A 144179-nucleotide genomic window follows, 5' to 3' on the forward strand; every position below is an offset into this window, starting at 1 on the left:
GCACCATCTAGTGGCCAGAAAGGGGGAAAGACTGAAGAGGGACCATTTCCAACCCCCATTTCTTTTAAACCCCTCTCATCATGTTTCTGAGAAATCATCTATTTGCTTAGATGTCGTTTTCAACAGACCGCAGATGGTCATCTGCCATCAAAAATGTGCCTGCATAAACTTATATTCCAATATCCTAACTCTGAAGGAAGAGATTTTCCCAGGATCAAAGGAAACAGAAATTAAGTTGTTGGTCAGAGGACCAAACAAAGGAAAGCAGAAGTAAACCTTTTCAGTGGTTACGTTTTTTTAATCTTCCTCACTTACTTGGAAAGTGCAATTCCTGCAATCCTCCCAATACAAGCAATCGCCATTTTGTGTGAACAGGGCACATATTTTCATGCTTTGTTACACCCAAATGCATTCCTGCACAAAACCGGGTTTTCAAAGCTGAAAAATACAGACGTTGCCCTGTTCGTACAAAATGGTCGCTGTCTGTACCAAGAGGATTGCATGTAGCATGTTCTGGAACCCAAGGCAGAAGCGCCAAAAACATAACAACTGAGAAGGAAAGGTAACGGGGACAGAACAAATTAAAACGAAGGCCGTGGTTTCCACCCAGGAATTTCAAACCAATATAGAGTCTGAGAATGATTCATATTTGACTGTAACCCATCCAGTGTACACTTTGTCAGCATAATGTTGTCAGGAAAGCAAGTATGGTGTAGTGAGTGTCAGAGGGTTGGCCGTGTTGGTCTGCAGTAGAACGGCTAAATTCGAGTCCGGGACCACCTTAGAGACCAACAAGATTTTCAAGGTATAAGCTTTCAAGAGTTAAAGCTCGGAGGAGGTTTGACTCTTGAACGCTTATACACAGAAAACCTTGTGCAATGTAGTTAGGAGCGGTGGAGCGTGATCTGGAGAACCGGGTTTGATTCCCCACTCCTCTACGTGAACGGCACACTCTAATCTGGTGAACGGGGTTGGTTTCCCCACTACTCCACGTGAAGCCTGCTGGGTGACCTTGGACCACTCCGAGTTCTCTCCTAACTCTCTCAGCCCCACCTGCCTTGCAAGGTGTCTGTTGTGGGTAGAGGAAGGGCAGGCGATTGTAAGCTGGTTTGAGAGCCCTGAAAGGTAGAGAAAATTGGGGTATAAAAACCATCTCTTCTTCTTCTTCTTCTTCTGTGGTACTGGACTCGAACCTAGCTATGGTGTAGTGGTTAGAATGCTGGACTAGGATCAGGTTCAAATTCCCATTCTGCTATGGGTGACCTTGGGCCTAGGGTTGCCAGCCTCCAGGTACTAGCCGGAGATCTCCTGCTATTACAACTGATCTCCAGCTGATAGAGATCAGACCATCTGGAGAAAATGGCCGCTTTGGCAATTGGACACGATGGCATTGAAGTCCCTCCCCTACCCAAACCCCGCCCTTCTCAGGCTCCGCCCCAAAAACCTCCCGCCATTGGTGAAGAGGGACCTGGCAAACCTGCTTGGGCCAGTCACACATACTCAGCCTATCCTACCTCACAGGGTTGTTGTTATGAGGGGGGGAAATGAAGTTGGGAACAATGTAAGCTGCTTTGTGCCTCCATTAAGGAGAAAGGTGGGGTATAGTTGAAGTAAATAAATAAACATAGACAGTTTTTAGGGCATTGAAAAGGATATGATTAAGATGTCATTATCTGGGTGGGGGGCACTTATTTCCCTTATTTCTGTGTTCACTTTGGTGTACAAAACCCTGAAATGCCTGTTTTCCAGAGATCATGCAGGATAGATTGTGCCTCCATTTACCATATGCAATAATGTTCACTGGACAGCGGAGCAGGTAGAGAGGTGCTAAAATAATTGCCTGTAACAGAGTAGATTCTTGGCTTTGAGGATTCAAGGCATCCCTGTTCAGCTTCTGCCCCTCGCTGCCACCACCTACTCCCTTTTGCCACTGCATCCCACTCCTTTGAGCTTCACTGTTTGTTTTTGTCCAATACAACCACTCTTTTAATTTTTCTGTGCATGCCCAATAAAATAAAAATGGCCTCTGTGAAACCACTGGGGAATAGGGTTGCCAACCTCCAGGTACTAGCTGGAGATCTCCTGCTATTACAACTGATCTCCAGCCAGTAGAGATCAGTTCACCTGGAGAAAGCGGCCGCTTTGGCAATTGGACTCCATAGCATTGAAGTCCCTTCCCTCCCTAATCCCTGCCCTACTCAGGCTCCACCCCCTAAACCTCCCACCGGTGGTGAAGAGGGACCTGGCAACCCTAACACAGAACCATGACAAATTACAACCAGCGTAGAATTTCTGTCACCCCTATAGAAGCTGCTGCTGCTTCTTGCAAAGCAGATTCTCATTGATTCCCCTTGCAGACATCAATGCTGCCATATTGGCAAACAAATATTCTCTAGTCTACCTGGCACACTCAGAACTGTGGGAGGGTTTAATTTAGGCACGGAGCTATTGTGATGTTGATTCCAGTATCTGTTAAAACACAAGGAATTGGCAAACAGCTGCTCCAAGCTCATGAACACAAAGGCCCGTGAAGATGCACTGAACAGCCTTCTGCCATAATGAGTCCCACAGAGTACGTGGCAGGCAAGGATATGTTTTCTTACCTCACTAAAGCCAGAGTGAGTCTGCACCAAATGACTCTGTCATGCGTCCTAACAGTAGACCACAGAACTGCCGGAAGGGTTGGGGAAACAGTAGATCATTCATCTCATCCAACCTGATCTCTGTGGGTTGCACTATAATCTTTTGGAGAGGGGGAAGGAGAGAAGGCAGGAAAACATGGGTGGGGGAGAGAGAGAGAGACAGAGAAGGGGAAACATAGATGAAGAAAGATCTGGAAGGGGGGAGAGAGGAAGAAATAGGGGGATTGAAAAGCTAATAGGAGATTAAAAGTGGAAAGTGGGTCTGACGTTGCACAAAAGCCCTGGATCTAGAAAGGGTTCAAGGTCACTATAATGGGGTTGGGGTTTTCTTGCAAATTGTGCAATGCCTTGTTTCAGTTTAAAATGATTTGGAGTAGCCAATGGAAGACTCCACCCAGATGGATAGAAACCCCCAAGAAAGAGCATGACAAGAGAGCTCTGTTTGCATAGCTGGGTCTGCTGCTGTCAGTCTCGGCTGAGTCTGACAAACTGGATGACTTGAAGGTCAATATTTCGTGTTGACACTGATCGTCGGGGGCCTCTGGAGCAATGGGCTTCGCCGAGCTGCTGTGTTCCATTACAAGTGGCAGCCAGAAGCGAACACAGGTTATATTTAGGGGCCACGGACAACGGAAGCTACAATTCTCACTCCTGTCTCCTCAAGACATCCGGGACCAAGCACGGCTGCGAAACAAACCACATTTTCTACCGCACATGACTTTGGTTCTTACTACCACTTGAGATCAAAATATTCACATGCAGCACAGTTCTAAGCACATGTACTGAGAGTCTCACCAATTTCAGTTGGACTTACTCCTAGACGTATCCAGTTTTTTGTTTCAAAGATGTGTTTTACATTTGTTTTCACCATTATTAGAAGTGCCCATTTCTGTTATTTCATCACCTTGTGGGGACAGCCCCCTCCTTCCTCCATACCACCACATTTTTCTGGCCAAAGAGTCACATGGCCAGCTAGCAGGTCAGTGTGTGGACGGGCAGGGAAGAGGATCCCCCTCCAGCCCTTCCCTAGTGCTTCAGATGCCACTGTGGTGTAGTGGTTAAGAGCGGTGGTTTGAAGTGGTGGACTCTGATCTGGAGGACCGGGTTTGATTCCCTTCCACATGAGTGGTGGAGGCTAATCTGGTGAACTGGATTTGTTTCCCCACTCCTACACACAAAGTCAGCTGGGTAACCTTGGGCTAGTCACACTCTCTCAGCCCCACCTACCTCACAGGATGTCTGTTGGGAGGGGAAGGGAAGGTGATTGAAAGCTGGTTTGAGTCTTCCTTAAGTGGTGGAGAAAGTTGGCAAATAAAAAAACCAACTCTTCTTCTTTCTCCTCCTTTTCTTCCTCTTCCTCTTCTTCCTCTTCCTCTTCTTCTTCACAGTGTCTCAGGAGTTACCTCACATGACATCCTGGGGGAATGTAGTCCTTATGGTGCCTGACACTGTCTTTTACTTAGGTACCCAGGATGAATGCAGTTGTTAAGGTGCCCCTCAAGCTCCCTGAGACTTGCAACAACCCAGAGTGCACCAGGGCACTGCACCTGACAGATCACACGTCGCATCTCAGGTGCCACGGGAAGCATGGGGAGAAAGAGTCTCTCTTCTCCCACCTGCCCACCCACTGGCTAGCCAGCTAACAACTTATTTGCCTGGCCAGCAGTAGCCAGTGAATGCTGAGAGGAAGGAGGGAGAGAAGGAAGGAGAAAGAGGCAAGCAATGAATAAACGACACTTGCTAATTTGTTGTTTTCATCACCAAAACAAATAAAACGAACATTACTTTTAACATTCATTTCTCAATTCCATTGATAATGAATGCACTTTCTCACTTACTCCCTAATATGAGTGCATAAGTCTATGTAGAAGTGGTCTATGCTGATTAAATGCATTGCTATCAGGATGGCCAGTATTAAATTTATATGCATTTACACAATTTTGCAATAAAGGAGCATTGCTAAGGGTAAGGTCTGGTTCCCCCCCCCCCCAATCTGGGAAAGGTGACAGTCCTTCTCAGGAGTATGTTACCCTCACTGAGTGAATATATGAAGCGTCACATGGGGATGCTAGGCTACCAAACAAGGAACATATAAAATTGACTTTGCAAGCTAGCCTCCAAATTAGACTTGCATATAATTCACAGCTAGAACACAGTTTTGCCTTTTTGTCAATATTAAATACAGCACAATCTTCACCAGTGCCAGACGGAGCTTCTCCACCACATTCCTGTGGATAATTGCTCTTGCTTTAACCAGACGCTGCTATTGGTTTGTTTGATCAATTGTTTGATCAATTCAGACAGATCTACAGTCCCTCTGTTCTTTTTCTTGGCTAGCACACATGCCCTGCACCATACTTCATTTCTGTATATATGGACTGTGAGCTTACCTGCTTTACATACACCTTATTATGCACACGGACGTTTAACATGAACAGCCCAAAATCTTGGGTTCTGTGTTCCTCCGCTGTACACTTGTTTGGGTATTTCGTATTTGTTCTCACCGCAGCAACAGGAAACGACATGGCAAGTTTCACATTAGAAAAAGCTGAAAGCCATTCCATCAAGCCTTGGGATTGTGTGATGGAACCTCGGGTCACCTTCTTAAATGTGTGAGTCTTAAGCAACGTTGTCCTCTCTGCCAGCAGGGCATGCAGACTCGAGCTCCTATACTCTGCTTTAAATGGGCAATGCAGAGGATGGTCTTCTCATATTGAATCAGGATACAATATATTCTCATCACCACTGGTCTCCTGCAACCACATGACCAATACTAGCCATTGAGTTCTGAATTATGGGAGATTTCAAAGGAGATTTCAAAGGAGGGGCTGTGGCTCAGTGGTAGAGCCTCTGCTTGGCATGGAGAAGGTCCCAGGTTCAATCCCTGGCATCTCCAGTTAAAGGGACTAGGCAAGTAGGTGATGTGAAAGACCTCTGCTTGAGACCCTGGAGAGCCTCTGCCGGTCTGAGTAGACAATACTGACTTTGATGGACCAAGGGTCTGATTCAGTAGAAGGCAGCTTCACATGTTCATGTGTGTTCAAGCCAAGTGATTTGTTTTGTTATGGTATTTGGTTTGGATCAGGATCAAAGGGGATGTATGGAAAATTTGTCCAAGGTCCCATGGTAGCTCTCTGCAGTAGGGTCGCCAGCTCCCATGTGGGAATACCTGGAAATCTGGGGGGTGGGCCCTGAGGAGGGCGGGGTTTGGGGAGAGACTTCAATGGGGTATAGAGTCCACCTTCCAAAGTGGCCATTTTCTCCAGTTAAACTGACCTTTGTTGCCTGGAGATCACATGGCTCAGACTAGAACTTAATGCATATGTGTAGAAACGGCAAGTGCAGCATGCAGGTGGATTACAAAATGAACCTGTGTTCACATGTGACTAGGGATGCCAGGTCCCTCTTCACCACCGGTAGGAGGCAAGACCCAAGTTTTGAATTCTCCTCCTTCGTTTTGCTCTCTTCCTTTCATAATCTGCTATTTGTCTATCCCACTTCTAATTCCCCCCCGCCATAATCAAAGTTAGGGTTGCCAACCTCCAGGTAGTGGCTGGAGATCTGCTATTACAGCTGATCTCCAGACAACATAGATCACGTCACCTGGAGAAAATGGCTGCTTTGGCCATTGGACTCTATGGCATTGAAGTCCCCTCTCCAAATCCCACCCTCATCAGACTCCACCCCTACAATCTCCAGGTAATTCCCAACCCGGAGCTGGCAACCCTAATCAAAGGACACAAAAATACCGTATACACGGAGCGTGTGCACAGCCACACAAAATATTTCCTGAAGATGTATAAATGCATCTGATGCATACAGGATGCCCCTCATGGGAATGAAAGGAACTGGCCTAATGGAAGTACTTAGTGAACCTGTGACTCTAAAAGTTTCAGTTCTGAGTAACACAACCCGTCCCCTGCCGCTGCCACCATCAGCAGCCTGGCGAAACAGCAAGGATCCCATCTTTCCAGGGGCCCCCTCCCATCTTCCTGGATGAATGGCCAGCTTCATCCCTCCAGCTCTTGCCCCATTTTGTGACGTCTGACTTCTCTCATGCTAGACAAGAGAACAGTAATATGCTCCACCAGCCACAGATAGCACACCTTAAATTTTGTCACAACAGGCAGCTGGCTTGTTCTACAGCCAGCCCTGGAAGAAATAGAGAAAGACCCAGCCAGAATTCTCCAGGCAAACGTCCAGGCCTGATCTGGAAGCATTTATAGCCCGGCTAGGTAAGGTAATGTTGACAGAAGCTCTGCTGTACAATCCAAGAAATATAGTGGATAATTGTGGTTACTCAGTGTGAAAATAAATTCTGTGGCTTGCGTCCAATGATGACGTCATCCCACTCCCGCTTCGCACTGGCCAATGCAGAATCTTTCCTCCTCTCTGGTTCTCACTAAGGCCAAAAACGCATGGTCCCTTAACCCACTTTATTCCCCGTTTCGGCCAGGATCAAATTTACCTGGGCTGGGGAAAAAACTGTACCCATTACCTTGAAAAGCAGGGACGAAACTGTGCCAATTGATCCATTTAAACAGAAAATGCAGGAGACATAAAGTTCCTGTTAAATTTGGCACATACCCCACGCCCCCGGTGATTGGTCGTTTCAAATTGACCAATGAGGGCCTTCCCTGCCCCAGGAAACAACCAATCACCAGGGGTGGGGGTGTTGCAAGCTAAACAGGAACTGTGCACGTCTCCCGCATTTTCTGTTTACATGGATGGATTTGCACACAGTTTCATCTCTGCTTTTCAAGGTAATGCGTACAGTTTCCCGCCAGCCCGGGTAACTTTGATCCTGGCTGAAACGGGGAATGAGGTGTGTTAAGGGACCTTGCGTTTTTGGCCTAAATCTTCTGCTACCAATTCTGCATGCACAAGATCATTTTTAAAAGGAGTCCTTACACATGCAGAAGTACTAGCAGAGGAAGCAAGAACCTTGGCAGAGGAAAGACTCCACAGGCACAGTGGCCAGAGAGAAGTGTAAAGGGGATGATGTCACAGGATCCAGGCCTATTTCTTTTATTATTATTATTCCATATATTCCAAGCCTGGTTGTATTCAGAATAAACTTCTTGTATTTACAGCAACCTAAGAAGTGCCCTGCTGGATAAGACCAGTGTTCCAATGAGTCCAGCATCCTGTTTCACTCACTGGCCAACCAGTTGCCCAGAAGGGTAAACCAACCAAGCAGAGAGTTAAGGATGCCAACCTCCAGGTGTTAGCTGGAGGTCTATTACAGTTGCTATTACAACTGATATCCAGCTGATAGAGATCAGTTCACTTGGAGAAAATGGCTGCTTTGGCAATTGTACTCTATGGCATTGAAATCCCTCCTCTCCCCAAACCCCGCCCTCCTCAGGATCTGCCCCCAAAACCTCCCACGGTTAGCAAAGAGGGACCTGGCAACCCTAGTCCAAGAGTACCCCCAAGCTATGAACATGCTCTTATAGGGGAAGTGCAACCTCATCCAGAACAGGAAATAACCCTGGATCAGACCTTCCCCCCATCAGTAGCATCTCCATTTTATCAAAATTAAGTGTCAACTTGTTAGCCCTCACACATTCCAAAACTGCCTCCAGACACCTGTTCAGAATTTCCACAGCATCCCTGGTTTCTGCTGGTATCATCGGCATGCTGGTGGCAACTCAATCCAAATCTCCAGACGGTCTCTCCCAGTGGCTTTACATTAGGGTTGCCAGGTCCCTCTTCACCACTGGTGGGAGGTTTTTGGGGCGGAGCCTGAGGAGGGCAGGGTTTGGGAAGGGGAGGAACTTCAATGCCATAGAGTCCAATGGCCAAAGCAGCCATTTTCTCCAGGAGAACTGATCTCTATCAGCTGGAGATCAGTTGTAATAGCAGGAGATCTCCTACTGCCACCTGGAGGTTGGCAACCCTACTTTACACAAATGTTGAATAGCATGGGAGACAATATGGAACCTTGATCCCTGTAGGCCAAAGGCCAAGGGGCAGAGGAGCAGTTCCCCTGCGCCACATTCGGAAACCGACCCTTGAGGAAGGACCAGAACCACCCACAGAACAGTGCCTCCCAGTCCCTGCCCCAAAAGGTAATCCAGAAGGATATCATGATAGATTTTATGGAAAGCCACTGAGAGGTCCAAGGGAATTCACATTCTCCCTGACTATCACCTGGCCCGTGTCATCCACCAGGACAACCAATGCTATTTCAGTCCCAGGACAAGGCCTGAAACCAGGTTGGAATGGACCCTCACAATCAGCTACATTCAGGAATCCCTGTAGTTGGCCTGCACCGCTCATTCAATCCCCTCGCTCAAGAATGGTACAGAACCAGTGAGTTGAAATCAAATCAAAAGAGTTTCCGGCTAAACATTAGGAAGAACTTTCTGACCGTTAGAACGGTTCCTCAGTAGAACAGACTTCCTCTGGAAGTGGTGGGCTCTTGTTCTTTGAAGGTTTTTAAGCAGAGCCTAGATGGCCATCTGTCAGCAATGCTGGTTCTGTGAACTTAGGCAGATCATGAGAGGGAGGGCAGGCTGGGTTGCGTCAGTGCTTGGCTCTTGTGGCCCTTTTTTACATGCCCAGGGTAATGCCGATCGCCACTTTGGGGTCAGGAAGCAATTTTCCTCCAGGCCAGATGGGCCAGGGATCCTGGAGAATTTTGAGGGGGGCTATCTTCTGGGTCACTGGAGGTGTGGGGGTGGAGGCAGTTGTGAATTTCCTGCCTCGTGCAGGGGGTTGGACTAGATGACCCTGGTGGTACCTTCCAATTCTATGATTTGAGACCGGGTGGTAGTTATTCAACTCTCCTGGGTCCAGAGTAGAATTCATTGGGAGTGGACACACCACTGCCCACTTCAAGGTAGGAGAGACCCCCTCCCATCAGAAAGGCATTTAATGTATCCCAGATCCAGCCCACCAGCCCCCAGGCAGATTTAAGAAGCCAGGAGAGGCTAGACTCATGCTAGCTTGTGGTAAGTCTCAAACATCCGAGAATCCTGTCCACATCCCCAGACTGCACAAGCGGAAAGGTCTCCCACACAACTGGTCAAACTGGTACCCTGGGACCATCCGATCACGTTGCTGCTAATGTAGAGCCCAAGTTGGAAAGGGTGCGAGAGGTTTTACCCACAAAGTGCCCAGCAAAATTATTGCAGCTGTCAACACAGCAGTCCACCTCTTCCTGTCGGCCAGAATCCAATAGGCCCCTCACCACCCAGAAGGGTTCTGTCGGGCTCCACTGTGCCGCTGCAACGGCAGCAGGGAAATATGATTTCTTTGCCGCCATCACCCCCACCGAGTAGGCTTTAAAGTGAGCTCTAGCCCGTGCCTTGTTGGATTCGTCCCGAGTCTTTCTCCACTGTCGCTCTAGTTGCCTCCCCTGTCTTTTCATTATCTGCAGCTCCTCCCTAAACCAAGGGGCTGCCTGGGCTCCTAGACTTGAGAGAGGGCGCCTGGGTGTGATTGTGTCAATTGCCTGAGTCTTTTCCCCATTCCAGAAATCAACCAGAGCATTGACAGGAGCGCTGACCATAACAGCAAGAAAATCCCCTCGTGCCATCTGAAAACCGATTGGATACATCAGGCTGCAGGGGCAGATCATCTCAATTGATCCCCCACCCCTGCAGAGTCTTGGTACCCCTGTAAGTCTAAACCCCAGCAAGTAGTGATCTGTCCATGACAAGTTACCAGTCCATGTCCTGAATCTCCGCACCTTTAGATCACCTTCTTCGTGCCCTGAATAAATAACCAGCTCAAGAATGTGATCTGCATAGTGTGTGACGCCTGTTATTACCTGAGACAGGCCCATGGTTGTCATGGGGACCATGAAATCCTGAGCCACTCCCAACAAGGCAACTTCAGCATGGATGAAATCCGCCAAGACACCACGTCCGAGACTACTGGTACCTCCACAAACTCAGGCAGGGAGACATTGGGGCAGCAGGGTGGTGTGTGTGTGTGTGTGTGTGTGTGTGTGTGTGTGTGTGTGTGTGTGAAGTGCTGTCAAGTTGCTTCCTACTCATGGCGACCCTATGAATCAATGTCCTCCAAAACATCCTATCTTTAACAGCCTTGCTCAGATCTTGCAAACTGAGGGCTGTGGCTTCCTTTATTGAATCCATCCATCTCTTGTTGGGTCTTCCTCTTTTCCTGCTGCCCTCAGCTTTTCCTAGCATGACCAACAGAATCCCAATCCAATCTTGCACTCCCAGCACTACATACAAAGTCTCAAACCCAGCAGAGTCCTGGACAGATGATCGAGGCCGGGGGATAAAATTCCTATTAGACTACAGCAGTACCACCTCCCCGCCCACCGGGCCGATGCTGATGCATTACTGAATACACCGGGGGCTGGGGAGCATAGCTGAGAGAGGAGAAGAAGAGTTGGTTTTTATATGCCGACTTTCTCTACCTTTTAAGGAGAATCAAACTGTTTTACAATCTCCTCCCCTTCCTCTTCCCACAACAGACACCTTGTGAGGTAGGTGGGGCTGAGAGAGTTCGGAGAGAACTGCAAATGGCCCAAGGTCACCCAGCAGGCTTCCCATGTAGGAATGGGGAAGCCAACCCGGTTCACCAGATTAGAGTCTATCATTCATGTGGAGGAGTGGGGGATCAAACCCGGTTCTCCAGATTAGAGTTTGCCATTCATGTGAAGGAGTGGGGAATCAAACCCGATTCTCCAGATTAGAGTCCACTGCTCTTAACCACTACGCCATGCTGGACTCCCCCAGCCAGGTCTCAGTGATAGAAGACAGATTAGCTCTCTCATCCAGAATTAAATCCTCGATGGCTGCCACTTTACCTATAATCTATCTAGCATTTAAAAGTAAGATATTATAACCAAGCATGATGTTGATACGGTCACCACCATCAATACTTTGGTTGATGGCCTTAGGGAACTCAAGGCTCTGAACTAGGCTGATAACTCTTGTTTTTCAAGTAGTTCCACTGAAATCAAATGGGTAACTCAGGCTCAAATCACATTTTCTACAGAGATAAAGGTCTCCTGACCTGGGTCTCTTCCCTTGAATGTGTAGTTGGCCCTCAAAATAAGCTATGGTTATCTCATGGGACAAGTGGCAACCCTTTTATGATAAGTTTGGATAGAGAAAAAATTTGTAGTTAAAGTAATACTATGTTTTGTGGTACAATATAGAATTTTTTAACAAAATGAATTAGCTATATTGAATGAATAAGATATTGAATGGTTGACAATGAAATGTAATGCAGTCTGATTATAATATACAATATAGTATTATAGAATTTTGTAATAGAAGACAAGAAAAAATATAGAGATTAACGTTTTAGATAAATACAATATGGGGGTTATTATGAATATAAATTTTAGAAGAACTATAATGAACATTTTAATTTTAATTTAGAAGTACAATGTGTTAATGCGTCAAGTATCAGATGTGGTGGACTGTCACAAGAGTATATGTTTATTTTTACTCTCCCCTCCCTATCCCCTCCTGTTTTATTTTGTACCCTAAAAATCCAATAAAAAAAAATTCAAAAAAAGAAAGAAAGAAATGGGCTTCCATATGAGGACTTTTTCCCACAAGGAGAACAGGATCCCCCCCACACACACACATTTATGGGAACTTCCACACAACACTGTGCTATTTCTGAGTATAATTTGTCAGGCTCCTGGGACTTCTCTCTCTGAACCTGTTTAAAAGGGGAATGTGGGGGGGGCGTACAGCCAGAGCTTCCACGTGAAAGCTTTGCCTGCAGCCAAACCAAGGCAGGGCACACAGCTAAGCTCCACCTTTCCTTTCCCTTTTTCAGCCCTTTAAAGGGCTCCTCCCACCCCTCAGCAGCTAAGTCACAATGCTTTGAGCGTTATAGCTCAGTTGTGAAGGGGGTAGTTGACAGGGGGCAAGGAGAACGGAGCAAGATTTTCATTGCCTCAAAGCTTCTGCACCAATGCAACAAAGGAAAAATGGGATGTGGGGGCATCAGTAATGAGCAGTGGAGGGAGAGGGCATGCAAATAGGGTTGACAGGTTCCCCCCTCCCAGCCACCAGCAGGGAATGGGGGTAGGGTTACCAGACCCAGGTTGAGAAACTCCTGGAGATTTGGAACCTGGAGAGGGCAGGGACCTCATTGGGGGTTCAATGCCACAGAGCCCCCCTTCCAAAGCATCCACTTCCTCCGGCGAACTGATCTGCAGTCTGGAGATGAGGTGTAATTGCAGGGGGTCCCCAGGTTCCATGCGGAGGTCGGCATCCCGACACGCAGACGGTTTCCTCACGCGCTCCTGTGCGGCTTTCTGCTGTTTTGGTAGCCAGGATGCTTTTCATGCTTCCATGTGGAAGCAACCAGTGAAGCACTCGTAGATCCTTCAGAATTAACACAAAGTACTATGAAATAGAAATCTTAAGAGAGAAGCACCACTCCTGCGGTTAGCCTCTTGCGCAATCTGATATTCCCGTTCAAGGCATGGACCTGAATTGGTTGTAACACTTACACAGGAAGTTGCGGTTTTCACATTCACTATAAGAAGGAAGTAGACGGACTAAGTCTTCACACCCTGTTTACGAAGGAAGAGAGACAATTATACAGACAATCTCCCACAACATGGAGACGTTTAAGGTGGCTTCTCTCATCTTTTTGCTGATTTATACCAGCATTGGATGGCCCACACACACAGTCTGCAAGAGTAACAATTTGGAAGTATATTACAGAAGCTGCGGTGAGAACTCTAAAATTCCCTTTAATTTTTCTTTATCGTGACAATTGCATATTAGCAGAGAATAAGTGATTTTGATGCAATAAAGAGCTTGCTGGGTTTGGAGTAGGAGTGCCAGGTCCCCCCTGGCCACCAGCAGGGGATTGGGGGGGGGGATGGTTGCCAGACCCAGGTTGGGAAACTGCTGGAGATTTGGGGATGGAGGCTAGGAAGGACAGGGGCCTCAGTGGGGTATAATGCCATCCTCCAAAGCATCCATTTTCTCCAGAGGAACTGGACTCTGTAGTCTGGAGATGAGGTGTAATTGCAGGGGATCCCCAGGTCCCACCTGGAGGCTAGCGTCCCTAGTTTGGAGGGAGACACAAAATTGACCCGGGGGACTTTAAGAGAGTCACTCACTACATTATACGGATTTGTCTGCACCTAGTTGTATACATGGGTATCTTACACAAAAGGGTCTCCATTCTCTTTTATGTCCAGCCTGCCAGTTGAGATCCTCTTGCTGTGCCGGCGTAGGCCAAGGGCTGGGCAGTGCCCGCAGTCCTCAGACGTGCGGGAGGTATCTAGCCCCTTTCGGAGCAGGCAACAAAGAGGTCAGAAGTCAGAGGCGTCGTCAAAGCAGGCAGGAGTCAACGGCCGGAAAGATCAATCATGAGCGGTAGCACGAACACAGAAAAACTGCACGGTTGCTTCTGCAAAGTGAAAGCATGCCTGCACTGCCTTTATCAGTCAGTGCACTTCCAAGCTAGGCTTCATCCTGAAACGACTCAGCACCAGTTCTCTGTCTGCTTAGCCTCTCCAAGCGAGCACTTCTCCTTTTACCCTGCAAAATCACACGCTGCCGAGTCCTGATATGCCTACCAGGTTCAGGTGAGCTTGGAGGGCTGCCATTCTCAGCTTCCGCTGCAGGGGTTGGGGGAAGAGTAGCGTCTGTCTGCCCTTGTTCCATCTCTCTGCCTAGCTGTGGTTCCTGCTGAGTTGTTTCAGGCTCCTGTGCTACTGATTGCAATGGAGGTACTGAAGGCCCAGAGGCAACCTGTTCCTCCACTTCAGCTTCAGAGTCCTCCGAGTCCTCAGCTCCCAAGGCAGGACCCATGACACCTGCAAAGCCCTGCTCTTTGTGCCCATGTCTGCAGAGGTAAGGCAGGTGGTGACCAGAGGCAGGGCTTTTCCAGCAGTAGCACCTCACCTTTGCCTTTGGAATGCACTCCCCCTTGATGCTCACCTGGCTCCCTTTTCATCCTTTAGGCACAAGGCCAAAACATTTATCTTTTTGCCAGGGCATAAACTAAGGGGTTCCATCTTTTTAACTGTTTTATTGCCTACTCCTAGTCTAAGTTTTACCATTATCGTTTTAGACTGTTCTGTTTTATGTGCATTTATGCCCTGGCTTGCTTTTATTGGTATGTTTTTAATTATGGACTGTTTTATCGTGGTGTTTTTGTTTATATGATTTGTTTTGCTTTATTGTTATGAAGTAAGTGAGTCCGGAGAGGCAGCACGATAGATAGATAGATAGATAGATAGATAGATAGATAGATAGATAGATAGATAGATAGATAGATCAGGACCTGATCTGCATATCCAAATCACTGCATGCATAAACTGACTCTTGTCCATTGAAACAACTTCTGTGCATGATATGGCCACACATATCTTAGGATATCTGTGCCTGACCTGGTCAGCTGTTTTTCAGTGTAACTTGATTCACAAGGCTGTTGGGGGAGGGGTATAAAAACAGATGGTAAATCGAACATTTCTCAAGCTGAAATGTTTCTTAGACAGGATTCGCTATCATGGTTACTAATAGTGAGATGTGAGAATGCAATTCCCCAACTTAGCCTGATCATTTTTTAAAAGTCAAAATAATTTAAATCAGCAAAGGAGGAAAGAACAGGACCAATGGAAACACATCATCTGCTGCCAAAAATGCCACACATCTGAGTGATAAGATTTTTCTAACAGACACTTCTTTTTAAAAAAATGATGTTATGTTTTAAAAAAGAAAAGAAAATCCTCTTCTTAGTATGCAGATTCAACAAGGCAGAGGGGAAACAGGCTGGTACCTCTTCCCAGCAAGGTTTTTGGCCAAATTTTGCATTCCCTCCCCTCACTCAACCTGACAAGAGGCTTAATGTGGTTCTCGGAAGGAATCATGTCGTCAAAAGCTGTCGCCATGCTCAGCCAAGCAGTGGATGCGCACCGTGGCAGCATTTCCCAGGGACTGTGGGCTTGTTTGTTCTTCCAATCTGCCCAGAAAGAAAAGGAACACGCGGCTTTGGAATGAATGGAAACAAACCCACCCGGCAGGCCTCCCTTTTCAGCTCTGCGGCTTTGGCTGGCCTCGCGCCTCGGCCGTCGCACGGATGCGCTTTACAACCGGCACAAAGGGAATTAGCTTCATAAGACATCTCATTCATACACGGCACGTGACGTGAAAAGTGATGAATGGCAAACGAAAACCCCAGCGTTTGTTTTTCCAATTCATCCACATACAAAGGCTGCCCCCGTTGGGACTTTCGCCTGAAGCTTCGGCACAGCTTTACACATCCGTTAAAATAAAAGCAGTGAGGGGCATGAGGAGTAAATAAATATTTGGAATTAAATCCTTTACCCGACCAGTTCCTAGGAGACAAAGTCAGCTTTCAGATATTGTAAGTGGATCTCCTGTATTAGGCAAATATAATCAGAGCTCTGTGGCAGGCTTGCTTCGCCCCTTATTTTTCAGGAGGAAAAACCCACATGAAGCTAATTTATGCTGAGTCAAACCACTGGTCCATCTAAAACTCAGTGCCTTACTCTGGCACTCCCTCTCCATGCATTCGGGCAGGGCCCTTTTATCCAAGGCTTGCTGCCTTCTCTGGCAACTTACCTTATTCAGATAGGCTTTGTCCATATGATCTGAAGAGAGTGGATTCATTATCCCATATGATGCTGGAATGCTCCCAATATGATTCCTATCAGAATCAATAGATTACCCCTATCTTAATCAAATTACCTGCCACCTTAACAAAAGATAAAACAGTCCCCTTTTTGCTGGCGGATAGAGACCCAAGAACAACATTGGCGGTAGGGTTGCCAGGTCCCTCTTCGCCACCAGAAGGACGTCTTTGGGTGAAGCCTGAGGAGGGGAGGGTTTGGGAAGGGGAGGGATTTCGATGCCATAGAGTCCAGTTGCCAAAGCGGCCATTTTCTCCAGGTGAACTGATCTCTATCAGCTGGAATTCAGTTGTACTAGCAGGAGATCGCCAGCTAGTGCCTGGAGGCTGGCAACCCTAATTGACAGTAGCCAAGTATCTATCCACCATATTTTCCTTAAAGTAATAAAGGCTCCCCTTTTACAGCTCAAGACCTTTTGGACAAGGGAGCTTGAAAAGAAGGACATAAAGAAGGCGTGCTACCTTAACTGGAGATGCCAGGGATCAAACCTGGGACCTTCTCCGCACAATCTCTGCCACTGAACTATGGTTTCAGCTCTAAAAAAAAGGAAATACTCTTTATCAAGGAACTAAGCTACACTCTCTGGTATGAGGAAAAGGAAGCTAGTAAATACATTAATGAGGAAGAGTGAATACTTGTGGCCTCTGCATACTAATGAAAAATTGTATTAATCTCTCTCCCCAAAGCAAAGCAATCTTGCTGTTACTGAACAGCAGGCTATGTTTGAAAGGGTGGGGAGGAAAACTCCATTAATGGAAATTCACGTTCTTCAGAGTGTGAGCTGGGTTCCCCCCTCCTCAACCCAGCCACTATATCTGCCAGTTCATAGTCACATCATCCTTCATCAGCAACAGTCTTGCATAAGCTAAGCAGACAGGAAATAATAAAGAATATCTCTATGGGCTCATATGTAACTCCCAACCAACTTAAGGTATTTGTCCTTTTGTCAAGATGTTAGCTAATTCATTATTTTAAAAATCTTGTGCACACAAACAATTGCTATAGTTGCAATCCTTAGTATACTTACTTGTATGCAAGGCCCACTGAAATCCACAAGGCGTATATCACTGGCTACATACATTGCAAGGAGTCAGCCACCCACATTGAAGCTTATATGGTTTATTTCAGCCAATGCATCCATGTTATGTGTGACCCACCACATGAGAATTGGTGTACATACTGTTTACCATACTACATTTTGCTGCATGCTAACCTGTAGGCCTTACTTGTACTATACCATTTTCAGAAGCTCCAAATATTTGCAAAACACAGAAGGAGATAAGTTAAATAAGTTAAACAAGAGAACACTCTTGTTGTTCAGCAACTCCAGAAAAAACATGTGAGTGCTGGCCTGCCACCTTTATTTAATAGGGGGAACAGAAGGGATGGTGAGATCTGGGTGGCATGTTGGCTCACAGTGTACACTCAAAGCATGGCCACTTCAGGTATTCGGGATGTGACGGATAAGGGGTTAACCAGCAGCAAGAGCTTCGAAGTTTGGGACCCAGCCTGACAGGAGGGCCGTGATAGGATTCGAAGCGTGGAACCAGCCTGAGAGGAGGCTGAGAAAGTAGTGGAAGCTTGAGACCAGCCAGAGAGGGCTGTGTGAGATTCAGAGCTTGGTAGCGAGACCGAGCGGAAGCCAGACTGTACTCTGTGAACCTGAGGGGTTCTGTGAAAGCCAAAGCTATTGACACACACAACCTGTGGGAGTGACAGGAGTGAGAACTGGGTTAGAGAGGGCCCATTCTCAAGTCACAAGGGGAATTAGTCTCTGGGGTAGAGCTTTTCCAGTAGCAGGAAGGTGTGGAGGATTACAACCACTAAGGTGGGGGGTAGTCAGAGAGAGCTAGGCTGGGAACAGAGTTTTGAGAGTCTGAAGCTGTATGGCAGTTTTTTTATATATATATATAAATTTTATTAGGTTTTATACTAGAAATTTTCCATTACATTGAACAACATCTATAACAATATCAAATTTCAATTCTAACTTAAAGTTGTTATAGTTCCATATCATATAATAAAAAAAGAAAAAAGAGAAATGGAAAAGTTTTTTGACTTCCCCTTCACCTCTATCTGCCTCTTAATAAAAAGTTCATCCCGTCGTAGGTAATCTAATCTTAATAAGCTATCAATACCATATATAGAAAAAAAAAACCATAGTCTGTTAGTAAATATACTTATACTTAATCATTATAAAAAGATCAGAAATAATCCTCTGGATCAGATTAGAAAATATTCTTCCATTCTTCCCATTTTTAACTCATATTCACAATAATGCATCCACGCCCCCCATTCCCCCAAAAACCGAACGTCATTTTCTTCATTTAGAATAGCTGTGAGTTTTGCTATTTCTGCCACTTCAAACATTTTAACAATCCAGTCTTTTTTCTCAGGAGTTTCTAGCCCTTTCCATTTCGCTGCATAAAGCAGTCTCGCAGCTGTTGTGGCATAAATCAAAAAAGTTCTTTGTATTGCTAAGTCGTCTGGAATCATACTCAGTAGCATCATTTCTGGTGTTTTGGGTATATTCTTTTGTAGTATTAATCTCAATTCATTATAGATCATGTCCCAGAAGTCTTTGGCTTTGTCACAGGTCCACCACATGTGATAAAAGGAACCAATTTCTTTGTTACATTTCCAACAAGTAGGGGACATCGTTTTATAAATCTTTGCAATTTTCTTGGGTGTTAAGTACCATCTATACATCATTTTATAAATGTTTTCTCGCACTGACTGTGCTTTTATTCCTTTTAGATCTTTGGACCATAGTCTTTCCCATTTATTTAAAACAATATCATGTCCCACATTTTGAGCCCAATCGATCATAGTTGGTTTAATCGTATCCTGCTCACAATATATTGTTAAAAGGAGATTATACATTTTAGAAATCAGTTTTGTATTATTATCTAGTAAAATCCTTTGAAAAGAAGATTTTTCTTTAGAGAAACCTTTTTTAGCATCTTGTACAAAAACTGATTTGATTTGGTAGTATTGGAGCCATTGTAAATCATCCTTAAGAAGTTGAAAGTCTTTTAGTGAGCATTTCTTTCCTTCCCAATTAATTAGATCTTGATAAGTAATAAATTTGTCTGGTCTAAGTGGGCGCAAAGTTAGCATTTCTTGAGGCGATATCCACATCGGTGTTTCTGGTTCCAAAATGTGTTTATATCTCATCCAGATACGAAGTAAAGAGGACCTGATTATATGATTACGAAATGTTGCTTGTAATTTAATTTTATCATACCACAAATAACCATGCCATCCACTTAAGTTATTATAACCTTCCAGGTCTAACAAACGTATATTTGACAAGTTCATCCAGTCTTTTAGCCATACTAAAGCTGCCGCTTCAGCATAGAGTTGAAAATTAGGCAGTGCTAAACCTCCTCTAGTTTTTAGATCCACCAAGTATTTATAAGCAGTCCTTGGTTTTTTCCCTTGCCAGATGAAGTTTGAAATGTCTTTCCTCCAAGTTTCAAAATATTTAGTTTGTGATATTATTGGTAAATTTTGGAATAAGAAGAGCATCCTCGGTAAGACATTCATTTGGATCGTTGAAATACGTCCCATTAGTGACAATTTTTTGTTTGACCATATAATCATATCAGTTTTAATCTTACCCCATAACTTGAGGTAATTGTTGGTTATCAGATCTTTATTCTTTGCAGTAATCCAAATTCCCAGGTATTTAACTTTGTTAGCTTTCTCCCAGCCAGTATATGATATAAATTCCTGTTGCTGTGTTTCCGATAAATTTTTAAATATTATCTTTGTTTTTTCTTGATTCACTTTAAAGCCTGATACTTTTCCAAAATCGTCCAAAGTCTCCTGAAGTATATTCATTGACTGTGTTGGATTTTCCAAAATTAGCAGTAGGTCATCCGCGAATGCTCTCAACTTAAATTCATGTTTTTTAATTCTTAACCCGCGGATGTCCTCCATACTTCTTAGTTTCACACATAGCGGTTCCAACACCAACAAAAATAAAAGTGGAGACAAGGGACATCCCTGTCTAGTCCCTTTCGTGATTTGGCAATTATCTGACATTGATTCATTAACCAAAATTTTAGCTTGTTGGGAGGTGTAAATAGCCGATATACCTTTCTGAAAACGATCTCCAAAATTCAATTTATCCAAAATCCGTTTCAAAAAGTTCCAAGAGACCATATCAAAGGCTTTTTCTGCATCCAAAAATACAAAAGCCGCAGTTTGTTGAATATTCTGGTCATAATATTCCAGTGAGTCTAGTAAAATTCTTACATTGTCTTTTATTTGCCTTCCTGGTATAAAACCTGCTTGGTCCTCGTGTATAAGATCCTTAATAAATTGTTTTATCCTACATGCCAAAACCGAAGCAAAAATTTTGTAGTCCACATTTAACAGCGATATAGGTCTGTAATTAGATGTTTTTTCTGGATCTCTTCCTTCTTTGGGTATCAATGATATAAATGCATGTGACCAAGTCTCCGGGGATGTTCCCTCGTCCAAAATTGCATTGTAAAGTGAGCCAAAAAATCCAACTAAATTGTCACTAAATGTTCTATAAAATAATGCAGTAATTCCATCTGGTCCAGGTGTTTTATCCGTTTTTTGTCTCAGTATTGCTTCTTGTATTTCTTCCCTTGTTACTGGAGCTTCAATACATTCTCTCTGGGTCATTGACAAAGCTTTCATCTGTATTGAGTTTAGAAATTTATCTATTTTCTGTTTTGGAGTATTTTCTTTCTGATATAATTTAGAGTAGAATGAAACAAATTCTTTCTGAATTTCTGAAGTTGAGTGAACTGGTCCTTTAACAGTTTGGATTTTTGTTATAATCTTCTTTTGGAATGAGTCCTTCAGTTGTGTTGCTAAAAAATTTCCTGGTTTATTTGCATATTCAAAATACTTTTGTTTAGCAAGTTTCAGATTTTTATTCATTTCCTCCATTATTACCAAATTTAATTGGTGTTTAGATGCAGAAATCTTTATTTGAATTTCTCTTTTCTCCTCTTCCTGTGTTACCATTACCAATTTCTGCTCCAAATTTTGTAAGTTCCAAAGTATATTGTTTGTAAATTGCAATTGAGTCTTCTTCCAGGCCGAATGTTTCTGTATCATAAAACCTCTCAGAACAGCTTTGAATGCATCCCAAACTGTATTCAAAGAAGTTTCCCCATTAAGGTTAATTTCAAAAAAGTCTTTCATTAAAGCCTGTAATTCCTTTTGTATCTTGTTGTCTTTTAAAAGTTTGTCATTCATTCGCCATCTAAATGCTTGTTTATTGTTCCAATCAAAAGTAACAGGATTGTGATCAGAAAAAGTTCTAGGTAAGATATGAATTTTACGTAGTTGCGTGAAGATTGATTTACTGGCCCATATCATATCGATTCTGGAGTGTGAATCATGTCTTGCTGAATAAAAGGTGTATTCTTTAGCTGTTGTATTCATTGTTCTCCAAATGTCTTGTAATTTTAATTCTGAAGCCATGGTAAAGAAAGTTTTAGGCAAGCATCCATCATTGATGTCTTTTGCTTTTGATTTTTTGTCCAGAGATGGGAGAATAATTCCATTGAAGTCGCCCATCAATAAAATTTGGTCTTTTGCGTGCTGGGCTATCAAATCGTGTAATTTTTCGTAGAAGGATTTTTTCCCTTCATTGGGTGCATAAATTCCAACCACTATTGTCCTTTGTCCCAATATTTTAGTTCTGATAATTACAATTCTTCCTTCATTGTCTTTATATACTAATTCTGGACAAAGATTGGGGTGGGCATAGATTACCACTCCCTTTGTTTTAGTTTTAGCTGAAGCAATAAATGCTTGTCCAAGCACCTGTTTCTCCAAGTATTTTTTATGCTTTGAAGCTATATGGGTCTCTTGTAGACAAATTAGGGAGTATTTATATTTCTGTAGATATTTGAAGATTCTAGCCCTTTTAGTTTTCTCATTCAATCCATTTACATTCCAAGAAATTGCTTTTGCCATAATGTAGTATTTTTTAGCAAAATAAAAAGTCTATAATTTGGTACCTCCTTCTGCATCCTGTACCTCTTCTTCTTCCTCTTCTTCTTCCTCCTTCTCTCCAGGTAATTCTTTAAGGTCCATCTTATATTTTCTCAGAAATTTCCCCACATCTGCTTGAGATAGAATTGTCGTTTTCACTTCCTTGTAGGTGAAAGCCAAACCTTGTGGCATAATCCAACGGTATTTGATACCGTTAGCTTTCAGTGTAGACACAAAGTCTTTGTAGTTATTCCTCTGTGAGAGTAGATGCCTTGGAATATCCTTCAATAGTATAAGAGAGGAGTCTCCTGCTGACACTGGATTTTCATAATGAATCTTCATAATCTTATCTTTAACTCTGGTGTCATAAAACACTATAATCAAATCTCTTGGCTTAGATCTTCTCATTCTAGCAGGTAATGGTATCCTATATATTCTATTAATGGCTTGTTTTAATTCTTGTTCATCTATCTGAAATAAGTAGGCCAAGTTTGGTATTGCAGTTTCTTTATTGTCTCCCATCATATCTGGAAAATTGCGTATACGAAGATTGGTCTCTCTCACTCTCATCTCCATCATTGCCATTTGATTTTTTGCCGCCATCTGATCAGTTTGTATTGTTTCAATCTGTTTTTCTTGGCTTGTTAATTTTTTCTTTGTGTCCTTGTGCTCATCCATCACTTTCTTAATTGATACATCCATCGCTTGCATATCTGTCTTCATAACAGTCATTTGAGTTTTTACTTCTTTCAAGTCTCCAGTGACCACATCCAACTTCTGATTAATAGCTTGGGATGCTTGACCAAGATTTGTCATCATAGAAGTCAACTGTGCCATCTGTGTAGACATCTGTTCAAACTGTTTATTTGTTGCCTCAGTTTGTTTAGTTAGCATATCCTGTAACTTTTTTTCCATGGTCGAGGTTTGTAAAGAGTCCCTTAGTTTAGTATAGGCAGGGCTGTGTAGTGAGCCAGAGCGGGGTCGAGACATTTACATTCAAAAAAAGCTGGTAAAATACATGTCCACAGACAGGGCCTTTAAGGTGCTGATTAAAAGATGATAATTCAAACATCAGCCTAATAATTTTTTCGGGTTGAAAAGAGTCGAAATTGGCTTTAAAATTGCATTTTAAAGTTTTAAAATACCAGTGAGTTTTTTCGGTCGCTCTAGATCGGGTTAATCAGGAAGTATACCGGAAGTTGCAAGTGCTGCGGACCTTCTACCGCCTCTTCTCGATGGTTATTCCTTCAGGAATGATTTCAATGTAACTCGAGTGCGACGTATATTCAGTCCCACAGCTACTTCCTGTTGTTTTAGTTCCGATGATAGAGAGGGTGTTATAGAGAGTCTTCCGTTCCAGGCGCTCCCTTACTACAAACGTGGCAGGAAATTCTTTTCGCCGGAAAATCAGGAAGAAAGATCACCCTCCCCTTCCCTCGGACCTTCTCATTGGTGATAGTTCTTGTCAATCTAAAAGGTATCCTTCCGACTCTTTGTTATGGTTTAGGCTGATCAATTTGATAAAGTTCCTGTCGCTAATCCCGATGACTAACTCAGATCAAACTTTTTCAGTTCGAATTAAGGAGGAATGGGGGTCTCAAAAATGTTCTTATCAACCCCCCGTCTGTTCAAATATTCCAGTAAGTAGACGCAGATTTCTTTGTACTCACTTGGGTGTCAAGAGGTGAGGTTCTTTTCTTTATGTAGTCCTTATGCTGGTAATAAGGTGGTGGAGGGTAGAGCTTGAGGCCAGAGTTGCGTTTTGGCGATGTCCTTCCCTAGTGCCCTCGCAGGACCGGCGTCCAGGACTCCGAGGGGCTTAAAAAAGCCCCCTCAGAGTACCTAGGAGGTCAAACCGCGTTTGCAGGCTGCAGGGAGTTCCTGCTTTCCAACCCACTTGCAAGGGTCGGATTGGGGTATCTATGTACCCCAGAAATAACGCAAACTTGGATTTCTCCCAGGACAGCCTGGGGAAATGGAGTGCTCTCTCCAGCGGCACCACCGGAAGCTGTCTGAAGCTGTATGGCAGTTTTGAAAGCTGAATCTGAATAGTAGTTCTAAGGGACAGAACTAAAGCTGAAGCTGAATGTGTATAATAGTTCTGAAGAGATAGAACTAAGCTTGAGAACTGAAAGTAACTTGAGTAAAGGGAACATCTAAGCTATTTCTCTGAAGCAATCTTGCTTGTATCAATCTAACTCTGAGTTTTCCCTCCAAAATATTCTGCCTTTTCTTACAAACCAATCCCTGTGAGTTCTCTTTAATAAACTTCCCTGTTATCTCTGTTTAAGTTGAAAAGCCTCTTGTCTCCTATTTCTCACTGGAGGAGAAGGAGGAAAATAATTCTCCTCCCAAAGATACTCAGGCCAACGCCTTTTCCCCTCGGCATATAAGGCCGGGCTGAGTGAGTGGGATATTGAAGTGGTTGGAAGGGGAGGTGCATCATACAGGACATTACCCAGAGAGCGCTTGTTGCAGAGCCCTATCTGTTCTCTTGAGAAAACAGTTTGTATTAGATGCTGCTGCTGCAAGCTAGCATACTGGGTAGGCTGCACAGTGTGTAAGTAGCACCTCAGCTACACAAGCTGAAGTCCAGAATTTGAACTTGGTAGCTTGCTAACAACAGTGGCCCCTCCAGTTAATAACTGTTATAGGGTTTCCATACCCAACTTCCTTGTGAACATGTACAGTGTATGAATTGTAGAACAGAGGGGCCGTGGCTCAGTGGTAGAGAATCTGCTGGGCATGTAGAAGGTCCCAGGTTCAATACCCGGCATCTCCAGTTACAGGGACTAGGCAAGTAGGTGATGTGAAAGACCCCTGCCTGAGACCCTGGAGAGCCGCTGCCGGTCTGAGTAGACAATACTGACTTTGATGGACCAAGGGTCTGATTTAGTATAAGGCAGCTTCATGTGTTCATATGTGTTCATGTACTTGTGTCACCTGGAGGTGAGCCAAACTTGCTACTGGCAATCAAGCAAGTGTCTTTTTCCCAAGCAAGCTCTAAGGCTAAGTCCACATGGCTCTTTGAAATGTATCCAGGCCCTGCAATATACAAGATTTGAGTCCACACTGGACTTTGTTAGTCTTTGTGAGCAACAAGGTCAGCAATAGAATCCTAAATGGAACTCCAGCTATAGAGCCTTGTTTGCAAATAAGGTGTTGAAAGAGGAAAGGGTACCCGATTGAACTGCAAGTTATGTACTTTGGCGTTATGAGGTAGACATACATCTCACGCCCTTTAAGAAAATTTCCTGATGGATAAAGCTAACGCGAAATGAGATTTTATACCAGATTCTCATCTCGGGATAAGCAGGTCTCTACCTGCTTGTGAATTGGCATAAACAGATTTTGCCTTGCCTGGCAAATGTTGGGTTAGTAGGCTCAGTCCTGCTTGTGAGCCGTCAGCATCATCAGGCTCTCCACTCGCCTGCATCTTTCCCGACTACACTTCAGGCTTTACAGCCCCTCCGGAATATTTTCCGTGTCTTTGGTATACCCGCTTCGCTAGTTGCTGGGAGCGTGTGTCTTCGCCGGGACCACCGCTCGCCAGGACGACCCCTCTCTCCAGCTTGGATTTTCCTCCTGGAAGCAAGGTCTTCTAGTGGCTGTGTTATTCATTTGGGACTTTTTATTTGCTTTAAGTACATGTTATATATATTTGTATTTGACTACACTGTGATTATTTTGAATACAAATGGTTTATGCATGCCATCAGTGCTTGCTTTGTTGCTTAATTCCATATACTTAAGCACAAGGATTTGTTTTGAATACCCTGCAATATACTAGACTTGAGTCCACACTGGACTTCTTTAGTCTTTGTGAGCAACAAGGTCAGCAATAGAACGTTAAATGGAACTCCAACTATAGAGCCTGAAGGACTGGCCTTGTTTGCAAATAAGGTGCTGAAAGAGGAAAGGGTACCTGCTTCCTCCAGGCACAATTACTGCACTCCTAGTAGGGTTGCCAACCTCCAGGTACTAGCTGGAGATCTCCTGCTATTACAACTGATCTCCAGCCGATAGAGACCAGTTCACCTGGAGAAAATGGCCGCTTTGGCAATTAGACTCTATGGCATTGAAGTCCCTTCCCTCCCCAAACCCTGACTTCCTCAGGCTCCACCCAAGAAACCTCCCACCAGTGGCGAAGAGGGACCTGGCAACCCTAACTCCTAGGTATGAGCTCCACTGACCCATAAAGGAGAAGAGGAATTTGTCATGTGATTGCATTCGAAGCCATGGCAAATCTTCAGCTGTGAGAGCAGGGTTGCCAGCTCTGGGTTGGGAAATACCTGGAGATTTTTGGGGCGGAGCCTGAGGAGGGTGGGGTTGGGGAGGAGAGGGACTTCAATGCCATAGAGTTCAATTGCCAAATCGGCCATTTTCTCCAGGGAAACTGATCTCTGTCGCCTGGAGATCAGCTGTAATAGCAGGAGACCTCCAGCTAATACCTGGAGGTTGGCAACCCTAATAGTGAATCAGCTTCACAGATGAAAGGGGATTTGAATCTACATCTGCCAGTCCACAGCCAACACTTGGTTCACCATACCACCTTGCCTCTCAAAGATAGCTTTTCGAATGAGTTTAGGAATACAGCATTGGATTAAAATGATCAACACTGTCTAATTTGCTCACCTTATTAATTAATTAATAAGTAGAAGGACAAATTAATAAGTAGAAGGACAAAGACCTTTCCCCCCTAACACGTTCCTACCTGGAAAGGGGGAAGGCATTCTGCTGCATAGCTACACAGTGCTGCTCAACCCCACCCTTTTTCTTCCTTGCAAGATCTCTGTGAGGGGCTAAATCCAGGTTCATCCACCATCCAACACAGGTTGGGGGAAGGGGGACTAAACCCAGAAGCCAGTGCATTTCAGATTTGTCTTTCCCAGAGGTTGGGGGCGTAGATTAAACTCTGTCATTTAAAATGAAGCATAACCTGTGCTATTTCCAGAAATCAACACCGTGGCAGCAAGAAGAAAAATACCTCTAAGCTTCAAGGTACTAAAATGGCTCCCTGGTGCACGCTTAAGGAGAGTCAGCAATAAAGACAGATTAGACACCAGATGGTTTTACAGATCATGTGAGTCACAAATCAGAGGATGTCAATACAAGGAAGACTTATAAAGCACTCAGAAACCTGACGTGCGGGATGACACACTTCAGTCCAGGGGTGGTCTCGCACTTCAGACAACCAAGAGCTGCAGTGTAAAGACCTCCTTCCCTCAGAGACAAGGGCAGATCCTTCCACATTCCCCTGAGTGGCTCAAATTGAACAGCTTGAAATAAGATGACAACACCATTTCATATTTCAGCAAAGAGAAGGCCCTCAAGTCCCACTCTTGGGTATCTTCAAGACTCAATTGCAGAAGAAGCTATACATACTAAGAGAAGTTAATGTGGCTATTTTATTTATTTCATTGTACCATAGAATATAACTATCACAATGTTAACCAAGATCAAACTGTCACCATCTCCTACACACACACACACACACACACTCTTTTTAAAGCAAAGGGATGTGTTCCTTTGGCGGTGAACTCTGATCTGGAGAACCAGGTTGATTCCCCACTCCTCTACATGAGCGGCAGAGGCTAATCTGGTGAACCAGGTTGGTTTCCCCACTGCTACACACATGAAGCCAGCTGGGTGACCTTGGGGCTAGTCACAGCTCTCTCTGAGCTCTCTCAGCCCCACCTACCTCACAGGGTGTCTGTTGTGTGGAGGGGAAGGGAAGGTGATTGTAAGCCGGTTTGATTCTCCCTTAACTGGTAGAGAAAGTCAGCATATAAAAACCAACTCTTCTTCTTTTTCTTATACTACCTTTTCTTCTGTCAAGTCACAGCAGACTTACGGCAACTCTATAGAGTTTTCAAGGCAAGAGATGTTCAGAGATGGTTTTTCACTGCCTGCCTCCATGTCAGGACCCTGGAGAAAGGAGATCAGAATTTATATTTACAAGACAATGTCTTTGTTGATAATTCACCCTTGCTCTGACAGGTTGTCCCCCCCACATCAACCACATCCTTCACATTGAGGCTGCCGGGCTGGAATATAAAAGGAAATCTGTTATAATCCCAATTTGTTGCATTCATTTATTTAAATCACTAGAAGTAAATAGTGGGGGATGTAAAGGTGAAATATACTTCCAATTTAAATTCACATAAAAGGTGCCTCCACTCTCAGAAGTGTGCAAAACACTATTTTAAAGCAATATTTAAAGACATATTACAATGATGACAAAAAAACCTGTGAAATTAGAAACAATTATGCAATCATGTGTTCAAGGCAGCTGTTGAGTAGATTAATTAGAATGTCTTTTTAAGGGCAATGAAGGTGGAAAGCACTATGTAAGTGCTAACAATTTTTTTTGCATGTGTGTTCATATCCAACTGCTCTTCTAATTTAGCGTAAAGTCAACAAAAATAAGCTAAAATACTTCACTGCCGTGCCATTGTTTGACTGCTCCCCAAAGAGTAATAAGAAACAGCCAAAGGTATCAATATACTTTGCAGAGAGAGGGAGGCTTCTCCCCCCCCCCCTCAACCCCAGAACTAGATGAACTCGGCCAAATCAATGCCTGGAAACTCATACTATTAATCTGCTAAATTCTGTTTTCACAACTATAATTTAAAGCAATAAAATGCTTGAAAACCATCTGATAGTTTTCTAGAAGTACTGACACAAAATTTTTGTTAGGAAAGAACTCGGAAAGAGGAGACAGAACAGATCTAGTACACATTTTAACTATCGGTTCCAAAATTGTGGGTTCTGTCTCCCCCATGGCTCATCAAAGCCTCATCAAAGCCTCAGGCCTGTCAACTCTTCCTCATTTTTTTAGGGCAGTCTCTATTTGGAAAGCCCTCCCTATCATTCAATCTACTCTTTAAGCTCATCACTTTCAGTCCCTCAGCCAATAATTTGAACAGCTTCTTTAAAACGAGTCTTGGCCCAGATTGTTCCTCCATATTTAAATAATGTGACCATTTTTATTGGGCAGCAGTGAAACTACAGCACAAACAACTCAGTGGGCTTCATTTCTGCATCAAAGTTCAGACAGACAATGGTCGAAAATGCATGGCCGCTTTGTCCTGTGCTTCTCCCGCGACTGTAGCGAATCTCCGGAGGTGTACTGGCAGGGCAGGCTGGTGGGGGCTGCTACTGCAGCACGGTGCAGAGGGAGCTGAAAGCGGGTGTGGCAGGAAGGGGGGGAGGCTGCACAGAAACGGTGGGGTCAGCAGGGGTAAGGCAAAGTCTAAGAAGCAATCCAGAAATCAGGCCGGGGTCTCTTACATATCACAGGCTAGGCAGCAAGGGTCGTCGTTAATCAGTCCAAGGTCTGGGTCACAGGCAAGGGGTAGGCGTCATCTTTAAACAGTCCAAGGTCGTTCTCAGGCAAGATAGCAAATGGAGTGGAAGCTTGGCTGAAACTGGAATTCAGTGAGTTGCTTCCACGCCGAGGCTGCTTTTCGCTGCTCCTTAAATCTGGCCAGCTACCAGAGTGAGGTTGGTCCTGTCATCACTCACTGTCATTCTCTACAGCTGGAATGCCTCTCCGGCCCTGCAGCCATGCCAAATGTCTTCTTTCACTCAGCAGAGCTCAGAGTTTCTGCCTACGGTGAACCATGGGGGAGGATTCTTCTTCCGAGCCTCTGGCTGACTCTGGCAATCTGGCCTCCAAGGGGGACTGAAATTCCTCAGCCTGGGTTAGACATAGAAGCCTCTGATGGCCCCTTTAATCCAGCATCTGGTTCAGAAGGCTCGTCAGCTGCATTCCCAGGAGGGACGGCCAACTGCTCCATCTCTGCATCCGAGGCCTCGGACTCAGCCACATGGGGGCCCATGACAGGAGGTGGAATGCATGGTGGTCCCCCGCCTGCAAGATCAACCCACCTCCCTCCGAAACCTCCCCGGGTTTTCCAGTTCCTGGGTTGTCCCGAATCTAAGGCAAGGCTTTCATCAGTTGCAAGCTCTTGCCGGAGCATTTGCATCCACCAGCCCCCCACCCCAGGAAGGGCTCCTCCAATGGGCAGAGAAAGGTAAGCTCACCACTGCGCTCCTCCACCCCACTCCCCTCCCCCCCCCAGCTAGGAAGAGCTCCTCAATGAGCGGAGAGCCTGCAAGGGCCGAAGAGAAAGGAGGAGCCCGTCGGAGGAGCCCTTCCTATCTGGGGGTGGGGGGACGCCTTCAGTCCATGAATTCAATTTTTTGAACATGGAATTGAAAGGCGCATGAGGGGAGAGTGACAAACCACCCCAGGTACTTCCCTCCCCACAACAGACACCCTGTGAGGTAGGTGAGGCTGAGAGAGTGTTACTAGCCCAAGGTCACCCAGCGGGCTTCATGTGTAGGAGTGGGGCTGCTCATTTGGAGGAGTGGGAAATCAAACCCGGTTCTCCAGATCAGAGTCCACTACTCTAAACCACCATTCTTAACCACTACACCACATTAAAACAGATTTCAGACCAAAATCAGCTAAATAGATAACCATTAGTTAAAAGCCTGGGTAAAAAGAAATGTTTTGGCCTGGTGCGTAGAAGACTGTATGGTAGGTGCCAGGCAAGCCTCAAGGGGGAGAATATTCCAAAGGTGAGGTGCTATCTGTGAAAATGCCTATCTACATATAACAGAGAGAGAGAGAGAGAGAGAGAATTCTCACACCAGGTTAATTGAGATTCCGGTTGCCAGGTCCAGGTTGGGAAATACTTGGAGATTTTAGGGGTGGAGCCTGAGGAGGGCGGAGTTGGGGAGGGGAGGGACTTCAATGGGATATAATGCCATACAACCCACCTCCCAAAGCAGCCATTTTCTCCAGGTGAAGTGATCTCTGTCGCCTGGAGATCAGTTGTAAAAGCAGGAGATCTCCTGCCACCACCTGGAGGTTAAATAGTAACCTATGCTGAAAATAGTAATGACTAAGAGAGAAGGCAGCACAAGGCTCAAAGGACTTAAATAGCAATATCAAAAGGAGGCTTTTTTAGGTAAAGTAAATTACTGCATTTACTAGGAATGTCAGAGCAAAAAAGAAAGCAAAAAATAAATGTATAACGCCTCGCAGGGCTTAAGGCTGGAATAACTAAGCACAACCACACAGGGTTAAGGACTGGCACTAGTAAGACATACAATAAAGAAACAATGTGCAGTCACGCAAAGGCAAAGGAAAAACAAATGCCTCACAGGGCTAGAAACTGAAACAAACCTCACTGGGTTATAAATATAACAAAAAAATGACGTGTTATATATTCAGCCATTGAGGGCTAATAAATATACAATCGTGACACAAAAGCACTAATATAGTCATATTGAGAAGAATGTGCAGTCACGTGAAGTAATCATAAAGAAACCAGAAAGCACAACAGGTCAAATCAAGAACGCGTTTCGGATAACCTTCTTCAGCTTGTTGACCTGGTTGCTGATATGGAGACTGCCGTTGTGAATGGTTTCATCTGTTATGAAGCTGCAAGTTTCTAGAGTACAACAGATAGAATACAATGTAGCAAATATTCATAAATAACAAGTTAAAAGCAACATTAGAAGAGCATAAGAAGATAGCTTACCCCATGCTACAAGAAGAATGCAAATAAAGGCGACAGCTTAGCTCCATGGATTAACAAAGAATCTTCAGAATGAAAAGAGGGCACACAGAAAAGAGGTCCTTAACCCTGTTAACATACTAGTGCCAGTCCTTAACCCTGTGTGGTTGTGCTTAATAAGTGAATTCAAAGGAGGCAAGAAGTTATTTTTTGCTCTGACATTCCTAGTAAATGCAGTAATTTACTTTACCTAAAAAAGCCTCCTTTTGATATTGCTATTTAAGTCCTTTGAGCCATGTGCTGCCTTCTCTCTTAACAACCTGGAGGTTGGCAACCCTAATTTAGATCCAGGGATATACCACGGCACAGTGTAGGATATTCTCCTTTTGGGAAAGCCCTGTCTGTTCTTGAAATGATTCGCTGAAGTGGATGAAAGGGGTGAAGTATGACAAGTAAAAGATATTTAAATGTTGAATTCTGAAGGGAATAACAGATTGTAGTAGGTGGGTGGTGGGAAGCTTTGGAACACATCAATGCTGTCTGTTCTTAACTGGGAAGAAAGCAAAAGGTTGAAGGTTTAGGTACAGTATCCTGTTTCCTTTTAGGGGATAAAAAAATTGTAAACATTTTGACTCTGAGAATTCAAGATGTGTTCATTTGCAGCCAGAGAAAGAGAACTCCATAAGTGAATTCAAAGGAGGCAAGAAGTTCTTCTGCCAGCAAACTGAGCTTCTTTTTCTGTCTGACATGGCACCATCTGGGGTTAGTCCTTGAACCTGCTTTCAAAAGCACAGCTCAACTTCAAATGTCTGAAATCATACAGAAGGAAGTGCCATTTAGCAAGTGTAGGGTTGCCAACCTCCAGATGGTAGCTGGAAATCACCCGATATTACAACTGACCTCCAGCCAATAGAGATCAGTTCACCTGGAGAAAATGGCCGCTTTGGCAATTGGACTCAATGGCATTGAAGTCCCTCCCCTCTCCAAACCCCGCCCTCCTCAGGCTCCACCCCAAAAACCTCCCACTGGTGGCGAAGAGGGACCTGGCAACCCTAAGCATGCGTAGTGTGATCTTCCTGAACCATTTTAGGTTCCACCACCAGCCACCACACAACTGGGCATATAATACGACTTCCAAACTGTCTCGAGTCTCAATAGCTGTTAACTTAGTAGTTCAGCAGCTTGTAAGACAAATTGGTTGCCCCAAGCAAAAGTTGCAAGATGCATACGGATAACTGCAAGATTCTCTCAAATGGCGTACAATCCAGCATCAATCACATACAACTGGATGGAATAGCTTAGGCTCAGTTTGCCATCCTGTAAATTGGCCTCTTTCACCACATCTAAGCACAAGATACCAGCTGCTGTGCAACCATTTCCCCATTGTAGGCAGGAAACGAATCCATACTTCAAGGCACAAAACATCTCAACATAGAGTTGCCATCCTCCAGGTAGTAGCTGGAGATCCCCTGCTATTACAACTGATCTCCAGCCGATAGAGATTAGTTCACCTGGAGAAAATGGCCGGTTTGGCAATTGGGCTCTATGGCATTGAAGTCTCTCCCCTCCCCAAACCTGCCCTCCTCAGGCTCCACCCCCAAAATCTCCAGGTATTTTCCAACCTGGAGCTGGCAACCCAATCTCAACAGCTCTCATATATGGCGATATATAGTGTAAATTGTAAACAATGTTCTTTCTCTGACCTTCTTTACACAAGGTGCACATACACACACGAAAGAGAAGTGAAACTTGCTCATGCAGAAGTCAAATTATCGTAATCTACAGTTCAGAGAACGGTTGAAAAGGAAAAGAGGAAAGGAAACTAAAAGTTGAAAACAGTGAAGTTCCTCTGGTACAGGAAAACAAGTTGCAACTCTTTCTGAAAACAGGATTGCAAAATAAGAATTTAAGAAAATACAAGCAAACTTATTAACCCAAGCAAAATGATTAAATAGTGCTCTATTGCTAAAGAGTGCTCAAAAGTTCTCCAAAGATCTGAGACCCAAACTACATTGTTATGGGGACACTTTTCTCTCCTCCAGCATCTCCCCAGAAATATATAGCTGTAATGTGGTATCATCTCATTATCATTTTTCCCACCCCACACAAAGGGGAAGCTTCAGGAGGAGGAAACGCTCACTCGTGTTTCCTTAGCATGTAATTTGAACATCATATGCTCCTTACTTTATGTGCAAAAAAAGGCAACTCTGATTAACTTGCTAAATGAACATAAGAAAGGTGCTGTGCTGCTTTTCTTAATTATTCTCTTTCATTGTTGTAAACGGTTGAGAATGAAACAAGTTTGAAAAGTGGTTTACACAGTACAGAATGTATACACTTTAAGGTTGGTTTGCATCTGGATTTGATGCCTTTGTTTTCCTCTGTCTAGTGCCGTGTTGGCGAACCTATGGCACGGGTGCCACTTCCGGCACGCGTAGCCCTTTCTGCCGGCACGCACGGTTCCTCCAAGGCACTGGTCTTTCCGGCTCTGCCCCACCCCGGATGGGGGAGGCTGTAGCCCAGGGGTGGGGAACCTCCGACATGATTGGCGGTGGCCCCCGGACTCTCCCACAGAAGCTGCCACCATTGCCACCGCTGGAGCGTGCGCGGCCAGCCAGGCGGGTGGGAGAGCGGGGAACAGAAGCCGAGCGCTCACACTCGGCATGGCCGGAGGCTTCTCCGGCGCCCTCTGGGCCTGTGCGGGCGAAGGGGCATGGCTGGTCGGTGGGTGCGAAGGAGGCGCCCTCTGCCCCACCCTGCTCGCCTCTCACAAGCCTGCTGCCGTGCCCCACTGAGTGGCAAATCCAAGGCAAAACCTCCCATGCATAAATGGCCTCTTTCTTTTTCTGTCTCCCTCTGTCCTTTTCTTTCTCTCCCTTGCTCCATTTCTTTCTCCCTTTCTCTCTCTTTTTCTTTCTTTCTCTCCCTTCCTTCCCTTTCCCCCTCCCTTCCCTTCTTTCCTTCCTTCCTTCCTTCTTTCCCTCCAGCGGCTTCTCCGGCACCCTCTGGGTCTGTGCGGGCAGAGGGGCGTGCAGTCCTATTCCACCTTTGAAGTGCCCACACGCTATCCTCCAAACACCTTTCCATTTGTCTTGATATGTAGAGAGAAAACACTAAGGAACTAGTTGCCAATCTCCAGGTACTAGCTGGAGATCTGCTATTACAGGTGATCTCCAACCAATAGAGATCAGTTCCCCTGGAAAAAATTGCCACTTTGGCAATTGGACTCTATGGCACTGAAGTCCTTCCCCAAACCCCGCCCTCCTCAGGCGCCACCCCAAAAACCTCCCACTCATGGCGAAGAGGAACTTGGCAACCCTAGCCTCTCCCTCTGGGCCCCCTCTGGGGGTGGTATTCAGGTTAAATTGCCGCATTGGCACTCGGCGATAAATAAGTGGGTTTTTGGTTGCAGTTTGGGCACTCGGTCTCTAAAAGGTTCGCCATCACTGGTCTAGTGAATCCCATCATCCATGTGTAAAGGGGAATGCCACAGTGATTTTTAACAAAAAGCCAATGAGCACAGAAAAAATTTACACTGGCGTCGTTTGGGGGGACCCTGTTGCTAAAAATAGATGTTGCATTCCATTGTATACCACTCAGAGAAACAGAAGCCAAAGGAGGCGGTCGGGGCCATGTGGCTCCGCCCGGCTCTTGTGGCGGTTTGGCATGGGGGCCGGATCCAGTTTGGGGGGGGAACTGGCCTGCGTGCCTTTTTTCCCCAACAGGGAGGATCCCAATAAGGGATTTTGGGGGAGGCCGGAAGGGGACAGGCCAAGATGGAAGGCTGCCATGAACAACCCGGCGGGGCTGTCAGGGGGCATGCCTTGCCATGTGCTGTCAAATGGCCTCCTTCCAAGTGGCGGGGGACCACACAGCTGGCTGCCGCCCTTGTGTGTCCCAGGAACTGCCATCTCAAAAGTGGCCCAGCATGGCTGGGTATTTTGCATCGGCCTGCAATGGTGGCAGGCCGATGGTAGGATAACGCTCCCATGCCATGCCAATGCCTTGCTGCTGCAAACAATAAAGTTGTGCCATTCCTCCAAGCTGGTTGTATGTCATCTTTGGGTCACTCTGCTGGGGTATGGGTTCGCACTCTTAATGGGCCGGGTCCCGCTAGAGCACCCCACACAATTAGGCACTAGCCCGGCAACCTGATGATGTACATTACAGGAGAAATCCGTTGGGGCTTACTCGCAGGAAACTGTGCTTGCAATTGCAGCCTACATTATGCATCTTTATAGTAAATACAGGACAAATTACCCTTTGCTTGTCCGCAGAAGAAATAAAAGGCCTAAATAGTTTGGGCGTAAACACAGTGAAAATAGAAACACAAGAAATGGTGACAGACAGAAGTAAGCTTCCAGTTCCAGCATTATTCACCTCATAAGATAGCCCTCATCCTTCAGATTCCAAGGGAACAATGGAAAATGTGTTCTTTTCCCATACCATTTGTTCTTACATTTTGGTCTTGGGACTGGGAATAGACCATGGGGCATTCCTGAAAATCAAAGGAAATGCGGAAGAGACAGAGGTTCCTTAGAGGTTCCACCGTGTGCTGAAGAGCCAAGCCATTTTTGGTTTACATTTCAACATTTAAAATAAAAAAATGACTTTAATCTGCAGCAGTGTACGTGACTGCAGTGGAAACATGAAATACTCTGTAGATTCTATAAATATTTTCCATTTTCCACTCTGCTTAATTGGACCATGCCCACAGGATAAATGCAGCAACTTTTTAAGCTTAATTCAGTGAGGAGGCCATAAGGTAAAAAATTGTAGCAGTACATAGAGAATGTTCAAACCAAAATGGTAATCCTCAATATAACAAAGCTTAAGAACCACTTTTCTTTATATTGAATCCAGTCTTGCAAAAGGATATTTGCTGGATGATATGTAAGAAACCTGATATGAGTCCATTTATTTATGAAGTCTCCACAGTACTGGCAATGGGATTGATTTTCCATGATCTGTATTTTGCCTTTTCTCACAGATCCATTGCAAGACTTTGCTTTTACTCTTGACAGTTGTTCCGGACATACCATCGAAAGTGTTAATATCAGGGCAGCAACGGTTTTAAGTAAGTATAAAATATATTTTACCAAGACTGAATACAAGGCATCATTAAATGTGCACGTCTTAAATGATTAATACGAAGCAAGACATCTAATTTTCAACCGTGGATGATTTACCTCCGAAAAAAGATCACAGACCGGTACTTGGACAGAATGCACTCAGTAGTTAAAACTGGTTCACATTATGTTCGTCATCACCTGCTGACTGACACGTTTAGCAATGACTGTCTCAAACACTACAGATAGGATTTCTGTATCTCCTCGTATCACCTGAGCCACTCTTCAATAAAGGCTTAGTCTGCACACGTAGCAGAGTGGCATGAGTAAGCCCTGCAGTAGTAGACCTACTTATACGTAGTTGTATCGCTTTGTACACTGTTAAGGTAAACTACATTTTTAGTGCTCCCTCACAATAAAAAGTCTTGGCAAGTATTAGAAAACTAGCAGAACAGACCTGCCTTTTCTTGACCGGAGTTTTATAAGTGAGTATTCAAAAACCACATCCAACAGGGAGACTGAAATGGAAGAGCACAAATAATTCTTTTGGGAAACAGTATTTGCAATCCTTTGTTACTGCCCATTGGAGGGGGGGATGAGGAATCTTCCTGGATTGCCTGCCCAGCCCCTCTCCCTCCAGTCTAGGATTGCCAACTGTGTTGGGAAATACCTAGAGATTGTTTTGGGGGGAGCCTGGGGAGGGTGGGTTGGGAAGGGGAGGGCCCTTAGCAGGGAATAATACCAAAAAGTCCGCTCTCCAAAGCAGCCGTTTTCTTCATGGGAACTGATCTTGGTCATCTGGAGAGCAATTGCAACAGGTGCCACCTGGAGGTTGACAACCCTATTCCACTCCCAGTATGTGATTCTGGGTAACATTTGCTGGAAACAGCTGGTCAATTACCAAGGCATTTTCTTCCTGAGGACTAGCTCTTATGAATCATCTGCTGCCTTGCTCCTGAAAGGCTCTGCTCTGCAGTCACATCTTCCCCGCTTCTTTCGCCTGCTTAGATGCTGTAAGGGAGTCGATTAGTGTGTCCCTTTTGGTTAGTGTGGATCATACTGGATGTGGCATGGATCACAGAAATCAGACTGACCATATTCAAAATGAAAGGGAATTTATTAAGGAAATAAAAAGAGCACACCACATATGTAGACACAAGTGACTGAGCAAAGACAAAAGAAAAGGTGATAAAACTGTAATCCTCTTGACCCTAACTCTAACATACCCTAAATGATGAGAAATTAGAATACGATACTAATTCTTGGATTTGCAAGTATTTAGAAATCCTCCTTTACCTTGTTCCAGTATGTTGGGGCTCTCCTCAACCATGTGTGCTCAAAATGGAGTCCAGGTTAGCATAGAGGCTTAGAGTCACTAGCAAAACATCTTCTTCCTTGCATCCAGGGGCTTTATAGCTTCTCCCTCTCCCACTCTCTTTGTAGATCCTCTTTCTTTTCCTATCCCCAAAGGAAGATATGGCTGGCAAGCCAGCCCTGTGGGGCCCAAGCAGTGGTAGAACGCCTCCCGTGGCCCGGTTAGAAAGATAAATGACTGGGCTGGAAGAGACATGCCATTGGGGAAGTGGGACCTGGCCAGCCAGCTACCACATTTAAAGACCAGCAGTAAGAGAGCTGGGCAAGTGGCAGGAGGGGCAGCCAAGATGCAGACCAAGGAATTCAGCAGCTGTAGCAGCTGTGGAAAGGCCCAGGAAGACGACAGGGCAGTTAAGGCCCCAGAAGAGAGGTCAGGAGCACTGGTGAGGCTAACAATGGGAACAGAAAGCTGGGAGAGGCTGGGGTCAGCGGCAGACCTCCAGGACAGGACAAAGCCACAGGGAGAGGAAGGACTGAGCAAGAGGGGGCAGAGAGCAAGCCTTGTCCTTGGAGGACCAGCTGGAGGGGACAGAAACACCAGGAGAGAAGGCCTCAGACCACCTGAGACCATGGGGGTGGGTGACCAAAGGCCAGCTGCCAACCCCAAAAGCCAAGAGGGGGCAAGGGTTAGGAACCAGAGAAGTGGCTGTTCTCATTAGGAAATCATGGAGATGCATGGGTGGGCTCGGAGTCCAAGCACTGCTAAAACTGTCTGGGTGATCGGCTGTAACAGAGGTGGCCAAGGAGGAGTCTGGAAGGGTCACCCTGACAGACTAAAGAGGAGGGTCCCTGGTCTGAGGCCACAGTAAGAACTGATAGAAAGTTTGTTCTTCCCAAGCTCCGTAGCTTTAGGTGTGACTATGAGTGAGGTGTGATGTTGCCTATTGTCCTTCTCCTGGCCACAGCCATTTGCCTGGATGGCTTAATGTTTGGGATGTGAGTCATATCCTCTTCTCTTTCTCCTTCCCTTCTGCTGTCCAGAAAAAGGCACTTTATAACCTCTGAGCCTATACAGGGTGCAGACCTGCAGGAGAGAAGGAGAAAAGTGGCTTGCAAGTCTCATTTCCCCAAAGTGCAACTGAGCCTTTATATCTGTGGCACCATTGCTAAGAAGTTAATAATAATGCCTGGTAAAAATATTGCAGTTTAGTGATTTGTTCAAGGCCATCTGCCTGGAGAGAGAAGGGCCAGGCTGGTCAGGTGACCCGAGAAGGCAGAGTAACTTCCTCACTCCCACATAGGCAGAAATGAAGGCTTTTCAGTCCCGATTTCTCACAAGTACAATGGAGCCCTTATATCTCCGCAGCCATTATTAAAAAGTTGTTGAGAATGCCTGTAGGTTAGCAATTTGGTCCAGGCATATGGCACATGAACATGGAAGCCTAAATGGACTGCCCCAAGAATCAACAAGAATATCAAGTTGAGTCTAGATCAAGGGAAGTAATACTACCACTGTATTCTGCATTGGTCAGACCTCACCTGGAATACTGTGTTCAGTTTTGGGCTCCACAATTTAAGAAGGATGTTGACAAGTTGGAGCATGTCCAGAGGAGAGCGACCAGAATGGTCAATGGTCTGGAATCTGAGCCCTATGAGGAGAGACTTAAGGAGCTCGGTTTGTTTAGTCTGGAGAAGAGAAGGTTAAGGGGTGACATGATAGCCATGTTTAATTATTTGAAGGGATGCCATGTTAATGAGGGAACTAGCTTGTTCTCTGTTGCTTCAGAGACTAGGACACAGAGTAATGGATTTAAACTAAGAGAAAAACGATTCCACCTAAATATTAGGAAGAACTTTCTGACGGTGAGGGCGGTTCGACGGTCGAATGCGCTGCCTCGGGGGTGGGGGGGTGGAGTCCCCATCTTTAGAGGTCTTTAAGCAGAGGTCGGATGGCCATCTGTTGGGAGCGCTTTGACTGTGGGATCCTGCATGGCAGGGGGTTGGACTGGATGGCCCTTGGGGTCTCTTCCAACCTTGTGTGATTTTGTGAAGTAGTTGCTAGGCATCATTCCCTGCACACTTTCTCCTTTCCTCTCCCACCAGAACAAGCATCAATATCAACCACACATAACAAGGTGGGGGGAGGAACATGAGAAAAGAAGGATGCTTAATTCCCAAGCAACAGGTGTGTCCTCCTCGAGGCGAAGTTCAGTAAGCAGGTATTGCTCTGTTGGATCAGCAACTTAGTATTTATACCAGGCCTGGCAAATTCATAGGCTTCATACATTGCTGATCCCAGGGGTCAACAATGTATACCACAATTCCCTTCTGCACCTGAACATATACTAAAGAGACTCTAGCTCAGGATCAGCTACAAAGTTTTGATTGACTGATCCCTGTTGTTTGCTAGAGTTTTCTATCTGACCGAGTGTCAGGAAACTGACAACACAACCTTAAAGTGGTGTGGTGGAGGGATACAAAGAAACCTAGGGATAAAACAGCCTAATTAATGTTATGTATGTGTGTAAAGTGCCATCAAGTCGCAGCCAACTTACGGCGACCCCTTTTGGGGGGTTTTCATGGCAAGAGACTAACAGAGGTGGTTTGCCAGTGCCTTCCTCTGCACAGCAACCCTGGTCTTCCTTGGTGGTCTCCCATCCAAATACTAACCAGGGCTGACCCTGCTTAGCTTCTGAGATCTGACGAGATCAGGCTAGCCTGGGCCATCCAGGTCAGGGCAATAAATGTGATACAGGCACCTTAATAATGTGCTGCAGACTGGAGTGTTAGTTTTCAGCTCTGTTGTCTTCCAGATTCCTTGCATCAATCCAAAGTTCATCCAATCCTATAATTTCCAATATAAGCAAAATTAACTAAAATAAAAGGATTACAGTAGTAGTGCTCTTTCTCCCACTCTCCTCTCCCTCCATTTCATTCTTCCCTTCTTGTCCCTAGTTAAATTCACAGGTCTAGCAAATATTTTTGCGCCACTTATTTCGTCTGTCAGCCAACCAGGCTCCAAGCATGACTTGCCAGAATCTATCGGGCTCCACCCATGACTCATTCGATTCAACCTCGATTTCTGCCTTGCCATGCCATGCCAGGTTCAAACCTCCCACTGTTCCCAGGCTGCCACGTTCTACTCCAAGCCAGCCTATCCAGGAGCCCAGTATTTTTGAGATCAAAGGTTTGAACGCATAGGTGCCTCTGGGTTTGTAGCAATCAAATTGGTTTAATAAACCCATCCGAGTCCTGAGACCCTCGCCAGACCCTTTCCACATTTGGGGGACAAAATTGCTTTTGTATTCAGGAACATCCAGAGGAGTTAAGGCACATTATGGTAAACAAAAAGTAGGATCTTTCGAGCTCCTTTCTTTAAGAAAGCAAGTATTTGTGATAACTGCCTTGATTTTTCTGCAGTTGCTCATGATAAGTCACATTCCACTCTCTCTACAGGACACAACATCGGGGAACTCTTTGTAACTGTAAGACTCATTGTGAATGGCAAGAGCATCCCACTTTTCTCAACACAACTTTGTGAGCGGGATCATCCAAACTTGAGTTTCTGTGGAAAGAAGAAAGGAGGTAGTTATTTTTTACTTGCTAAGCTCTGGGCTACTGGGTAGGGCTGTTGATTCGGTTCGGCCCGAACCAAAAAACAACTGAATTTCTCTCAATTCGGCGGTTTTTCAGTTCGGACGAACTGAACTCAAAAAGGGGGGGAACTGGGGAGCCGAATTGGCCGAGTTCGAGGTGTTCCCGAATAAATTCAGCCGATTCGGGCCCTTTCCCCCACCCCACGCGCTTTCAGGGAGCTTCCCTGGAGAGGCGCGGGGTGCCCTTTAAACAGATCTGCGCCTCCCTGCTGGGAGGCACAGATCTGTTTAAAGGGCACCCCGCGCCTCTCCAGGGAATCCCCCTGAAGGGGGGGTGGGGTGCCCTTTAAACAGATCTGCGCCTCCCGGCCGGGAGCAACACATCTGTTAAAAGGGCACCCCGCCCCCCTCCAGGGGGAATCCCTGGAGGGGGGCGGGGTGCCCTTTTAACAGATCTGTTGCTCCCGGCTGGGAGGCGCAGATCTGTTTAAAGGGCACCCCACCCCCCCATCAGGGGGATTCCCTGGAGAGACGTGGGGTGCCCTTTAAACAAATTTGTGCCTCCCAGTCGGGAGGCGCAGATCTGTTTAAAGGGCACCCCGCGCCTCTCCAGGGAAGCTCCCTGAAGGTGCGTGGGGTGGGGGAAAGGGCCCGAATCGGCCGGATTCCCCCTGAAGGGGGGCAGGGTGCCCTTTAAACAGATCTGCGCCTCCTGGCCGGGAGCATCAGATCTGTTTAAGGGGCACCCCGCGCCTCTCCAGGGATTCCCCCTGAAGGGGGGCGGGGTGCCCTTTAAACAGATCTGCTGCTCCCGGCCGGGAGCAGCAGATCTGTTTAAAGGGCACCCCGCGCCTCTCCAGGGAAGCCCGCTAAAGGGGGGCGGGGTGCCCTTTAAACAGATCTGCTGCTCCCCGCCGGGATCCCCCCGAATTTCCGGGGAACTCCGGATCCCTCCGAATTTCCGGGGATCCGAAGCGGGGTAGTTCGGACTTCGGCACGGCCCGAATAAAACGGGCCGAATTTTGCCAAAGCCGAACTATACCGAATTTTTTTTTCAACAGCCCTACTACTGGGTATAGTAAGCAGGGTGTCAGATGAATGAACCAGGTTGGAACTATCCTAATATCTTAGTTATACTTAACACAGCAAGATCTTTCCATTGCAGCATCTATATTTTGCATAAAGCATTTGGCTGGTATTCTCTTTATAACCACAGGAAAGATCTGCTTCAAGCACCAAGAAAGGAAGAGGGGAAGTTCAAGACCACCTCTAGAATTCATTGCTGACTAAAGCAGAAAGCCCTGGTTATATGACTGAGACAAATGATATAAATTAGGAAGCTTGGTCCATTTGCAAAACACCTTCCCTTCAATATTGGGATGAGGCTCAGTTGAATTCCTGGCCTCTCCAGTTACAAGGATCATGTACCTGATTTGGTACTCAATCTGGAGCCAGTGCAGCTGGCAAAGCACTGGTTGTATATGCCCTCTCCAAGGGGTCCCTGTAAGGACTTGAGCCACTGCGTTCTGGGCCAGCTGCAGTTTCCAAAGCAACTTCAAGGGTAGAGCGAGTTACAGTAGTCTAATGTAGAGGTGACTGTTGCATGGATCACTGTAGCTAGGTTAGGGCAGGACAGGTAGGGAGCCAGATGCCGGAGAAGGTGGAAAAACACCGTCCTGGCAGTATTAGTGACCTGGGCCTCCAAGGAGAGGGTGATATCCAGGATCACCTCAAGAATCCTGACAGAGGAAGCTAGTATGAGTTGAACCCCATCAAGTATCAGGAGCTGGCTTCCCTGCCCTGGGCCACAGGAACTCCATTTTTGATGGATTTCAGACACCTCTGCTTTAACCATTTTACCACAGCCTCCAGGCCCATGGTAAGAGTACACATGAAGCTGCCTTATACTGAATCAGACCCTTGGTCCATCAAAGTCATATTATCTTCTCAGACTGGCAGAGGCTCTCCAGGGTCTCAGGTGGAGATCTTTCACATCACCTACTTGCCTAGTCTCTTTAACAGGAGATGCTGGGGATTGAACCTGGGGCCTTTTGCATGCCAAGCAGATGCTCTGCCACTGAGCCACAGCCCCTCCCCAAATCTGATACTCTAACCACTATTTCACATGATTTCACATGAAACTGCCTTATGCTGAATCGGACCTTTGGTCCATCAAGTGTTGTCTGCTCAGACTAGCAGCAGCTCTCCAGGGTCTCAGGCAGAGGTCTTTATTCTGCAAGGCAAAATGGGAAAGTTATCTAGAATGCCCGTCTCACACTTTTTTGCAGCCTCATTGGTCTGTATTTGGCATCATTTGAGCCACTGATACACCAGTATATATACAGAAGAAAAAGAATTCATATCAATCACATTGGGACTGTTCTATGGACAATATTTGGACATCATCTTGTTTATATTGTACTTACCTGCAGTGCCTATTGTGGACAATTGTTATATACATTTCTAAAATATTGATATACAATAATTGTTTAGATTTTGTGTTATATATAGTTTGGCCATTGTGCTGTTTTTTTGCTACTAATTTCTGTATTTCATAGTAGGTAGCACCACTGTTTTAATTTATTATGGCTTTTGATTGCAAACAGAACCAAGCTTTAGACTAAAGGAGTCTTTCTTTGAATGATCATAGGCACACAGAGAAGGGGAAAAACACAGCTTGTAAACAACCAGCTAAACCACAATTAATCCTGTTTTATGATCTGGTCAGATATAGTAACAGTTGGGAGTATACCAGTGTCACCAACACACCTTGCCTCTCAGCATTCCCCTGTTTTACCACGCCTCTAGGAGTTCAGTCTTGCCTTCCAAGTTCGCCAAGAACCAAGGCATTCCAGTGTTTACTTTCCAGCTCTCCAGGGAACAAGGAAACTACTTCCCCTCCCAGTATGAAATTTCCTTACTGGTACAAGCTACCACCAGCAAAAAGAATTACAAGCCATAAATATATCTGTACATGGAAGAGGGTTTTTGTTACCCTCCCCCATTTTGCATCCCTCAGCCAGCACAGGGCTTTTCAGCAGTGACAGAGACAGTCAGCATAACCCAGTGGTCTTAAGCATCATAAATAAGATTTCTCCCTAAGCAATCCTTAATAAAATCACACCCCCAAAGATCTTGGTTATAAAAACTTTAATACCTAAACATATATACTCAAAAGCACATAAAAAGGTAAAGGTAAGGGTCCCCTGTGCAAGCACCGGGTCATTCCTGACCCATGGGGTGACGTCACATCCCGACGTTTCCTAGGCAGACTTTGTTTACGGGGTGGTTTGCCAGGGCCTTCCCCAGTCATCTTCCCTTTACCCCCAGCAAGCTGGGTCCTCATTTTACCAACCTCAGAAGGATGGAAGGCTGAGTCAACCTTGAGCCAGCTACCTGAAACCAACTTCTGTTGAGATCGAACTCAGGTCGTGAGCAGAGCTTTGGACTGCAGTACTGCAGCTTAACACTCTGCGCCACGGGGCAAAAAAGCAGATACTTGGGAATAATCTATAGACCAGTAGAAATAAGGGACACATTTAGAAAACAATCAAATGGTTAATCGCTAGCTAATCTTTCATTGTATCCTCTACATGTCCCTCCTTTGAAATGGATCCAAAAGAGGGCATCTTAGCACAGCCTGACAGGGCCCTTTCCTTGATATCAGAGTCTTGACACAGAACTGCTGTCCAGGCTAACATATTTATGGGTTTCCCTGCCTGCAGTGTAGGCTTCTTTCCCTGTGTCAACCATATGTTAGGGTGCAAAGTTTTCCTCAAAACTAGCTCTTGACCAATCACTGCAAAAACCGGGATTAAAGGAGTTTAGCCCACCAAAGGGGGAACCAGTAAGTATCGCTCAAGGCACTCTAACAACTTAGCCAAATGGTGAAATTGAGACTGGGATTCAGTTTCCCAGCTCAATCGATCATCATATATCTATCCCTCCTTTCCTGGAATGTAAATGTATGATTTAATTGCCCCATTCCAGCTGTGTTATTGTAAAAGCAGATTTATCCTTTCCTAACAGCCATGATGATTGACTAGTATTACTTCTTGTGCTAACTAGCTGTTACCTTTGCTTAGCACCAATAACCATGTTAAGTGTTGTAGAGAACACAGAAGTTAATGGTCCTTCTCCAGAGTAGAGACACAGAAGACAAAAGTGAAAAGAGAAGAGACTGTGCATACAAGATGTAAAGTCAGGAACATGCTACTACTTGGTGGATGTGGCTGTCTGCTATCAGTACATACTTCCATTTTTCCTGCGCGTGCGAAGACATGCAGAGAGCATGCAACAAATGAAAAATGAACATCTCTTGGTAGCAAATGAGCCAATCACACACCAAGGCCCTAAGCTTTTTCTTTGCTACAAATAGATCTCAATCAGACGTATAATAATTAATTAACTTACCATACATTGCTGTGAGTTTCCTGACTGTGCAACAGTTCATCTACTAAGATGGCCTCTGGGGAATTACTAGCACATTTTTTCATGGAACAGAGATATCGCACAGAATAATAGACAAAAGCTGCCAGAGCAACCAATCATGCAAATTATGGAAGTCAGACTGATGGAAAAATTAAATTCCAAGACACTTTCAATTGTATATTGAATTAAAGAAAATAAAATAAAGGCACCCATAGATCCTACTGGAAGGCTGTCTTATGCTGATGAAGTGCTTAATAAGAATCTGTAGAAAATACATTATAGAGAATTGGAGTCCATCCTGGGCACAACACAAACTGCTGCTTACATATTAAATCACAAAGCCAAATTCTTCTGGGGCTTTGCAAGTCCTTAATCTTAGTAAGGCAGGAAAATTGTTTTCTCTAACTGAAGTATATTATGATATAAAGCCATAGCTGATTGTATTAGATAATACCATATATCTTAATATAGACACTGTTCCCATATGCCAATGAGCTCTTACCACTATGTTTTGAACGGCCACTTTCTCTTTAACAAGATGAGGAGAGGGGACAGTTTCTGAATTTTTAAAGTATTTTTCATTATACATCATTCTGTGCATGGAGATTTGTATTGTGTATTTCTATTGTGTATTTGTTTTTTTGTATTTACTACACGGTTTCCCTTGGCATAGGAGCGTAAAGGCCCAAATGCACATTATACTTCTTCCAGGTCCACTCCAGATTTCGTTCAGTGGGCATGTTCTGGGAGTTTTCAGGTATATGGGAGTTCTGTTTGGATTGGGACTATGGCACGTGATGAATGGGAGCTTAAGCTTTCCCACCTGCACCATTTTCTGACCTAAAAGGGAGGTGCTATTCGCCTTGTTGGAGAAACTTACATGTAGCTTATCAGTATACATGTTTCCCCAATGAGGCAAACAGCAGCTACCTGGGGCCATTTTAGGTTGGCAAATGGTGCAGTTGGGAAGAGGTAAACTCCCTCATCTCACACACCACAGTCTAGATCTGAATTGGACCCCTACATGTCTGGGAATTAAATTTCAACTGGGAACTCCCAGGGTACATCTGCTGATCAAAAACAGCATAATGTGTACTTAGGCCCCAAGTCTGTTTGAGGCTGTGATAGCTATTTCAGAATAACATAAGATCCCTTCTAGATCAGGCCAAGGGTTCATCTAGTCTAGCATTCTGTGTCCATATGGTCAGTCAGATACCCCTGGGTAGTTCACAAGCACAGCTGGAAGGCATGTTATGGATGTCAACCCTAGGTATTCAGAGGTACATGGCCTCTGCCTTCTGGTTAGAACTCATAGTCCGAATGACTTGGCCACCATGATACTGTATATATTTCTATAACCTCAAGGCTGAATTACTGCAGTACATTCTATCTTTGAAGATTGGCTGGAAAGTTTGATTTGTTCAAAATACAGCCACTCATTTAATCACAAGACAGAACTGAAAGCAGAACGTCATACCCATGCTGATACAGCCCCACTGGCTCCCAATTAGTCTCTCAATCCGAAGTGCTGTTCTTAATCATTAAAGGCCAAATCACACCCAACATCGTGCCTGGGTGTGCCGTAACACCTGCCAATGTGTTTCCTTGCACCCACATGGTTCTTGCATCTTGGGGATACAATTCAAAGGGTTTATCAGTCTATCACATTTTTATCCCACCCATGCTCCAAGGAGCTCAGGACACCTTACATGGTTATGCTTCCCCATTTTATCTTCACAACAACCTTGTGGGGTCATTCAGGCTGAAACTGAGTATCTGGCCCAACAGTTTCGAAACAGAATGAATGTGAACCTGGAACTCCCAGATCCTAGTCCACCACTCTAGCCACTATGCCACGCTGGCTGAGTATTCAAAGGATCTTGAATGGAACAGAACATTATGCAGAATTTATTTCAATGGACAGCTCTGCATAGGACTGCACATTTTATCTGACATTGTTTTAAATAAATGAAAGATATATTTTAATTATTATAGTGTTGGTTTTAATGGAATCTGCAGTGAAATATTGTTAGGTTTTTTTAACGGAAATTTTACAAGCCACCCATTTTCAGCCCACGTGGCAAGGTAGCAATACAACACATCAAACAAACAAACAAACTAGCTGCCAATGTTTTTTTTTTAAAGAGCTTCCAGACAAAAGTGTGAGACTGGCCATCTGCAACAGATATATTTGGTCCTGTAAATTATTATTTAAAACGGGAACCAGCTTAATGTCCATTTTAACAACACTTGTTTTCTCTTTGAAACCTGGCAGAGCTTTTCAAACTCGCTAAGATGGGGTGTAGAACTTGGTGGGCATCAACCTTTGGAAGTTTCAGACCTCAGGGAAACAAATGTAATAGAAGCCAATGAGCACAGTTGATTACTACCGTTACCCAAATTAGAGTTTCTCCGCTTTGCTTGGGGGAATTAGCGTGGAGACAGGCAGGGCTTTGCGAGAGGTTGGGTAACCAGTATATTTGCAGCTTTTGTACAGGGATAAGTCCCTATGGAAAACTCCCAATAAAGAAGCAGTTTGTTCCCAATAAAATGGGGTTTCATTATAAAATAGTTTCAAGCACACAACAGAAAACAAAGCGAGAGACCTTACACACAAGTAAGGGGTGAGTGTTTGGATCAAAAGACACACACACACGCTAGGAAAGCAACGAAGGTGAACATTTATACCCCTAAATGAGTCCTGGGGCAGTATGAGGTAACTGGCAAAGAAAAACTTTACCAGGGACACAGAACTTGATTCCTCCTCCAGAGTCTAAAACAAAGAGAGGGGTAGAAGATGTGTGTCATTCAAGCAAATATCTGAGTGATTGCTTTGATTAATTGCTGGTGGTTGCTCTGGGTAGATATTAGAATGTGGGGAAATGTCAGAGTGGTTTTCTCAGGATGGATGTGAGTCAGACGGGAGATATTTGATTCAATCTCCTCCGAATGCCTGATGACGCTTGAGGGGTATCAGATATGTAGAAGAATAGCTAGGCTCTTCCTGAATAGCCTTGATTACCTGTTGATGAGATTTAAAGTTCTCTGTGTTGTCCAGGTGGCTGCCAGGAGCACTTAATTTAACATGCTAGTGGAAGCTTAGTCATCCCCATTGTCTGTCAACCTTTCACACCCTGGGCCAGGAGAAAATGTAAATGACTGACTCACTTCCAACTCCAAAGTATAGCACATGTGCCAAGATGGATTCCAGGTCCCTGGGATATTGATTCACCTCAGTGAAGCAGTGCCCTGCTCTTGTGCCAGGTCGTATATGCACGTTATGGCACCCCAGATAGTTGGAACAGTCAGGACACTAACACATTGATGCTCACGTTTATTGAAGTAGCTCTTGTAATAGCTACAGGAGTAACAAACACCTGGAAATTGGGATAGTACGAGTCATTTAACTGACCGCTTTAGAAGAACAATATTGATTTCTGGGCTCTGATTTGTTCATTTTTATCATTATGTTCATGTTTATTATTATTTCATTATTTTATTATGTTCATTTTTATTGTGTTAATATTTATTATAGGTGTTGTGTGCAGAGTCAGTGTACTGTTTAGATGTAAATGGTTTCTACCATGCCTGACCTTCTTAACCTATCAATGGTCTGTTTTGCAGAACATATCTACTATGAAGGGCCTGTTTCAGTCAATATCCATGACATCCCCCAAGTAAGTTCTTGGTTTACTCTCTGAAATACAAATACTAACCAGGTGGGAAAGCCACCAGCAGCAATGCTGTGATTATGTTAATGTATCACAAAAACTAGACATATTGAAGAGGGCTATGCTTGTTGTAGCCTGACCTGGATGGCCCTGGCTAGCCAGATCTCGTCGGATCTCAGTAGCTAAGTGAAAGCCATCAGTTCAGGCTATGATCATCAAGTGATGAACATGCAATGTGAGAACCAGCTTTAAAATAATTACATTAGAAATGTAATCTAATTACATTAGAAAGGAGTTTACTAGATATCCAAGTCCTGTATCTTTTGTACCTGATCCACTGGAAATTAGCTGATATTTAGGAACATCCAGAGATGCATACCAGATATATTATGTGTTCAGTGTTATCCCATTTTCAGGTAACTCATAGGAGTTTAAACCAGGAAATATCAAAGTAAAAGGAGCTTTGAAAGAAATCTGTTTTTCTCAGAGATGTGACATTGTAGCTAATTGCCTGAAGAAATTAGATCCTGACTGGCTCCAACTAACTGTAAAAAAACAAGAGTCTTGATAGCAAAGGGGAAATTAGTTCAAACAACTTTCCATTTTCAAATTAAAAAGGTAAAAATATAATGGAATTTTCCTCCCAGTTTGATTGGTTGATTGTTTTGCTGGAAAAGGAAAAATGACTAAAGGCAGAAACCCTGCCAACTTCAGGTATAAGGACAGGGTGTTGTAGAACTTTGGAATAGTGGAATTTTGGAATAATCAACCATCTTTGAAGGTATCACAAAAACCATGAATATCTAGAGTCCACCTGGCCAATGGGAAAGGCTCCTGGAAGAGGAGCTATAACCTTTATGAATTATCTTTAACAAATAAACTTCAAGAGTCTAGAAGCACGTAATCTGTGGATGCATAGGTTAATTACTGTTACAATTACAGCAGTGACAGACCCCTTTTTCATTTCAGTGAAGATACACATGTGCAAATACATGCATACACAGATTAGCTCCCTCCACTGAAATTAATTCTGAAAATCTTCTAAGGCAAGGGTGTTCTAAAGACACATCCCACTACGGAAGCATTTGTGGATTAAATATCTATCTGCAGAGTATGGTGTTTTTGTTTTTACATTCAGTTAGCATTGAATTCTGTAAGATTTGTGTAAAGGTGTAATAATATAACATTTAAATAAGATCACAGAGAAAAGGGATAAGAATCAGTCACAGGAACACCCCTCTAATTGCTCCTGCATGTACTTGAAATAATCAAAGAATACAATCTGCAAACTATTCACTTCAAAGTTATCACACTGAGACCCTACTGAAATCTGTATGTCAGAGTAAGCAGGTTGCAACCAAGGCAGCCCCAGTCTTATAGCTGGTACACAGCTTGTCTTGCTGACTCACTCACCTACCACGTTATCCTGGGAGAAGGGTTGCTAACCTCCAGGTACTAACTGGAGTTCTCCTGCTAATACAACTGATCTCCAGGCGAGAGAGATCAGTTCACCTGAAGAAAATGGCCACTTTGGCAATTGGACTCTATGACATTGAAGTCCTTCCCCTCCCCAAACCCCACCCTCCTCAGGTTCCACCCTCAAAACCTTCCATTGGTGGCGAAGAGGGGCCTGGCAACCTTACCTGGGAGTGAGGCAGGCTCCACCCTATAATGCTACTGACTTTCCCATTAAAGCAACTGGTGCCATATCTTGGGTACAGAGGACTGTGCATGACCTCTGGGAATGTCTGGGGAGAGAGGACACTGCATAAGCACCAAACAAACCCCTGACATCCTGGGTCAACTGGCAACATAGGTCCACAAGTTGTGGCAGTTGTTTTGCCACATTTGAAACCTTACGATCTCTTTTGCCATTAGAGAAGCCCATAAGACCGATCACAAAGGTATTATTTGCTTAATCCATTTACGACCACATTTTACATCTGAGTTTCTAATTCTGTGAGGACTTACTGGCAACCATCTGTCTTCCTACAGCTACAGTATGCTTCTGAATGAAAGCAAGCATGTCATTGCCTCTCTACAGTCATCCACAAAAGCTGACTAATGATAACCAAACTCGCCCAGTTTCTCAGGGGTATTTTACAAGATTCTCTGACCTCCAGGTCAATGAACCCCCTTTTTTTGCCAGGATGAACTTCCTTAGCTCAGGGTTTCATTAGATGAGACGTAAAATACAAGTTCAGGTTGGGGGTTGAATGTCTTCAAAATAGTTGGTGGGGAGAATTGGCTGTGGAACTGAGTGGCGGCAGGAGGAGCTTCAACCTTTCCTCCCACACTGATGCTTTCAACAGCAAAAAAAATATTGTGGTGGCTTTGCTGTTGAAAGCTGCATAGGATGGAGGGGAGAGAAGGCCGAAGCCTATGGTTGCCAACTTCCAGATACTAGCTGGAGATCTCCTGGGATTACAACTGATCTCCAGCCGATAGAGATCAGTTCACCTGGAGAAAATGGCCGCTTTGGAAGGTGGATTCCATGGCATTATACCCCATTGAAGTCCCTCCCCCCAAACCCCACCCTCCTCAGGCCCAGCCCTGAAAATATCCAGGTGTTTCCCAACCCAGAACTGGCAACCCTACTGAAGCCCCTCCTGTGAGCACACCATGCTCCGCAGCCAATTTGCTCACCACCCCTTCTACTTTGAAGACAAGGCCAGGGAGGACATGAAATGCCACCCAAGTTGCAATTTACACAAGGTTTTGCTGACTGGAAACCTGCTCCCCAGTCTGCTTTTAGCTTCAGTAGTGAAAGACAGTACCTGTGCTAAAGCAGCCCCTGGGGAAGGCACTTCCAGTTGAGGAAATGCCATGGGGTGATGTTTATCCCCCCATTCCCCCTCCCCAATCAACCCTACCCCAGAAGCTGCTTTAAGCAGCTCAGTTACACATAATAGGATCCAAACGCAGACCCCCAGCATCACACGCTGCACAATTCATAAAAAAAAGGTCCATTCATTGCAGATTTATGCTGAGCTTTGCTATCCTTTTTTTTACAGGGAGACTTTGATGTAACAGTGGAGCTATTTAACGAAGACCAACGCACTATTATTTGTTCTAATTTTACCGTTCTGAGCCACTGAGAGATTTTTGTAAGTCCTTCAATCACTGCATCAGCTGAAAATTTGGAGGTTTTTTTAAAGAGAAAAACTACAGAGAGACCGTGTTGCTGTGAAATAACAGCACACAGAGGTTTAGGTGCAATTACTCCTTACGTTCTGTTGCTTTTAAAGAAGTGGTAAAACCCTTGAGTGTCAATTTATTCCTCCAGATTCACCCAAAGTATATTTAGCTTTAGTTTCATAACATGCCGGTTTTTTGATTAGATTTTTTGTTTAAACTCAGCCAAGGGGCAAGACCATTAACAGTCATGATTCTTACAGACAGATCTGGACTTGCCTTCAAACTGGGATGGGGAGCACATAGGCTGCACAGCATTGTGTGGTAGAGAGCAAACATATGCATTTGTTCTGGAAGCAAGCCTCAGAGCATCTTTATTAGGATGTGACCACCATTATAAGGGAAATGGCTTTTTTTTTGCCATCAAGTCATAGCTGACTTATGGTGAACCTGTAGGGCTTTCAAGACAAGAGAAGTTCAGAGGTGGTTTGCCATTGGCTGTCTCTGCGTCATAACCCTGGTATTTCTTGGAGGTCTCCCATCCAACTACTTGCCAGGGCCGTGGCTGAGAGTGTGTGACTGGCCCAAAGTCACCCAGCAAGTTTCCATGGCAGATTGGGGATTCGAACCTGGATTACCCAGTTCCTAGTCCAACACCTTAACCACTACACCACACTGGCACTCTACCGCTCCACTACGCCAGGTTTGAAGCCCTAGTCCAGCCCAGCAAGCCTTCCTCCAATAGATGAGGCTCCTCCGCTAGAGGAAAAGAAACTTTGGTCAGAGGAAGGTTTCGAACTTGGTCAAACAGAATGATTTTTTAAAAGTTTTACCAGAAGGGAGGGGATTGCCCTTAAAATGGTGGCATGAAGAATCACCATTGCTCCCCCTTCTCCTGCCACAGGTCAACACTAAGGCCCTGCTTGCTGAAGCAGTTTGGGTTCAACCACAGGCTTTCTGTGTTTATTTTAAACAACCTTCTTTAAAAATTCAAATGCAGCCTTTAGGGCCGCTTTATCAAACTGGGGAATGGCACGGGTGTGACGCTTGCTGTAAAATGTCACCACTAAGCTGCTTCTATCCCCACTGGAGGGGGAGGATACACATGTGGTGGTTGAAAGGGTCCTCAAGTCGCAGCCAAATTATGGCTAACCCACAGCATTTTCAAGGCAAGAAACCCCCCAAAAAATCTTGTTAGTCTCTCAGGTGCTACTGGATTGGATTCTGTCTGTTCTGCAGCAGACCAACAAGGCTACACTCTGAAACTATCTTCAAGGCAAGAGATGTTCAGAGGTGGTTTGCCATTGCCTGCCTCTGTGTAGCAACCCTGGACTTCCTTGGAGTTTTCCGCCCCATGTACTAACCAGGCATGACCCAGCTTAGCAGCTGAGATCTGACAAGATCAGGCTAGCCTGGGCCATCCAGGTCTAGCAGGATGAAAGGCAGCTGGCATTTTTGACCAAGAAAAGGGAGGGAAGGCATGTGCAGTTTATTCATGGTAATTAGCGCATTCCAGACTGAATTGCCCCGCACATTTTTTTTTTGAATTTTACATGCTGAACATTCCGGAAGTGACTGCGAACATTCCTGCTTTGCATTACTAAAAAGCTCACTTAACGCGATCTTTGGCGTTTGCCTCGAAGAATCCTCCTCAAAGAACCATGCAAATCAACAGCGCAGCAGCGCGTTAGCTATACACATGCTAATGACTCTGCAATCAGGAACAAAGGAGCAGGCGAGTTGTGGGGGGGGGGATTTCTCCTTTTGCGTCAGGACCGTGAATAGGCATTTTTAAAGTCACATTTTAAAAAAGAGCTTTGAGTGAGCATCAAAATTGCTTTCTCTTCCCCCCCTCCCCGCATGACATTCTTATTCTGATAAAGAAACCATGGAGGGTGCATTTGCAAAAGAAAAGGTGGGTTTAAATAAACACAGAAGAAATTGTAATATGGAGCTGACCCCTGAGGAGGATGGATGCAAGCCAAAGAGCCAATGTACAGGCAGCAGACACCCTTGCTTTCTTGCTTGCTACTTTCTGATGCTGGGACTTCTATGAATCTTCTTACTGTGTGATTTTCATTGGGTTAGACAAATCCACCTCTTTTTAGTACGTAAAATAAAGGAGACAAGCTGTGTTTCATTATCCGGCACCTTCTGACACTTCATCCCGGCCACTGTCCCTTCCCTTCATCTTTGTCATGATGAAGTGAAGGCTCTTTTCTTTCTAACAGTGGATATACCCACTTATCTGTTCCTCTTTCTGAAGCTTCTTTCCCACTGAGTACCAGCCACCTTCTCCACCCAGTCTTGCACAACATGAAAGTATTCTTGCAATTCCTTCTCTTCTTCCTTCCAATCAACATTACACAGTTCGATATTAACTATTACTGTTTATTAAGGGGGTTACTTCCCATGGTCTGCATATAGGGTTGCCAACCTCCAGGTAATAGCTGGAGATCTCCTGCTATTACAGCTGATCTGCAGCCAACAGAGATCAGTTCACTTGGAAAAAATGGACCCTTTGGCAATTGGACTCTATGGCATTGAAGTCCCTCCCCTCCCCAAACCCCCTCAGGCTCCGCCCCCAAAGTCTCCTGCCAGTGGTGAAGAGGAACCTTGCAACTCTATCTGCATACCACCACTTGGTAAGTTGTTTACCTAAACCTATGCACATGGCCATTTTACCATACACTCACACGTAAATCCTCCTTACCAATATGCAGAAAGGTACTGTTAAGCTATCACGAGGGCACACCTCCCCCACTCACGGGTAGTTTGATTATCTGCAAGAACACTGGATCCCATACTTCAACAGCTATTCAATCAGGTGTAGATGTGTGGTAATGTTTTTCTCATCATTTGGCAGGACACTGTGCGTACCTTGCTTACTTACTGGCACACAGTAATGTGGTTCCATGCATAGAACGCTAGCACAATGAAGGATAATCTTTATTTACCCTATGCAAAGTGTGTATCAGTGTACAACTTGCTGTGTACATGCTTGGTACTCTTTGGAAAGGGAATACCCAAGCTTGCTTGCAAAAATCCTCGATTAACTCACAGATTGCAAAAGGAACATTTTCATACGGAGAGCGACCAACAGTTCTTGGGGACAAAGGAAGGAAAAGTTACGTCGTTGTAATACAGCTTTAAAATAGACTACCAGTAGAGAGAGACAGCAGAGGGGTAACAGAGAGCAGATAGATAGATAGATAGATAGATAGATAGATAGATAGATAGATAGATAGATAGATAGATAGATAGATAGATAGATAGATAGATAGATAGATAGATAGATAGATGATAGATAGATAGATAGACAGACAGACAGACAGATAGATAGACAGACAGACAGACAGACAGACAGACAGACAGACAGACAGACAGACAGACAGACAGAGATTATTTGCGGCCCTTGGCCAGATAAAACAAGATACATGGACTAAAATGGTCTTACTGACAAAGGTTTACAGTCCGAGTCTTAAATCACTTAAAAAAAAAATTAAGATAAATAACATCCAAGTTACATCTGCCATTTGGACTAATAGACTACTCTGTGGCAACGAATTTTCATGAGAGAGCATGTATGAGAAGAACAAGACATATCTAGCCAAGAACTTGTGAAAGAGGTCTCTTTACCTTGTCCCCTCCCACCGCCCCCACCTTCTGAACTAGAAACTTAGGCAGTTTCTGCCAAGCCAAGTTTGACTGAGGTAACATCCAAATTTAGAACCCACTTGACAATTACTGCAACTGTCTGCCTAAAATAGCCTTACAGACCAAATTCAGCTACACCTAGCAACTTAACAGATTCTGATTATAACCTGAGTGAAAGAACGTTCTACGGTGACTCACAGCTCTAGAGAGGAAGCGGAAAATACTTTTTTTGACAGAAACACGGACTTGTGAAGTTCCCAATCAGTCCTTCCTAAAATCAAAAGATGGAGGTATTAATTGCTCTTCTCCTTTGTGCAAATGCTCAGCAACTTTCTGAGAAGATTCTGCGTGGATTTGAGACAATTTTGACAAAAGAGTAACTTTGGTGCTGTTTAAAATGAGGCCTTTTTAGAAAGTGCTTTTATTTTAAATGGCTTAGTGTTATGGTAATTCATGTTAATTAAAGGTATAAACTATCTGTACTGGTTCCCAACCGGGGGTCCGCGGACCCCTGGGGGTCCGCGAGAACTAAATTAAGGTCCGTGAAACAAAGTTATAAACCCATAATAAATTAATATTTTCAATTAAAAGTTCTCTATTATAAAATATATATATTCAAATATTATTCTAAGTTTAATGTTTAACTAACAGTTATGATTAAAGTTTATTTTCAAATTCTCTGAATTTTTATTTTGAACCTTGGGGTCCCTGCACCGAACAAAAAAGTCCTAGTGGTCCCTGGTCAAACAAAGGTTGGGAACCACTGATCTAGAGAATGATCACACAGCTTGGTCTTTTAAAAAAATGTTTATCAGAACCTTGTGCAGCTTCAACATGCCTCAGGGCTATGCAGGTAAGGGAGTTGGGATTTAACCCTTCAACTTCTTCTTGATTTCATTGTTCAGTACTAGCTTTCCCATTCTGTTATTAACAAGAAAAGATATGAAAAGATAGCCCAAGCTACATTCAACAAAGACCCTGGCTTTCAGGATGGCTCTCAATCAATTAACCAGATTATGAGGCGCCTGCTTCAATGTATTGTGTTTTTTGATGAAAATGCCCCGAAGTTCATGCACAAAACTTTCAGAGATTGGTTGCTCCACTTAAAGGTATAACCTTCCACATATGGTACTCTGCATTAGTTTCTTACCTAACAAATCATTAAAACGATCCAGTAGGTGGCCATGTTAACCTCCTCAAAGTCACAAGGCCTTGTGGTACCCATGATGCTTTAATAACATAAGAAGAGCCATGCCGGATCAGACCAAAGGCCCATCTAGTCCAACATTCTATTCACAGTGTGGCCAACCACCTACCTCTAGGAAGTCCACGGACAGGAAGACTGCAACAGCATAATCCTGCCTGGGCTAGTGCTACCCAATGATTGATTTAAAAAGGTAGAGAACATCGGGTGTATAAAAACCAACCCTTCTTCTCACTCACCTTTTTTTTTTTCTAGGCTAAACAGCCCTAAGCATTTTAACCAATCCTCACAGAGCAGCTGCTCTAGCCCCCTGATCATTTTGGTTGCTCTCTCCTGCACCTTTTCAAGCTCTACAATATCTTTTTTCAGGTGCAGTGACCAGAACTGTACATAATATTCCAAGTGTGGTTTCACCATATATTTGTATAAGGGCAGTAATATGATAGAACCCGTTTTATTTTCTGTTCCTGTTCTAATTATGGCCAAAATGGAATTTGCCTTTTTCACAGCAAATATTATGCTATAACATTGCTAGAATTTATAAACCTGGAGATGGATCAGACTTGAATTTGAGATCTCTTCTCTCTATCACTGGGGTACAAGGCAGAAAAATCACATCTCTTCTACAGAGGCAGCAAAACATTGACTTGGGAAACAAACTTCAGCAATAACATTCTAATCACATCGGCCAGTCTTGGCTCGACGTGGCAAAATAGCTGTTTAGTTTATTCGGAGACTTTTCCTCACTAAGGAACTGCCAAGTGATTTGCTACTTCAGCTAATCTGAATTGCCAGTGGGTAACTGAATGCTAAATAAGCACTTTCCTCTCTTAATTATAGTCTTTATGTTACATGATTTAGACTGCTCTTGCTTTTGTTTGCAATACAGGCTGGGCTTTCATAATAGCATGTGAAAGAATATGGTTACGAGGGGGGGAGCTAGGGCAACGTATAAACGCGCGCGAGCAACTAGAGAACAACTCATCTGAAAACCAACAGCAAAGAAGCATGGAAATATTACTCATCTCCTCTTTCAACTCATGGATGGCTGCATGGGATAAGCAGCAGGAAGCCTCAACGCTAACCCCTGTGCACTGTTTGCATACATCTAATTACTGCCACCCGTCTCCTTGGCACAGTAGGACAGTAATCCGTCTGGGTGCCCTAAGAAAGCCAGGCCAATTATGTACTGTAAACTGCCCCAGATTTGTGTGTGGTGCTGGAAGCACCATCTTTCAAGGAAAATAAAAGGAGACCGGGGGCGGGGGAGACTTGGGGGGATTTCGTTCACTGAGTGCCAAATTTTGTTACCCCTCCACAGCCAAAACTCTAGTTGATCTCAATTGAGAGATTAATTCAAGTAAAAATCAACATGGGATTAAGTGCAGGGTCTCCCAAAAGGAATACGTGTTAGAACCACCATGCGGGCATAGAGGCCTGGTATTTACTGTTATAAAGGAAATTTGAAGGCTATTTTATATGGTCCCCCACCAAAAAAAAATTCTTCAAGTGGAGAACTTATATTTGGTAATAATGCAGAATAATGCTGCCATATGCTGGAAACATACAGCATTACAAATCTTCCAATTCTGCCATATACAGGAATAGATGAGAATTGCATTTAGGAGACACTGGGGTGGCCTGCACCAAAAGAGAAAAGCTGTTTCATCAACTCAGATATGCCCAGATTAGCATTACACTATGAACTGATGCAGTTTATTTATTTTAAATATTTCTATATTGCTTTTCAGTAATACACTCAAAGCCATTTCTATATATAGACATTAAAACCCACAACAACAGGTAAGACAATCAGCACAACAGGTCAGTTTCCAAAAGCCCTTTTAAATAGTTCCTTATTTCCTTTAAAATTCGCTAGAGATATCACTTCCCCCACTTATTCTCGGCTGTCCATTGCAAAGGGCTGCCACCCAAAACACCCGAGGACAATATAAAAGCATCCTATCCTCCTAGGGTTGCCAGGTCCCCCGGGCACTGGAGGGAGGTGGGGTAGGGGTAGGGTTGCCAGATCCATGTTGGAAATCACCTGGAGATTTGGGGATGGAGCCTGGGAGGACAGGGACCTCAGTGGGGTACAATGTCATAGAGCTGCCCTCCAAAGCATCCATTTTTCCCAGGGGAACTATCGCTGTAGTCTGGAGATGAGCTGTACTTCAGGGGGGGGGGGCAGGTCCTACCTGGAGGTTGGTATCCCCTTGGTGTTGATTCTTCATTACAGTTGGAAGATTGACAACAAACTGTGATGATCTTAGGGATAAGTTATGGTGTGAGCTCAACTGCATGGGAAAAGAACTGGATGGGCTAGATTACAAAATGAGGAGGAGGAGGAGGAGGAGGAGAAGAAGAAGAAGAAGAAGAAGAAGAAGAAGAAGAAGAAGAAGAAGAAGAAGAGTTGGTTTTTATATGCCGACTTTCTCTACCACTTAAGGGAGACTCAAACTGGATTACAATCACCTTCCCTTCTCCTCCCCACAACAGACACCCTGTGAGGTAGGTGGGGCTGAGAGAGCTCTAAGAGGGCTGTGACTAACCCAAGGTCACCCAGCTGGCTTCATGTGTAGGAGTGGGGAACCAAATCCAGTTATAGATTAGCATCCACCACTCATGTGGAGGAACGGGGAATCAAACCCAGTTCTCCAGATCCAAACCACCACACGATGCTGTACATGACATCACAATAATGTAGCTCTCTAATCATACCCTTCACCCCTTTAGTCTTAATAATTCCTCAGGAATGTTCTTAGTTGCCTGGCAAAGACGACACTGGATAATATTTAGCAAACATTCTCTCTGTTTGATCAGCCATTAACCCAACACTGGTATTTCCATATTGTGCTTGAAAAATCAACTTGATAATTTAAAATCTTCTTTGCCCACAAAAAAGCACATTGTCTTCCACCACAAATAGGTGCTGTTAGTTTCAGGATTGTGCAACATGACTGAATTTTATTCCAGCAGGAACAAATCCTTTAGTAAAGGTTTAGGCTACCTGCTTGGCCAAGCCAGATGTAGGCATGAATAACTTTCATTCCTTCCTCCAAGGAGCTCAGGGAAGCACACAAGGTTCTCCTTTCCTCTGTTTTACCTTTACAAGAAGGCTAAGTTAGATCAAGAGTGACTGGACCAAGGCTGTGTGTGTAAAGTGCCGTCAAGTCGCAGCCGACTCATGGCAACCCCTTTTTGGGGTTTTCATGGCAAGAGACTAACAGAGGTGGTTTGCCAGTGCCTTCCTCTGCACAGCAACCCTGGTCTTCCTTGGTGGTCTCCCATCCAAATACTAACCAGGGCTGACCCTGCTTAGCTTCTGAGATCTGACGAGATCAGGCTAGCCTGGGCCATCCAGTGAAGGCTACCCAGTGAATTTCATGGCAGAGTGGAGACTTGAACCCAAGTCTCCTACATCTTAGTACAATATTATAATCGCCAAGTTATCTCTCGTACAAATCAGGAATTGTTAACATGCACAGCTGTCTAAACAGAGGTTTACTGGCACACTTTATTATGAGTCTAGTAAACTCTGTTAAACATTCTCTAAGGAGATCTGAAAGCCACAGAAATTGCAGACGGGAGGAACTGCTTCACAGATTCCAGACAACCAAGAATTCTAAACAGAAAACTATAAAAGATATTAAACCTCCTTCTGCTAGTTCAGAATTATGAACAGCAAGTAGCAAAGACCAGGCTGATTACTGCCAGCTTGGTGGGCTAGAGGGGGGAAACATGAGTTCAACTCAACAGATTGCAAACTCAGTGATTAGAGCAAGTAGGGTTGCCAGGTCCACCACTGGCGGGAGGTTTTTGGGGCGAAGCCTGAGGGGGGCAGGGTTTGGGGAGGGACTTCTATGTCATAGAGTCCAATTGCCAAAGCGGCCATTTTCTCCAGGGGAACTGATCTCTATCAGCTGGAGATCAGCTGTAATAGCAGGAGATCCTCAGTACCTGGAGGCTGGCAACCCTAAGAGCAAGACAGGCAGCGTTAGGCAGGCTGGTCAGATGACAGCTCATTCTTTATCCCCATAGACAAGTTACTCAGAGGCTTCATAGTACCAGGTGGAATTCCACTGATTCCTCTTGGGACTTTTGAGAGTTTCCAACCTCAAGGTAGGATCTATAATTATCCCCAAATTCCCCTAGAGTTCCCATAGAAAAAGCCGGCAGCTTCAGAGGGCAGATTCTATGCCATCATATCACTGTGGGGCTCCCTCCCCTCTCCAATTGCCAGCCTCTCCAGGCACTGCCCCCAAATCACCAGGAATTTCCCATGCTGGAGATGGCAACACTGTCCCTGACGAACTAACAGTAGGTCACCTGCATATTTATTTCCTTCATTTATAATAGCAGGAGATCTCCAGCTAGTACCTGGAGGCTGGCAACCCGATCCTTCTAGCAAGATCTTATAGTGGTACAGATAGTGCAGCCCTGGCTCAGACACCGCCCCCCCCCCCCCAGTGATTTATATTTATTTACTGCCTTACAGGTATACACACAGTTATTTTACACTAATGGTATTAATTTACTATCGATACTTTCCTGTGCAAAACACATAGATCAGGGGATCCACTGTAACAATCATCCACAGTGTGCCTGGACAACATGCTGGAGCACTCCAGTGGGTACTCGCCTCTATAAGAGCCCTGGTGAATTCCAGCAATCACACGGACACACGGCTTGTAAATTCAATGGGCAAGGGAGTCAGTAGTCACTGTGATGAAAGAGCACATATTTACTGAATTCATCGTATAACTTTATGGTTGCCCGTTCAGCAGTAAGCCTGCAGAAGTTCTACAGGCCCCGCTCTCCCAGGGTTTCCTAGCCACAATAGGTTGTGTAACAATCCTAGAGCTACCTTTGGTTTCAGTCTGCACACTGGAGCTTCCTCAGCTTACACAGATCTGCAGTATTATCTGTGCCTGTCTCCCTCTGTTTTCCCTCCCCCTTTTTTCACGCTCTCTTCTCCGCCCCCTACAAAAGTCAACTTTGTTTTCCTTTCTTATCCACCAGCAGGAATCCTGGAGTGGTGCTCACCTGGATCACCCTCCTCAGTGAAGCCCCTGGGCCATTTGACTTTATGTACATTAGTCCCACAACAGCCAAGATCAGAGTTTAGAAGGCCTCAGGGGGCTAGTGGTGAAAGGGGGAAACTCTGCAAACATCCTTATGTACACGTGTCATAGAATCGGCGGCAGTGTGTCTACGTGTACACTACCTTTCTGAGCATACCCACCCACAGTGTTCCTGCAATCAAGTTTAGAAGACATTGATATACTGACAGCAACCAGAGATATCAACCATTAGAGGGCAGCATGTACTTATAAAGGATGCTTTTCTATTTCCATACCCTACCAGAAAATATTTTTGTTAGTCTTTAAGGTGCTACTGGACTCTTGCCCTTTTTGACTACTTTCTATTTCCAGTGCTCACAGATATAAACAGGAGTCATTTTAAACAAAAGGAAGTTCCCACAATGGTTAAGGCCTTGGCTCCAAATAATAGACATTGTTATCCGGATGCAACTTTTAATTGTTTAAACTGGTCAGCTACACTTTGAACTGATTAATGAGTGTTGGCCAATTTTAACTGGTAGGGATGTGAATTCAGAACGCACTAGCTTAATTTTGCAAGTATTGTTGTTCTGATGGATAATATAATCTAGTCATGAGGAGGGCAGGGTTTGGGGAGGGGAGGGTCTTCAATGCCATAGAGTCCAATTGCCAAAGCAGCCATTTTCTCCAGGAGAAGGATCTTTATCGGCTGGAGATCAGTTGTAATAGCAGGAGATCTCCACCTAGTACCTGGAGGTTGGCAACCCTATGTACGTGTGTTGAATGTAACATAATAATTACCCAACACATATATAAAGAAACACAAGTATACACTGGGGTTGCCTGTCAGCAAAAATACCCATTCTAAAACTCACCCTCAGGAAACAACAACATCTTGACATACCGATGTTTGGTGACCATGACTTTTTTGCGGCTATGAAAGCCTATCCTGCCACTTGGATACAACAGTCATAATTTCTGTGAATGGTCTCAAATTGCTTGCTTGGCTGCTGAAGATCTGTGTTGCGCTTCAAGGAGCAGAACAACGCACTTCCAAGATGAGAAGTGGTGGCATTTCCCCCATGAAGGAGAGGCAGAAAATTCCTGCTACTCTCTGGAGCTCATTTACCTGAGACCGTTCTTGCATTTTTGTCCCCCAAAAGGAGCTTTTACAGTGGTATAAACTGAGCTCACAAAGAGAAAATAAATGATGACAAGTGGGGTGTGTGTGGCTTCTCTCGCAGGTGGGAGGGGAGCAGCTTGGGAAGGAAGGAAGATGCTCCTGCCTTATTGCCACCCTCCCCAGCGTCATCCCTTCACTTTTCCCTATGGCAGTCTTCAGTTTTAATATGCTGCATAGATCAGAGATAGGCAGGGTTGCTGTATGGGGGCGGTAGCCCCATCCTCCCAGTCACCTGCTTCAGAGGGGACTCTGGTGGGGAACAGCCTCACCCAGGCAGCAATGAGGAAGGCAGCCTGGCCAGGGGCTGCGGAGGAAGGAGGAAGGATGAGGCCACACCTGGGATTGTGCGAGCAGTGGCCTCAGAGCCCAGTAGGGTTGCCAGCCTCCAGGTGGGACCTGGGGATCCCCTGGAATTATACCCCATCTCCAGACTACAGAGTTCAATTCCCCTGGAGAAAATGGATGCTTTGGAGGGTGGACTCTATGAGTTTCTCAACCTGGATCTGGCAACGTTCCCCCCCCCCATCCCCCGCCGTTGGCCAGGGGATACCTGGCAACCCTGCACACATTACACTTCACATTTGTCCTTCATGGGGGCTTTTAGTCAGATGTCAGCTGCAAGTTGCCAGCTGGGAAATCAATTCTCACATACATGGGATTCAGCTTGGGACTGCTGCATATGTGGAGAAGGGGCTTTCGCCTCCCCAGTACCACTTTCCTGGTTCAAAATGGTCCTGGGGGAACACTATTCACCTCGTTGGGGAAACGGTTACATATTCCATCTGTACATGTGGGCTCCCCGAGAGGGTAAATAGTGCCCCCTGGCCCTATCAGGTTGGGAAAACATTCCTGGGAGAAGGCAGAAGCCCCTTCTGCCCACATGTCTTGGTCCCAATCTGAATCAGGGCCTCACATCTTCAAGAACAGAGTTCCCAGCAGGGAACTTACCGGTACATCTGATGTCTGACTAAAAGTCCCCTTGAAGGACAAATGTAAATGATACGATGCAGTGAAGCCCTCGGATATTCTAATAAACCCAATACATTTGAAAGGCAAAGGCTTGCTCCAGTTGCCACTCCAAGGCAGATGGATTATACAGAATGGGTGTGATTACTGGATTTTTTCTTGCATCTAACAGGTTTTCAAATGCCACAAAAGGGTATTAATACTACAGTGAGAAGTCCTCGGCTTCACCAAATATCCTTTTCCTATACACAGAGCAACCTCATTTATCACAATTTCCAATGTGCTGAGCAAACAGTGATAGAAAAATAATATTTACAAATAATTAAAAATTAGCACTTATTTTTCTGCTTCAATAGAAATAATGAGCACCATAAAACAATTCTGTAAAGATGAATAAGCTAACACTTGCTAATAGAAAATAACTTTACAGAGCAATTTGATGGTATAGGTGCTGAACATTCCATCTTTAACACTTCACCTGTGCTTATATACATGCTTACCTAGTCAAGCCAAAGAGATAAAAAATTTAGACATCCTAAATGACTGTGCCCTCGAACAGTTGGTCATAGCCCCAACCAGAGGGGAAGCGATCCTGGACTTAATACTCTGTGGTGCTGCCAGTGACTTAGTGCGGGATGTGGATATAGTTGAGCCAATTGGCAATAGTGACCACAATGGCATCAAATTTAATGTATATATAACTGGGAAAGTGACTGGGAAATCTCACACAATTACCTTTGATTTTAAAAGGGAACTTCTCTAAAATGAGAAACCCGGTAAAGAGGAAGCTGAAAAGAACAGTTAGGAGGGTTAAATCTCTGGAAAAGGCTTGGGGGTTACTCAAATTCACATTGCTAGAGGCTCAGCTAGATTGTATACCGCAGGTCAGGAAAGGTGGTAATAAGTCCAAGAGGTCACCACCATGGCTAATGAAGGAAGCAATTAGAGGGAAAAAGGCTTTCTTCAGAGACTAGAAGGATTGCCCAAATGAGGCAAACAAAAGCAAACACAAACTGGCACAAAGGAAATGCAAGCAGATAATTAGAGATGCAAAAAAAGATTTTGAGGGACATATCACTAAACACATCAAAACAAACAATAAGAAATCTTTAAGTACATTAGGAGAAGGCAAACCACCTAGGGAAGCGGTTGGACCATTGGATGACAATGGGAGTAAAGGATCTCTAAGGGAGGATAAAGCGATTGCTGAAAAACTAAATGAATTCTTCTCATCTGTCTTCACTGTTGAAGATAAAGGGCAGATACCTTCTCCTAAACAGAGGTTTTGTGGAGGGGAGAATGAGGAACTGGGGCAAATAGAGGTAACAAGACAGGAAATCGTAGAATGTCTAGACCAGTGATGGCGAACCTTTTAGAGGCCGAGTGCCCAAACTGCAAACCAAAACCCATTTATTTATTGCAAAGTGCCAACATGGCAATTTAACCAGAATACTGAGGTTTCCTCCCAGCTGGGCGGCGGGGAGTCCAGGGAAGGGGGGGCGCTTGAAGTTCAAAGCCCGGGGAGTCCAGGGAAGGGGGGGCGCTTTGAACTGTTCTGAGCAGTTCAAAGCCTGGGGAGTCCAGGGAAGGGGGGGGCCTTTGAACTGCTCCGCGCTGCCTGAGCAGTTCAAAGCCCGGGTAGTCCAGGGAAGGGGTGTGTGCTTTGCAGAGCAGTTCAAAGCCCACGCCGCTCAGCTGGGCGGCGGGAGTTTAGGGAAGGCAGACGCGACGGCTGCGCATGCCCACAGAGAGGGCTCGGTGTGCCAAGTCCGGCACGCGTGCCATAGGTTCGCCAACACAGGTCTAGACAAACTGCAAACTAACAAGTCACAGGGACCAGACGTATTCATCCTAGACTTCTTCAAGAACTCAAATGGGAAATTGCTGAACTCCTAACAAAGATATGTAACATGTCCCTTAGATCAGCCTCTGTACCAGAGGACTGGCAAATGGCCAATGTAACACCCATTTATAAAAAGGGTTCCAGGGGGACCCAGGAAATTACAGGCCAGTTCCAGGTAAATTGATGGAAAGCATTATTAAAGATAGAATTGTCAAGCATATAGAAGGGCAAGGCCTGCTGAGCAAAACCCAACATGGCTTCTGTAAAGGTAGGTCCTGTCTCACTAACCTATTAGAGTTTTTTGAAAGTGTCTGATAGTCTGATAAAGTTTATTGTTTGTGGCCGAAGACTATCACAATCTATCATACAAATCATTAAATTGAAAGTGTCAATAAGCATGTGGACAGGAATGAGCCTGTGGACATTGTGTATTTGAATTTCCAAAAGGCTTTTGACAAAGTCCCCCACCAAAGACTGCTAAGCAAACTTCATAGTCATGGGTTAAGAGGACGTCCTCTTATGGATTGAGGACTGGCTGAAAAATAGGAAACAGAGAGTAGGAATCAATGGTCAGTTCTCACAATGGAGGGATGTGAGCAGTGGGGCCCTCAGAGATCTGTGTTGGGACAGGTGCTTTTCAACCTGTTCATCAGTGACCTGGAGTTGGGGTTGAACAGTAGCCATGTTTGCAAATTATTTAGGGTGGTTAAAACAAAATCAGACTGTGAAGAGCTCCAAAAGGATCTCTACAAACTGGAAGAATGGGCATTAAAATGGCAAATGAGATTCAATGTGACCAAGTGTAAAGTGATGCATATTGGGGCAAACAATCCTCACTTCACATATACACTGATGGGATCTGGGCTGGTAGCAACAGACCAAGAAAGGGATCTTGGGGTGGTAGTGGATCACTCAGTGAAGATGTCAACCCAGTGTGCGGCTGCTGTAAAAAACGGCAAAATCCATGCTGGCCATAATTAGACGAGGAATAGAGAATAAAACTGATGATATAATACTGCCCTTGTACAAATCTAAGGAGCCCCGTGGCGCAGAGTGTTAAGCTGCAGTACTGCAGTCAAAAGCTCTGCTCACGACCTGAGTTCGATCCCGACGGAAGTTGGTTTCAGGTAGCCGGCTCAAGGTTGACTCAGCCTTCCATCCTTCCGAGGTCGGTGAAATGAGTACCCAGCTTGCTGGGGATAAAGGTAAGATGACTGGGGAAGGCACTGGCAAACCACCCCGCAAACAAAGTGACGTCACCCCATGGGTTAGGAATGACCTGGTGCTTGCACAGGGGACCTTAACCTTTACCGTTTTTGTATAAATCTATGGTGAAACCTTCTGGTCACCATACCTAAATAGAGCTTGAGAAAGTGCAGAAAAGAGCAACCAAAATGTTTAGGGGACTAGAGCAACTGCCCTATGAGGAGCGGTTAAAACTCTTAGGGCTGTTTAGCTTGGAAATAAGGTGGCTAAGGGGAGACATGATAGAGGTTTATAAAATTATGCATGGTTTGGAGAGAGTGGACAGGGAGAAGCTTTTCTCCCTCTCTCATAATACTAGAACACGGGATCATCTGCTGAAGCTGGAGGGTGAGAGATTCAAAACTGATAAAAGGAAGTATTTCTTCACACACGCATAGTTAAATTGTGGAACTCCCTGCCCCAGGATGTGGCAATGGCTGCCAACTTGGAAGGCTTTAAGAGGGGAGTGGACATGTTCATGGAGGAGAGGGGTATTCATGGCTACTAGTTAAAATGGATACTAGTCATGATGCATACCTATTCTCTCCATGATCAGAGGAGTTTGCCGAATATATTAGGTGCTGTGGAACACAGGCTGGATGGTGCTGCTGCAGTTGTCTTGTTTGGGGGCTTCCTAGAGGCACCTGGTTGGCCTCTGTGTGAACAAACTGCTGGACTTGATGGGCCTTGGTCTGATCCAGCATGGCTTTTCTTATGTTCTTATGTTAGTAGTATAGCCCACAATTTCAGTAGTATATACTGCCATGGAAATATATATATGGAACTGTTACCTAAGACTCTGAAACCATTGTGTTACAGTAAGAAATAGGCAACACAATTAATGTAATACATCATTGATCTGCTTCTACTGAAGCTTAACACAATGGTAAATTTCAGTTTACATAATATAGTAAAATTAAAGTTGTTCAATAGCACAAATCAAGATTAAGCAACATCCCAGTGTCTACCACAGCTGCTCAAATGACCAAAAGAGCATAAGTGGATCTGTTTGCAAATAATTCTATAGGAGGGAAAAAACAGTGGTTGGATTATTCCAGTCTCCAGTAATATAACACTTTCCATAAAAAGAAAATAACATTCTGCTCCCTCCATCTCATTTGCACCATTATTTCATAATAGCTAATCAAACTACCACAGCAAACGCTTGTGTACGCTAATGCCACTGGTATTTTATTTTCCAAACTAGAAGAGTTCTACTGGGAAATCCAGACACAAAGAGATCTTTTTTTTAAAAGACTAGCAAATTAAAACCTACAACTTAATGAGAAGAGTTTAATATACTACAACAATACAAATATAATTCCTGCTAACAAGTCAACATTACCACAACTTTAATTGTTGTCATTCCCCCTAAGGAACTATTGGAAACTGTACCTTTGTGAGCAAATAATATTACAGAGTCATCAGTTTCTGATACAACAATTTTTTGAATTGGCTCCTGCGCCGGCACGGCCTCTCCACGCCGTTGCCGGCGCCACGGAGAGGCCGCTCCGGCAGAGGGGGAAGGCACAATCCCGCCGCGCTCAGCTGCCGGTGGGACTGGCCTCGCCACCGGCGTGAAGGCGTGTAATCGACTTTCGGCCCGATTCTCAGGAATGGGCTGTTATTCACCTCCCTCCCCCCTGAATTTCCCATTGTGTCAATTTTGCTCCTTGGAAACAGCACACACACATTTATTTTTCCTTGTGATTTAAAATTTTCCAACACTGATAACTAATAGGGTCAGATTGGCAAACCTATCTAGAACGCATCAAATTTAGGATTGCTTCATTGGGCTATATATACTGTTTTGTCTTGTGTTTCAGCTTACTATCTTTAACTTGTCAGTTTGGGGATAAGTAGGGTTGCCAGGTCCCTCTTTGCCACTGGTGGGAGATTTTGGGGGCGGAGCCTGAGGAGGGCAGGATTTGGAGAGGGTAGGTGCTTCAATGCCATAGAGTCCAATTGCCAAAGTGGCCATTTTCTCCAGGTGAACTGATCTCTATCGGCTGGAGATCAGTTGTAATAGCAGGTCTCCAGCCCCCATCTGGAGGTTGGCAACTCTAGGGATCAGGACTCTCTCAGTGACACCATAAATATATGTTGGAGGCACCTTTGAGAGAATATGTTTGAAATAAGAACAACACAAACCTATAAGCTACAGGACCACATCTAGCCACACCATGAACCACTACATCAGGTGTCCTCAACGTGGTGCCTGGGGGTGTAATAAAGTTTTTATGGGAAAACATTGGCATGAATACATGCAATCCATTCCCGAAGAGGGGGGGGGGGCACGAAACTCCTTTGGAACTGGCATGACCCCACGCTGGTGTAGGTGCCACCTTATCACAGAATAAGGTGGCACCTATGCCAGCGCAGGAGCACACATACCTGTGTCTGGGCGCTGACGGGTGCCGCCAGCCCCCACTGCCAGTGCAGCCGCGCCAGCAGGGTTTTCCCAGAAAAGAAAGCTTGCGCCAGCATGGGGAGAGGCGTTCCCGGGGTGGAGCAGGTGGGGCTGTTCCACCTTTTTCGGTGTTCCACCTTTTTCGGTGGCGCAGCCTCATTTTTTTCAGTGGGGCCTTTCCCCCCTTTTTCTTTTTCTTTTTAGAAAGGGTTTTTGTGTGTATGTCCGTGGAGGCTGGGAAGCCTCTGAGGAGGCAACACGACTCTGCCACTCCCAGCTGCCGCAGATCTACACCCCCCCCCCCGCCCCCTTCAGTATTGCTCTCTAAAAGTATTCTGAGTGTGCAGAAACAAATAGCTCATGAATGAAAGGCAGGAACAGGTGCTAAAAATCAGAGTTAATGAAATAATGACAAATCTTCCTCGTGATCCTGATTTTGGAGGGGAAAGTATCCCCTCCTCCCATCCTTATTCGTTTGCCTTGAACTTCAAAACTTTTTTTTCTGATGGTTGTTTTAATTTTGCGACTTTATAGTTCCATGTTTGTAGTCTTTTTTGTCATTGCCTGACTTGGGCCCCAGTTATCTGGGAGTTAGGCAAGCTTAAACATGATTTAAATAAATGCTGCAATCCTAGAATCCTAGAGTTGGAAGGGTCCAAACAGGCCATCTAGTCCAACCCCCTGCTCAATGCAGTATTATCAGCCTAGACTAGAGCATCTCTGACAAGTGATTGTCCAGCCTCTGCTTAAAGTCTGCTAGTGAGGGGGAGCTCACCACCTCCCTAGGTAGCCGATTCCATTGCCAACCACTCTTACTGTAAAAAATAAATAAATCCTAATATCCAGCCAGTGTCTTTCCACCCACAATTTAAACCCATTATTGCTAGTCCTATCCTCTGCTGCCAACAGGATCAGCTCTCTAACCTCCTCTAAGTGACAGCCCTTCAAATACTTAGAGAGAGCAACCATGTCCCCCGTCAACCTCCTCTTCTCCAGACTAAACAGCTCCTCACATATCTGAGAAAGCTTTCCTTGTTGTAGCGAGCTTCCCTGGCCAGCTCACTGTGAGCTTTGGCCTAGCAACCCACAGATACTCTTTTTTAGAAGAGTAAGTCCTTGCCTCCATTTCTTGAACATGTCTTTTTTCTCCCTTAGCTCATCATGGAGTTTTCTATCCATCCACATTGGCTTCTTGGATCTTAGCTCATCATGGAGTTTTCTATCCATCCACATTGGCTTCTTGGATCTTAGCTCATCATGGAGTTTTCTATCCATCCACATTGGCTTCTTGGATCCTTTACCATGTTTCCTTCTTGTTGGAATAATGAGGGCTTGAGTTTTCAAGAGCTCTTGTTTTAGGAGAGCCCACCCTTCACTTGCTCCTTTCCCTTCCAGCAGTCTTGCCCATGGAATGATTCTCATCATGCCTCTGAGTTTATTAAAATCTGCTCTACCAAAATCTAACAGACACATGTGGCTATGAACTTCTTTGGTTCCCCACAGTAAAAAGAATTCTAGGAGGAAATGGTCACTTACCCCTGAAGTCCCCACCACTTTCACCTCATTTACCATCTCTTGACTAGAGATATCCAGTGGAGCCTATAGAACACTGGTTCCCAACCAGGGGTCCGTGGACCCCCAGGGGTCCTCGAGAACTAAATTAAGGTCCGCAAAACAAAGTTATAAACCCATAATAAATTGATATTTTAAATTAAAAGTTCTCTATTATAAAAATATATATTCAAATATTATTTTAAGTTTAATGTTTAACTAACAGTTATGATTAAAGTTTATTTTCAAATTCTCTGAATTTTTATTTTGAACCTTGGGGTCCCTGCACCGAACAAAAAAGTCCTAGTGGTCCCTGGTCAAAAAAAGGTTGGGAACCACTGCTATAGAAGAATGGACTGAATACAGCTGTTAAGTCTACGTAAACTGCAGAGGGATTTTTCATACCGCATCTCCTTGTGAAACAGATACAGATCCTGACTGGTTTTCAAATACAGCTTTTACATGAATGGCCACTACTGCAGGCTGTTCTTCTGTTTTCTAAGCAAACATTTTTAGACAGATACTGTTGATGGCAGTGAAAGGTTATAAGGAAGACCAGCATTTCCTGGTATGCCAAAGCTATAATATTCCACAACGGCCCGGACCACAAGGATAGAAAGTGGAGCAGCTAAGCTGCCAAGTGAACAGTTCTGAATTCCCTTTGTAAAGCTTGGCACTGAAACAGAGTCAAACATAAAGAACCTTGCAAGGAGCAACAGATGTCAGCGTTGGTAATTTCCCCTTTCTGCCTCAGCTCCTCAAAACTGCCACAAGCTGGCTGAGCGCCCACCCAAAAGGCCTCACTCGGAGAGCTAGCCAAACATATGCTGCCTCAGGCGCTGCCAGCTCCACTGGAAAAATGTACAAACCTCAAACACACCTGTGGAAATGCAGCCATCTGCACAAGCCACTCTGCACATCTCCCTTGCTGAACCTCGGGGCCTGAATGCTATCGGGAAATGCCAGCCAGCCCTCCGACCCGCACACACACAAAAACCGCAACAGCTGTGGAAATGCAAACTGCCTGCACTTTTAACAGTTGGAGGATTTAAATACGCAACGTGACACTGGCTGTACAGCTAGCTGCCTAGAAGAAGTTACAAGCCTCAGAGTTGGTTATACTGCAGGAACGGAGGTCATTCATCATAACTAGTTCCAAACAGAGGCAAGATTAGACATTTGCCAAGGCCACAAGAAGTCTGAGCTATACTTTCCACATGGTTAGGGTTGCCAGCTCCAGGTTGGGAAATACCTGGAGATTTGGGGGGGTGGAGCCTGAGGAGGGCGGGGTTTGGGGTATAATGCCATGCAAGCCACATTCCAAGGTGGCCATTTTCTCCAGGTGGACTGATCTCTGTCGGCTGGAGATCAGTTGTAATCCCAGGAGATCTCCAGCCACCACCTGGAGGTTGGCAACCCTACACATGGTATCCAAAAATCCTGGAGAAAGCACAAAAAACATTCTTGCGTCGTGGGTCCCTTCAGTCTGCAAGCACCTCGCTCAGGGGTGGGTCCCTAAAAAGCCTGTCATGGGTGCCATAGCAGGAGACAACTTAAACCCTGCACAGGCCATGATATCTCCTTCATTCTTAAATAGGGTTGCCAGCTCTGGGTTGTGAAATGCCTGTAGATTTTTGAGGTGGAGCCTGAGGAGGGTGGGGTTTGGGGAGGGGAGGGACTTCAATGCCATAGAGTCCAATTGCTAAAGCGGCCATTTTCTCCAGGGAAACTGATCTCTATCTGCTGGAGATCCATTGTAATAGCAGGAGATCTCCAGCTAGTACCTAGAGGTTGGCAATCCTACTGTGTGCTTTTGCCAGCACTTCAAAAACCTGCCTTGTAGCCATGTAACATGTTTACCACCAGTACAGTCTCCTTCATTTCACACTCTCCAGTACTCAACTTTTAAATTAATTCAGGGTATCAGTTCAAGAAACAGGTGCAATATGCTTACCAGACATGTAATTGTTGGTTGATCTAGGGTCTGATAGTCCAATATTCAGCGCAATGGAATCATTCTCTAGATTCTGAACACATGTGTGTGTACAAGTCTGAAACAAAAGAAGCATCAGGCTTCTGTTCTATTTAAACTAAACTCATTTATTGGTGAAATACAATGAGGATAGGAAAGGACAAACAAGGTCCCTTATCCTAATCTATCTTGCTAACTTTCTAGATACGAAAAGGTAACCTGCCCTCCATTCCCTTGTGGGCTGAGAGGGCCTCAGCGCGGCAGCACTTGGCTAGCAGCTTGCTTGGATGAGGGTGAGTGGGAAGAGAGAGAGAGAAGGGAAGTTTCCCTGACAATATAACTCTAAACATCAAAGGGGACGGGAAATGATGGAGAGGTGTAGAGGTGTAACTAGAGACAACCTTCTGTATCCTATTTATCTGACTCTATGGTCAGTTACCCCCCCCCGCCCCGAACGTGGAGGCAAATGACACCGTTAAGAAGGGCATATTTCCCAACAATAATATCCATTGTCATGCACATTCTGTGCATATTATATTCCCTTTCGTAGGATCTATGGCTTTTGGTCTATGAAAACGTGCAAGTTAGGTGTGATCCTCAGTCTCAGGATACATTCCAATGCTCCCTTTAGAGTGGAACAAGTTGCCAAGCTTGTTTTACAGGTCCTCTTATCTAAAATCATAATTTCAGCTTTTTAGAAAGACTGATCAATGCACTTGAAGTGCAGCAGCAAATCAGAGCTATGTTTGCTCACTCCCCTACACACCCATCTTGCCTTGGATGATTTATAAACGTGCCTATCTCAGACCACATTTCCAAGACTCACAAAACATCAGATTTGCAAGAGTTTGATCACATGGTATTGTTTGGTTGTAACTTGCTCAACAAGGCTAGAGACAGATGGATAAAGCCATTTATCTGGGAATCTGTCTGTAAACTGGATAATCTGAGGGTTCTTTTAGCAGGGGTGGGTTTTAATACCACATTGGCAGTTGCCAAATTTATTTCCCAGTCAATTAAGATTAAAAAATACTAATTTTCTTATGGGCTATCTTGATAGTTCTTTTTTTCTTTATTTTGATCTCAGTGTGACATTGTGCAGGGTCGAATTGGCCATATGAATAGTATCGTTAAAGTAAAGGAACCAAATTTAGCCGACAACTGTAGGATTTCCTGCAAGTGTCCAGATAACAACCAACTGCCTTTTTGTCCCTTAGGCTTTGGAGAACAGAACAAGAAGAGAAGTTGTCAAGCCTATAAAGTTTCACTCTTTGGGCACAGAAGCAACCTTTCCGCACACTTTTAAGAGGCTTAGTGGGGTCAGTCAGTATCAGGAACTGGGAAGGCACGAGGGTGTTTACATGGTTCATTACCCTCCTTGCACTTGCCATAGCAACCACGGGGGACAGTTTATAGAAAGAAAGGAAGTCCCCATATGGGGAGTTCAGCTTTCAGAGTCCAGAATCAAACCTGGGTATAAAACAAAGGATCAGAGAGGCTAGGGAGGAAATGCTGCTAAAGAAAAATTCCTGTGTGCAAAGTCACTCCGATGCTGGCAATGCCTGGCAGCTCTGTTTATAAAAGCCTTAATTAAAATAGCAGTCCCTACATCAGTGCCAGGGAAGACTCAGATCCAAGACTTAAGTAACATTTTTTTTAAAGGAACAACTGATCTCATAGAATAGTTTAGGGGATGAAATGGGAACTGTTCAGATGTGTCATCCTGAGCTCCTTACGTGAATGATGAATAACTAAAACAGTAATTACTCCGCCGTTCCAGTATTTTGAAAATAAAATCCAAACCCAGGCACAACCAGATGAATGCATTGCTAAATTTATGGGTCATCTGGTCAGTTGAATGGCGGAATCAGTGTTCCAAAAAATTCGAGGTAATACACACTGAACAAAACAATCCCAACTATGCTTAATGAACATAGGACAATGCCTTATACTAAATTAGGCCACTAGTCCATGTACCCATGCACTGTCTACTCTGGAGGCAGCCTTTCCAGGTTCTAGGCTTGTCTGCTCTATGGATAGCCCAATATTCTCAGATCTTGGAAGCTAAGCAAAGTCATCCCTCGTTAATACTTGGATGGAAGACCACCAAGGAAGAAGTCTAAGGCTGCTACGCAGAGGCAAGCAACAGCAAACCATCTCTGAATGTCTCTTGCCTTGAAAATCCTGCACGGTTGCCATACATCAGCTAGATCTTGATGGCAAAAAAACAAAAACCATGCAACCCAAGATAATTTTAGCTGGAAGTGAAACTGCTAAAGGGCTTACTCTGGGAGGTTCTGAAGGGAAAGCAAAACAAATACAATACCTTTATTGGCATCTTAGAATAAAGCACCACGCCGAACAGCTGGCTAGAATAGGTTAAGATCATTCTTATTGTTCATTAGTGCTGATAGTTTATCAATTAAAAATGAAGTTTTGTGATGTATTTAAGTTTTCTTGAACCAGAAGATCTTTGAAGATTCTCTCAGTGAGGGCTGTAGCTAAAAAATGAGGCTACTAAAGCAGTGAGGTTCTTGTCCTGATCTGCTAAAAGGAAGCGAGTCAGGTCCCTTTTTGATCTTATACGCCGAGGATCTGGCAGATGGCTGAGCTTAAATGGCGAGGTCTGCTGTGGAATGAGCAGTCCAATAGGATATGTTCCACTGAGTCGGGGACTCCAGCGTCACAGGCACATAATCGGGCATTGTGAGGTGTGGAAAGAAACCTGCCATAAGTCACTGCCGATGGAAAGGCATTTAATCTGGCCAGCATGAAGGCTCTTCTCTGGGATGGTAGAGCTACATTATAAAGATAATTGGTGCAAGATCCATAGGTTGTTGTGATGCCTAGAGCACCGGGGGAACAGATTCTCAGGGAGCGTGGAAGAAAAGGCTGTCTTTCATGGTCGTATAATCGCAGTTGGATAGTTTGAAAGATGCAGTGTTCATCACTTAATGCAAGATCTTATAAGGCGATGCCCAAACTGTGGATTTTCTCTTGGATTGTTCTAGACCAGCTAGATTGCTTACTATCCTCCAGCATATAAGCTAGATATGAGTTGGAATTTGCTCTGAAGTTGACTTTTAGCCAGACCTTGATGGTAGCTAGCCATGCTTTGGCTGAAGGGAAAGGATATGCTTTACCACTGAGCTATGGCATCTCATATTGGTCAATGAAAGATTGTACATTGCAGTTGTACACGTTTGTATATATTGAATGTGTTAGTTTTTGTCTTTACGAGAAGTTTTATGCTCATTACTGTATTTTTGTGTTTCATACATCTGATATCAGTTGATATCTCCTTGATAAAAAACAGTGCTTCAAACTTTAAGGCCATCTATGGGTCTGAATTATAAGGGGAAGGCAAGCTAAAAGTTAATATGAGCATCTGGAAAATGAGCCTTAATAAAAAATTAACATTCCTTTCCTTCAGTGTACTGAAAACAGCTTGTGGGAAACCAAGAGCAACCAAAGGTCAGTGTGGATCTTTTAAAATTATTCTTTTTATTAAAGCTCAGTTACTTATGGATTTGTTTAAACCTAACACTCCTTTCCAGAATCAGGGTGGTGACAGATGTTGGCATGGCTTGGGCCTACATTAGGGCCCTGGAGTCCCAAGATGGCACACCGCGATCTCACATATGACCATACATTTACATATATTTTACACCTCTAACTGGTCAATATAAGTGGAGAAAATTAGGCAAGGACTGCACGGGGAGCGGGAAACACCCACCCCCCCAAATAAAATGTTTTTGGCACACACATTCCCAGAACCTTGGTTTAACAAGTTGCTGGGCTTCTTTAATCTGGGACTTTATATCTTTGGACCGGCCTGCTCTGCGCATCAAAGAAAATCCCCTAGCTCTGTAGGATTAGATCTTGCTCAGCTGTTTCGATTTTATTATGGTGATTTGTTGTTGTCACTTTGTTATTTGCCTTGGGTTCCAACTGTGCTTAATAAAAGGCAGGATAGAAATATGTTTAAACGAACAGTTTACTTGGCTTTAGTTTGCAAGTGAGAAGGTGAAACAAATATTTACTATGTGTAGTTGGCATCATCTTTCTCTCTGTGCATACTTCAGAGTTTCATTAGGAAAGATCATTCCCCTCCACACACACACACACAAATAGTAAACACATGAAGTCACACAAGGGGTGATACCCACTTTGAAACTCCTATTGTTTTTTAAATATAACATTTTATTGTGTAGATTGTTTTATACAGAACAGCATTATTTTCATCATTTTGAATTTGGAAGTAACATACAACTGAATAAGAGGAGGAATAGAAGTACCCAAACAAAAATGTGTGATTCTCTGTTCATGTGGCATAAACCAGTCTTGTACACAACTTGTAGCAGCAGTTTTATAAAGTTCCCTTTAGAAAAAAAAATATTTATACATATAAATTCTACATACTAATTGTTGTTTCCTTGCATGGGATGAAAATTTTAGGATCAAACTTCCTTCTTGAGTAGAGAAAAGGAGAGACACCCTCCCTCCCAATCCTGGTAACAATTGTACTACCAGTGTAGACAGGCTACAGAAGGGAGCTTACCATGGATACTTTGGCTCCTCAAAAGCAACATGACATTTTATGGGGACTGAAAGAAATGGAGGCATGGATTCATTACACCAAGGAGTTCCATTCCAGCTCTTTCCCACCTCCACAGTTAATTTGAAAGGCTAGAGGATTTGAAGCAGGGCCTGCTCCATCCTCGTTCCCAACCACCACCACCCTTCACCACAGTTGCATGAAAATAACCAACAAACCAACACACAGGCTTATCACCGGACCAGGAGGCATTCCAGTGCATGTTACGGGGTAATGGAAGAATTGAGGATCAGGGTAAAAAGGGGAAGGGGAATTCTGAATCATTCAGAAGCTGCAACAGAGCTACCTCCAGAACAGCTATTTCAACACAGCCATGCAACCATCAGCTCCGTTTGTAATGTGGTTTCCTTTCCTTTTGATGCTTTCACAGTCAAGTGCTTAATGTAGTGATTGCAAATCCAAGAAGATAATTTTTCGGGGGGGGGGGGGTGTTTGTTTGTCTTTTTAAAGCCCTGAGAGAAGAGGGGGGGGATGAAATAAAAGTGGAAAGAGACAAATTATTTGAACATGCAAGACCTAAGCCTACCTAAGATTCACCCATAGTTTAAACACATTACAAGCTTCACAGTTTAATATAAGGAGTTGTGAATGTGAGGAGGGCCAGGGCAACATGGGGGGTGGGGTCACAAGGGTTTTTCTTCCTCCATCAAATGCAACTAACAAAAACATCAATAAAACGTGGCAAGATTTTATAATCTACTAGGATATAGATAAAGGCTAAATAAAGCTTTAAATCAATAGTGATTATTGCTAGCAGATGTCCCGGCAGGATGCTGGGAAATTTATTTGCTACATTATTCCTGCAGCATAAAGTTTAGTTCAGGCCTGTCAAACCCACCCACACCCTCACCCCACCCATACGTGGCACACTGCCAGATGCTGTGGCCTGCTCAGGAGATAGTTAAGCACCTAAGCAGGTCACAAGGGGTCTTTGAGTACCCCTTACAATCTGGGAGAAGAGGGGGGCCAGGTTTGCCAGTCCTTATTTAATGGCTTCTCCCCCCACAGTATTGCGCCATTTAGTGTGGAGAGTCGCAAAAAATAAAATCAAGAACAAAAATACCCCCACCCCAAATAATAATTATATAATTATATAATAGCAATAAAAATTAAGGGATTCATAAACTGCCTTTGATTAAAGTCACACAGCAGAAGGATTAAAAAAAAAAAAGAGGAATCTCTGGACTGATTTTTACTATTCTGGAGGAATGGTTTCAAAAGTGGGTTTTGCACCTTCCAATAAAAATCACATTATTCTTCCCCTCTCTAATTTTAAGTGAAGTGTTTTATCATTCCAGGATAGTGCATTTTTCACCTCTTCCTGTGCTGTCTGATTTGGGCCTCCAGGAAGCCGTGGATACAAAACATAAAAACTTAACATCCATTTTTGAAGGAGAACATATGGTGCGTGATAGTTTTTCCCCATACAAGTTCCACTCATTCAAATGGCGCTTGGTCCGGAGTATCACTTGAGGTATTGACTCTGAGGACAGAGGAGGATATACACAGGGGCCTGAATTGGAGGAACAGCATAGTGGGGCTCCAGAAATACCGCTTGTTTGCCCCTCAAAACTGAAGGACAAGATACATATGGTGAGCATTCTAAAAGCTATTTCAGAAGGATGTCCATGTCCGATCCACAAGTCAGTCTGAACCAGAATACTGGGGTGTAAACTGCCTTAAGCTCTACAACAGACTGTGGCAATGACCACAAAACCACTGCACATCCAAATAGGGTTGCTAGATCCCACTGACAACAGGCGGGAGCTTACTGGGGCTGCGCCATGCAACCCAGAAGTGACGCAGACGCTCTAGCAATTGTCACCGAAAACTCTGGTTTCCATAGAGCTGACACTCTATCGCTCTCCCCTAAAAACTCTATGGTTTCCATAGAGTGGGAGGGGAGTGTGCTAGAGCGTCTGCATTACTTCCAGATAAACCATAGAGTTTTTAGGGGAGAATGCTAGAGTGTCCACGCTCTCTCTTTAGCTGGCCCTTTTCCTCTTGCTGACCAGCTGAGGGCCAGTGGGCAGCCCGGCCTATTGATGGGCATTTGCCCGCCAATACTGGGCAATTGGCAAGCCTACCTCCAAAAGCTCCCTTCCTCATATGAGAAAACAGGAAGATGCTGTGAACATATTATGGCCAGTGTTCTAGTGTCATTTTCCTGTACCTGCATCTTACAGATGAGAGCACAGAATCAGATAAACTGGCAGAAGACATGAGAGGGCTCATGAAATACGTTCACAAGACTCCCATTAGATCCTCACCTTTGATACACGATCTTAATAGCTTTCTGTTCCTTTACTTGGTTTTGCACTTGCACCTTAAGTAATGATACAGGAATTTAACAATACAGCCATCTTAAACACATTTAGGAGGACTGAGTTTCCACTGAAATCCATGTTTGTTCTTTAAAAGTAGTGGACTTTGTATTATACCCCAGCACACCACCTTAACTGACCTATGGATCATTACCCCAGTATCAGCAGCTTACAACATCTCCTGTTGCCAGCAACAAGATATGCATTCCAATACCAACTCTCAACATCATTGCAAATTTAGGGAGAAAAACCCCACCAGAATCTAAGCCTCAACCCTAGAAATCTTGAGAAAGGAAGTTTACTCTGTCAACCTGACATGTCTAATAGTTATCGTAATTTTATTGCCGTATTTTTTTTCTTGCATTAAAGCACATTATGGTAGCAAGATCATTTAAGGCTTTCCGATTTATTTTTCTTTTCCATCTTTCAGCTGGAAGACTGAGTCATCTTGCTCATCAATGTAAAAAAAATGCAACTATTGCCATTTCAAACGAGTATTAACTTTTAATGTATTTGCAGGGCCTTCCACATGCATTTGGAGAGCCTTCTTCCTTTGAGATCCATCCCATCTTATCATTTAATCCTTCTCCCTTTCTACTCACTCACATTGAACCGTGAACCTCTGAAACTCTCCTCAGCACAATCCTGGTCACTGTTTAATAGGCCTCCGTTTGATTCTCAAGTTAGAGGAAGAGGGTTCCATTTAAATACAGTAGAAGAGCTGCAAACTCATTAGGGGGAGTCAGTGAGAGATTATTAGGTCAGAAACATTTAAGCAGGCAATCCAAGCTGCGTTGTAGATCTCCGTGGGCAAATATTGCCCATTGGTTTCTGCTGAACGCAGAGATTAGCAAACTGACAACATTTATAAAATATTAAAAATAATAATAATAATAATAATAATAATAATATATTGAAACAAAATCAAACATATATAACAGTTGGTGCATAATTTCCATAGGTTTTTTTTAAAGTCACTATGCAACTCTTTCTGTATGCTCAAAGTCCACAATAGCCAGAAAGAGCCATTTACAAAATGACAGTAGCTAGAACATTATCATTGCTAATTGCGAGGGGAGTGGAAAAGCAAATATGTGGTTGTATTTTGTTTTTCCTGTTTTTGGCTTGGACCAACTTTGATAACCTTAATCAACACATTAATACTCAGAACTGGATTAACTTGCCCCCATGTGGCAAATATAAAAAAGAAACCTAACAAAGAAAAGAAGGAAACAAATCAACACCTTTATCCCTATTTCCTCTATTGGGGATTTCTTAACATTTTATTCCAGTTATTGGCTGCAGTTTCCAGGGGCTTCCTTACCCCTCTGACCCCTTGTTTCCAGCTCAGAGAACATACACAGCGGCTATCACAGATATACAAGAACAAGCTCACACACCTCAATACAAAAAAAGGTAACATTAATGCTTAAATGAAAAAGATCCTCTCCAAATAGTTTCATTAAAATATTTTTTTAAAAAAAATCACCTTTTTTGCTTTTTTAAAAAAATCTATGATACCAAAAGACCTAATAAAGTAGTAAGGCACTCATATCAGTATATAACTGTAGTCTTTTGCATTATTTATATAGAAAGGCTTATGGCACTGAATCCAGACTGCCACCCACCCTCTTCCCCCCACCCCCACAACATCCTGCACCACAAGTGCAGGTTGACTCAGCATTGAGGGATTAAAAAAAAACCTTGCTCCATCAATTTTATTCTGTGAGCCGGATCAGTTTGCTGGGGTGCGGATGACGCCATAACTGTCACTCAACTCCCAAGAGCTGAGGAGCGCTTTCTGCAGAGGCAAGAATGTGACTCATGGAAGATTTTTTGTTGTGCATCTCCAGCAAATCCTGTATGTATCCCGATGAGCTCTCGTGGTCGCCGTTCCCTCGAGACTCCTGCTCTTTCGCCGTTTGCTTCTGTGCATTCTTGTTAGACTCTGCAAAACCAGGGCCAGTTGTTCTGACATTAAGCCTTTCGTCCTTGCAAATGAAATCCTTTGCAGCGGTAGCAAGGTTCTCTTTCCGGCTTCTAGTAATGGGGGAATGGCTACCAGGCACCACAAGCGACTCGCACTCATTTTCAGAGATGGGGTTGGTGCTGCTATGGAGAGACTCGTTTTCGCTGTCCTCGTCACCCCTGGAGCGGGTGTCCTCGCGGTCACTCTCCTTCCCATGATGCCGGGCATTCTTTACCTTCTGATGTATACGCTGATGGCGAACCAAGCTGTGCTTCAGAGTAAAGGTCCGTTCGCAGGTTTGACATGTGTAAGGTCGCTCCCCTATGACAAAGATAAATAAATAGATGTTATAGATCCCTCATCTCCCCCTTTTAAGATGCCAGTTTTTTTAATAAATAAATGTGCAGACTAGCTATATAACAAATTTAAAGTGACTAATCTGGTGGACTCTAATCTGGAGAACCGTGTTTGATTCCCCTCTCCTCCACATGAAGCCAGCTGGGTGACCTTGGGATAGTCACAGCTCTCTTAGAGCTCTCTCAGCCCCACCTACCTCACAGGGTGTCTGTTGTGGGGAGGGGAAGGGAAGGTGATTGTAAGCCGGTTCGATTCTTCCTTAAGTGGTAGAGAAAGTCGGCATATAAAAACCATCTCTTCTTCATCATCATCATATTTCACAGGATCTACATTCTAACATACCAGTTGTCCTGCTGTCAGATCTAGATGGCACTTAATAGCATTTCCGTTCCAGTTAAGTCTCACTACCTTAAATCCCTTCCTATGAAATGGATTCCATTCAAAAGCGCTTCATTCTGGCTGAATCATAACGAGCTCGTTATTAAGACATCCAAATAAATTCTTATGCTTCCATATTATACATTTATCCATAATGCAAGTTGCTTGGAATGGAATCTACAGTCACAAGGGTTAATACACCAGCGGAGAGTTGTGTACATTTTTAGATCTGTAGTTTTTTAGTACATTCCTTGTGTTTGCTGGTTGTGTGTCATATACATACCCTATTCATATGCACACTGCTCCTCCCCACCCTCTCTCCATTATTAACAGCTATCCAACACTAGCCAAATGATGGTCTGCTGCCCTGTCTGCTGAGCCCTTCCCCACCAATAACACACAACTCCACGTGACAATAGTCTTTGAGTGTGAACGTAAGATCCCTGCAGGATCAGACCCATGGTCCACCTATAGCAACAACCTGTTTCACACAGTGCCAACCAGTTCCCCTAGAGGTCCAACAAATAAAGCACAGAGACTTTCTCCTTATGTTGCCTTATTACACCAGTATTAAAAAGCTTACTGCCTCTGAATATGGAGGTTTCTTTAGTCACCATGGCTAGCAGCCAACTGTCTAACACCATTTTAAAACGACCTGCGCTTATGGCTATCACTACATCTATAGGCACTGAAATCCACGGTTTTAAATCTTTCCTTTTGTCTGTCCTGAATCTGTTGCCCATCAATTTCATTGAGTGATCTTGAGTTTTAGTATTATGGGAGAGGGAGACAAAGCACTTTGTCCACATCCCGCCCCCCATATATAATTTTATAAACCTCTGATGTCTCCACTTAGCCGTATTTTTTTCTAAACTGAAAAATCTTCCACAACACATTCACCACTAAGCCAATGGTTTTGAATAGACATTTCAGTATCTCAAAGCATAACCTAGTCACAACCAATTGTCAATGGTCATTATTCAGGTTCTTGGGGAAAATTGGTACAATCAATTTCCCTCCAGAAAATCTCCTTATTTAGTGCTTTAATTCAATGCCTCGTGGACTGTAAAATCAGTACTGTAAAAGATTTTTCCTTTGAGTTTGCAAACAGATATAGTTGCTTTCAACAAGAATTATATCCTCACTAGTTTGACACAGGGCCTGCAAGAAGGAATGATTTATGAGATATACTGCCATTTGCCTTGCTGTTAAAAGCATGCTTTCTGCAGAAACCTCAGTCAAATCTTACACAATTCAACCAACTGCAATGACCTAGCAGTTTCCCTCTGCAGCCCAAATAAAGCTCCTTCCTCTAAAAATTGTAAAATTTTCCAATTGGCACAGCACAGCTCTGGAAACATGCAGTTCATGAATCAGCATTTCCTGTCCAATCTCCTTTATGCCCTGATAAGTGTGCTCTGCTAGAGTAAGACACTTTTTTAAAAAGGGGGAAATAAAGATGAAAGGGAGAAGAGGTAATGACAGACAATATACTGTCTCTCCCTTAGAGATATGAAGGCCTAGAAAAAACTGGAAAAATTAAAGAACACACACACAGATGTTTTTCTAGTTCCTCTGCTCAAGGACACCCCCCCACACACATTTTTACAATGGAAAAAATTAGAAATTTGGGGGGCGCAGTGGAAAAAAAACTCTTGTGAAATATTTTCTGTTACAGGATGAGTAAAATGCTTCTTAAGCCAAAGTCACACTCAAAATGTATAGCATGAAGAAGTCCTCAGACTTTTCCATTTTTTCCAATGGAAAAAATAGGGAAGTACTGAGGGGAAGAAATCCTACAAAACATTCTCTTGTTTTGAAATGTTTTCTCTTTTGAGGAGGATCTGTGGCTCAGTGGTAGAGCATCTGCTTGGCATGCAAAAGGTCCCTGCTTCAATTCCCAGCATCGCCAGCTAAAAGGATCACGTAGTAGGCAATATGACAGACCTCTACCAGAGACACTGGAGAGCTGCTGCCACTCCAGGAAGACAGCGCTGGTTTATGGAACAACCTCCCCAGGGAGGTGTATCTGGCCCTTCACTGTCGAACTTCCGGAGGCAGTTGAAGACAGTTTTATTTAGAACTGCATTTGATTTAGTTTTTACTTATTGCCAGTCCTAATTGGATTTTTTAAATTGTGACTTTTTATGTGTTTTTATAATTGTTTTGTTCATATCGTTTTTATTGTGTTTTTATAATTATTCTATCTATATTGTAAGCTGCCTTGAGTTCTGCAAGGAAGAAAGGCAGCTAATAAATGTTTCAAATAAATAAATATATATTGACCTTGATGGATCAATGGTCTGATTCCATATAAGGTGCCCCATGTGAGTGAGGAAAAAACATCCTACAAAGAATTTCACTCATTCCAAATATACAGCAAAAGGTTTGAGATTTTTCCAGTGGAAACTTTTCCAATGGAAATGGAAATTTCTCCAAAGGAAATTCTTTCCAATGGAAAAATCTAAGGAGCACTGGAAGAAAAAAACACTTCTGTACTATAGACCAGAGGTTCCCAATCTTGTTAAGCCTGCAGACACCTTTGGAATTCAGGGAAGTGGGCACAAACACAAATGGCTGCCACAGGAGGTGGAAACAATCACAAAAGTACCTCTTCAACACTGTAGGCCAAAGCTGTGTTTAACAGGATGCCTTTTAATCTGCACAGCCAATTAGAAGCCATGCTAGGCAAAAGCCCTACCTAGCCCCACCCACTTTCTAAAAGCACCTGGAGGACTCCAGGAAAGCTGTCCATAGCCGCCATGACACCCATGGGCACTACATTTGGGACCCTTGCTGTAGACCAGGGGCGGGGAACCTTTTTTCCACCAAGGGCCATTTGGATATTTATAACATCATTCGCGGGCCATACAAAGTTATCAACTTAAAAATTAGCCGACCAAGCCCCAAGCAGGCAGCTGCTCCAGATGACCCCCCCCCCCACACGCGGGCAAGCAGGCAGGCATCCAACTGGTGGCACAGGATGGTCTGTTGCACTAGCCGGGTGTAGCTGTCCAGCCACACGCTGGAGTTGCTCCTGCTCTGCCTGGTCAGGGCCGAATTCTACAGCTGGCTCCTGCTACCTCCGCCTGCAGGGATGAAATGAGGACACACTGGCTAAAAACTCACCTCCCCCCCGAGCATTCTGGCCCTGCCCCCTTTAACCCCTCCATTGTCACCACTTCCGCCCCCAACCCTCTTGTAGTACAGAGGGAATACGTTTCTCCACGGTCTGGGTGGGAAAGGGTTAACACAGTTTCTTGGGTGGTCCTAGAAGCTCCATAGCTAATGTCTCTTCTGCAAGGGGGAAAAAGGTTCCTTTTCTTGGCAAAACATCCTCACATCTGCCTTGAATAGAGGCTATTCCTGTCTGCGGGAGGGGGCGGATCACCAGTCTTACATCCTTCTGAGCTAGAGATGTGCCAAGACCCAGGAAAGGCCAGCCCAAATGATTCCGCGGGCCTTATACGGCCCCCAGGCCTGACGTTCCCCACCCCTGCTGTAGACACATACAATATTGTCAAGGGTTTTTTTTTGTTTACAGTTTTTGTTCAAATGTAAATTTTGGTTAAAATATGCTGTAACGTTTTTATTAATAAAATAGTCAAGAGCTCAATATTTTCAATGTTGCAAAGTTTAGCTTACCGTCTACCTACTGTGGGCAGAATCTCTGAATAGAATTTATTTCTTACCTTCCAACTTATTTTTCCGACCTATCAGATGCTAAAATTGAAAATGCATGTGCTATAGAAACAAAGGGTGCAGCAGCAGTTTGCAACTGTTTCTGAAATACTAGGTATACTTGCAATTTGTCTTATAGAAAATGAAGATATTTATGCTTGTACATTCCATAAATATGCCAGAAAAGACTATTTGCTAAATTATTAAAAATGTTCTATCAATAAAAGTAGTTTAGGCCTGAGAAGAAACAAGCATTGCATGTATTTCAATCTTCCCCAAAATGTCAGTTTCCCCACCCAAAAAATGGAAAAAATGTTTTCTCTCTGTAGCTTCAAAATTTATGGAAATCTCTAGTCTCCCCAAAACAAAAATAAGTGTGAGAGAACACTCAGAGGGACAACTTCTTCGGTGGATCTGAGCAGCTTCTCAGAAGACGCCTTTAGTTGCCAGTCAATGCAACAGTCATGTAACCAGGGGTCCCATTCAACCAGTGGGGGCAGGGGATTCCCCACCACCCATTCCTGTTGCCCGGGGGGGGGGGAGAGAACAGTAGCCTCACATGCCAAGCTGTGCCTCTTCTGGGTTTTTGGATTTTTTTAACCAGAAGTGACATGGTGCTGAAGCCGGCATCATACCCCCCGTATCGCTATCACAACCCTACTGCTGGTTGACAGGCACTGCCTATAACCATGGTTGAAGGTATCTGGGCAAGTACGGCATGGCCGAATAAATGAACGTTCTATTTGTGTAGAATATTAAGGGCTCCCCCAATAATTCACCTCCTCAGTTATTCTGACGCAACTCCCCACCCTCCTCTCCAGACTATGCGGAAACCCACAACAGGTAGAACTATGCAGCAGTTCAAAAAAGGAAAATAACTTTGAAAGAAATAACTGAGCATTATCCTATCATAAAGCATCACTTTTCAGGAGAAGGAGAGTATTGCGGGGCAACTGGCAATAATTGCACTCTTCCCATACCCAACGTGCAGAAAGTTCAGCAAGGTATTGCTCCTTAATCTATAAACAGATGCCAAGGGCATGAACCAAACAGCTAAGTGGCAGCCAGCAGGTGTGTCCTATTGGACTCCAGGCAACCATGTGTTTCCTTATGTGACATAGACAAAATAAATTCCACAAATAAAAAAGTGCACTCCAGTCATTAGCTTTGTTTTTAAAAAACTGCTGCCCTCCCTCTCCAATCCATTCCACACAGTTATGAAGACTTCATCTGAAATCTGGGGGCACATCTATGCATTAGGAAGCACATAACGGAAGACACAAGGCCTCTTTCCCTCTCTGCCAATGACACGTTCAGCCTCATATCGCAACTTCTTACCTGTGTGGGACCTCATGTGCCTTGTCAAGTCTTGCAGAGACCAAAATCTCTTGTTGCAAATTGTGCAGACCTTCTTTCTTTTGTCGGCCTTGGACTCATTCTTTGCCGCACCATTAGCTTTTGGCTTTCTGTCGTCGTCACTCTTCTCAGAAGACTTCCTCTCCGTGCTCTCTCCCTCAGAGATGCTTTCACTCTCTTCGTTCTCTTTTCCCGTAGCCTCGCCGTCTGTGGGAGATTCAGCTACCTTTATGTCACCTGAGGGCTCTTCCTGCTCAGGAGAAAGGTCCGCTGTACCATGTGCCTGGGCTCCATCCTGAACGCTTTTGCTTTCGTCCTCACTGCTTTTTTCATCTTTCCTTTCTTCCTGCGCATGGGCCTTTTTGTGCCGGCTGAGCGTGCCAGCAAATTTGAACGATTTCCCACAGACGTTGCAGGCATATCTCTGTTCTGCCTGAACACTACTGCCTGTGCTCTGGTCACTCTCAGCCAGCTTGAAGTCCATCAGCTTGCTAGCAAAATTGAGGTCCAGGCTTCTGTTGCTGGCAGAGTCTTCGTCCAGCCCTTCTTCATCCTCGCTTATCTTCATTTGTGCATCTTCCTCTCCTTGGGATGAGTCAACTTTGTCCTCCTCGTCGGGAGTGCCTTCAGGTTCGAGAAGCTCAGCAGCCTCCTCCGGCTGGTCTCTTTCTCCAGAGGTCAAGTCCAGCGCTTCACTTCCTGCACTTGCGTTCTCCAGGTCTGATTGACTGTCTGCCAGAAGAAGAAAAACAGAGGAAACCCGTTACGGTGGGACAAATCCCAGTTTAAAGCTTTGGGTGCTGTAGTTAGAATTCTGCAGAATTCAATAGGGAAGTGGTACCCAAAGCACACATATATAAACACTTCTGTCAACACTTCTTGGCAACAGGATTTGAATCAGACTCAAAGGAGTAGTCAAGATTCTCCTATAATGGCAAGATATAGAGCAACAGACTTCTGATGAAGCTGATATGTGAAACAAGGATAAAGCGTGAAACCCTGTACAGTTTGTTTTGTGTTGACAGAAGTGTTTTGGAAATTCTAAGTTGATATTTAAAATTATAAATCACCTTTTTGGAAAATTATATAATTCTTTACATTCAGGTGTACAGTGGTATTTTTTCTCTTTATATATATGCAGTTAGAATTCTGTCTGCAGGGAACTCTGGCTCAAGTCCCTTGCTCAGTTATGATACCCAAATCAATTTCTCCAGGCATCATCCAGCAGGGTGAGGATAAAATGTCCTTGCGAACTCACTGGAGGAAGAACAGGACTGGCATTCACAGATTAGCTCACCAGGGGGAAAAGTGTCCCTGATCAGGGTCCTTAGTCAGCATCACCAGAAGGCAATTCCCTTTTCTTTAGTTGTTTTTTTTTGGGGGGGGGGGTCATGCTGCTGAGCTTGGGAGCTAGAATAAGCATTTTCTGTCTGCTACAAAGCCCAGTATGATATTAGAAATTGCCCCTCCCCTCTCCCCGGGTGGATGAAGGGAGACCGGATTTCTCATGCTGTGTTTCTGAGCTCTGGAACACCTCAAAGCAACAATTGACTTGCTCCAATGCCCGGTATGCTGAAAGTCTCTTTCTCTCCCTTCCCATTACCAAGCATGGGCAGAAGGCTTGAAGGAGAGAAGGATGAGTGAAAAAGAATTTCTCTGATTTGCTAGGCCAAAAAATTATGCATTTCTTAATGTTTATTTTAATAGAATCGAACAAGAACCAGCTACTGACATAAGAGAAATGTGACACTGCTGCTTAGACATTTCAAATACTTTTCCTGTGCCCACGAACAAATGACCTTTCACATGTTCCAAGCTTTCTGGGATGTTGCTAAGGGATCTGATGGCCATGCAAACCTGCAACTACCTGCTCATACTACCTGCTCTGGGAACGACATGTCACATGTACTAGAGTGCTACAAACCATATTTTGACAATATTGGAAAACTGAATCAGAATTCTAGCTACTGAATTTCTACCTAGAAATAAGCTACTGAAAAACATTATGCTAAAGATAGTGTCTGAGGAGCCCTGTGGCATAGACAGGTAAGCTGCAGTACTGCAGACAAAAGTTCTGCTCATGACCTGAGTTTGATCCCGATGGAAGTTGGTTTCAGGTAGCCGGCTCAAGGTTGACTCAGCCTTCCATCCTTCTGAGGTTGGTAAAATGAGTACCCAGCTTGCTGGGGGTAAAGTGTAGACAGCTGGGGAAGGCAATGGCAAACCACCCCGTAACCTAGTCTGCCTAGTAAACATTGGGATGTGATGTCACCCCATGGGTTAGTAATGACCTGGTGCTTGCATAGGGTACTACCTCTACCTTCTAACGATAGGGTGGGACTTCATAAATGCACAAAGAAAATGCCATTTATTGTCCCTACAAGCGTATAATCTAGTAAGCTTTGATAGTTACAGAATATTTTTCTGTAGTATTAAACACACTGCTGGTTATTGTAAAAGTCAGTCAGACTGGGAAGCAAAGTTTAACCCCTGGCACGCACGCCAACAGTGGCACACCAGACCCTTTTGCTTGGCAAGCAGAACCAGATCTCTGCCCGGGCAACTGACGTACTGGCCACACTGCTGGGGGCAGTGGCCTGGGGGAGTACAACCGGCCTGGCTTATGGCCATCATCTCCTCCAAGACATGTATAGCCACCAGCTGAGTCCAAGGCCAGTCCCTGAGATTCTGACAGTCATACTGGGGCTTGGCTGGCTCCAAACATATCTGAACAAGTACAACCCTCATCTCCCCCTGCCATTTTGCTTCCATACGTGCCAACGTATCTGCACTGGTAGATGTGTTTTTACGGCACTTGGGACAAAAATGCTGTCTGCTTATAAGTATATATTCTCTCCACGCCTAAAGAAGGAACTCTTCCGGGTGTGGTGGTCACAGGAATTCCACTCTCTTCTGAAAACCTTAGATTTTAACCTGGTTGAACACATAAACACACATGAAGCTGCCTTATACTGAATCAGACCCTTGGTCCATCAAAGTCAGTACTGTCTATTCAGACCGGCAGTGGCTCTCCAGGGTCTCAGGCAGAGGTCTTTCACATCACCTACGTGGCTAGTCCCTTTAACTGGAGATGCTGGGGATTGAACCTGGGACCTTCTGCATGCCAAACCACAGCCCCTCTCCTGATTGAGTCAGACTTAAAAACCCAGAGCAGGACTAACTGAAATACTTTCATCTGCAAGACAGAGGCAATAGCGACTGACACTTGCGTAACATTCAGTTATGTAGCACAGGCATACAGACAGCTACAGTCTTAACAGTTACAATGATCTGTACAGGGCTCTCCAAAGATCCCCTTTTTATTCTTTCAGTCACCTAATCCAGAAGGGGTAAACAGCAGTAAGGACGATGCAAAAAGACTCCTTGACCACTAAACTTGAGGTAATAAATTCCCCAAGATCAAAAAGGTAAGCCACAGCTATTTGCCAAGGTAAGCAAAAGAAACAAAAAAAGCCCCACACTGTAGCATTGGTAGACAAATGGGTATCCAGAAAGAAAAACACCTGTTTATTGTTATTTTTTCAGGTTACTGCAGCATTTATTCCATTTCCTTCTAAGTTTTGTGCTCACAAACACTAGAAACTAGAACTTAACCAATGGCTTTCAAGTACATCTCTACAGTCTCTCTAACTCTGCAGAATAGCAACTTCCCTCTGCCAATCTCCAACATCTTCCACTAGGTGGAACACTTTAGTAAGTTTGCATTTTTACAAATGGAAAAAATATATTCATATATCTGCTGATTAAGCAAGGTAAAACATTTCCCTAATGGCACATTTTGTAATAAAAACCTGTCTTATTCATTTTCCTTCTTTCCATGATCATTCCAAACTGTAATTAAGCCACGTTTAATTCATTTTAAACAAGAAGGTAACACTTGCAGAATTAAGCTAAAACCATGAAAGAAAAAAAATCCAAATTCATCCCGTATTAGGAGTGCAGGATATTTTAGTGACGAAAAACAACAGTTGCCATTTTTGCTTTTTTTAGTATCTCAGGCCTTAAGCATACATTAACATTTAATTATCAGGGCAACCGGACCCAAAAGGCAGCTGCTGCATTAGCCTGTCAGTAGCCAGAAGCTGCCCTTGCTGGAAAAAGTTGTTTGAAAATAACTGCACGCCACTTGGGATGAAAATGGCCCCAAATTAAACTTCACTGGGATAAACTTCAGAACATCACAAGCTTTAGGTTCTCATCCTTCCAGTACTGTTCTTTAGCAACTACTTCCACAATGGTAAGAGTAACAGGAAGTAGGTGAGCCAGTAGATTGATGCCAAGAAAGAACAACTAAGCTGTACAAACAAATGAAAGAATCTGGATATTGTACATCCTTTTCAAAAGAACATTTTGACTTCTTTTTTGGAAGGGGGGGATTGTTCATACTTCCTGCATGTTTTGTGCAGAGAGATCTGCACACTCCAGATATAACTCAAGCATCTCATGATGATGCACAACTGCTCCCCCCACCCGCAAAACCAGCACAGGATGCGCGAACAGAGGATGCACTATCCTCTGTCAGTACTAGCACGTATCATCCAAACCCTGCCATGATATCTCAGGTGCATAACCTTCACTGCATATCACTATGCAGTAAAAGATCAGTCTTGTAACAACCGCTGCTTAATGATGCTGTAAACATCTTAACAAGATGGCAAAGTTCTTCTCTTTTGTCTGCACAATAGCATGAAAAATATATTTCTCTCACTAAAGCTAAGGGCATAGTAACTTCTAAGCAGACCCATCCAAAATACATCTGTACAGGGTCTACAGAACTTCACAGCATGGGACCATATGAGCTTCTGAGTTGACTGCAGAAGAAGGGGGGATTCATAAATTCTCTACATTACTACAAATCTATTTTCCTTTATGAGGGCAGTATTCTTCTGGGGGAAGGGGGAAATCTAATCAGAATGTGCTGTGCACACTACAGTAAATGCCAGGTTCTAAACCATGAAGATGTAAAACTGAAACTAATTTGAGTTACAAAAAAAAATCTGAACATATAGTTCAGAGTCCATACTGTGCTATGTACAATTTTATAGTCTTTTTGGAAGAGGCGTTTGATAATTTTGCATTCAGGAGGACAAATTCCTACCTAGTATCATTTTGGTTCTGATTTTTCAACTATACCAACCCGAGAAAAAAGGTCTCCTGGCACAGATATAATTGGATGAACTTAAACCAGCCCATACTGCAACCACAAATTTTAGATTTTTTATGAACTATCAGGCAATGTATTGTCAAAGCTCTCTTGCTGGCTATAAAAGTCTATGATTTTCTTATCCTTTTTACCAAACTGGAAACAACAGAAGATTGCTCCATTTGTTCTTTCTGAACGCAAGACCAAACTAAATGTTATGGTACCTCAACCCATGCTTTACAGTTTGGGTTGCACCAATTTTCTATAAAGCAGGACTGGGCCATTTAAATCCAGCATAGGCAGGAGGGAAGTATGGTGAGCCAAACACTTTGCTGCAGCTGTCTCTCTCCTGGCAAGGGTTACTTCTAGTCTCAGACCTCTATGTGGAGAAAAATGATCAGGGAAAAGCAGATTCAGGAGAACACCACAGGCAGGATCGAGTTCAGCCCACATACTCTTTCTAGCATGCCACTTTCAATACTTCTAGATTTACAGGAAAACTGCATTTATAGGAAGCCTGCATTTATCATAAACAGGTCATCCTTCCATAACTTCTAACATCTGCCCTTCACGTCCCTTGAAAGACAGCTAAAGCCTCGTTCATTTATCTAGGGGCCCCCAAGCAAAAGGAATACAACTCATCTTAAATTCCGGAACAACCTAAAAGAGCTACCTGTGCTATCATGAGCTCCAGGATCACTTTCTTTAGACTGGGGGATAAGCCCGTTTCTTCTTAGACAGTAGCTGGTAATCCCGTGTTTGCGTAAGAGGTGGCGTTCACAGTTAGATTTGGTGGAAAAGAAGGCATCACATTTTTGACAGGGGAAGGGCTTCTGACCTGAATGGAGCAGGGGGGAAAAAACAAAACACGTTTATCTATCTCTTTCTAAGGCATCAAAGGAGCTCCAGCGTGTGTTCCTCTATGCTTGTTTTACACAACCTGTGTTAATTTTCAGCTCAGTCCTGGACGTATTTACTTGGAACTAAGTCCTACAGTATTCAATGGGATTTACTTCCCAGTAAGTGTGCCTGGGATTATAGCTACAGTCCAAGTTAATTTAAACATAAAAACACTGGCCTTAGAATCTGCCAATACAAGGTATCCAAGCTAAACTACTCAGGTGCAAAGCAGAACTACCATTTAAAAATGGAAAAAGTTAAGATGACCCCAACTGAGGGGAGGAAACTGAGCTACTCTATCAAACAGCAATATATCTACAGCCTCCACAAAACATCCTCCCCCTCGCAATTTATATATTTTTTCAACCCCATGCCACCAGTTGAAACCAAAGATAACTGCATATTCGGGTGACTGAATAGTATGATAACCTCTTATGGGGCTCCATAAGACCACCAATTCCAGAGTCTAAAGTTAACAAGTTGTACCTAGTGACCACCAGGAATGTCTGGCAGTGGCTAGGATTCACTTGGGTTCATTCACCTTTCCATCTGACTAGATCAGAACATGAGGCCCCTTTCCCTTTGCTTGGTAGGGGCCAACAATCAGCTGGCTCTTCTCCTCCCAGAACAGTCTCCTGCAACGTCCCTTCCACCTGCACTTAATGTAACTTGTATACAAACTATTTAGCAGTTATCCTGCCCTGGATACCCCAGGCTAGCCTGATCTCCAAAGCTAAGCAGGGTCAGATGGGAGACCTTGGATGGGAAACGTCCAAGGAATACCTGGGTTGTGAGGTGGAGGCAAGCAATGGCAAACCACCTCTGAACTTCTCTTGCCGAGAAACCCTACGGGGTCACCATAAGTCAGCTGCAACCTGACAGCACTTTCCCCCACCACCCAAACTTGCTTGATCGTCTCTTTTTTGTTGTTGTATGATTGGTAATTAGTTTGACCTGTAAAACTGCCTCGAGAGCAGTGGAAGTGCCACTGCATGTTCTATATGGCAGCTTTGCTCCTACCAGCAAGGTTGGGCGTCTGTGCCTCCTTTGCTGAGGGCATGTTCTGCAGCAGCCCGGGCTTCGGCTTTTTAGTAACTACCCCGTTTTTGGGGGTCAGCCTCCCAGAAGAGGTCAGGAGGGATTTTTACCCTTTTGGCTTTCCAGCAGGGCTGTAAAACAGAATTATTCTGTAGAGCAGAAATGTTGAACTCAATTGTTACGAGGGCTGGATATGAAATAAATGTCACTTGGTCGGGCCGGGCCATGCCTCGCCAGCCCAGATCAAGAGTGTGTGCGTGGGGGGTGGCTGTAGAGCTTCTGGGACAATCCAGCTCCAAGCAAAAAATGGAAGCTCTTCTGGCTGTGAACAGGGTACTTTTATATTGCTTTATTTTAATCTATTCTATGTTCTGAGAAGTTAGGAGAAAGGCAAGTTTATAGGTAAATAAATAAATCAAGGCCGCACATACATAGAAAAAACAAATCGATAAATGAAGATTCAGAAGGATGCTTCTGATCCATGCGGCAATACTTTACAGCACTCACTGTGCAAGGTGCCATTTCAGACTATTGGTGTTCAGAAAATTTATCACTGTTCAGAATGAATCAATATGAATCAACACAAAAATGTAGACTCCGATGAATAATTGTAGCACTACTCTGCTAAAAATAACTCAAACTGGAATAATAGCAGGTCATTTCCCTCATGCTGTAAATAAATAAATAAATAATATAGGACTTCAGCTATTTCAAGAAAAATTCTGCAATCTTAGAGACCATGTCTAATCCAAACACACAATGATTTTAAAAGGTTTGGAGGCCTGGCTTGATCTTCTTGCAGGAATTACGTCTGAATAAACTCAATAAAGAAGACAAGCGCAACAAGATTAAAGAGGTAGACACAGAAATCGGAAGCAATCACAGAAAGTCAAATAATTAAAAAACATAAATGCAACTTAACAGGATCTGTAAAAAAAAACTCTTCATGATGGAAGAATAAGAAATGGTTGAAAGGGCAAGAAGGAATTGGTTGCTATAGGAAGCCAAGGGTGGCTGCTGTTGCCTCCCCATAATACAATGGAGGCTTTATAGATGTTTCCCTCACATTAATCTTCCTCCATAAGTTGGCTTCTGCACTAATTAACATCTGAATCTGAATTAGGGAGGATCATGTGTTGTTTAAACAGGCCTGAATCTCTTAAGTGTGGCAGTCATGTGGTTCTGTCTGCTGAGCTTTTTTTCTTCTTTGCTGCCTGGACTTCCCTTTCATTCCCCATCCCAGATATTTTTTTAAAAGTTTGCCATTTCAGAAGCAAGCACAGACATAGAAGCTGCTTAGTCATTAGCTGGCTGGGCTGGCTGGCTGAGGTTGAAATTCTGCACAGTTAGATTGCAGGTCAATTCACACACTTTAACACTTTGTGAAGCAACTTTGCAACCACTCAGTGGCTCCAGGGTTCTTTTTATATTTTGGATAGTATGGAAAGAGGTTAGTGCAGATGAGAAAGAAGGAGAGAGACCAGTGAGGATCACCAATGTTAAAACAACAAATAATTAAGGCAAATATTTGTCAACTTTTTATTCTGTCTGACAAAGAATTCTGTGTTATTTGAAATTCTGCACCCTCTTCTAGAAATGGACGTTTAATTGCACTGACAACTAGCATACCTATTTCACTTTTATTACCTCTTAAAAATACCTCTCTGTACAAACAAGAGTCATACTACACTGACTACAGAAGGAGAAGCAGAACAGCCGGGTAAATTTTCAACATCTCTTAATATTGAAGAAAGCCACTACAAACAAATTAAACCCAACAGTCTACAAAATTCCTCTAAATTGATACACTTCCTTGAAAACATTAAAGGTGACTACATTTCAAACTTATTTTTTCCAATATTAACTCTTAGTTACATTTATAGATACCTTAAATAAGTTATAAGTGTAATTAAAAATAAGTTCTCCAATCCTGAAAATTTAAATCAAGTTTACTTAAAAATATATATATATATCCCCTACCTTCAACGAGCTCAGAACTGCGTACATGGTTGTGACTTCCCCATTTTACCCTTAAAACAAGGCTAAAAGTGTATGACTGGTCCAACAGTGCCCGGCAAACTTCCATGGCAGAGTGGGAATTTGAACCCAGGTCTCCAGGATCCTAGTCTAACACCACAGTGGCTGTCAAGAATAGTATTAGAACACAGCTGTTGCTTGTCTGTATTTGTTTGTCTGCAAATGATTGAACAAGATTATTTTCTACTTCCTGCCTGTGGCCAAAACATTACGATTTTTACTTAGGTCTAGTTTGCAATCCCAGGTATAATGGTGCCATGAGATATCACCAAACAGATCTGCTCCTCATCTCTGGAGCCAGCAAATGGTGCATATATTTGTGCATCAGTGTACCAAGCAGGCAATTCCACATTAGGGGTGTGCAAAAAAAACCCCAGTAGTTTATTGGGTCCAGTTTTTTGGGTCCAGGAAAACTGAAATAAGCCGAATGCTCATGCCGGTAAATATGGGCATTTGGCTTGTTTTCGGGTTTCCCAAAAACATTCAGCCCTGGGAGGGGTCATTTTTTGAGGTAGAGCCTCCACGTTCACAGTGTAGCTTGAAGGGACTCTCCTTGCACAACCCCCAAAGTTTGGTGAAGATTGGGTCAGGGGTCCAATTTTATGGGGTTCGGAAGGAGTCGCCCCCCTCCTCCATAGACCAATATTGCGAAATTTGCAATGACTCTATGGATGGGGGCGACCCCTTCTGGACCCCATAAAAATCAGACCCCCTGACCCAATCTTCACCAAATTTTGGGGGTCGTGCAAGGAGAGTCCCTTCAAGCTACGCTGTGAATTTGGGGGCTCTACCTCGAAAAAAGATCCCCGGAAGAATTTTTTTAATACTTACATTTTAGACTTGTAAGTAATGGCCGCCGTCTGCTTCCTCTCTCAAGTCACTAATTTTCCCATGGTTAATTGGAGGGTTACAATCGGTCATGAGAAACTGAGTTTTCCCACAATTCTTAAAAAAGGAAGGAAGTGGCCATTACAAACATGGGCCCCTTTCACATCGTCATTTTAAACCGGCTGTTAACCGTTGCTGGTCTGATTCCATGTAAAGCAACACGGTGGTGGACATTTTCAGACAGCATTTTAAATCCGTTTCTGAGCCATATCTGAAGCACTCTGCCCATTTCAAATCGTGCCGCTTCCCCTCCCCCCATCTGCAGCACTTCTATTACAGCTTTTTTGGGGGGACGGTCTCTGTTATAGCACTAGATCAATATGACCAATATAGCCATTCAATGCTATATTGCCAACATTCAGACATTTGAATGCTGGCAATATAGCATTGAATGGCTATATTGGTCTAGCACAGTGGTCGGCAAACCGCGGCTCGCGAGCCGCATGAGGCTCTTTGGCCCCTTGCGTGCGGCTCTCGAGGAGGAGGAGGCGGGGCACTGCGGCTCCTCCCTGCAGGTGGAGGCGGCGAGCGACCGGCAAGCGGGTGGGGAGCACTTTCAGAAGCGTCACAGACATTTCAAAACACTACACTACAGTGATTCCAAAGTGAAGAGAACAGAAGAAGTCCCCCCCGCCAGCCAGCAGCCAAACTGGTTGTGTCTGAAATGACACAAAAAATACGTTAGCAACCAGCAGCTAAAATGGATTACAGAGGCTGTTTGACAGGCGCCTTAGTGTGAGCATGGCACAACTTCTTACAAGAAATTAGCTTGCTTCAGTTTCAAGGTTTACACGTATATTAAGGTAATATGTGTTAAAAACCAACCTCCTGGGTTACGATGCTTGAAGCATGTATACTATTAAATTTTAATTAATATCTAGCAAAAACTCTCCAGCTACTAGAACAATGGTGTTCAGATGTTCTGCCTTCAGGGAACACTTTACACTCCAGCTAAGGGTTCTAAGGCACACCCTTAGTTCACTTAGGGGCCCTGCTGCTGGGCCAATCAGTGCCCCCCTTGAACTTTGAATGTAACCTAGAAGTCGATGCGGTGGCCATTTTGGGGTTCAGCTTCTCCGGAGAAGAAAGCAGACCAAGGCAAAGATTAAGATGCAGCTAAGGAAGGCTGGAGAATAGCAGCAGAAATAGATTAGGTAGAAGGACAGTAGAAAAGTAGATCTGAATAGAGTAGTTTTAGAGTAGAATAAGGAGGACTCTAATTGCAGCAGTTCAGGTACAATGCCCAGAAAGGCAGGAGGAAAGCTGGCAGCTACGGGGGATTCACATCAGGAGACAGGAAGTGGAAACATTTAGTTCCTGCCTCCCCGAGCAATGGACGAGAATCACCTGAGCTTTTCAAGATGCCCTCTCCACAGAGCAGGAACAGTGATTATCAACTGGAGGTACATATACCACCCGTGGGGACAGAGAACTAGTCTAGATGGGATGGTGGGTTTTCATAACAATTAAGAATTCACTTTCCCTCAATCCTCTGGTCCACCTGCTGACTGCCTGCCACAGGTTATCCATCTGTGACATTCTGGCATGCTGGTAGTAACCTTGGGCATTTGATGTTTCTTCTAATCCCCCATTCTCCCTGCCCATCAGCAGGGGGTCTGACGTGCCTCTTCCTGCTATCCCCACAAGATTATCCATTAAAGATAGCAATAAAATGTACTCCCAACAATACTGCAATATTTATGTCTTTAAAATATACTAGCAAAACAGAAAGCCTGTAAACATATCAATGTACTCAGAAAAAGTGGGCTTTTTGTTTCTCATGATGGGATGCAGGTTCTTTTGACAGTGATCAGTAAGATGTAAGGTATAGAAGGTTGAGAATCGCTGACCTGGAACACACTCAACATTCCCACAGTTATACATGGATAGCAACAGGCTGCCATTCAGGAAAGCCTGAGAAATCCCAGATAATCTTCCAAAAAATCCCCATGCCCCTGAATAGTTTGAAAAACATATGGATTAGAAGAAGGCCTAGGGGAAGAACTAAGCAGAATCATCTGTCTATTGACCAGGCAACCAAGTGGAGGTAAAACCTTTCTTTACACATTTATATTCCTCCAATTTCCCTAATTTCTTTCTCTTTAGGGCTCCAGAAATTAGCAAAAGTGAGAACAGATAAAATCAAATGCTATCCAGAAGTACAGCCTCGCCATCTAGTATCACTTTTGCCAATTCTGGAGCCCCAAAAGGAAACGAAATGAGGGAAATTGGGGGGATATAAATATGTAAAGAAAGGGATGAGGCAGAGCAAGTAAAAGCACTGTGCCGATAGGGGTTGGCAAGGAACAGCGCCAGAATATCACAAACCTCTCAAGGGACTGTAATCACCCCTGGGGTATTAATTTCCAAGCCGACTCGCTGTTTGCCATTTTCATGAAGAGAAGATACATGGATATCCAAAGGTCCAAATAAAATCATGTACACTGTACCAAATCTGAGCATAGCTCACAAGAACTGGGCTGCACTAAGTCAGCAGCACCTTAGGCATCACCACAAGAGACATCACTTTTGCTTCCCTTCACAAACCCCCTTGAAAAAATATTGCTACTCTAATGGAATTATTATGTAGATCCTCCCATGGCACAATCAGATTTCATGAATGTACCACATATCCACATTTTGCTACCCTCCTCTTCCTGTTACACAAACAATGAGCCACCAATCTTACAACCCTGGCTGTCAAATACAACCACAGCACAGGTAAGAGCAGACTTCACCAGGCCTTCAAAGATGTTCTGAATGGCACTGGATTCCCCAGGACTTCTAGCATAAAATTTTGGAACTTGGTCAGACCATTTTCTGCTCCATTTCTCCTGGGATCAAAATTTTCAGAATGAGGGCAACCCATGAAGGCGTTGACTGAAAACAGCTTCAATTAACGTGTTCTATGTATTGATGTGATGCTTTGAAAGGAGGAATTTTTCAGCACCGCCCACCAGCAGAATGAACTAACCCAGGCTATGTCCATGTACTATCTGAAGTCCCCTTAAATCTGTTTTAAGAAATATTCCCTCTGCTAGAGTACTGAAACAGTAATAGTGCAATAATTTCTACTATAGCTCCAGTATCCTCATCACCCACCCATATACAACAGAGATTTAATTCCACAAATACATACAGCTGTAGGATCTCATCGGCATGTTCTGTGTATCTCAGGACAGCTCAATCAGTAGTTGCTTTAGCAAGCCATTCATCCAACAAAAGTAACAGCTGAATATGATGGATAAATACCCTTCTAACCCACGGGCCATCTCCAAGGTCTGATTCAAGCTGTGAAAAGTTCTGTATCTGTCCTCTGCTTCCTGGTGGTAGGAATGGTACTGTAATTGTTGAATGGAGCAAGCTACTTTTACTTAGAGAGACAGTAGTAGTAAGTTGGAATTGGACAGCCATTGGCATGAAGATTCCCCTGGGATGCCTGAGCCTACGAACACTTCAACTGACAACCCTAACTTTATTTAATTTGAAGCTGTTCTACCTTGAGTACAATGCAAACTTTACAGCGGCAGTTTGAGCAGATAGTGGAAAATCTAGCAGCTGAAATTGTCTTTATGCCTCTTTTTTGCACTGCAGAAACTGTCACCAGTGAACCAACCAGCTACTGCCAGAAGCTCAAATATGAAAGCAAATGAACCAGCCATGAAATAAGTTTTTTTTTCCACCTTGCAAGAAACAACTTCTGCTTTATCATTATAGGGCATTTGGAAAAGGAAAGCCAGAATTGGAGCAGCAACAACAAGACACTGAAAGCAATCTTCACATTTTAAGAGGATATAAGATGTAAGAATAGGCCTTACAGGCCACATCACATGCAACCACATTTAACATTAGCTAAATGACCCAATGAGACAAAGAGTCACTTCTTCTGGTGGCTGTGGTTAGGAGTAAAGTCAGAGGGAAGAGTACTTAAAACCAGGGGTTTTCAGTGTACCATGAAGCCCTGGGGCTCATCAAATTAAGGGTTCCTTAATTAGGAGTTCAGTTGAAGGACAAAATTATTTGAAGGTTCTACTTGGCTTCCCCTTCAATGTTCTACTGCACCACAAGGTAATGTTATTCACAATCTTATGCATGATGACGGTTCAGCAAGTCCAGCCATTTTTGTGTGCAACCTGTATACAACCCAGAATCCTGAAATGCACTCGTGTTCAACAGAGAAAGGGTTCAGAGTCAAGATCAAATACACCTTGGAACAGGTAAAGGCTTCACTTGATGGTTCTTGACATAACACAGGTTGCGTATCCCTCATCCGGACATCGGATATCCGGACTGATCTGAAAACTGGACCTTTTGCGTTGGCATGCAGGCATTACTCACAGGCCCTCAGCAGTGCCATCAACGGTTCAATGTACACAAAATTATTAAAAATATTGTTTAAAATTACATTAAGGCTATGTGTATAAAGTATATATAAAACATAAATTAATTTCATGTTTAGTCAACATATCTCATTATGTATATGCAAAAATTCCAAAATATGTCAAAATACAGACCACTTCAGGTCCCAAGCAGTCCAGATAAGGGATAGTCTTTGATTTTGATCCCTAATTTTAATGATTTTATGCTACAGGGTTTTATATTGATTGTTTATGGATGTTATTCTGAATTACTGTATGGTTTTTAGATGTTGTTACCCGCCCTAAGCTGGCTGCGGCTGGGGAGGGCAGGTTAGAAATGTGAAAAATAAATAAATACTCAACCTGTACATTATTACCTGATTTGGAAAAGGCTTAAGCCCTCATTTCTCCTGCTAATTCTCCACCACTGATCATCACATTTTTGTTAGTCTTTAACGTGCTACTGGATTCATTCTTGGCTTTGCCTTTCAGATACAATTTCTGTTCTAGAACAAATACCAGGCTATATGTCCTAAGGAAACAATGGTGCTCTCTTACCTGTGTGAGTCAGCATATGCCGCTGTAAGGAACTTGCCCACGGAAAGACTCTAGGACAATGAGGACAGCTGATTTTCTGGACGCAGTTTGAGTAGGCGTTCTTCTTTCCCCGCAGCACCTTGCCCTCGACCACTTCTCTCTCTTCCTCACTGGTTCCATTTCGGTCCACTGCTTGCTTGAAGTCAGGAGTTGACTGCAGAAACGTGCTGAACTTATTAGTGTCCGTAGTAGCCAGCATTTTCTCTATACTCGCAAACTCACCGCTAGACTCCAGGTCCACACCACCGCTCGCTTTGGGCTTGTTTTTCGTGCCTCTCTTCCTGCCTCTTTTCTTCGTGGATCCAGAAGGGGCAGACTTCTGCAGCCGATCCGGACTGCACACCCTTGGTGTCAAGTCGGTAGGAACGCCGGTATCCGTCTCAGCAGCGGTTGCAATTGTCGCTTTTGGTTTGGAACTCCCTGATTTTTCGGACCCAGTGGAGGTGCTGGCTATTGTGGGAACTGAGTCTGTGACCTCTGTTTTCAGCAAAGCAGGAGCAGAAGACACAGATGAAATAATCTGTGCGATGGAAGCGAGCGGAGGCAGATCTTTCGAGAGGGCAGGCTTTGGCAACAGTGGTGGGGGCTTAGGCCTCAAGGGGCGCAGCAAAGCAGAGTTCCCCAGAAGGGTAGGAGAAATAATTGGGAGAGTCACCTGCAATGGACCCTTCAATGGCTGGGAATGTCTGAGAACTGGGTTCTCTAAGTTACCATTCACTGGGGGAGGAGACTGTTGAAAGTTATGGATCTTCTCGTCATTCCCACTGAGGTGCTCCGGTTTCTTCTCCTCGCTCACAACATTGTCCTCTTTGTCCTTCTTTGGAGCTTTGGGGATTGACAAGTCAATGGGCTCCATGGAACTGTCATACAGAGAAGAACCAAATGGGTTTTCCTGTTTTACCAGTACAGAGTTCAGGTTTTTGTTCTTTTGCGAGAAATCTAAAGGCTCATCGAAATCCATAGGGAAGCTGTTTGTGGTTTCACGTTTGATCGATGGGTGAGAGGAGGAGCCAATTAAGAAGCCGTTCTGAGGTTCTCTAAAAGGTGCAATGGGCTTGCAGTCCATGTAAGTGCTGTCTTCCAGTAGCAGAGGGCCTGGCTGGCTCTCTGAAGGGGTGCAGTCCACTGTCAGCACGTAGCTCTCTATCTCCTTCTCCTGGATGTGCAAGTGCTGCTTGAGGATATGATGGACACAGTTCCGCTTGGCTGAGAAGGTGGTTCCACACTCTTTGCATTCGAACGGCTTCTTCTTCTGGCAGCCACTGTGCGTCCTCATGTGAATGCGGAGTGCCCGGTAATGCTTCAGGTCCTCCCCACAGAACTTGCACACTGTGTCTGGGGAACAGAAGGCATCCACCATCTCTGCCGCATTGCTGGTAACATACTCTATGCTCTTCTCTATTTCCTTCCTCGTAATCTTGAGGTGCTTTTTGCGGAGATGCCTTTCGCAGTTTGCTTTCACCGTGAAAGGGTAGTGGCAGATTTTGCAGATGTATGGCCTCTCCCCACTGTGTGTCCTCAAGTGCCGGATCAGAGCTGCTTTGTCGGCTGCAATGTAATCACAGATGTTGCACTGGTAAGGGGAGATGCCCAGGTGGGTGCGGATGTGAGCTCTCAAGACGCCTGAGAAAGCAAATACCTGGTCACAAAACCGGCATGGATACAAGACTTTTCTCATGGCTGGAGACTTCTTGTTCGCCGCCCCAGAGATAATCGCTTTGAGGTCTCGCTCCATTACCTCCTGCTTGATTTTGGCCTCCATAGTCAAAGGCAGGAGGGCTTCTATGATGCTGTCTTGTTCCAGTTGAGTTTTCATTTCGTGCTGACTCAGAGGCTCTGCCTGGGCCTGGGGAGAGGGGCTCAGCTTGAATCCTGGTTTGCTGTAAGGGTTAGAAGTTGACTCTTCGGAGGTTTTGACCAGCCTGGGTGGCCCTGGAGGAAGGCTTGGGCTGATACACCCAGGAGAAGCCTGCTGAGTATTGACCAGTGGAGGCGGCGTTGAAGTTGCTACGACTGTCCGTGGGGCTACCAAGGGCTTTGGCTTTAGTGGTGGCATATGCTTGAAGACAGACTGTGCGCCAACCAGAGGCGCCTTCGAAAGTGGCGGGAGGCTGATCTGGGGGGTTGCTGAAGAAGCGATCTTTAAGATCTGCTGAATGTCTGCTAGCTCGGAGTTGGGTTTGACCACGATGCTATTGTCAGGCTGTATTATGAAGCTTTTCTGGTAAGGCGGTAGCGACAGGAACTTCAGGTTCTCTTTTGTAGAGGGAAGGGCTGAAAAAGGCCCCCCTACAGAAGCTGCCTCCAGAGGGGACATGTTCAACTGATTAGGACTACCAGGTTCCTGAGGTAGGTTACTTGTTCTTCGCTGTGTTTCTTGGACCTCGTCTGGCACCAGCTCCTCTTGCTTGACAGGCGGGATGTCTTTGGTGTGCTGCAGCCCCAAGGATGTCATGTAAGCTTTCAGGTCTTCATCCTCTGACTGCGGATTGTGCTTCTCTTTGCCCTGACTCGTTCTGTGGGTTTCCATGTGCAGCCTGAGTGCAGCCAGCATGGGGAATGCCTTGTTGCAAGTCTCGCAGATGTATCGGTGGAATTCACTGATGCATCTCCGCAAGTTCGTTTCACACCAGACCTACGAGAAGCCACAAGAGGACACAAAATAAGTAACCGGGGTGGGTGGGTGTTCAAACTCCAATAGCGGCTACTTGATATAGGAAAATAAGCTTTCTGCATTACTATTCCATCAGACAGAAACAAGTAGATAATTCACAGCCAGAGCAAGAGAGAATGTATGCATGATTGCATGTATTTAGATCCTGGTTGACAAGGATCGACAGTTTCGCTGTAGAACCAGTTGTCTATGTGTGTGTGTGAGAGAGAATGTGAGAGAAACAGTGAGTCTGAGAGAGAGAGAGAGAGCGTGTGTGAGAGAGAGTGTGAGCTGTGTTCAACTCTTGGTCCACCAGCTCCACCACACTCTTTTTCCACCTCTGGCTAAGCAGTGGGTTTATTACTAGGCAACTCCCCACCCCCTGACCAACTCTGGCCCATAAGCCATCAAATCACTGACCTCTAGTTTACAGAGAGGCTTCTTTACAAAACATTTTAGCACAGTCTGTAACTGCTTGACCAAACTGAGTTATCTGGGAATTAGTACGTATATTCACTGCATAGGCCTGGTCTGTGATAGAATCGTGTTTCAGAAGGTGCGCTAATGTCACAAACAAAGTGACTATCAAATGAAAAGACAAAGAGCGATTCAGGACCTCAGGAGCTAAGTGGTTTCATCCCAGCTTGAGTTTCCCTTGGCGGGTAAACAGCTCATGCCCATCAAGGCACTATAGGACTTAGTGTCTTGTCTTTGTAAAGTAATGATCCTTTTGGAATGCAAAACATGTCATGAATTTGATCTTAGGTTTGTAGATACACTCGCTGAGAACTTTATTTTTTCCTCTGACACAAGTACCAAAACCTGTAGAGATGTGGCTTGCAAATCTGTACAGAAACTTAACTAAACTGATGTAAGTGTATTTCCTTAATGCTGCTTTTTAAGCCAACCACTAACAGGCATACTTCAGGGCTGCCACTGAAACATTAAAATTTTCCCCTACAGGATGCAAATGTGGGCAAAGTATGCTAATTCAGGCTCAATCCCTTTATATCTCCGAGTACTCTGTTTCCGAACTCCATCTAAAACTGGTTAACAAAAATATTCAACAAGAAAAAAAAGATGACATAAATTTGGATTGCCAACCAATGGAAGAGATTACCTGAGAGATGCAAGGAAATTTCCTACAAGAGAAGTCTGTGAACCCCAAATCATGGAAGCCTGCTGGAATCGAGGGGTTGTTCTGAATAAAAGGCTTTCCTGATGGGTCTCTTGGAAGTTGTTTATGAATGACTGCATTATGCCGCAATAAACCCCGGTGGGTGCGAAAGGTAATACAACAGATGTCACACCTGGAGGAGGGAGGAAAACATACTATATTTATTTTAGCGATCACGTGGCTTATCTTGCCACATGAACAAGATACACAACTGCATCAAATTATATTAGAAACAGAGCACCGTCTATTACCATCTATTTTTACAGTGCATTCCTAAGGAGAGTTACTCCAGTCTAAGCCCCCTGAAATGAACAGGCTTAGACTGGAGTAACTCTCCTTAGGAATGCACTGTTAGTTAGACTCAGATCACGTTATTAGACTGGAAAGTTACAGGCCAATAGGTAAAGGTATTCCTTTTGCAAGCACCGGGCCATTACTGACCTACGGGGTGACATCACATCCCGACGTTTACTAGGCAGACTATGTTGACGGAGTGGTTTGCCAGCGCCTTCTCCAATTGTCTATACTTTACCCCCAGCAAGCTGGGTACTCAATTTTACCAACCTCGGAAGGATGGAAGGCTGAGTCAACCTTGAGCTGTCCACCTGAAACCAACTTCCATCGGGATTGCAGTACTGTAGCTTACCACTATAGAATTTAAATAACGACCTGCTTTTCTTTGAACCCTGCTTCTACAGTAGACAGCTGTGTTCTCCCCCACCCTCCTAGGCAAAATTCCCCAGTGAATCATAGGGCTTGAAAAAAGATTCTTTCTTTGCTAAGGATGGGTGAATTCGCCAGCCATGTTGCAATCCATATTATCTCCCTTTCCTGGACGCAGCATCTGATACAGTACTCAACTGATCAACCCATTCAAGGAGCAATTCAAGAAATATAAACTACCGTATATACTCGCGTATAAGCAGAGTTTTTCAGCCCAAAAAAAGGGCTGAAAAAGCCGGCCTCGGCTTATACGCGGGTCAATACGGTAGAGGGGGGAGGGAGGGGGAGGAGGGAGGGGGGAACTTACCGCCTCCATTTTTTCTCTGCCGAGAGGGGCCTCTAGAGGCCCCCTGCGGCCTCAGGGAGGGCGCTCCGCCGCCCCCGCCGGCTTCTCCCGGCCGGGAGAGGCCCCTAGAGGCCCCCTGCGGCCGCGGGGAGGGCGCTCTGCCGCCCCCGCCGCCTTCTCCCGGCCGGGAGAGGCCTCTAGAGGCCCCCTGCGGCCGCGGGGAGGGCACTCCGCCGCCCCCGCCGGCTTCTCCCGGCCGGGAGAGGCCTTCAGAGGCCCCCTGCGGCCGCGGGGAGGGCGCTCCGCCGCCCCCGCCGGCTTCTCCCGGCCGGGAGAGGCCCCTAGAGGCCCCCTGCGGCCGCATGGAGGGCGCTCTGCCGCCCCCGCCGCCTTCTCCCGGCCGGGAGAGGCCTCTAGAGGCCCTCTGCGGCCGCGGGGAGGGCGCTCCGCCGCCCCCGCCGGCTTCTCCCGGCCGGGAGAGGCCCCTAGAGGCCCCCTGCGGCCGCGGGGAGGGCACTCCGCCGCCCCCGCCGGCTTCTCCCGGCCGGGAGAGGCCTTCAGAGGCCCCCTGCGGCCGCGGGGAGGGCGCTCCGCCGCCCCCGCCGGCTTCTCCCAGCCTGGAGAGGCCTCCAGAGGCCCCCTGCGGCCGCGGGGAGGCTGCTCCGCCGCCCCCGCCGGGCCGCACCACTTCCTGCCGCCAGGAGCGGCCTGGGGGGGCCTCCTGCAGCTGCAGGAAGGCCACCCCCGCCGGATCCGCCGCTTTTGCCATCAGGAGCCCAGAAGGTAAGTCTGCGCGGGGGGGGAGGGGTTATAAGCCGACCCTCGGCTTATACGCGGGTGCCTAATTTTTCCCCATTTTTGGGGAGAAATTAGGCACCTCGGCTTATACGCGGGTCGGCTTATACACGGGTATATACGGTAAGCCAAAAACAGTCGTATTCCAAACAGACACAAGCCCAGTCGGTGCTGACAGATTTCCCCAAAACATTATATGTAGGGTTGCCAACCTCCAGGTACTGAAGGAAAATAAAGACACCTCTGCACCCGTATCAGGAAGATGAGGAAATCAGTACAGGAATATAGCTGTTAACAAAGCCAAATATATTGTAGCTGTATTTTTCACAGTATGTTGCAAAACAACCACCCTTAACAATTCTATATACTACAATAAGAGATGTACAATTTTACATAATGAAATATCCAAGCAGGTAAAACACAATAATTTCCTCTATCAGGTAAGTATTGAAGTACAGTTTGCAAGAAATGTTCTTATAGGATGCTCTATCCTTATAGCAGCAAGATATGCATTGAAGGAGAGACACGAAGTATTCTCTTAAGATGCTCTTTCTTCATTCAACAGCAAGTTATGCATAGAAGGAGAAAACGATCGTTTCAGGGCATAAAGCCCAGTTCTTCATCAGTTCTTCCTTGAGGCTGTGCACACAAGTGAGCTGTGCAGGCACAAAAGTTAGCCTTCGGAGGAGGCTTCAGGTTGTATTCCTGCCCGGTGCTCTGCAGGCAAGCCCGTCAAGTCTCCACCACACCAATGCCCTCAGGCCTAGATAGCGAGATTTGGAGGAGCTGGAGCATCGGCTTGCACCCAATGGACTGGTTGACTTTTGTGCCTGCATAGGCTGATGGCCTGGTTTGGCCTTCTAATGACTCATGCAGAGATGCAGCAGGTAACCTCACCCGAGAACAAGTTGTTTGGACATCTTGGGAGCTGCTGACTGCTTTCTCACAGTGCTCTTGAAGACAGGCCAACAGCTCACTTGTGTGCACAGCCTCAAGGAAGAACTGATGAAGAACTGGGCTTTATGCCCTGAAACGATCGTTTTCTCCTTCTATGCATAACTTGCTGTTGAATGAAGAAAGAGCATCTTAAGAGAATACTTCGTGTCTCTCCTTCAATGCATATCTTGCTGCTATAAGGATAGAGCATCCTATAAGAACATTTCTTGCAAACTGTACTTCAATACTTACCTGATAGAGGAAATTATTGTGTTTTACCTGCTTGGATATTTCATTATGTAAAATTGTACATCTCTTATTGTAGTATATAGAATTGTTAAGGGTGGTTGTTTTGCCACATACTGTGAAAAATACAGCTACAATATATTTGGCTTTGTTAACAGCTATATTCCTGTACTGATTTCCTCAACCTCCAGGTACTAGCTGGAGATCTCCTGCTATTACAACTGATCTCCAGATGATAGAGATCAGTTCACCTGGAGAAAATGGCGGCTTTGGCAACTGGACTCTATGGCATTGAAGTCCCTCCCCAAACCCTGCCCTCCTCAGGCTCTGCCCCAAAAACCTCCTGCCAGTGGCGAAGAGGGACCTGGCAACCTTAATGATACGCCAATGATACTGAGCCTGAGAGGATCTGTCAACCTACGACCTTAATCTGTCTTTGGGAGAGGGAGTCGCTTGCATGTTATGTGAACTGTGGGAGTTTATTTTAATAAAGTCAGACTGCGTGGTCAGAAGGCTTAGGCATTCCTGGAAATGCATGCAAAAAAAGGATCTCGGGGGTAGGCAGCAATGGAGGAAGTTAGGCTGTGCAGACAGTCTTTGTCCCAAGCACATTCCCTCCCACTCATTTTCTTCCATGGCAGACAGGTGGGGGCATTAGCATGACCGGCTACAGCTCACAGGGCAGAAATGAATCAATACGAGAGGCAGGTTTGCCCTACTGCTGCTCCCACTCACTAAAGGTCACAATGACCTCACTGCAATCGAGCTCAGGGCCACAGCCGCCAACATTTATATGCACCGAGTCACAGAGAAGAGACCTTGGAAGTACTAAGGGTGATGAAAATGTAGAATTCGCACTGGGCTTGCAGTGTTCTGTCTTGGTAATACTTCACACCTGTTGTCATGACTGCAGATGCGGAACTCAAACAAATGCTAGTGTGAAGTTGCCACCCGGAAATGTCTGAAATAGCCTCCATCAGCCAAAGACGCTGAATTTCAACAATGGCTTTCTATCCAAGACCTCCCACCTTCTCTCTGGCACCTTTTTCTATATCTGTCCACCAAGACAATGAGGACCATTGCAAGTGCACGTCAAAGGTCTGAAAGATGCAGGCAGAGATGTGAATCTGAAAGCTTGCAAGGTCTCTCCCAGGATTTGCAAAACTAACCTGCAAACTGCCTTAGAATTCAGCATCTAGGTTTCCTTCTGCATGCACAAGATGCTCTATCATTTCTCAGAGGTGGTATTACTATCCACGCAACCCAATATATTTTAAGAATGTGCACTCCTAAAGATGTTCAAAGGTAATACTAAATGTGAGGGGCCAAAGGAGAAGGCCTGAATACATGCAAGCATTTAGTTTTCCGCTCACACAGGGCACCGTGAAGGGTACCGTGAAGCAGAGTTACGTCTACCACCGACTACAATGAGCTTAGAAGCATGGAACTGTTTAAATGATTTGCAATGAAATTCTTATCTGAGCACAATTAAGAATATCTAGGTCCTATTGATTTAAAATGGCAGATTAAGAACATACTTAACTCTCCTAACGCTAAAATAAGAAGCAATCAACAAATGCTTAACTTGGCCTGCAATGTGACCTATCACGATGGATAGCTGTGCTACTGTCTGTAGCAGTAGAAAAGAGCAGGAGTCCCAGTAGCACCTTAAAGACTAACAACATTTCTGGCCAGGTATGAGCTTTCGTGAGTGACAGCTCACTTCTTCAGATACAGCTAGGGTTCAGCTGTAACGCATGAAGATATGAAATCTTCAGGTGAGCTGTGACTCCTGAAAGCTCATACCTTGCCAGAAATGTCGTCAGTCTTTATGATGCTACTGGACTCTTGCTCTTTTCTAATGTGACCTATGTTAGTGGCTGCTGGGGAGAGGTACCTGTATTAATCTTTTTTTTATTAAAGGCAAAAAGAAACTTCACACAAGGGGGGGGGAGATGCAGAGCAGAAATTGTATCTGTGCACATCAAAAGCAAGGCTTAATCTCATTTACACTGAAACATCACAGGAGCAGAGTAATGAAATCCTTGCTACAGAAATTATTTTCTTAAACCTAAGAAACGATTTTTGTTTGCAAAAGAGAAGGAGTGGAGCCCACTTCAAGGCAAGGTATGGAGCCCCCATCCCCCTCCCAGCTTTGAAATAAAAGGAACTCTAGCTAGCACTTTAAAGCAAAAGAATTATTCCTTGATGAAAGGATTTCACTGTTCGCCATTGTTAAATGTGCACTGGTTTATGTCCTTGTTAACACCAGCCAGTTTGCCACATTGCTCTCCTTCCTGGACAAAACCCTCCTCTGTCTCCACACGCAGGGCTCTGAGAGAAGCCCTGTCAAACAGCTGCACTAATCCCTACAGTTGCTGGGGGAGCAGAGACGCTGTCGTGGGCGCGCTGATGTCAGTGGGAAAGAGCTGCAAATCTGGCCTACAGAGAGTGGGACAACAGGGCAATTATTCATCACTTATAAATATTATGAATCTTTAGCCTCACAAAAAGAAGGTACCCTCACCATGACTAAACAGTTCTTTCTCCACTTACGTTGCGCTGAGAACTGCAGAAAATACTGAAGTGACATATTGCCCTGCTCCAGCAGGCTTGCAGTGGACAAAACAAAAAGCTAACCTTGTGAAGATGAAGTATAGTAAACTCCAATGAGATTAATTTACACCTGGGATTTCCATATTCAAATCCAACAGTTAGGCTACCTCCGTATGGAGGAGTTATTCCAATTGGAGCAGAGTGTTTTGAAATGTATCTTCCAGCTGTGTGCCGTTCATCATGATCTGTGGCTTCTGGAGATCTGCCCCCATGTTTACCAAAATGGCTTTACTCCAGTCTTTCTGGAAAGATCAGGGCCAAAGTGGGCTTTCCAAATCTCCCCACCCACACCTGGAACCAAGGTTCCTCCCAATCCACGCACGGCCACCACTGTTACTCAACCAGCAGTGGGCTTTTTGCCTGCTAAAAAAACAAATTGGTAGTAGATCAATATATTGATACCACACTGTGAGAACACAGCTACTATCAATTTTTAAAGCTGGTAAAAAGCCCTCCAGCGGCACGTGGTGGGGGAGGGGACGGCTGGCACAAGAGGAAAGGGAGGAAAGAACGGAGAATCCACCACAGCATGGATGCTGTCTCTCTTGCTGCTGCAAATGGCTCCACTGTGTCCACAAGCAACAACGAGGAAACATCCCCCACCTGGGAGCAGCCACGGCCTCTCAGCTTCCTTTAGAGCAGAGCCACCCAAGGAAGGACTGGACTGGGAAAAGCCGGACAGATTAAAAGCAGGGGAGGTTGCCACAGCTCGAGAGGGAAGCAGGTAAAAAAGGTAAAGGTGTGCATGCAAAAAAGGTAAAGGTGTGCAAGCACCGGGTCATTCCTGACCTATGGGGTGATGTCACATCCCGACGTTTAGTAGGCACACTATGTTTACGGGGTGGTTTGCCATTGCCTTCCCCAGTCATCTACACTTTACCCACAGCAGCAAGCTGGGTACTCATTTTACCGACCTCAGAAGGATGGAAGGCTGAGTAAACCTTGAGCTGGCTACCTGAAACCGACTTCCATCGGGATCGAACTCAGGTCGTGAGCAGAGTTTGGACTGCAGTTTGCCATAGCTTGAGAGGGAAGCAGGTTAGCATATGATAAGTGTGGCACATAATTAAAAAAAAGGAGCAAGAAAGGGTGAAAGGGGAAACTGAGGACAAAATATAAATCAGGACAGAGAACCAGCATGACAACAAAAGTCATGCCAAAGTCACAGCTGCATAAAACAGTGAACACAATTCAAGCTTTAAAAGGCTGTCTCAGACTAGTCAAGTTCAGCATGCCCCCCCCTCTCTCTCTCTCTCTCTCTCTCACACACACACACACACACACACACACGGCTGGAAATCAATCATGAGTGGCAGGTTGCTCCTCCTGCATAGAGAACACCCAAGAGAGGAGGGCTTGGATAGGAGGACCCCCCTGCTTCGTTTACTACCAGCCTCCAGCCCTTCGATGGATTCCAACGCTCACCTTGGCAGCACATTTCGCACGTCTCGCCTTCTCTGTTCCCGAAAGCCAGCAAGCCATTCAACACCACGAGGCATCCCACATAGCTTCGTATGAGGGATGCCCTCTCTGCGCATACACGGATCTCAGACATACTATCCAACTGCTTCGGATTTCTCACTCCTATGTCACTCGCAGCATGGTTCTGAGCTTATTCCTCTCTCCCCAGCTCTTCCAGTGCTGCTACCAGAGCAAAAGATCAGCCACGCCTGATTTTTCTTCTCTGCAAAGCTATGCAAGGAAAGCTGTTCTAAAATAGTCTTTTTTTCCTCTAAAAAGCTTTGCACAGCATTCTGCCTTTTTTCCAGCCAGTGAGCATTCTTTTCTTGCTCAGCTGGGTAACCATCAGCATGGCCAAGCAATATCTATTTCCGAACAGTTAACATCTAAGCCGGCCTGAAGAGAGTTGTGGGCATCTTGAATGATTGCTAATTGGCTTGAAGGTATCGGTTTACTTGTGCTGTGTTTCGCAGGGAAGTTTCCAACTTTGCAGCACCAAAGATAACCCCCAAAATAGAAAGTACCTCATTAAAGGGAGCGCTACCTACTGTGAGGGGTTTTGTTTTGATACTCCCTTCACAGTTCGAGCATGGCAATAGCCCACCTTCACATGTGGACCCTACCAGTGGATGTGGTCTAGGTGCAATCACCCAGCTGCCTCAAGGCATGTGGTTGCTAGGGGACAAGCCAGTGTGGTGGTTAGTGTCAGACTAGGATCAGTGAGATTCCTAGGTTCAAATCGCCACTCTCCTATTCGGCATGCTATGTGACCCAGGGTCGGTCACTGGGGTGCATGCAACCATCCACAGGCTTTGCAAAGCAGGACTTTCTCCCCTGCCTCTTCCACAGCAGTCCACTGAACACCCCATAATTTTGTTATGAGGGGGGGTCAGCAGACCCTTAGGAACAGTATCAGGACAAAGTGGGGGATCTACAGTTAGAGATGGGAATTGGGGGAAATCGTTATCCCCTTTTCCAAAGTCTTAAGTGCCGCTATCTTTGGAGCTGCGTGATTGGATACACCTGGCAATCTGAGTACTCAACCTACCTGACAGGGCTGTTTTGAGGATAAGAGGAGCTGCTCTGAGCTTCCTGAAGGAAGGGTGAGATAAAAAGTAATGATTTTTTAAAAAATCAGTCCTGTGAATCATCATGCTGGTCACCCACCAGAATCCTGCAGTATTGGGAAGCAACTTCCATCTCTTGCAGAATGCCACACCAAAAAAAATCAACAATTTGGAATGCAATAATTCCAGAGGGATATGCTCTTTAGTCTTTTACAACAAAAATAAACAGAAGTCTTGTGGTACACCTTAAAGACTAACAGCATTTTGTTCCAGAATACAGTTCTGTAAACTAGAGTCCGCTTCTTCAGATGCTATAAGTGGATCCTTACTGTGGAGACAATTTATGTAGCAGGTGTGGAAAGAAAAAACAACAGCAGCAGGACCAAGGAGCCATGAAATGAATGAAACACAGGGTGAAAGAGTTATGTAAACTTTAAACATAACCAACCAAAATACAAAAATCCTGAATGCAGTTTCTCCAGGTTTGAGCAAGGACATGCAGGTAGGCAGCTATCTCCTTGCAGAAACACACTCTTTTTTGGTAACACACTGCGCATTTGTTGAGTTCACAGCTTAATGATTTGTGGCCCTAAACACCTCCCGTTTAGTATTTCAACAAAGGAAATGCAGCAACAGAACCTTCCTTTGGAGGAAGGGCAAGATTAAAATGTAGTGCAACAACACCGTTCTCTACAGGAAACCTCGGAATTCCTCTGTTTTCCTGGGGCTCGTACCACGCTTCTCCCGAAGCCACTGAGCGCTTTGAGGCAGGCCACGTTTACAGTTCGTGGAAGAGGAACAGCAGTGAAGCCACACGCAGGGGAAAACAAGGCCTTCGAGAGAAGAAATCCAGTGTGCGAGGCTGCTTGTTTTCCCTGCCGGTTGTGTGGCGCTTCCCGGTTCGCTAATTATATCATCACTCCTATATAAATGCACCAAAATAGCTGGAGCCCTGCTGCCGGGGGGCGGCCATGGAGAAGACGGCTGCCTTTAAATAATCCTGGCAGGAGGGGAGCCAGAATGAAAAGGACAGTGTTGCGCCTCCTCCCCAGAGGATAATGGCCCCAGAGGAGACACCAGCCTGGCTCTAAGCTAACTAATGCAGCTAATTAGGGCGTGCCTTCCCAAGAGTTCAATAGGATGAGAAACCAAACACGAAGAGTTAATTCCATGGAAAGAGCTTCAGCGGCACAACCCACTGTCAACTTCACAAAGGGCCCTATTATTCCCCCACCCAACAAGGAAGGGACCTCCTGGCCATAATTATCCCCGACAAAGATGCATAATTTAAAGGTTTTACATCAAAAGATAGGACCAGCCCCTCAAAAATAAAAAAAAAGGAAAAAAGGGAGCCTCTCTCACCTAATCGATGGATTAAACATTTGTTTGTTCTTACGTATGTAAACAAAGGAGGGGCTCAAACCCCACAGATTTTGCATTTAAAAAGCAGCTGGTTCAGCAAGGTAATGGCTGTGTTTTTCAACTTTGCCCTGGGATATAAATTGCTAATTTAACAATGGAAGACCAGCCTAGGGACCAACTGTGTCATTTAGAGGCATTCCGGGACAGATCCAAGGCTAATCCAACCAGCTACTTGCCCAGTCCCATCCTCCGCATTTCTCAAATGTAAAAGGTTGAAAGGGAATGCACTGGAAAATAATTCGCCAAAACCTCACATATTCTACTGCTGAAACTAGAACCCTGCAATTTAATATACCAAATGCCATCATGAATTGTGGTTCTGGGAACGGTCTCTACGCAAGAGAATAAATGGACACAAATTTAAAACACAAAGCTCAAAAACTATTGAGAGGAGCGTTGCCCATGTCTTTGGACATTCAGTATTAGACTTTAAGGTTTCTGTACTTGAGTAGAAAAATTTCAAAGCGCAACTCCACCAAGAAGCTGCTAGGTTGGAATTCACACGCAGATTTGATACTATCCGACTTGGGGGGTTACCGCATTATGTATTCCCAGTGATGTATTAAGAGTTTGAAAATGTTATAAAAAACATTGCTTTAAAAGGGTTTTTGGATGCCACGGCTAAAAATGGTTGGAAGACGTCTTCACAGTTAAAGGGGCCAAACAAAGTGCGAACAGTATTTTTTATAACCGTTTCAAACTCTTAATACATCGGTGGGAATACATAATGGGGTAACCCCTTTGGGCTCTGTAGGGACTTGGAATGGTTGGCTCACTATAAAAGTAGTTGTTCCTCCTTACAAGTTTATGTAAACTATTCAAATCCTTCCTGGTTGGGGCTGGCTTTCACCCATGCTCCGCAATGCTGCTCAGTACACTTTGGCCTGGGAAATTGGGCTTTCTGGTCTCTTCTTGTAGTAACTCCCCTCCTCAATTGACTAATTCTGGGTATCACTCTATTTGGCAAATCAGATTAATCCCAGAAAAGTTACGGATGGCTGAAGCCAGCAACACGTCCTAGACTTGAGGCCTGAACAGAGTGAGGTGGCAGAATCCTGAGGTGACAAATGTTTAAACTGGACCGCTTCAGACAGCATGTAGGGAGGGGGTGGCAGGTATCACATTTTTCAAACCCCGTAGCGCAGAGCGGTAAACTGCAGTACTGCAGTCAAAGCTCTGCTCATGACCTGAGTTCGATCCCGACGGAAGTCGGTTTCAGGTAGCCGACTCAAGGTTGACTCAGCCTTCCATCCTTCCGAGGTAGGTAAAAGGAGTACCCTGCTTGCTGGGGGCAGCAGACAACTGGGGAAGGTAATGGCAAACCACCCAGTCAACATAGTCTGCCTAGTAAACGTTGGGATGTGATGTCATCTCATAGGTCAGTAATGACCCAGTGCTTGCACAGGGGGACTACCTTTACCTTTTACCTTGCATTAAAAAACCCAACATGTTAAAAAAAAAAATAGCTCAACATGGAGGAAAGGTTTTAGCCTGGCCCACTCCTTGCTATGCTACTTCTCTACACGCAGAGCAGTGGCTTTGTCCAGAGGAGCATTTCACAATGAGATTTCCCCCTGCACGTGCATGCACACCCCTACAATCTTTGGCTCACTCTCCCAGCTCAGAACTCTACCACCTGGTTCCCAAACAACTTCTGCAGCAGATATAGCCCAGGCCTGAAGCATTCATCTGTCTACATGTAGCTTCCTATTCCACATTAATTTGGGAATCCATACAACATCTAACATAAACACACAGTCTCTGTAAGACCCACACGGAATGCTCCTCAAACATATGAAAAAATAAGTCAATTTATTGCCAGCAAGAAGGAAAAATGCAGAAAGTGAAAAAAAATCTATTACTTTAACATCTCATTATTTAAGTGTCTGCATTTTACTATTTTATTTTGTTTTGCTGTCAAGTCACAGCTGACTTATGGCAACCCCGTAGGGTTTTCAAGGCAAGAGATGTTCAGAGGTGGTTTGCCATTGCCTGCCTCCATGTCATGCTCCTGGTATTGCTTGGAGGTCTCCCATCCAGATACTTGCCAGGATCGAGGCTGAGAGTGTGTGACTGGCTCAAGGACACCCTGCAAATTTCCTTGGCAGAGTGGGGATTCGAACCTGGGTTTTCCAAATCACAGTCTAACACCTTAACCACTACACCATGCTGGCTCTCCTGCATTTTACTACAGCACATTAAATCTCTTCTCTCTGTGCATGCCTTTCCTTTGCAACTCACTTGGTTCCATCAAGTCTCTCCCAAACGTTTTTAACTCCAGGCCTTTTCCAAATTTACTTTACCCCTCCAGCCCTACACCAATAACCTATTTGACAGGGTGAGCACATGGATGAATGCACAGCTGCACACCATCTTCCTGCTGCACATAAGGATAAGGTGTATTAAAGATGCCTTTTGCAGGAGTGTTCTTACCTTCCTCTCAATCTGGTTACCCCACCTCTCTTGCCTGGCTCTATCCTTAGTTATTTATCTATCAAGCCTAAATATAAATGCTTTAAAATTGTCCTAGAATCATAGAGTTGGAAGGCCCCATACAGATCATAAGAACATAAGAAAGAAAGGCCCTACTGGATCAGACCAAGGCCCATCAAGTCCAGCAGTCTGTTAACACAGTGGCCAACCAGGTGCCTTTAGGAAGCCACAAACAAGACGAGTGCAGCAGCACCATCCTGCCTGTGTTCCACCGCACCCAAAATAATCGGCATGCTCCTTTGATACTAGAGAGAATAGGTATGCATCATGACTAGTATCCATTTTAACTAGTAGCCATGAATACCCCTCTCCTCCATGAACATGTCCACTCCCCTCTTAAAGCCTTCCAAGTTGGCAGCCATTGCCACATCCTGGGGCAGGGAGTTCCACAATTTAACTATGCGTGTGTGAAGAAATACTTCCTTTTATCAGTTTTGAATCTCTCACCCTCCAGCTTCAGCAGATGATCCCGTGTTCTAGTATTATGAGAGAGGGAGAAAAGCTTCTCCCTGTCCACTCTCTCCAAACCATGCATAATTTTATAGACCTCTATCACGTCCCCCCTTAGCCGTCTTCTTTCCAAGCTAAACAGCCCTAAGCGTCCTAACCACTCCCCATAGGACAGTTGCTCTAGTCCCCTAATCATTTTGGTTGCTCTTTTCTGCACTTTCTCAAGCTCTGTAATATCCTTTTTTAGGTGTGGTGACCAGAACTGTACACAGTATTCCAAGTGTGGTCTCACCATAGATTTGTACAAGGGCACTATGATATCAAGGGCAGTATGATACCATCTAGCCCAACCCTATTGTTCAATGCAGGATCAGCCTAGAGCATCCCTGACAAGTGTTCTTCTAGCTGCTGCTTGAAGATTGCCAGAGAGGGGAAGTTCACCACCTCCCTAAACCGCTGATTCCACTGATGAACTACTCTCACTGTAAAAAAAGTTTCCTAATGTCCAGCCCTAATTCTGCCCTTAATTTATACCCAGGAATGGTCTAACGCCTGGTTAGCCCACTAGCACAACTTGGGCTGCAGTCTCCATTCTGGTTTCTGGGATTACCTGACAGGCTCCCATCACATGAAACCAAAGACCAACCACGACACCTTAAATTGTATGCTTTCAACACGGGTGACACCTGCCACACTATGGGCAGGCCTGATCTAGACAGAGACTGAGTTTCGCTAGTCTTCCTATTGATTCATGGGGAATCCAACCTTCACTGTTTGTGACTATGCTTGTTCCTTCTGGCCACTGGATTAACTTCTGACCTCCTGGAGAACTGACCACTGCCTGGCCTTGACCTCAGACCTCCTCATCTCTGGTCTCCTGCATGCCTTCCTCAGCCCCACCCACTTTGTCCTTTAGAAAGAGAAGTCATTCTGGTATTCTCAGCCCCTCCGTCTCCCCCCTCCCCACCCAAATTACTTGTATCACCATGGGAGATCTTGCTCCAAGATCTGAGACCAGACACTAAGGCTTTCATTTGCAAATAACATTTGCAAATACTACTAGTTTGAAGAAAAGCAAGAGTTGATTAGCATTTATTCGCTGCTTTAGGGTATTCATATGTATATTATCTCAAGAATCTTTGCAACACTCTGTAAGTAGTATTGTTCCCATAGTGTAGATAGGGACTGAATTGAGAGACAGAGGGCACGAGCTCAGGAGTACAGTATCTGCTTTGCAGGCAGAGGGTCCCAGGTTCAATCCCCAGTATCTCCAGTTAAAAGGATCAGGTAGTAAATGATGGGAAAGAACCTGAGACCTCAAAAAGCCGCTGCCAGTCAGTAGACAAGACTAACCTTGAGAGGTCAATGGTTCAGCTCACTATAAATCAGCAGAACATTGGTAAGGATTTCAAAGCTCAAAGGACCACAGAAATGGCAATCTTTCTATGATAAATACGATAGTTCATAAGTATACACTCTAGATGATGTTTTAATAATAGCGATTGTTTTTTGTAATAGTTCAAAAGGTAATATCAGAGATATCAAAAATAACATAAGAGAATGATTACATGAATGATACAATAGTAATAGAACTGAGAGTAAGGTTATGATAGAGATAATGATAAGAATGTTCGTACGCCGATGTAACAGAAATGTAAGTGAGCACAATCTGAATATCCCTTTCCCTGTTTCCCTTTTCCCATGTCTTGTATTAAAAATAATAAAATATATATATATATTTTTAAAAAAGGACAACATTTTATAAACACAGCCATTACACCAATGTTTTCAACCTTCGCATACCATGTTCAATAGAATGTAAGTTGTTAGCAATGGTACGTGCTAAAAGGAAGCACCACACCGAACATTAGTCTGCATGAAACACTTGCCTGTCAAATCATTCCCCCAATTCAATCTCTTACCTCAGAGAAGTATCTGGGTGTGCCTCCATGTGGGTTTCGAGCCCATACTTGCACGAAAATTCCTTGAAACACACTGGACAACGATACACTTCTTCCTCGGCTTTCTTTTCAGTTTCGCCGCTTTGTGGGTCCTCCACAATCTGTTGGGTACAGAACAGAAAACGACTGCACCAGACTGACACAGAAGCAACGGGTTCGATACTTAGAGACGTCATCCCGTAAGTATTACAGAGAGTCATGACTTTGCTACAGGCTACTGAAAAAGGGACTCACATTAGAGAAAACAGATCAATAAGAATCAGTGCAAATTTAACTGGTGTGCATTTCTGTGTAGGGCTTCCAGGGCACGGCTTCATTCCGCAGACTCATCTCACAGGAGAAACAGGGAATGCCAACATACACAGGCCATGTGAGATGTTTGCTCTTATTTCAGCAGGGTCTTTGGGCTGCTGTGTACATTCACCTTTCAATTTCCCCCTCCCACCCTTCTATGCAGCCTTCTATGCCCTCTGAAATCGTGCTCCTGCAGGTCAGTGAACCCAAAGGAACAGCGCGCAGAGAAAACTGGGCATCTATAGCAGGTGGGGAGAAATATTTTAAAAGTTTCCCTCCCTCCTTGGCATATGGGAAAGCTGTTCTGCCAGAGGAGCCACTGCTGTGCTAACAGAACCTTCGGATTCAAGCCTAACAACGTAAAAAGGGGGTTGGTTGTGAGCCATTACAAGCAGCTTTCTCCCAAAATTGTTGGGCATGCAGAAAATTTCACAGCCAGTCACTAAAGACCAGGGATTATACAAAGACGACAGTGCCACTGTTCTAACTATTAGCGGAACTTTCTGTGAACAAATGCATGGAATGAAAAAAATTCTCTTCTTCCTCCTTTCAGGCGGCTGTCTTATTACACAAGGCCTTCCTCCTTACAGATGTTTATAACAAGCCACTGCGGGCTTGAGGTTTTTGTGATGCACCTTGGACCAGCCAGGTCTATGTTGTACCACACATCTGTCCAACAGTACAAATTCAGGTAACAGTTGGGAACCAGCATACCGAATCCATGGCAGAATTTTGTCCAGGTGGTGGAAAGTGCCATCAAGTCACAACTGACTCATGGCAACCCTGTAGGATTTTAAAGAGGGCCAAGAGTTGCTATTCTTGGACTTCATGATGCTTCCAACTAATGGCTAGGGTCCCATAATACATTTCTGCTGACAGGACTTTTTCACCTTTACCTTTGTACTGCAGCCCAAAATGATAACCGAGTCCAGCAGACCCCAGGGAACAGCATGAGGGGGGAGGGGGGAGGTTTGAAGGGGGGGGGAAATCAGCATAAGTCTCCACCTCTTAGCTGAATTTTTTTTCACAGGATCCAACCCAATAACAACTTCTTAGTACATGTCCTAAGTTAAGCAAGCAACACAGTGAGCACGCTGTTTGCACCTCAACTCGACACCATGCTTGGTTTTTGGACATTTAATCTGCCAGGAGCCCAGTGGCGCAGAGAAATAAGCTACAGCACTGCAGTCCAAGCTCTGCTCACGACCTGAGTTCGATCCTAACGGAAGTCGGTTTCAGGTAGCTGGCTCAAGGTTGACTCAGCCTTCCATCCTTCCAAGGTCGGAAAATGAGGACCTGGCCTGCTGGGGGTAAAGGGAAGATGACTGGGGAAGGCGCTGGCAAACTACCCTGTAAAAAAAAGTCTGCCTAGAAAATGTTGGGATGTGACGTCACCTCATGGGTCAGGAATGACCCGGTGCCTGCACAGGGGACCTTTACCTTTTTAATCTGCCCTCTAATCCCACATTTCTCCTTATCTTTCCCATTCTATTTACATGTCACAATATTAAATTCGCTATTATATTTTAATACAATATTCTTTAAAATTGCTCCCTCCCCCAGGATAACAGATAGAAGATGGTAGGCAAAGCAGGAAAGAGGCTTTTGCAAAATGCTTCCTAGAGAACCTTTTTTGCGGGACTTTGGTCCTCCCTGTCTGTCTCAGGCTCTTGACTGAGTTTTCGTTTGGTGGACAACCGTCTGCGCTTCAGTGGGGAGGGAGGTGTATTCGTAGTGCCATTCAGATCCTTCTCATGGATTTTCATGTGTCTAAAGACAGGTGGAAAAGGAAAGGGCCGGAGGAGAAATACGTCAGTCATTGGTCTGTTTCTAAATAACAAAGTGAATTTTTAGCGGCAGTCACGTACGATTGAAAAATTGTTAGAATTCCCCTGCCCCTTTCATGCTGTAAATTCTCAAAGCCCCAAAACCAAACCCTCCATATGCAGCCCTACCATGAGATAACTACTACACACGTCTATTTTAATCTGCTTGGTAATAAATCCTTGAGGAAGTAATCTAAAATATTAAAAGCACATAATATTTAACAGGTGCGTAACAGAAAACAGACATGAGCATAGTAATAAGATCGGGGGCTCTGTTTGGGTGATTTCCTTTCGCCCTCCACCCGCCAAGAAACATGCCACCTTCTCCCCCTTGTCCTCTGATCAGAATTTCAGCCACTTCAAGGTACAATTCTCTTTGTTTGTGTTGCCCCAGGTGGTCGTGATGTGCAGAAGGAATCGCCCTGGTGGGATACACGTTTCCTGCTACCACAACAGACAACGCAAAAGGACCCCTATTTCAGAATGCTGCTACTTGACAACACAGCCCTTGGATTTTAATCCACCTAGGACAGATTCAGCTATACAGGCACACTGGGTAGCTGACTGGGGCTGTAGAATACAAATGGTTTCTGAAGCTGTGCACAGACTAAATTGCTTTACATTGCTTTCTGGGATGCCACAAGATATTCACAGGGGATGCTCTTTCACCAGGGCACTGAAAACCTCCCGGCAGCACTGGCTATACCAACATACCTTAGCCACTTGCTAGGCCCAATCCCCTAAAGCCATCTGCTTCCATGCTAGGGTTGCCAGGTCCTCTTCACCACTGGCAGGAGGTTTTTTGGGTGGAGCCTGAGGAGGGCGGGGTTTGGGGAGGGGAGGGACTTCAATGCCATAGAGTCCAATTGCCAAAGTGGCCATTATCTCCAGAAACTGACCTGTATCGGCTGGAAATCAGTTGTAATACTGGGAGATCTCCAGCTAATACCTGGAGGATGGCAACCCTATGCCATGCAGGTGACCCACCAACAACCTGCCTGCAATCTACAGGTGAATCCTAAGTCCACAACTAAAGTAGTATTCAATTACTCTAGCAAAAACCCAACTGTGTATATAAACCGTTAATAGTTGAAGAAGAACTGTAACAACCGGAGGAAATATCTCATATTTTGTGTTGGAATACAACAGCTGTTACCAGCGCATTATTTCTGGATATTACTTTTAAAATAAACACAAGTTCATTGTAATAAGGGGGGAGAAGATCTAGCACACTGAACTGGCTTATTTGTTTGACAAGGTCAGCAGGTCTCTCTCCTCTCTAGTAAGGGTGGGGCGAAAGATTAATTGACTAGCAATACCAGAGATACTAGAACAAAAAGGGGACTGTTTTTCTGCTCTGCCACTTTGCTGTATTGACATGGGAATGCGGGACAACTGTAAGTGTCCTGACTCTTTCTTCCATCTCTGCAAACACTTGGAAGACTGAGTACAAAACACATTGAGCTGCATATACAAAACCAACAGAGAAGGGCAACAAACATGCCAAAAATGATGCCCTGCCCAGATCGTATTAGCTTAGTATCTTATCTGCAGTAACTAACATGAACAAAATAAACAGTATTCCCCTTAGCCTACATTATGAAATTCAGAAGGAAGTTTAAGAATGCGCAAATTAAATTACTTATTTAGAACATTTTTGCCCCCTCTCTAGGAAACCTGCCCATGGCAGCTTGCAAAATAAAACATAATAAAAACACTGCACACCACTGAAGTTGTTAAAAGGGAGAATTAAAAACCCAGCCAGAGAGTAAAACCATCGCATTAAGCAGCTTAATGTAAATTTCATAAACCATTTTCAGACTAAACCGACCGTACCAATGGCATTAAAATCAACCCCTTATTCAACAGCCAGCATAAAAAGAAACATTTTGGCCTGGGCCTGAAAGAGAGTAGTGAAGGTGCCCCGGGAAGGACTCAAAGGGAAGGGCTTTCCACAGGTGAGATGCCACCACTGAAAAAGCCCTGTCTCTGGTCACCACTTCTGAAGGCGGGGGCTAGGGGTTGCCAATTCTGGGTTGGGGAAATTCCTGGACATTTGGAGGTGGAGTCTGTGGAGGGAGCTCGGCAGGGATGGGGCGCCATGGAATCCACCTTCCAAAGCTACCTTTTCCCCAGCGGAACTGTACTGTGTAGACTGTATAGGAAGTGCTATGCAAAACAAAAAGCACCTTGCACAATATTCTGATATGGAAAACCTCTGGAAGGAAGAAAAGGTGCTGTTGGGGAAGGAAGAGGAACAAATTGCTCCAGTCAAGCCAAGCTAATATCTCATGATTCAGCCTAATAGAAACTAAGGCATTCCGAACATCTTCACTTCACTTTACCACACCCTAAACTTAACAGGCATCCTCATAGTCTTCTCCCTCCAGGGCCTCCAGGTGAGAGCAGACAGATGCAGATCACACATCGGGAAAAACTTTCAGACAACGGCTGCCACAACTCAAAAAAGCTGCCTGCCCACTGTGCCAGAACCCCATCTTCAACTCTGTTGTGAACCTTAAGCTTCCAGAAGAACAAACCCTATAGTAAAAACTTAGCATGTGTAGACTTCTGAGCAATCACAGCACTTCCCTTACATCATCACATAATTATGCAATTTTACTTTTCCCCATATGAAAGAACTGGGTCCCTGCCCTCGACAGCCCAGATGAGTCCTAGCTCATCAAATCTCGGAAGCTAAGCAGGACCAGCCCTGGTTAGTACTTGGATAGGAGGCTGCCGAGGAAGTCCACAGTTGCCACATAGAGGCAGGCCATAGCATACTACCACTAAACATCTCTTCCCTTGAAAACCCTACAGGGTCGCCATAAGTCGGCTGCGACTTGATGGGGGGCGGGGTGGGAAGCAGGAAAGCAGAAGCGGGATCGAGAAGTAGTGGCTTCCCAAGGGCCTGGCAGTCCATGTGCTTTGTCACCCCAAGCAAAGTACAATGTACGGAGTGCCTCCCATGGAGGCCAGGGCTGGGAACAAACTGAGCCTGCCCCGGCAAAGATGGTGTTAAAAAAGTCAGCTGGTACAAGTTCCAAATATAAATTTGAAACAGGGGGGAAAAAAGGCTTAAGGAAAGGCACTGTTTCTGCCCAAAACAAAACAGTAATCTGGTGGCACCTGAAAGACTAGCAACATTTATTCCAGAGTTAGTGCTCACGAAAGCTCGGGCTGCAAAAAAATGTTCTTTGTCTTTTTAAGGTACTGCCAGACTTCTGTTTTGTTTTGATCCAAGAGACTAACACGGCTAAGCCCTCTGAAGTATTTCTGCCCAACATTCCCCCTTCTCCACCCTGTCAAATGGGGTGTTGAGCTGCCCCACTGGGAACTGTTTTTAAAATCTGGTTTCTAGAACTTGTGGTGGCAGAGATAGGTTTTAATATATTAAAACAAAACTCGCATTTTACTTTGTATTAGGACCGACCAACATGGCACAGAGAAGTGTGCAAGCTGTTGAGTTCTCCTGAACTTCTCACCCGGCTGGATGTTAAAAAGGGGGGGCGCTCTTTCAGGCCATGGTATTTAAGACTTTTGGTTGGTCCTAATAAAAGATATTGTGTTTCTTTGGATTAATGTGACTACCTGAAACCTCCCTCTACTTTGAAGCAACCCCACCTGCTCTTTCGCTGTAACTTTCCTGCCAACAATTCATCTGAACTTCTAAGGGACCATTTAAAAATTCCAGATGTATCACATGCAGTATAAAGGATGCACCCTGAAACACAGTGAAGTTATAACTAATACCAGAAAAAAATGTATGTGCGCCTGGGAGGCCTTATGCACCACTGCTGGAACTGCTCATCAGTTTGATCTATGGTTAAGTAATGTATTCCAGAAAACTCGGTTACCTTTCACAAGGAAATACAAGAAATGACAAAACAATTGAGGGGAGAGGGGGAGGAGAGAGATCCTATTTTGTCTATGCTTCACTCGACTGGGCTGGGAGCTGCTGCAGTCCTACCTTAACACGTGGCTAGAACAAACTCTCCACCCCAACACACACACACACAACTTGCCCAACCTGTTTGAGTTTGGCATGCAAGAATGAGCAAATATCAGAATGTACCTTTCTTGTCAGCTCCCTTTTAAGCAAGACCAAGAAACTGTCACCATTTTTAAAAGAGGGAACTGAAGACAAAGAAACACTTAAGCTCACGGGGTGGAAAAGTGAACTGCCAGTCACCCCATCCCTATTTTCGTGCAACTTGCTTGTAGACTCTAATCACATCGCGCCAGCTATTGGCTTTCAGTGTTTAAAAGAACAAGGAGAAAGGAAGGGATGCTTGGAGTATTCTGCGTGTGTCGCACAACACTAGGAATTGTAAGCATTTAATCAGAATCAATGCAAAAAGCCAAATATTGTCCACAGTAGTGAACAAAGCATGGCATGCCTATAAGTGTGACTTGTACAGTTCTCATTCCTTGTTATACTGTGCATAGCAATACAACAAGGCTGGTCTTTTGGTTATTTACACATTTGTTTCCTTTTAGGTGCACACCTACCCCTAAGCAAGAAAGGACAAAGTTGTGGTTGCACGCATTTATCTCACTCATACAGTGCTTTATAAAGAGCCAGGATTTGCTGTGTCAGCCTGTCAAGTGTACTTCCAATGACAAACCCAGTATACACCACAGTACAACATATGAAAATGCTCTCTAAGGTCTCCTTAGTGGCCAACTTCAGGGATTTTTAAAATACATTTTCCATAATGCGCATGCGCAGAGACCTATGTTTCTACCAGATGGTGGTACAAATGTGGCTGGACCCAGCCAGGCTTTTCATCATTTTCACCCACTTCCACTCCTTACTAGAGATCCTGACCCACACCCCTTTTGTGCGACAGAACCCTTGATCCCCAGTAAACCCTTTTCTAGTAGTCAAAGGAAACCACAGCTTCCTTTTTTACCAGCAGAACACGTGGCTGGATCCAACCCTTTGAACTAAAAAAACCCACACATATCCTCCAGTTTTCTCAGCATCTCTCCAAAAGTGCCACTTAAGTGTCCGTCTCTTGCTAAGAGACAGGATCAGCAGCTCCCACTAGTAACTGTAAGCAAGTCATTTTGTTTGCATTCCTACAAAGTCCAGTCTTTACATTCTGAAATCCCAAGTGACAAAGATTCCCTCAATCACCCATATCACTATGCCGATGGACAAGGAACCTGGGACCAGAAAGAGCTGAAGAAGCAGCCCGTGTGGACAGTAAGGGTAAGATGTGCTGCAAGCATCATTCTGCCCCCTAAAAGAGCCACCCTGTGGGCATGCCCTTAGAACAAGTTTCCCCAACATGGTGCCTGTGGGTGCCATGGTGCCCAACGACTCCTTTCCTGGCATCCACCAAGTGTTTTTAGGAAGTGGGTGAGGCCAGGTAGGTCTTTTGCCCAGCAAGCCTTCTGATCGACTATTGGAGATATGATTGGCTGTACAGATTTTTTAAAATGTTGCTTTCACAGCAGCTGCCACCACAGCACAAGAATCTACACTGAAGTTAAGCTGTGGCGATCGTTTTGTGGCTGGCTCCGCCTCCTGTGGTAGCTGCAGGCAGCACAGAGCAGTTCAAAGCCGGCGGCAGGGAGTCCAGGGAAAGGGGCGGGGGCCCCGCCACCCAGCTGAGCCGCGCGTGCTGGCAGAGAGGGCTACGCATGCCGGAGTCGGCACGCGTGCCATAGGTTCGCCAACACAGCTCTATTGATATATTCTGAATATAATAGATCTGCTATACAATAATTATGGAAGGAGGGTCAAGGGCTTAAACCAGCATTGGTCGACCATTGGTCGACAAAACACCCAAATATGTGTGCCAACACACAGGTCCACACATTTGGGTGAAGGTGACACACAAGTTATAGAAAAGATAATGGGTCTTGCCATCCAAGCAATGTGAGTATGGGAAGAGGACACAAAGCAGAAGGCTGTACAAAATATGGAAATACACTAACTTTTCACAGAATGGCAGGAGTTGGGCGGAAGGGACACACAGCATGGCACTGCTTAACTGCAAGCACAAGCAAACCCTCTCCACACATGCTGCACTGTGCACATTTTCATTGCTGGTCATCTCAAATATGAATGTCACAGATGCTACCGCATGCCTGACGAGACGCTATTCAAAGATAAGATTACCATATCTTAACCTCACACATAGACAAGCATCATCCACTATCCAAAATCAGCATAAATATATTTGTGAAACTGCTTTTTGAGAGGATTTGCAAACTCCTTTGGGCAGGAGTTTGGACTAGGTCTTTGACCTGGGACATCTTTTTACTGGTATTCTGAGCTTCCATGAGAAATAACTTAGTCTAGAAGCTTATCTTAGCAACCCTGAGCACTCACTACAAACCAACATTCTTAGGATTCTTCTTGGGTAGAGCCTGAGAGAAATACAAAGTGCCCCCGAGCTATTCACATGTCTCATGCTTAGTTTAATGCATTGATTAATTCCTCTGTCAGTGCAATCACCAAAACCATGTTGCTGCTACACTGTCAACTGCCTTTCCCATGCGACTTTAGATCTCTGGAACACTCCCTGGTAGTCAAACTATAAACAGGAGTGGAAGGGTATAGTTGTTTTATGTATGTAAAGAGGAGTTTATAGGAAACTTGATAAGACACACAACTTTGCAACTTAAGCCCTTATAATAAAAGAGGTGCGCAACTTGATGCTCAAGGCCCTGTATACAGAATAACCATACGGTACAACAGCCATCCCTCTGCTGATGCACAAATTCCTTTGGACAGGCAGGTTTCCCCCTTTCAATTTATATCTAAGTCCCCCCACCCACCCAACACACAGTTTAAGTGGTACAGTCCAAGGAAAGCTGTACCACATGACTGTACTGCAGGCAAATCAGGCCTGAAGCAACATTCTACACAAGCATCTCTGACTTAGCCACCTAGTTCTGCTCTTCATAATCTAACCGATCTCTAGCCACCCCACCACCCCATCTTTAAGCTCTTCTAGGCTGGGTATCCTTGGGCCAGTCACACACTCTCAGCCCTGACCCTGGCTAGTATTTGGATGAGAGACCTCCAAGGAATACCAGGGGGCGTGACGCGGAGGCAGGCAATGGCAAACCACCTCCCAACATCTCTTGCCTTGAAAACCCTACAGGGTCGCCATAAGTCAGCTGTGACCTGACGGCAAGTTTGTGATCCTCCAGGGACATCTCCCTCAACTCTTTTGCGTCGGGATGTACCAACAGTTGAAACAGCAGGTGCTGCTGTCCCAGCAAACTAGCTGAAGACAGCCCCCACAGCACAGGATCAGGCCGCTAATCTTCTGAGATCCAAAGGATCGACCTAGGATGGAAAGCTAGATTTAAAAACAAAGGGGAGGGCGGAGAATGCAGTATTGCTGGACAGCTGAAGAGAGTTTACAGGGAAGAATTCTACTTGTATTGGCACACACAGAGGGACCACAGAGCAGGAGTATATCTGTCTACCCCGTATCTGTCTCTCACACACACAGAGCACTAGACAAAAGGCACTAGGCAGTTTTCCACTTTTATACTGAGAAGGATGCTGTAGGACTCTCAGATGAACTCGGCTATATTGTGAGCTCCTCTCAGGATTTCTAATTTTGGCCCCATCCTTCTGGACAGAACCTGAAACAAGGACTTGTGGTGGAAAACACCGTACAGTGAAAAAACGGTTAGAAACTGGATGGGCAAGCAGCATTTAAGTCCAGTAAACAAGAACCTAAAGGCAGGTCACACAGAGTGAAGCAGCCAAAGTGCAATGCCTTGAAACAGCCCAGCCAGAATTGCGCAGAATAGTAATTTTAAAAGAACGTTCTGTTCGAACTCTGCTGCCGACTTGGCACAACAGGCGAATTCAGACATGTGGTAAGCAAAGGAGAACTCAGAATCAAGGATGACGACAAAGAAGTTTAAAGAGGCCAGCAGCTGTGAGTAATTCAAGACACACCTAAGGGTTCAAATCATCTGGGAAGACTTCCTGGGCAAGCACAATCAAAATGAATATGCAGGAGGCATGGGAATGGTCTGGTGGCACTCCTGTTACAACGGAGCTTGTACAGGAGATATTTCCGGTGGAATATGCTCCTTAAAGCACCTCCTATTCAAGGCTAAGGGTAGAAACCGATTGGGTGACTAACAAGACAGAAACAAGAGACCACAGCAGCTAGCTCATGTCTAAACCTGTTCGCCAACAAGATTATAAAGATTAAGTTGAGAACAGAAAATCACAGAAAAACATATCATATAGGAATGGAATTACTACTTTCCTTAAAGATGGATTTCAGGGCACCCTGGAGATCGCATCTGTGCTCGCAAACATATGGAGGAAGGATTTAGGCCTGTTACTAAAGACAGGTTAAATATTTATTAAATGTGTACATCACAAGCTTAACAGGTGTAAGAGCCAGCGTGGCACAGTGGTTAGAGCGTCGGACTACGATCTTGGAGACCCGAGTCTGAATCCCCGCTTCAGCCCAGCCTTCCTCACAGCTGTTGTAAGGATAAAACGAAGGAGAATGGCGGGGTACAAATGAAGAAAATAAAATATCAGATTGGCATTCTTCATGATGCTGTTGGTCATTCACTGACCAACAGGGTAACAAAAAACACATTCTTCCCCCCTTTCATAGCCACCTTTTAATATTATTCTTTAAAAATGTAGGAAACTGTACAGTACAAGAAGAGGGAGCTACCTCCGCTCCCAAGCAGGGTTGATTTCCAAAGAAAGTCGATGCTGAGTGGAAGATGTGGCATCAGAGTAGCACACACTGGATCTTTAATACTCCGGCAGAGAGCTAGCAATGCCCAAAAGACCTTTGTCCTGCAACTGGCAACTTTATTAGGATTTTAATGGCTTCTCTCTAGTGGCCTGTTAGCATGTACGAAAGTCCTCAGAGATGGAAGCATTAATATTCAGGCTGTTTGTGCCTGAAATGCAGCTGCTAGTATTACCCAAATAGGCAACTAGGGTGAGGCGAAGAAGGGGAAAAGACAACAGAACACATTGAGTTATATGGTGTTAAAATGATGCAATGTGGCCCTGCTCAGAGGTGTAGGGAAGGCCTGCTGCAATGCAAGGCAGGGAGAGCTCTTCTCCCTGGACGTTCGCATGTATCCTAATACAGTAAAAAATGCTCAGCTGCTGATGGGTAAGGGAGAGAGTGGAATCAGGAACACGCAGCAGTAGACAGAGGCTGTGGCTCAGTGGCAGAGCATCTGCTTGGCATGCAGAAGGTCCCAAGTTCAATCCCCGGCATGTGCAGTTAAAGAGACTAGGGAGGTACGTGATGTGAAAGACCCCTGCCTGAGACCTTGGAGAGCCGATGCCGGTCTGCGTAGACAATACTGACTTTGATGGGCCAAGGGTCTGATTCAGTATAAGGCAGCTTCATGTGATCATGTGTGAAAGCAGCGTTGATTTTCTTTGACCCAACAACTTTCAAACAAGAGCAGTCTGGTGATTTTAGCAGCAGCACCTGCCCCATCCCCATAAGGTCCACAGGTAGCTCCCAGTGTGGAACGCTGCAAAACTGAAGCTCATCCTGAATGCAGAAAATTACGATACTACTGAAGCGCTGGCCCATCATCATCATTTTGTGTCTTCCTCACAAAAACATCCAATTCTCAGTAGTGAAGCTTCTTTATATAAACCCCAATTCTAAGAGACATTTCCCTGCCCAACCAGCTTGTGGCAGGGCACTGTTGCATTGACGGAGCCAGAAAGCGGGCAGTGGTCAGGGCACAATGCAAAGAGAACTCAGCAGTGTTAAATCCTTGCCTGTTCTCCATAGCCAGGTGCACTGAAGTAGAGCCCCCCAATAGGTACCAAAAATTAAATTTGTGAGGGTTTGGGGTTTTTTAGTGGAAGATCTCATCAGAATAATTACTGCATCCTTCTGATGGATCAGAGAAAGGAGGGAATGGTCATATGGAGCCAAAATGGTCAAAACTGGACCGATCACAGGTGCTCAAGAAGCATCTCTGGGAATTATGGAAAGGATGCTCCAAAGCTCCTCTTAGGAGCCGTCCGTTCATGGAAACACCATTTCCTGGAAAGGAAGCCACAGCATGTTTGTATTTGTAATGCAGACATGCCCTTACACATATGACTCAACTGTGGCAGCTTGCAAATACAACCCCACCTTTCCTTGATTCAGGATAAGCTCACCGTTTTCTCAAGGGAATGGGATCCCTTCTGTCACTGGCTTTGAACAGAAGAGGAAAATGCAAACCTGCTCGTGTGAGCTGATGCTTACTTCAGCCAGCAGAGCCTGTGAGCAAAGCTACCCACCATGCTCTGGACCTTAAAAGTAATCAAGGTGCCTGCAGCTTGCTTGGAACTTTCACAATGATGTCAGTAAACCTTAAGAATATGGGAGAGATGGCACTAGGGTTACACTAGGGGCAAAGGGACCAGAGAATGACTACATATCTTCCCTTTCCCAGTCTTTGCTTTCCTCATTAGGGATCACTGTGAATTAGCAACATTGAGGACGGCCAAGATTTGGGCCTTGCAAAAGCACCATAGAGGGTGAACAAAGCAGCTTCTAAATATATGAGTATTACAATTCAAGTTTCTCCATCCAGAAAGTGACATGCCAAAATACTCTCCTCCCATGACCAGGGAAGAGGCCAGTATGATGGAGTTCAATGGAGTACTGTGCTTGAGGCAAAGGGTATCTAGTGGCCTGACACATTTTACAAGCTGCCACCCCCTTAACAAGAGAGTACCTGAAGAAAGCTTGCTTCAGGGATCAGACGGGCAGCCCGGCACACAGCGGTCCTGCCAACGCAATCACCACATTCAGTGCATCTTGAATTGCATGTCTGGATGCAACGATTGCCCACATTGAGTCATTACTGTTACTCTCCAGATACTGAACTTGTGGTATGGCACAACAAAACCACAACAGAAGATGCCATGGAGAATGCCTCCTCCGCCTAAACTTATTTCACAGGGTGGCTTTGCTGCCAACACTGAATGTTTCTGTTGAAGTGAAAATATCATTACAGCCCACAATGCAGTTTGCTTCTTAAAGCTGAGGAGGAGGAGGGTTAGTTTTTATACCCTGCTTTTCTCTACCTTAAGGAGTCTCAAAGCGGCTTACAATCGTCGTCCCTTCCCCTCCCCACAACAGGGACCTTGTGAGGTAGGTGGGGCTGACAGAATTTGGAGAGATCTGTGCCTGGCCCACCCAGCTGGCTTCAAGTGGAAGAGCGTGGAATCAACCACAGTTCTCCAGAGTAGAGTCCACCACTCTTAACCACTACGCCACGCTGGCTCTCTACAGTGGCCAATATGTGTTATCATTAATTGATGATATACACATCCATACGACATTGGAAATACATTGGAAGACCTGTGTCAGCCAATTTTAATGGTGAAAATTCTACGTTTTACAACAATAAGTGACAACTGGCCACCCAATTAGAAGGTTATCACTTTACGGCATACCTTTATACGTATTTCTGGATGTGTTTCCAAAAGGTGTGTGTGGGTGGGTGTGTATAAATAAATAAATAACCACACACGTTTGGGGTATTTATTGTTCATTTACATTGTTTTTTTTAATCATCAAATATGTTGGAAAATTAGCAACTATTTTATATATTCTTTTCATTGACCAGCCTGTACATTTAAGGCCCAGTGTTATTAATTTAGCGTATACTGCATAATAAATAATATCAGTATTTTGTTATAATTTTCAGCTCAACTTTTAGGTTCTTTGTCTAGTTCTCTACAGCGATGCCTCCTATGCCTGAAGGCTTTCGAAACGGCTGGCTTTGATCAATTATTGGGGCTGGATCCAAACTACTCTTAGTGGAGTAAAGCTGGCAGACTAGGTTTTCCTCCCACTCCTACTGAAGCCCACAGAGCATCTAAAATTCTTCTCCCTGTGGGGGGGGGGGGTGTCAAGGAACCTCAGGAACAGCGTGTGGGGAAGCGAGAGGGAGAAATTGGCAGACAGCGCCAACCACCATTCCAAAAGGATGACTGCCGTTACGCTGATACAACAGCGCCTTTGGATCCAACCAACAGACCAAATCTATTAAGCAAGGACTGCCAAACAGTATGTTTGTGTCCAGATGTATCAGAGGTGGGGCAAATAATGGAGGGCTGTTGCCTTCGCTCCTTTACCATGGGCTTCTCAGAGGTATCTGGCGAACTGCTGCTGGATGCAGCTCAGATGAACCTTTGGTCCAGTATCACAGGGCTCTACTTAAGGTCTTACGGGGGGCGCTGCTGGCTTTCTACATCACCACAAATGTAATCCTCTCTGAGCTTGCCATCAGACTGGTGTCCTTGACAAATTCCCCCCACAAAAAGCTCAAAAATACGAAATATTCAAAATGAAGGATAATAAAGAAACATTTGGATAGATTGCAATTTTAATTGTGCACTTAGGCAGACAATTTTAGTAATCTCAACATAGCACTGGGCTTTTTTTCTTAGGAGAAAAAAGGCACACTAAAATACGGGCATATTGTTCACCTGTTCAGTATATTTGCCTCCTTTAAAATTGAGCTTTCAAAAATCATATCTGAAAAACTACCTAAAGACACCAAGTTAACATAAAATCTGGCAATAGTTAAGCAACTTGTTTATAATCTTCCTACCCCTCTGCATTACATGCAACATCCTTTACTGGAGGGGGACTTAGCCCCCGCATCACATGAAAGAACCATCTTGCAAGGGTAGTTTCACTTTTGGGGGGCATGATACATATTTTCTAACAGCAATTCTCAGTTAGTCAGGAACCACCAGAGTCTCCTGGGGGTTGGTTGTCAGGGTCTTCACTATGGCAGCTGCAGATAAAGTTGTTCAAAAAGTGTGTGCTGTTTTCTAACACAGGTTTCTGTGCCATCAGGGTGAGCCCAAAGACAGGACAAAATTCAACCCCGTTATAGTATTGCAAAGTATTGGTGCTAAAAAAAACTTGCTGGAGAAGAAGCCTCCCACATATAGGACCAAATAGATCTCCACATTCCCAGACAGGCTCTCTCTCAAGCCCCCACAGTCCCACAAGCTGCCCCAAGAGATGAGCTGTGACTCACTGAAAGGAACAGTAGTCACGGAGAAAATGCATGTGTGCCAAAAGGGATTGCAGCCATGAAGTGGGATACAGGGCATGGATTAAACCAGGGTGTCCCAAACACAGTGCCCATGGGCACCATGGGACCTGCAGACACCTTTTCTGGCACCCAAGTGTTTTTGGAAGTGGGTGGGGCCAGATAGGGTTTCTGCCCAGCAAGCTTTCTGATTGGCTGTGCAAATTTTTAAAGTGTTGCTTCAGTGGCAGCTGCCACCACAGCACCAAGATCTGCACCGTGTTACTGAAGTGAAGCTGTGGGCAATCATTTTGTGGCTAGCTCTGCCTTCTGCAGCAGCCATTTTGTGGCAGCCGTTTTGTTGCTGCGCCCACCCATGCAATGTCAGAATTCCAACTGCGCCCACAAGCTCAAAAGGTTGGGACCCCCTGGATTAAACCATGCCCAGAACGCCTGCACACACATGCGCAAACTTATGCATTTTCCACACCAGCTCTTACCTGTGCATGTTTCCATTGGTAGTGAATGACTGATCACACACCGAACATTTATAAGGCCTTTCACCTGAATGCACAAGCATGTGGCGATCCAGGGAGCTTGCTGAGCTCAAAGACTTTCCACAGATGCTGCAGGAATGGTCTGTCCCTCCAGTGTCAGTATTGTGCTAAAGAGAGCAACAACATATTTCCATTGAGTTCTCCCTGTTTAGCTCCAAGGGCATGTCAAAGTCATTTGCAATTATCCTCCAAAACAAGGTTAAGTGCAACAGAGTTAGTCAGCAAGAAGCACCTGTGTTAACACAACTATTTTTTTTAACTCTTTGGTAATGGTTCAGTTCAAAAGAAGTTAAAGAAAAACCCTTTCACTACTGACTAGTCCACTAAAAATAGAACTAAGTGGATGACTTCTTACTCTAAAAGTGTGTGTATCAGAAGAAACCTCGAAAGTCATCTAACCAAATCATCCGAGGCTACTGAGCTGGTTTGTACCACCCACCCAACGAGAAGATCTGGGGAGCATGCTGGCTTGCAGCCAGCCAGGGATCCCTCACAGGCACTGTTGGTGAAAGGTGGAGGAGAAAAAGGAGGAAAGACAGCCACCAGGACTTGCACAAATTGCATGTGTTAAAAAAAGAAGAAAAGGATAAAATGGAAGAGGATCTGCCAAAATTGCACACAATGCCAGTGTGTCCTTGCAAACAGTGCTTCTGCGTGTGCTCTGTCATGAGCGGCCCCTGAACGTTCTTTAGTCACTGACGTTGGAGACTGCCCTAAAATATGAACCAGCCAAGAAGGGATTGCCTAAAGGCCTAACCACAAAAATAACAGACTCACATCTAGCTGTCCTCTTTAAAAACTGCCAGAGACGGCGATTCCACAGCTCTTTTAAAAAAAATCTATTTTGTTTAACTGGTAGGAACAGTCCTTCAATAGCCAGTCAAAAGTGGATTTCTTGCCAAGATAAAGCCATTGCTTTTTATTCCTCACTAGGTTAAGTAAACATTAGTTCGTCCTCTTTTTTATGGTAACCTTTGAAATTTTGAAGACTGCTCTCAACCCTAACCTTTTCTACCTAAGGAAGAAATCCCTGAAATTTTCTTTGCATCTTGTATGTTCCTTTTTTCTTTTTTGCTGTCACGTCACAACTGACTAATGGCAACCTTGCAGGGTTTCAAGGCAAGAGATGTTCAGAGGTGGTTAGCCATTGCCTGCCTCCATGTCAGGACCCTGGTTTTCCTTGGAGGTCTCCCATCCAAATGCTTCCCAGGGTAGAGGCTGCGAGTGTGTGACTGGCCCAAGGTCACCCAGCAAGTTTCCATGGGAGAGTGGGGGTGTGAACCTGGGTTTCCCAGATTCTAGTTAAACACACTTGCCTCCAAAAGCTGATTTATTCCGGACAGAATACATCGGTGCTAGGCTCATCTAATGATGCTTGATTTCAAAGAGCAATCTAAGGGACTGAAGGGTTTGTACTGAAACTACAGGCAACATTTATTGCTTAAGTGGTTTTTCTGAAGCCTCCAGTGGTTTAAAGAGTACTATAGAACGAGAACTATATAGCAAGGGCAGAAAAAAACAGAACAAAAAATACATTTCTTGAGTTAAGGTATGAGGATAAAAAAAATTATAGCAGTCCTAATTCCTGAGCGTGAATGAGAAAATTTGTTTCATTGAAAGGAATAGCAATCCAGATCTGGAAGCCATATTTCCACATAAAATTCACGAGTCTAACCTACCTCACAGGGTTGTTGTGAGGATATAATGGAAGAGGGGCCACTTCCTCCGGGAGACAGGAAGGCCTAGTTTTTTAATTTGATTCCTGCCTCCCTAGCAAGGAAAGGTAAAGAACTCGAGCTGAAGACGCCCTCCTCCCTCAGAGCGAGAAAGGCAGGGTATAAAATGAAATAAACAAATAAATAAAACAATCAGCTTACCTGACGAATATGCATGGTCAGCTGATGCTGGGTTGCACAAAACTTTTCACACAGAGGGCACGTATAGGAAGACTTCTCATCTTTTGTTTCCTGATTTAAATGGAAATAAAAATTCAGACAAACGTTCGCAGAAATCAAGAAAGAGGAAACCAATAATTCAACAACTGTAAATATCACACCTCTCACATTGCTGAAGCAAAAATATGAAAATAGTACTGGGCCTACAATCAGGTTCTAGCTCTGATTTGGTCCTTCGTTGTACAGAATCTGGGCAAGTACGGCACAACTTGGTTTCCCCATTTTGCTTAGAGTGACAGAGTTGTCCATACAATTCACACACATACACTCATTTCATGCCTGTCTGATCAGGCCTTGGGGGCTTAGAAAGGGCGGCCTGGTCCTGTCCCCTGATCCTTCTCAATAGTCCTACCAATTTCAACAGGCCTTACCCCTAAGGAAACATGCACCATGCTGGCTTAGGCAGTAGTTTAGGAGGAGGAAGAGAACATGAAGAAATTTCAACTCAGCCAAACGTGCTGCTATTTTGCCGGGTGTGGGGCCGCACCGACCGTTTTCTTACCCTAAGCCTACAGGATACACCTATAAACCCAAGTGAAATATCCCCATGAGGAAATTATGTCAAGTCTTACGATCGTGAACTGAAGCAAAAAAAAAATGCATCACTCAGAAAAATGTTGGTTTAATGTTGCTTCATAATGTATGTATCACCACTGGCATACCAATGTTTACTGTAGTAAGCACAAAAAAGGATGGCACGGAGACATGTCATGGTGTGCCTCCACAGATTTAGCAATGCTCACCTCCTTCATACACGTTTATACATGTTTATAGCTGCCAGGGCTGGCACATACACAGTGCTCTGAGGTAGAGTGCTGTAGCCGTAAAGCTGCATTTGAATCCACGCCCCAGATTTCTTTATGTACTGGGCACCACTAACTTATTTGTGTTCTATTAGCTTCTGTAAAATTATAACATATAAAACCATGGAATTGTTCTCTGCTTCTATATTCTCTTAAGCACAAAACAATAATCTTTAAGAACTGAAGAAGGGAAGAAGAAGAGTTGGTTTTCATATGCCGATTTTCTCTACCTTTTAAAGGAAAATCAAACCAGCTTACAATCTCCTTTTCTTCCCCTCCTCACAACAGGCACCTTGTGAGGTGGGTGGGGCTGAGAGAGTTCTGAGAGAACTGTGACTGGCCCAAGGTCCCCCAGCAGGCTTCGTGTGGTGGAGTGGGGAATCAAATCTGGTTCTCCAGATCAGAGTCCACCGTTCTTAACCACCACACCACGCTGGTAGCATAGGGGCAATCCATTGCCATTCCAGTCATGGGAAGGCCGACTGCACCTCAAATATGGCCTCTGCTTTGTCTTTCCTTGATTCCTTTTCCCTCCCATTCATAAAACCCTACAATTATAGAATAAACTCATTCAAAGTTAATATGAACAAAATGAGATGTGCCTTTTTAACACTTGAATTCTTTTAAGAAAAACAAACCTCTTACTCTAATGGGTTTGTCTTCTGTGTATTCCTTAGACTATAACTCATGTTAGACAATTCCTGTGGCAACGGGTTCCACAGGTTAATGCTGCACTGTGTGCCTCCTTTGGCCTCACCTTCATTTAGCAGACGATTGATTTTAATAGAGAACGGAGAGGATGAATTATGCATTTTCACACCTGTGTGCACATATGCACGTTTACACACTCTTTTGTTATGAGTGCAGACTATAGTAGGGGACAACAAGACCCCCCCCCCTTGCAGACTTCTAAGTATTAGTTTATAGAATAGCCTTCATCTCCAATTTTGCTGCAGGGCTGTTAACATTGCCTTGGAGCAAAGGGAACAAACAGGGAAGGAAAACTCTTGCAGCTGTGCTGACCGTTTACAGTTTTAATCCCCAGGGCCTGTGTGAAATCAGTGTGTGTGTGTGTGTGTGTGTCCCCTTGAAGGGAAACACTCTTGCTCTGTGCATTAATTGTTTGGAAGCTTTGCTCATCGCTTTTAGCAAGGGGCGGGGGAGAGAACCAGCGCCCTGAAAAAAACACCGAGGCTAAAGGCTCACCGTGGCTCAAGTCAGCATTGATAAGCAGGAGCCCGAGTTTAATATTAACCCAACCCGTCAGAGCTTCTCTCTGGCGCTCACTCAGGGACTGGGCTGCATACCAGAACAGCAGTGAACCAGAGAGCAGGGGATTCTATGTAAGCGCAGGAGACCACGAGTGAAACTCCTGTAAAAGTAGCTCAGCCAGAGACGCTTTAAAAGGGAGAGCGCTACGCTGGAGGGCTGGATCCCTGCCGACAGAAGAGTGCTTCCCTGAGTTAAGAGACAGAATTAGCAGCTAATTTGATAATGAGGCTTGCTTTAATAAAGTGACCTGGCTCTTCCCAAGTTCTGCATTGGGTTACTTCACTTCCCCGCTCATTGAAGAGACAACGATCTTGCTGTGGGGAAATGGATGGGGTGGAGGGGTGAAAAATATGTACAGTGTCACAATTATCTGACGAAGGGAGCTTTGACTCTCGAGAGCTTATACCCCCCCCCCCAAAAAAAAATCTTGTTGTCTCTAAGGTGCTACTGGACTTGAATCTAGGTATACGTGCAATTGTAACAGGCCTTGGTCTCCAGCTAGGATTAAGTCCTCGGGCAGAAGAGACACACAGCCTATCTAGCATAGGAATAGAGAGTTTACAGTGGCCAAGCTAAAGTGATAAGAGCCTCTTTAGAAGTAGACAGAGAGCCAGCGTAGTGTAGTGGTTGAAAACGGTGGTTTGGAGCGGTGGAGTCTGATCTGGAGAACCAGGTTTGATTCCCCACTCCTCCACATGAGCGGCAGAGGCTAATCTGGTGAACTGGGTTGATTTCCCCACTCCTACACACAAAGCCAGCTGGGTGACCTTGGGCAAGTCACACTCTCTCAGCCCCACCTACCTCACAGGGTGTCTGTTGTGGGGAGGGGAAGGTGATTGTAAGCCAGTTTGAGTCTCCCTTAGGTGGTAGAGAAAGTTGGCATATAAAAACCAACTCTTCTTCTTCTAGACTGAACATCACAGCAAAGAACCCATCACCATCAGAAATTCCAGAGAACCCTGGGTCTAAAATGTTCCTCTGCCATATGGTTAGAACAGAGAAAGCCACCAAAGCATAGCACCGGCAGAAGAGAATGGCAAAGAGGTCACACTCTGGTTTTCTGCCTCCAACAGCTGCTGGGAAATTTAGGAAAGGGACACAATGACATTTGCTTTCTTGTTTGCCTCTAACGTCCAGAAAATAATGCCTCTGAGCATTTTGTTACCTAGCTAATAATACTGCCACAGTAAAGCCGGTTAGTAGATATCTTTGCAGCGCTATCAAAGACTTCATCATCCCTGCTTTCCCTACACACACCTCCTCTCTTCTTGTGCCAGAGATTTGCAATGCAAATGTAAAAATCTTGAGGCAATCTTGTAAAGGCCACTCATTCAAAAGGAATTCTAGAACTGTTGGGCAATAATGAGTCTACCTGCAGCAGTAGCAACAGCCCTGCAGGTAAGTACCAGCCAAAAGGAAGCAAAACCCCAGGCCCCAAACAGACAAAAAACTGCTACCAATTGGCTGCCTGGGCAAACCTGGTTCTCACAGGGCAGCCCAAGTAAGTAGCAGACGTGATCAGAGGGCGAGCTTCCATGCTGACCTACAGGGAAAGCCACTCCCCACCCCCCGCACGCACACACACCCTTATTTATTTATTTTTGTAACACACAAGTATCTCTTTTAATCCCCTCACATTTACTCTCTTGATCTAATGCCCAGTGAAAAGGCTGCTGGAATTAAAAAGTCAGTGGCTATGAGGCACTGCCATGAAGCAACACACACACACACGTACGTAACCCACCCACCACAGGCTATTCTGACAGGCAGCTGGGCCCCTCCCCGAGCAATTTGTCCCTTCCAGAACAATCGACCTAAGCCTGGCACTGATCAAATGGGAATGATTGCTCACGTATTCTCATACCCTGTCCACCGAGTGCTGAAATCTGTTCCTTGGCGATCTAAACATGTTCATTTCCTAATGTTAGCTATTGTCCAGCCCTTAAGAGCAGTCTAGCAGTGAGAAACAAGCACCTTCCGCATCACACACCCCTCCAGAAGGTCTTTGCAACCCTTGTAAAAACCCTGCAAGTATTTAAGAATTGCAGTTTTCCTTTGTTTTGTTTTAAGAAAGGAAGAAATTGTTTCTAGCCCTCCTGGAGGGAATAAACTTTAAAGCGGTGACACCTCTGAAAGCTTTACAAGGTGGAACCAAACAGTTATATACGAGAATTTCTTTTGCACTAGTCATTCATTACATTTTATCCCACCCCTTTCTCAAAGGTGCTCAGGGTGGCACACACTGTTCTTCCTTCTTCCAATTCCCACAACAACCCTGTACGGCAGGACAGGCAGAGAGAGTTCCCCTTCACGCTACACAGAGTGCACACACTGGGTCTGGGTTCCATGCCCTGTGTAATATTCACACCTAACTTGCAATTTCT

At 44.7% G+C, this 144179-nt stretch overlaps 2 protein-coding genes across 4 annotated transcripts in view; one reads left to right on the plus strand and one right to left on the minus strand.

Moving 5' to 3' along the window:
- Window positions 1–13196: 13196 nt before the first annotated feature.
- Window positions 13197–52965, plus strand: LY86 (lymphocyte antigen 86). Its single transcript, XM_056854155.1, has 5 exons — window positions 13197–13329; window positions 36777–36863; window positions 41626–41754; window positions 49821–49873; window positions 52882–52965. The coding sequence occupies exons 1-5, from the start codon at window positions 13215–13217 to the stop codon at window positions 52963–52965; spliced, it is 468 nt and encodes a 155-aa protein (XP_056710133.1). The 5' UTR covers window positions 13197–13214.
- A 29794-nt stretch (window positions 52966–82759) lies between these two features.
- Window positions 82760–144179, minus strand: part of RREB1 (ras responsive element binding protein 1) — a 62894-nt gene continuing 1474 nt past the window's right edge. Inside the window, exons 2-10 of one of the 3 annotated variants that reach the window (XM_056854153.1) lie at window positions 139643–139732; window positions 137709–137872; window positions 123970–124111; window positions 122009–122148; window positions 107535–107724; window positions 103723–106396; window positions 94617–94781; window positions 88762–89511; window positions 82760–83328 (exon numbers count right to left, since the gene is read on the minus strand). In XM_056854153.1, the coding sequence (XP_056710131.1) occupies window positions 82808–83328; window positions 88762–89511; window positions 94617–94781; window positions 103723–106396; window positions 107535–107724; window positions 122009–122148; window positions 123970–124111; window positions 137709–137872; window positions 139643–139732 (4836 nt within the window). In that variant the 3' untranslated portion in view covers window positions 82760–82807. The remainder of the gene's footprint in view (window positions 83329–88761; window positions 89512–94616; window positions 94782–103722; window positions 106397–107534; window positions 107725–122008; window positions 122149–123969; window positions 124112–137708; window positions 137873–139642; window positions 139733–144179) is intronic. The other 2 variants (XM_056854152.1, XM_056854151.1) reach the window with 2 other exon arrangements.

The sequence above is a fragment of the Euleptes europaea genome, chromosome 8 (genome assembly GCF_029931775.1).
Source record: "Euleptes europaea isolate rEulEur1 chromosome 8, rEulEur1.hap1, whole genome shotgun sequence".
NCBI lineage: Eukaryota > Metazoa > Chordata > Lepidosauria > Squamata > Sphaerodactylidae > Euleptes > Euleptes europaea.

What these genes read in the sequence shown, in the direction of transcription:
- LY86 (XM_056854155.1), top strand. Translation starts at nt 13,215, where the DNA reads ATGGAGACGTTTAAGGTGGCTTCTCTCATCTTTTTGCTGATTTATACC. An exon ending in CAGGGCAGCAACGGTTTTAA is followed by an intron (nt 36,864 to 41,625) that starts GTAAGTATAAAA and finishes CTCTCTCTACAG; the next exon opens with GACACAACATCGGGGAACTC. An exon ending in CTGTGGAAAGAAGAAAGGAG is followed by an intron (nt 41,755 to 49,820) that starts GTAGTTATTTTT and finishes TCTGTTTTGCAG; the next exon opens with AACATATCTACTATGAAGGG.